At 34.0% G+C, this 127,394-nt stretch overlaps 6 protein-coding genes, 1 long non-coding RNA gene and 1 pseudogene across 13 annotated transcripts; 5 read left to right on the top strand and 3 right to left on the bottom strand.

The window, feature by feature from the left end:
• Positions 1-26,830: 26,830 nt before the first annotated feature.
• On the top strand, positions 26,831-30,859 carry LOC110822524 (dehydrodolichyl diphosphate synthase 6-like). The gene is made up of 3 exons (XM_088211679.1): positions 26,831-27,074; positions 28,216-28,298; positions 29,165-30,859. The coding sequence occupies exon 3, from the start codon at positions 29,177-29,179 to the stop codon at positions 30,278-30,280; it is 1,104 nt and encodes a 367-aa protein (XP_088067805.1). The 5' UTR covers positions 26,831-27,074; positions 28,216-28,298; positions 29,165-29,176; the 3' UTR covers positions 30,281-30,859.
• A 3,914-nt stretch (positions 30,860-34,773) lies between these two features.
• LOC110822999 (Transmembrane protein 97, Putative) lies at positions 34,774-37,335 on the top strand. Of its 2 annotated transcripts, XM_022053253.2 has the most exons (3): positions 34,774-34,929; positions 35,077-35,455; positions 36,823-37,335. In XM_022053253.2, exons 2-3 carry the CDS (start codon positions 35,132-35,134, stop codon positions 37,000-37,002), a joined length of 504 nt encoding a protein of 167 aa, XP_021908945.2. In that variant the 5' UTR covers positions 34,774-34,929; positions 35,077-35,131; the 3' UTR covers positions 37,003-37,335. The 2 variants fall into 2 exon arrangements, with proteins under 2 accessions (XP_021908945.2, XP_088066995.1); XM_088210869.1 differs by lacking the exon at positions 34,774-34,929 and having other exon boundaries at positions 34,981-35,455.
• Positions 37,336-38,308: 973 nt separating this feature from the next.
• LOC110823046 (F-box/LRR-repeat protein At5g63520-like) lies at positions 38,309-50,363 on the bottom strand. Of its 2 annotated transcripts, none has more exons than XM_088210868.1 (11): positions 49,830-50,363; positions 44,278-44,369; positions 43,735-43,842; positions 43,477-43,569; positions 43,229-43,372; positions 42,804-42,905; positions 42,645-42,684; positions 42,175-42,327; positions 41,115-41,293; positions 39,985-40,097; positions 38,309-39,053 (listed from the first exon to the last, which is right to left on the bottom strand). In XM_088210868.1, the coding sequence occupies exons 4-11, from the start codon at positions 43,504-43,506 to the stop codon at positions 38,546-38,548; spliced, it is 1,269 nt and encodes a 422-aa protein (XP_088066994.1). In that variant the 5' UTR covers positions 43,507-43,569; positions 43,735-43,842; positions 44,278-44,369; positions 49,830-50,363; the 3' UTR covers positions 38,309-38,545. The 2 variants fall into 2 exon arrangements, with proteins under 2 accessions (XP_088066994.1, XP_088066993.1); XM_088210867.1 differs by having other exon boundaries at positions 44,278-44,481.
• Positions 47,671-47,789, top strand: LOC148239791 (5S ribosomal RNA; annotated as a pseudogene).
• A 5,612-nt stretch (positions 50,364-55,975) lies between the features above and the next one.
• LOC110812867 (squamosa promoter-binding-like protein 13A) lies at positions 55,976-60,040 on the bottom strand. 4 transcript variants are annotated; one of them, XM_088211506.1, is made up of 5 exons: positions 59,722-60,040; positions 59,560-59,626; positions 58,722-59,222; positions 57,667-57,800; positions 55,976-57,016 (listed from the first exon to the last, which is right to left on the bottom strand). In XM_088211506.1, exons 3-5 carry the CDS (start codon positions 59,135-59,137, stop codon positions 56,400-56,402), a joined length of 1,167 nt encoding a protein of 388 aa, XP_088067632.1. In that variant the 5' UTR covers positions 59,138-59,222; positions 59,560-59,626; positions 59,722-60,040; the 3' UTR covers positions 55,976-56,399. The 4 variants fall into 4 exon arrangements, with proteins under 4 accessions (XP_088067632.1, XP_088067631.1, XP_021895438.2 ...); XM_088211505.1 differs by lacking the exon at positions 59,560-59,626 and having other exon boundaries at positions 58,722-59,236; XM_022039746.2 differs by lacking the exon at positions 59,560-59,626 and having other exon boundaries at positions 59,722-60,039.
• A 3,103-nt stretch (positions 60,041-63,143) lies between these two features.
• Positions 63,144-74,815, top strand: LOC110812854 (SUMO-activating enzyme subunit 1B-1-like). 2 transcript variants are annotated; one of them, XM_088212021.1, is made up of 11 exons: positions 63,144-63,293; positions 63,473-63,568; positions 63,747-63,798; positions 63,982-64,177; positions 64,356-64,435; positions 64,531-64,647; positions 65,077-65,127; positions 73,257-73,323; positions 74,050-74,153; positions 74,225-74,329; positions 74,411-74,815. In XM_088212021.1, exons 2-11 carry the CDS (start codon positions 63,486-63,488, stop codon positions 74,528-74,530), a joined length of 975 nt encoding a protein of 324 aa, XP_088068147.1. In that variant the 5' UTR covers positions 63,144-63,293; positions 63,473-63,485; the 3' UTR covers positions 74,531-74,815. The 2 variants fall into 2 exon arrangements, with proteins under 2 accessions (XP_088068147.1, XP_088068148.1); XM_088212022.1 differs by having other exon boundaries at positions 63,172-63,293; positions 63,455-63,568.
• A 3,412-nt stretch (positions 74,816-78,227) lies between these two features.
• On the bottom strand, positions 78,228-78,693 carry LOC110816683 (uncharacterized). Its single transcript, XR_015816596.1, has 2 exons — positions 78,438-78,693; positions 78,228-78,301 (listed from the first exon to the last, which is right to left on the bottom strand). It is a non-coding gene; the product is annotated as an uncharacterized LOC110816683 (long non-coding RNA).
• A 37,523-nt stretch (positions 78,694-116,216) lies between these two features.
• FP3 (farnesylated protein 3) lies at positions 116,217-118,518 on the top strand. Its single transcript, XM_022053289.2, has 5 exons — positions 116,217-116,450; positions 116,584-116,854; positions 116,942-117,147; positions 117,340-117,427; positions 117,887-118,518. The coding sequence occupies exons 1-5, from the start codon at positions 116,442-116,444 to the stop codon at positions 118,363-118,365; spliced, it is 1,053 nt and encodes a 350-aa protein (XP_021908981.1). The 5' UTR covers positions 116,217-116,441; the 3' UTR covers positions 118,366-118,518.
• The last annotated feature ends 8,876 nt before the right edge of the window (positions 118,519-127,394 follow it).

Raw genomic sequence — 127,394 nt, forward strand, 5'->3', positions numbered from 1 at the left:
TCTCAGTCTAACAGCTCTTAGAAAGGATACAAAATAGGGTTTATATTCAAAAATTTTGAGTCTCTGCCAATGAGTTGCTAAGATTCCAGGACAGAACATGTGTTCCAAATGACAGTGAACTAAAAAAGGATATCCTGACAGAGGCTCACAGTTCAAGGTTCACCTACATCCCGAAATTACTAAGATGTACCAAAACGTGTAACCCCGATTCTGGTGGAACGGGATGGAAAGAAAAATTGCTAATGTCATCTCCAAGTGCCTTGTACATCAACAGGTCAAGGCAGAGTATCAACACCCAGGCGGGCTACTTCAGCATTACCAATCCTGGAGTAGAAGTAGGAACATGGTTGTTTAAGGCATGCTTGGAGTATGATGCAATCTGGATAATTGTTGACTGACTCACTAAGTCCTCTCATTTCTTGGCCATCAGAAAGATTGACCCCTTGGACAAGCTAGCTAGAATCTATATTCAGGAGATAGTCAAACTACATAGAGTTTTGGTGACAGTGGTATCAGATAGGGACCCCAGATCGGCGATCTACAGGGTCGATCATACAATATCTCATACGGGACCATGTCAATACTTGCTTGATAATTGTTATTGCAGGTGAACTCTATCAAGGATAGGTGGTCATCCCAATGCCCTTAAAAATCTACAACACAAGTTCTGAACATATCTTCAAGTGTGAAAATTGTTTCTTCTGATTGTCCATATGTCCGATGATGGAATGTCGTGCTAAGAGACAGTTTTGTCCCTATTGCTTGCTGAAAACTTGTCCAAACCCGAGATGTGAACTTGGGGTCCCTAACATGTCGTGTCTAATGAGCCACTCTCACTTTAGGAGGATTTATCATACGAGGAGGTACTGGTTAGTATTTTAGACCGGAAGAACAAAGTGCTTCGTAACAGAGAAATTCCCTTCATCAAGCTCCTATGACAGAATCACTCACGGGACGAGGCCACTTGAGAGTTAGAATAAGACTTCAAAACCTAGTACCTTCAATTGTTTGACTGGTGAGAGAGTGACAAATTTAGAGGACCAAATTTTCTTAAAGGGAATGAGAGTTGTAACACCCAAGCTCGGGATTTAGGCCCGGGATAAATAAATTATATTAATAAAGAAATTTAAAAATTTTTATTTGAAATTTTGAAGAAAATTATGTTTTGGGGTGTATTTAAAAATAATTTTTAAAAGTTAGGGCCAAATCGAAAATAAGAAATGATCTATTTAAAAAAAATTTTGAAAAACTACGGTAAAGGTGCAAACAATAGAAAATAGACCATGTGGGACTGCCACGTCAGCAGCGGGACCAATCACCGTGTGTCGCATGGCAGATATGCAGACACGCATCCATGCGAGAAGCCACGCGAGCTATTTGCGTGCCAAAGGATCTGACGGCCCAAATCTACTCTCGTGCACACAGACAGTCTATATCCGTTTCCTCTTCAGGCGTAATTGAACGACCCTGATTGATGTGATCATGCAACCAAGATTCATTCCCTATATAAGATTGATCCAACATGTAATATCCACCTAAAAAAAAGAGAAGAAATGTAAATAAAAAATAAAATTAGAATTAGGACTTAAATAAAAATAAATGAGAAAAAATGGGGTAAAAACATAAATAAGGGGAAGTGGAAGGGAGAAAAGAAAATCATAAAAATGGACAGCCCAGATCGAACCACTTGAGAAGATCGGATTGAAGAGATTTAAAACAAAATGGACGGTCCAAATCAAGCTTGTGAGATCCAACAACTGGGTGGAACGGGTATAAAAGGGAAAGAGATTAGCGTTTTCTCTTCATTTTGAAGAGTAGCTGAAAAAGAAAGGGGGAGAAGAGAGAGGAGCGATCGGGGAGAGAAGGAAGAAGAAAGGGTCACGCGAGGAAGCTGAGAGAGAAGAAAGAAAGAGAAGAAAGGAAGAGAGAGGCTGGAGAAGGAGAAAAGGAATGAGGAAAAAAGAGTGGTCGAGCAGAAGAGGGAAGAGAGGAGACTATCGCGTGGAGGAGCCGAGAAAAAAAAAGAAGGAGAAGAAAGGAAGAGAGAGGCCGGAAAAGAAAAAGAGAAAGGAGAGAAAAAAAAAAGAAAAGAAGAGAAGAGAGGAGTGGCCAAGCAGGAAAGAGAAAAGGGAGCCGAGAATGGCCACAACAAGGGAAAAAAGGGAAGAAGAGAGAAGTAGAGGTGGGAGAATGGTGTAAACCAAGCCGAAAAGAAGGAGGAAGAGGAAATGGCCCGAGATGCCGTATGACAGTAGAAACCGAGGTTGTTCTAGTTTTCTAAGCACCGCACCCGAGCTAGGTGCGTTCTTTTTCTTCTTTCAGTTTGTGCTTTTGACTAAACGGGTGTTCATGTGTGTGTGTCTGCAGGTTTGGGAGCTAAAGGATTGCGGGGTGACTAGGAGACAAGTCGAGGCTGAACCACTCGCATCGAAGGTAAAATAATTTTTTTTTTCATGTTTTAGTGGTGGTTGAGCGGCAATGGGGCGGCATTGGTGTCGGGCTGGCTGCACGAGCTCGACTGAGCCACCCATCCGTGCGAAAACTGAGGAGGTTTCCTCAAGAATAGGGAAAACACACCCACCGTGGAAGCAAAAGGGTCTACTGCGGGAATGGAGGCCAAATCACCTTTTGGGGTTTCGATTCGCTGTTTGAAAAGCTAAAAAGTCTTCCTCAAAAAATAAAAATTTGATTTGCCAAACAGGGAGCTAAAAAGTTTTCCGTGTATGATCTTGATAATTTCGGGTATTCCGTTGGGTGATCGTTGGAACCTGTAATTTGATTAAATTAATTTTTGGTATTTTAAAGTATTTTAATTAATTTATGTTGTGAGTACATAATAATTTGGACATTCAGGCAGATCCAGAAAGACGCGTAGGAGTGTAAGTATTTCTAAATCTCAACTGGGTTCAAATTTTGAAAGGTTCATTCATTTTATTAAATTGTGAATTTTGAAATTTGAACGGATATTAACACAATTTTCGATGAAAAATAGAACATAAACTATGATCAGTAAACCTAAGCAATTAGAACCCTATGAGGAGACGAAACCAAAAAGCAAACCCAATGGACTAAGAGTTATTTGAACTAATGAAATATGAAATTGAAAGGGAAAATTCTCAATTAAGGAAAAATTAAAAAAGAAAAAGAAATAAAATAAAAAGGTAAAAATAGAAAGGAAAAGAAATAATTGAGGTTATGAAATGATCATTTAAATAAATTAAGAATTTTAGAATGAGGGTGTAGGAGTGAATAGGGTAGGGACCCTGAATACCTTCTCGTTTAATCTGAATCGAGGAGGAGAGAGTGTGTGTGTGGTTAAAGTTCAGCGGGGCATGGTGAACCTGCACATGGATAGAGTTTTAAACTTAATCATAACGTGGATATGTATGTGTGAGTGTGGGTCACCTAGCAAACATACCTACTGTTGCCATTATGTGATTTGTGTGTATGTGTTATCAATGCAATGGGGGGATCCATTTTACCTTTTTCCGATGATGACATAAATGGCATCGCTCGATGAAACCTTAGAAATGACCTTTGGAGTGTATATGTGATCTTTCGTGTGTATGTGATTATGTTTCAAGATGATGAATGATATTCGAGTGTATCTATGTTCTTTTGAGAGTATGTGGATATACATTTAATGATTATATATGATATTCAAGATATAACATCTCAAACCCCAGTGTCAGTGGGTACAGATGTTAGCATAACATTTTCAACTGGTGGAACAGATAAATATTAAATATGCAGCAGAACTACACTTTAATAGACATCCTTTGTGACGGGATAATTATTTTTTACACATAATTGAGGCATCTAAATTAATTTATAAATCTAAAATAGAAACTAACGAGGTTTTCTTCATCATCTTCTATTGATCTTTGACTTGTTTCTCATCTCCTCTGACCTGAATGCGGGTGAATTGAGGTGAGGTTCATGAGCTTAATAAGAAAAAAAATTCTATAACGGAGACTTACATACATACATTCACGCAATATATAATATATAAAAAATTTTATCATAAAAAAAATATCAAACAAGGATCAGAATCAAAATACACAACAAAATAAACTATCACACAAAATATATTCTAATCCTCACTCTTATAACCTAATTCTTGTTCTCCTTTCAAATCACACACACTCGAAATATCACAATACACTTGGAATATCACATTTAAGGTTTCATCGCGCGATACCGTTTATATCGTCATCAATGAGAGATAAAATAGATCTCCTCATTGCATGGATAACATACACACATAAATTTTACAATGGCCATAGTAGGTACGTTTGCTACGTGACCCACACTCACAAATACCTATCCACGTCTGGATTAGGTTTCAGACTCTATCTATGTGTAGGTTCACCATACCTGCTGAACTTTAGCCACACACGCACCATTCCCTCATCGATTCAGACTAAACGAGTAGGTATTCAAGGTCCTTACACTCTACACTCTTTCCAAATCTTTATCATTTCCAATTCACTTATTTCCTACTTAATATCTTAATTTTTATACATAATTAAACACAAACACACAGACAATACACGATATCATCACGCACATCAAAACCATACATTTCCCAAACCACTTTCTGAGTCATCCTGTACTAGATCACACAGCAAGCATATGATACTCAAATTTCTCGTTCAATTGTACTAGATCATACAGCAAATACAGTGCATTGTATATCTACACCAGATCACACAACAAGTGTAGTGTACCCAAGTTCTACACGTATACACTGGTTATATCTTTCACATATATAACATATGTACACACATATTAATACACACACACATATATTACGTATCTTCACTACATATCTCAAATAGAATATATATTTATATTCACACACACACACACACACAAAATTTCTACAGATACATACGCACACGTTCATACTTAAACACGTACACACAATCACACACAACATATTATACACATATTTATTTACGTATTTGTTCTTATCAGTTATGTTCTTATCAATTCATATCACATTCATCGTATATTTATATATGTACACACATACATAAACACAAAAAAACACAAATTAGACATACTAATTATATTCCTATTATACTACACATATATTTAAACATTCACACACAGTGTGTAATACCCGGGCCCAGAATTTTGTCCGGGATTAATTTTTAAATTTTAAAAAAAATGTATAAAAATATAATTTTGAAATTAATAAATTTTTATTTAATGTAAAATTAGGAAAAAAAAATAGGTTGAGAATGAAATTGAAAATAATTTTGGAAAAAAGTGGTGAAAATTTAGATTCAGATGGTGTTTTTGAAAGAAAAATCGAAAATTGGGGGTCAAAACATAATTAAAAAAAATTACGCCACATAGGACCGCCCAGTCAGCAGCTCTGACGAACTAGAGCGTGCCGCGTAGTAAGGCGCGCTGACTCGGTGCCACGCGAGAGGCCACACTGGCAATCTGCGTGCCCACAATCGAACGTCTTGGAAGTGGTCCTGCATGCATGGCTGTCCAGATTTGTTCCTTCCTCTGGCGCGATCGAACAGTCTTAATTAAACATGATAAACGGTCCAGATTCGTTCCCTTTTTACATGTGATCGGACGATCGAGATCAAATCGCGATGAACGATTCAAATTCATTTCTTCTTTAAACGTGATCGGATGGTCAAGATCAAACATGATGAATGGTTCAGATTTAAGCGAGACAGGCATAAATATCTCTCCTCACACTGAATCCAAACCCTAGTCGCCAGCCTCTCGCCAGAGAAGAAGAACTAGTCGCTGGAGAAGGGAGCCGACTGACACCCACCGCCGCGCCGGTGCCACCTCTGACCACCAAGAAAGGTTGACCGAAGAAAAATGCCAAGACGCGAAGGTGAGCCGGCAGAACCGCCGCACTAGAAAATCTCGCCACCAAAAAATTCAAGAAACTCGGATACTACCAGTAGGTGCAATAGAAAGTTCGGTGTTTCGAACACCAATTCGAGTAAGAATCCCTCACTTTATTCTCTATTATGGAATTGAAGCTTAAGAATCGATAATATGGTATTTTTTGTGAATTAGAAAACTTTGAGAATAATTACAGGTTACTAATGGAACCGAAACCGGTTAGTCATTTATTTGTTGTCTTATGTATCTGATTGTTGAATTTACAGCTCTAAATATATGATAATATACTGGAATGGTTAAATGATTCAATTGTACTTCCTTAATATTTATATTATTTTTCTTGTGTGATTTACGGTTGATTGTGAAATTGAAAATTAATATGCAAACGGAAAATTATTTGGTCATGTGAATTAATGAATGGTAGCCTTACTGAATATCCTAAGAGATGGTGGATGGACCAGATACATAGAGAACCCTACTGTGAACGTTGCCTCATACCGGACGGGGTATCGAGAATTGGTATTTTTTACACTCATATCGGACGAGGTATGGGCCCTCACACCGAATGGGGTATTGAGAGATGATATTTTTGGCGCTCAAACTGGACGGGATATGGGAATGGTTGGTTAGTTGATAATGTTAAATATTGGTTCACGCGTAGTGGGACATCCCTATGGGCCCCTAGGGATAGCAATAGGCAAATAAAAATAGAAAGTTATTGTTATTGCTCACTTGAAAATGAGATTGAAATGTTATTTGAATTATTGTATCTCTATAAATAGATTTTGAAAATCGCGCAACGGTAAATATATGCAATAAATGGTTTTTCCTTATGATAAATGAATTTACTTAAATCAAGAGCTTCATTGGTTATTTCTATAATTTTTACCAACTTTCAGTTTCTGTACCAATGAATACTGTGATATTCTTACTGGGCTAGTGTACCTCACACTTTCATTAACTATTTCAGATCAAGATGACCAAGATCTATATCTCGATCAACAAGAGGTTTGTGAATAAGTTCACCACCCGGACTCCCTTCAAAAGCTAGTGAAGGTCATCCTAAAATACTCAGTTATTAGTTTTTTGTTTATTTCCTTGATTTTCGTAATTTCTTTTAGAATGGACATTCTCGTAACTCTATTGGTCATTTTAAATTATTGTGTAAGGAATGTAAACCCTAAACTTTATTATTTCACTTTCACATTTAATTCATAACTTTATTTTCTGTTAAGTTCCGGGCTGTTACACAGTGCACTATACATATATACATTTATATAAATATATAATTTATGTCTCCATACGGAATACATATAATTTTTACCTATGGTGTGATCAGGAAAGCTTTAGAAATCTTTTTTAACTTGATCTACGGTCATCACGAAAATTCGAATACTGTTTGTCTAATTTTTCTCATTTATAATTTTAAATACATATATTAAATTATTAATACTTTTAAAAACTATATTACGCAAAATTAGGAATGGATTTTACCTTTGGACACGCAGTCTCGGTCGCTAGCACTACCACACACCACCATACGCGTGTCACCGAAAATGCCAGGCGCTGATGATCGAATCAACGTGCATTGTCGCATGGGCGCACCAACATCATATTTGACCGCCACCCTTTCATTTTTCTTCCTTAATTTAATTTTTTTTTCTTTTGTTTTTTTTTCTTTCATTTCATTTTTTTTTTCTTTTATTCCTTTTTCTTCTTCTTTTTTTTCTCTTTTTCTCTTTTGTCTTTTTCCTTTTCTTTTCTTTCTCTTTCTTTTTTTTTCCTTTCTTTTTTTTTCTCTTTTTTTTCTTTTCTTCGTCCTTTTTCCTTCCTTTTTCTTCTTCCTCCATTCTCGTAGCTTCTTTTTTTTCTTTCTTTTTCCTTCTTCTTCTTCTTCTTTTCTTCTTCTTTTTTCTTCTTCTTCTTCTTTCTTTTTCTTCTTTTCTCTCTCTCTCTCTCTCTCTCTCTCTCTCTCTCTCTCTCTCTCTCTCTCTCTCTCTCTCTCTCTCTCTCTCTCTCTCTCTCTCTCTCTCTCTCTCTCTCTCTCCACCCAACCATATCTCTTTTCTCTCTCTCTCGTCTTTCTTTCTTTTTTGGTTGTAGTGTCGTGCAAAACCGTGAGACTACTCTCTCTCAGCCGTCGATGCCACTCAACCGTTTCTCTTCTCTCACCGGTGCTTCTCTCTCTCCTCGCTCTTTCCTCTCTTTCTTCTTTTTTTCTTTTTTTTCTATGCTCTTTCATTACATATATATATTTTGCCGCTTGGTTTGTTCTCCTTCTCTCTTCATTCTTTTTCTTTTATTTATTTATATATATATATATTTACCACAATTTTCTTGTGCTCCCAAAGGTGTACACACCTCTAGGTCTTTCTTTTTTTTTTTGTTTTATCTTGGTTTTTTTTTCATTATAATTAATTATGTTTTTTTTTTTCTTTTCTACCTAGCTGGTGCTCAACTAGATATTACAATCTCCCCTCTTAAAATAATTTGGTCCTCCAAATTGTTTGTTAAGGAATTGGAATCACTCATCTCCCTACTTGAGGAAATTTTTATTTGTTACTTAGAGAAATTCCTCTCGTCCTCCTAAGAAATTTGATCTTTTAAATTTTCATTTGCAAGAACTTGAAATAACCATCCATGTATTCTATTGACATTTTTGCCAACAGATTGGAGTGATTATGACATATTCTTTAACAGAATCATTTTAGGTTGTGATATCATTAATTTTCATTTTTTTTTCTAATTCTTATATGTAAAAGTACGTTTGTTTAAAGGGGTGTCTTCGATGCCTAATTGTTTTTATGTTTTCCTTAGTGTAAAGGAGCTAATTTCCTAAAATTTGTCGTGATAATGATTCTGTGATCAGAACACATCTTTAGGGACTTTGTTTTCTCTCTCTTTGGAATTTAATTTCATAAGGAATATCATTTAGGAACGGTTCCAATCAAATGGGGATGTTATAATATTTCCATTGGGTGAAAATATATTTGGTGAAATCATACTCACATTTTTCTCAATTTCACTTCATTGGATTAGTTTTTAATGTATGTTTCTCTATTTGCGAGTTTAAACGGAATGGTGCTTTATTCAGATTATCTTAAAAATAATTAGTATAGTTAAAACATATAATTTTCTCTAAGCCATATCAATTCTTAAGATTCAGATGTCTAATTTAATTAATTGGTTTTCTAACTTTTAAAAATTAATGTATGACTGGTTGAAATAGGCTTAGAGAGTTACAAAATTGATGATTTTTTTTTTTGACATGATTAGAAATTCTTTTAGTGGCACATTTAATCATTAGTTTTAGTGCGAGCAATTATGTTTAGTTCTAATTATTTGAAGTACATTCCAAGTTCCTAAGAATTCCAAGAGACTGCTCTTAAGTATGACCTTAAGATATGAGTTACTGGTTTATCACATCATCAATTTACTCTTTTTGGTCTGAAGAGAAAAATCATCTGGTGTGGTGATGGTGGTCCATCATGCTTCCGTTGCGCTACTTTGATGAGTAACATATTGAAAATTTTCCAAATAGTTGGATGTGAGGACAACTCCTACAACCATACCCCTCACCTATGGAATTTTTTTTTTCTAAGAGTACTACAACTTTTAGAAATAAAGATTCTGGTTAGGCGTTGTGTGAGTTTAATTCCTGAAATGGCGATTTATTTCCGAAGAATCAGGTTATTTATTTTCCTAAGATTCGAAACTACTATTGGAGTCTCTAAACGAAGTTGGAAAATAATTTCAAAAGAGTGAGGGTATAACGAGAATTCTTAAAAAATTTAAATCATCATTTGGCTCCTATCAAGCTTAAAATTTATTAGGTGGAGTATATCTATTTAGGAGTTTCTCTCATTTTGAGAATCTCTTCATATTGAAAATTTTCTCGTTTGAAGGATTTTCTTCCTACTTAAAGGATTTCTCTTATTAAGGGAATGTTACTCTCATTCGGGAAACCTCCCCGCTAGAATTTGTTTTTCTTTTATTGAATCCCAGATTTGCTTGAAGGTATTTCTGCATACGATGGTCTCCAAGATCGAATGATCAATAGCCCATAATAAGTAATTCTTTGCCTTGAGGTCCTTCAACTTCAATCTCTCAATTTCTACTTTCTGCATATCAGACATGGCTATTCAAATTACTAGTTCTGGAACTCCTTCCGAAACGACTTGCTAGTACTCTTTAGATATGAGGAAATTTTTTATCAACATGTCCCAATAATCATAGTGACCATCGAAGCGAAAAATTGTAGGTTGTACAAAATTGTCAAATGCCATTGACAATAATAATTTCAATAAAAGAAAAGCAACTGCTTTTCTTGTACGAACCAATAACTTGTGGCTCTAGTATAATGTGAGAGCAAATTACAGAAATAGGATTGATAGAATAAAAAGACAGAAACTAAACTTAAAATTTTATATAAAGTGATAGCAAATTAGCCTATAAATAGACATTACAATCAGTAAAAAATTAACCCATAATTCTTATAAAATATGAAGTAATAATCCCACTAATATAAACTGAAATGTTAAAACTTAGGAACCATTAAAGCATTAACCATAAAAATCCGTAAAAATAAAATACCTTCAGCAAATAACTAAGTTACTGTTAACACGATCAACTAAAAATGTAAGAATAAGGAAGGAAGCCTCTTGTTTAGGAACGAATGGCGATGAACAGGCATAATCTGCAGGTGATGAAGAAATGGATGAGGCAAAAGACATGGAGATTATTGTTACTAAAGAAGAGGAGTGTGGAAGTAGAAAGAGACAGAATGAAGGACAATGATATCTGGAGTCGCGAAGGAGTCTCATTTCGAAGCAAACTTACAAACACTAGGCATTATGAGAAGAAAATAAAAGATCTTGAGATTAAGGATGAGAGTGGTTATCAATTTGGAAAACAGTCTCCCTACAATTTCATTCCCTGACAGAGTTCATAACTACATTTCTCAATCCATGAAGAACTATATGTTTCTTGAGTAGAGCCATTAGTTACTGCATCTTACTTGGCCGCCTCTAGAATCTTTGGAGACCAACAGAAATCTTCCAACTCATTGGTATGAATAATGATTAAGCAAAATTCACTAACCCTAATGATTTCATGCATACACTCACCGGGGGTCCATGAGTTATCTACGAACACTACCTAACAGTGCAACCATGGACATCAACTTTCTCCATCAACAATGATATGGTGACCTTTATGGTAGCATGGGTGAGATTCCCTGGGTTTCCACTTGGATGGGAATTTGTCTCCCAGTCGGGACATTGGCTCCCAGTGGGAAAGTGTTTCTCGCTCTTGGAAAATTTTCTATTAGTTGAAATATTTCTCCTCCCCCCCCCCCCTTAAGAACTGCTTTCTTATCTTAAAGGAAATTAAATGTTTTTTTCTAAGAGTTTGACTACTGTCATTTAATTCTATGGGTCAATAGGTCAATAAAAGGCTAAGGCTCTGATAGTTTTTCTTAACACTGTGAAGTTCGACAACAGTGGTTGGTTAAGTATCATCGTATGTTAACTTCATGGTGAACCCCTAATTAGTTGAGTTCTAAGTTTGCCAGAAAGTAACTTATATGGTTCCTATCGTTAGGTTTGTAGAATACTGTCATCATACTTTCCATGTTGAAAAATGTTTCAGAGAATGTCCAAAGCATCTCTTAACTCCTAAGTTTTGCAGGTCTTAGACCTCCTAAAGTTTCTATACCTCATGTTACAAGGGATGGTTCCGAGGAACATGTACTCTGATACCACCTATAACATCCCGAACCCCAATGTCGGTGGGCACGGACATTAGTACAATACTTTCAACTAGTGGAACAGATAAATATAAAATATGCAACGAAACTACACTTTAATAAACATCTCTTGTAATGGGATAATTATTTATTTACACATAATTGAGGCATCTAAATTAATTTATAAATCTAAAATAGAAACTAACAAGGTTTTCTTCACCATCTTCTATTGATCTTAGACTTGTTTCTCATCTCCTCAGACTTGAATGGAGGTGAATTGGGGCAAGCTTCATGAGTTTAGTAAGAAAAAAGATTCTATAATGGAGACTTACGTGCATACATTCACACAATATATAATATATAATAATTTTTATCATAAAAAATATCAAACAAGCATCACAATCAAAATACACAACAAAATAAATCATTACACAAAATATATTCTAATCATCACTCTTATAACCTAATTCTTGTTCTCCTTTCAAATCATACTCACACTTAAAATATCACATCTAAGATTTCATCGCGCGATATCATTTATATAGTCATCGAGAAGAGGCGAAATAGATCCTCCAATTGCATAGATAGTACACACACATAAATTTCACAAGGACCACAGCAGGTACGTTTGCTAGGTGACCCACACTCACAAATATCTATCCACATCTGGATCAGGTTTCAGACTCTATCCATGTGCAGGTTCACCATACCCGCTGCACTTTAGCCACACACACACCCTCTCCTCCTCGATTCAGACTAAACGAGTATGTATTAAAGGTCCTTACACTCTACAGTCTTTCCAAATTTCTCTCATTTTAAATTCACTTATTTTCTACTTAAGATATTAATTTCTATACATAATTAAATACAAACATATAGATAATACACGATATCATCACGCACATCAAAACCATATATTTTTTCAAACCACTTTCTAGGTCATCCTGTACTGGATTACACAACAAGCACAGGATACTCAGATTTCTCACGCCACAGTACTAAATCACACAGCAAGTACAGTGCGTCGTATATTTATACCAGATCACACAATAAGTGCAGTGCACCCAAATTCCACACACACACACTGGTTATACATTTCACATGTATAACATATGTATGCACATATTAACACACACATACATGTATTACAATGTAGACATATATCTTCACTACATGTCTCAAACAGAATATATATTTATATTCACACACACACACAATTTCTATAAATACAAACGCACACGTTCATACTTAAATACGTACACATAATCACACACAACATATCATATACATATTTATTCATGTATTTATTCTTATCAGTTATGTTTTTATCAATTCATATCACAATCATCATATATTTTTATATATACACACACATGAACATAAATAAATATAAATTAGATATACTAATCGTATTCCTATTACACATACATTTAAACATTCACACACAGTGCACTATACATATACACATTTACATAAACGTATAATTTATATCTCCGTACGGAATACACATAATTTTTACCTATGGTGTGATCAGGAAAACTTTAGAAATCCTTTCTAACTTGATCTACGGTCATCTCAAAAATTCGAATACCGTTTGGATAATTTTCATTGTTTATAATAGAAATACATATATTAAATTATGAATAATTTTAGAAACTATATTATGTGAAATTAGGAATGGATTTTACTTTCAGACACGCGGTCCCAGTTGCTAGCGCCACTACACGCCATCACACGTGTGTCACCGAAAATGTTGGGCATTGATGATCAAATCAGTGTGCGTTGTCGCATGCATGATCATTAACTCGCATTGTCACATACGGCGCTCAACATCATATTTGGTCACCACCCTTTCATTTTTCTTCCTTAATTTAATTTAATTTTTTTTCTTTTTTTTTTCTTTCATTTCATTTTTTTTTCTTTTATTCATTTTTTTCTTTTTTTTTCTCTTTTTCTCTTTTTTTCCTTTTCTTTTCTTTCTCTTTTCTTTTTTTTCTTTTCTTTCTTTTTTTTTCTTTTTTTTTCTCTTTCTTTCTTTTTCTTTTCTTATTCCTTTTTCCTTCATTCTTCTTCTTCCTCCTTTCCCATAGCTTCCTTTTTTTTTCTTTCTTCTTCCTTTTTCCTTTATTATTCTTCTTCTTCCTTACTTCTTCTTTCTTCTTCTTCTTCTTTCTTTTTCTTCTTTCTCTCTCTACCCGACCATGTCTCTTCTCTCTCTCTCTAACCTATGGCGATTGCTCTTGTCTTTCTTTCTCTTTTGGTTGTGGTGTCATGCAACACCGTGTGACCCCTCTCTCTCGACCGTCAATGCCGCTCAACACTTTCTCTCCTCTCACTGTTGTGTCTCTCTCCTCGCTCTTTCCTCTCTTTCTTCCTTTTTTTTCTTTCTTTTTTTATGCTCTTTCATTATATATATATATATATATATATATACATATATATTTTTGCCGATTGGTTTATTCTCCTTCTCTCTATATTCTTCTTTTTTTTATTTATATATATATACATATTATATATATATATATATATACATATTATATATATATATATTTGCCACGGTTTGCTTGTGCTCCCAAAGGTGTATACACCTCTGGGTCTTTCTTTTTTATTATTTTATCTTGTATTTTTTCATTATAATTAATTATATATATTATTATTTTTTTTTTTTTCTACCCAGCTGGTGCCCAGATGGATATTACACGAGAGAATTTAGAAATTCAATCAGAAACATGTGAAGTTGTGAAAATAATAAATAAATTTTGCATTAAAATATCACTATTGTATTTGTCTCATACTGTATGTTTTGTATGAAATCTTATATAGTTTGAGATGACGGAAATATTTATCAAGTTGATGAAACTCATTAAATTTTTTCCTGATATTTTTGAGATGAAAATGAAAAGTCAGTACCACTGTCAGACAAGTAGAACCTGTAAAAAGGGTTCTTGTCTTTGTATATTTTGGGCATATTCGAAAAGTTTTATTTTGTTCTGTTAGACTCTAAATTCCAACCTCATGTTTTGTATATATAGTTACTGTACATATCACATGGGATGATATATTGTATTATATTTTTTATCTACTTATATATATATATATTTTATGGGCCACTGGATGAAATGACATGAGCAGGAATTGCACCTTATATCGAGCATCAGGGCATGACACGACGGTTGAGAATGAGCCACGTCTCCTCGAACGAACAGTATGGATTTAATGAACTGGAGTATTTAAACTCCTCTTTTCCAGAAATCCTAACCCAAGCTGCAACCGATCCCAGAGAAGAAGAAAAAGGGCAACCGGAAAGAGAGTCAGCCACCGTCACCACTGCACTAGAGTTTCCGCCGCACCAGAGCCGCTGCCGACACTGGGGAAGTGAGTTTTTTCCCTTTTTTGCTTTGAAATTCCATTATAAGCCTCCTCACACCCATATCAGTGCCAAAAAATCATTAAAAAAGTTAAAAACTAAGGGCCTAGCTTGGTCGATCCGCCGCACCCACGAACCAAAACCCATCCAGTGAGCCCGAATTCCCATCCTGTTTCCTTTCATTTTCTGAACATTGGATTCCTAACTCTTTTTTGGTGTAGGATGACCGAAGAAAACCCCCGGCTGTGAGGGAGGAATGGTGGAGTTATCGCACCAAAAAATCACCATGCCGGTAAGCTTCGATTTTTTCTTTTTTCCGGCCAACAGAGGCCACATAACCTTGATTTTGTAAGTTGTCGCACAGGACCGGTAGAAACCGACCAGACTGAGAGGAGACACCGTCGTGGGCGACAGTGCCAGTGCTAAAGCATGACGGCACCACTGTGCCAGAATCCTAAACCGACTGAAAAATTCTAAAACACTTATTTTTGGCATTTTTTGGGTATTTTGAGATATGTGACGCATGTTTTCGATTTTTGCAGAAAAAACTCAAGAAATTCTAGAATTGCCGGGAAGTGCAGTGAAAAATGTGGTATTTTGAATACCAACCCAGGGTAAGAATCCCTCACATTTTCTCCTGTTACGGTTAATTAAAGCTTAAATAATAATGAATGGTAAAATTTAGGAATATTAGCAACCTTTTATTTATTACATACATGTCATCAATGGAGCTGGTAACTGGTCAGTGTATAGTTTATCTATGTTGCGTATTTGTTTCTATATTGTCTTAATTGCTTACTGTTACATCGACTGCATTAATTTATTTATTTTAATTGTAATTTTCAATTATTAGTGTACGTAACCCTTTTATCTCTATTTGTTGATTAATCTAAAATACATGTCCTGACTATATTTTTTTTTGTTATTAGAGTATCAACTTATATTGCCTATTGGATTACCATTATATTGTCCTATAATTAAGAAATAAGATTCTTGTATAGAATTAATAGTTGGTTGATGATGAAGATATGTATGTAGAAGGCTTACCTGGTATCATGGGAAATGGTATACGGACCCAGTATATAGGGCAAAGCCTACCGTGGATATTACCTCAGTCAAACAGGACTGAGAAGTTTCATATCGGAAGGAATTGGGAAGTATTTGTTCACTCTCATACCAGACAGGGTATTAAGGCAGTGATACGTTTAGTGCCCATTACCAGACGGAGTATGGAGATGGTCGATTATTTAGTAGATTGGATATTATGTCCACGTATAAGGGGAATCTCTATGGATCCCCAGAGACACTGGTAAGCAAGTAAAAGGTAAAGTTTGATTATTGTTATTTCTTATAATGTCTAATGAATTGCTATCTTAATTCTTGCTTTCACAAGTCGTATTTGAGAACCTAAAATATGAGTATGAAACTAACATTTTTAAAATTTAAAGAATTTACTTAAAAAGAAAAATAGTTTCATTGGTTGTTTTACGATTTTTATCAACTTTTGATTTTCCGTATCAGCTGTTAAATGTTGATATTCTTACAAGGATAATGAAGCTCATTCTCCTTATTTAACCATTTCAGATTAGAACGACTAACATTCAGATCCTGAACAGCCAAAAAGTTGGCGATTAAAGGTTGTCTCCCGTCTTAACCAGTTGCATTTCTATTTCTGTTATTTTAATCTCATTTAAGGGACATTTCTGTAACCCTATTGGACATTCTGATTTAATTGTGCAATAAATATAAACCCAAGAATTTACTTGTGCTTATATTTTGTTAATTCAATATTTCCATTTAATTAAATTTCGGTCGTTACATTGACAATGAAATGAGTTTGAAGCATATTTTATTAAATTTAAATATAATCCACTCATATAAATAATACATTTGATCTTGCATTGCATTCATAGTAGGTTTAATTTTAAAAAAAAAATAATAAACTGTATCAGATTTATTCGTAATTCAACCTCAATAAAATCTTATCATTTTATTATATTAATATAAATATATTTATATTTATATTAATAAAAATTAAATATATACAATAGCAATGATATAAAATATACACCACTAAATATTACTTTTGCTCCTTAGCAAACATATAAAGTTTGGAGAGGCGCCTTTTTAAAATCCCTTAATCTCCTCTAGTGTAAGATGACAAAAGCTTCACTTTAGTCACCATGTTATTAAACAACTATTTATATAGTTTTTGTCATACCCTTACTTTATCATAGTACTTTTTAAATCTTATTTTGAATTTGAAAATTAAGAACTTAAAAATTATGAGAAACACATGAAGACTTAAATGTATAAAACCCATTTTACAACATTTTAAATAAGAGTAAGGTATAAATTTTATAGTAAAATAATAAAAGATATAATAAAGTAAAGTTTGATCAAAATATTTTCCGGAAATTAACTTTGGTAAAGAGAGTTAAAAAAATTTTAAATTACATGCTTGTTTAACTGAAATTATAGTAAAATCAATTACATAAAAATAATATTAGTTATTAATAAATTAGTTATCATATATTCATTTTGAGTATATATAGGGACATTTAAGAAATTTAACCCAATATTAATGAAACCCTTCCAATCCCTAATTTAGTTAGGGTGTTGTGTATATGTAGGTTACTTAAGACATTCAACTTAGAGTATTAATACAACTCTCAACCCCTAATTTAGAGGTATAAAAGTTTAAAGAGATTTAGAGAGACTGTTAAGAATAGCTAGGACAAAAAAAAATAATTAATCACAAATGACATTATTTTATTATTTAATTTGATTTAATTCTTTTCTAACGCTCTGATTTAATTTTTTTTGTCTAACTCTCTATTTTCTTTTTCTTTAATATTATTATTTCTTTTATTTTTAACACATTAATTTACTTTCTCTTTGATACTACGATTTTTTTATTCTTTAATAGAGATTTTTAAAAAAAAATCATCTACTATGTAATACCCAGCTTGTGCACCAACTGGGTACAAAAGAAAAAATATATATAATATATATTAATTAATTAGAAAAAAAAAGAATGTAGAGAGAAGGAGAACAAACCAAACAGTAAAATATATATATATATATATATATGTATATATAATGAAATAGCATAAAGAAAAAGAAAAAGATAGGAAGAGAGATGAGTTCAAGCGGGTGAGAGAGGAGGCCGAGCTAAGCGAGGATCGAGGCTGAGAGAGCGGAGTGAAGTGAGGAGCCTTGGCCACGTGAGGAGGAGTGAGCGACAGTCGCCAAGGTGGGATGCAGTGGAAGGGGAGACGTCGCGCGAAGAACAGGAAGAAGAGAAGAAGAAAGGAAAAAAAAAGGGAAGAGAAGAAAAAAACAGAGAAGAATCATGGTCGGGTAGAGAGAGAAAGAGGAGAGAGAGAAAGAAATGAAGAAGAAGAAGGAGAAAGAAAGAAGAAAGAAAGAAGAAAGAAAAAAAGAGGAGTTTTAGGAAAGGAGGGAGAAGAAGAAAAAAAAAAGAAGCTACAGGAAAAGAAGAATAATAAGAAAAAGGAAAGAAAAAGAAAAAGAAAAAAAAAAAAAAAAGAAAAGAAAAAAAAAAGAAAAAAAAAAGAAAAAAATTAATTAAAGAAGAAAATGAAAGGGTGGCGACCAAATATGATGTTGATGCACCGCATGCGACGACGCACCCTGATTCGATCATCAATGCCTAACATTTTTGGTATCACGCATATGATGGCGCGTGGTGACGTCGGTAACTGGGACTGTGTGTCCGAAGGTAAAATCCATCTCTAATTTCACGTAATATAGTTTTCAAATTTATTCATAATTTAATATATGTGTTTATATTATAAATGAAAAAAATTATCCAAACGGTATTCGGATTTCCGAGATGACCGTAGATCGAGTTAGAAAGGATTCTCAAAACTTTCCTGATCACATCATAAGTAAGAATTATGTATATTCCTTACGGAGACATAAATTATATATTTATGTAAATGTGTACATCTATAGTGCATTATGTGTGAATATTTAAATATATGTGTAATGTAATATGAATATAATTAATATGTCTAATTTGTATTTGTATGTGTTTATATAGTGTATATAAATATATGTTATTACGCATGTATATGTGTATATATATAAATATACGATGAATGAAATATGAATTGATAAGAACAGAGCTTATAAGAACAAATGCGTAAATCTATATATATATATGGTATGTTGTGTGTGATTGTGTATACATGTTTAAGTATGAACGCGTGCGTATATATTGATAGAGATTGTGTGTGTGTGTGAATATAAATATATATTATGTATAAGACATGTAGTGATGGCACATGTCTGTATTATAATATATGTGTGTGTATTAAAATGTGTATACATATGTTATGTATATGAAATATATAACCAGTGTGTGTACGTGTGAAATTTGGGTATACTGCACTGTCTGTGTGATCTGGTGCAGGTATACGGTGCACTGTACTTGCTGTGTGATCTGGTACAGTTGTGCGAGAAATCTGAGTATCCTGTGTTGGCTATGTGATCTGGTACGGATGATTCAGAAAGTATTTTGAAATGTATAGTTCTGATGTGTGTGATGATATCGTATATTGTGTGTATGTTTATATTTAATTGTGTGTAAAATTTAGGACCTTAAATTAATATATATTTTAGATTTTTAAATAAGAAATTAAATAAGTTAAATAAATCTAGAAAACAAACACCAAAGAAATTGATAAGTATAAGTTAGTTAAAGAAATATATTGAATAAGCCACTAAGAAGGCAATTATACGAAAATTGTGGAGAGTAAATAAGACACTTAATTCGTTAGTCGTAAATCGAGGAGGGGAGGGTATGTGTGTGGCTGAAGTTCAGCAGATATGGTGAACCTGCATATGGATAGAGTTTGAAACCTAGTACAGATGTGAATAGGTGTTTGTAAGCGTGGGTCACCTAGCAAACGTAACTGTTGTGCCCAATGTAAGATTTCGTGTATGTGTTATCCATGCGATGAGGGGATCCATTTCGCCTCTTCTCGATAACGATATAACGGGCATCGCACAATGGTAACCTAATTAAGCTTTAAAAGACTTAATAATGTGAAATTATAAATCCGAGTGGAGTGATATGTGTGTGTGAGTAAACTCGTTTTGGTTTTAGAAATATGTGAATCATGAGTGTGATTTGAAATGAGAACAAAAATTATGTGAAAAGAGTGAAGATTAGTTTGTGTGATGATTTGTTTTATTGTGTATTTTGATTGTGATGCTTGTTTGATATTTTCTTTGATAATAAAAATTATTATATTTTATATATTGCGTGAACGTATGTACGTAAGTTTCCGTTATAGAATCTTTTTTCTTACTGAGCTCGTGAAGCTCACTCCAATTCACCTCCATCTAGATCAGAGGAAGTCAAAGATCAAAGGAAGATGACAAAGAAAACTTTATTAGTTTTTTTTTTAATATTGTAAATTAATTTAGATGTCTCAATTATGTATAAAAAAATAATTATCTAGTTACAAGGGATGTGTATTAAAGTGTAGTTCTGCTGCATATTTATTATTTATATGTTCCACTAGTTAGAAATATTGTGCTAACATCCGTACCCACCGGTATTGGAGTTCGAGATATTACAGGTGGTATCAGAGTACACGTTCCTTGGAACCAGCCTTTATGAGATGAGGTATAGGAATTTTAGGAGGTGTACGACCAACAAAATTTAGGAGAATAACTCCTAAGAGATGCTTTGGACATTTTCTAAAATATTTATCAACATAGAAAATAGGAGAACAACATTCTACAAACCTAGTGATAGTAACCACATAAGTTACTTTCTGGCAAACTTAAGACTTTAGAAGTTAGGGGTTCACCATGAAGGTAACAGATGATGATATTTAACTAACCACGGTCGTCGAACTTCACAGGTGTTAAGGAAAACTATCAAAGCCTTAGCTTTTTATTAACCTATTGACCCCGTAGAGTCAAATAACAGCAGCCAAGCTCTTAGGAAAAAGCATTTAATTTCCTTTAAGATAAGAAACTAGTTCCTAAAGGGGGGGAGGGGAAAAATCTCCCAACTGAGAGAAAATTTTCCAGGAGTGAGAAACACTTTCCCATTGGGAGCCAATGTCCTTACTAGGAGATAAATTTCCATCTAAGTGGAAACCCAAGGAATCTCACCCATGCTAACACAAAAGGTCACTGTATCATTGTTGGTGGACAAAGTCGATGTCCATAGTTGCACTGTTAGGTCGTGTTTGTAGATAACTCACGGACCCCCGATGAGTGTATGCATGAAATCATTGGGGTCAGTGAATTTTGCTTAGTCAGTGTTCATATCAATGAGTTGGAAGGTTTTTGTTGGTCTCTAAAGGTTCTGGAGGCGACCAAGTAAGGCCCAGTAGCTAATGGCTCTGCTCAAGAATCATATAATCACACGATCCTTCATGGATTGAGAAATGTAGTTATAAACTCTGTTAGGGAATGAAATTGTAGGGAGACCATTTTCCAAATTGATTATCACGTCCTCATCCTTAATCTCAAAATCTTTTATTTTTTTCTCAAAATGCCTAGTGTTTGTAAGTTTGTTTTGAAATGAGACTCTTTCACGACTCCAAGTACCATTGTCCTTTGTTCCATCTCTTTCTACTTCCACACAATCCTCTTCTTCGGTAACAACAATCTCCATGTCTTTCACCTCATCCATTTTTTCATCACCTGCAGATTATGCCTCTTCATCGCCATTTGTTCCTAAACCAGGCTTCTTTCCATATCCTTACCTTTTTAATTGATTGTGTTAATAGTAACTTAGTTATTTACAGAAGATATTTTATTTTACAGATTTTTATGGTTAATACTTTGATGGTTCCTAAGTTTTAGCATTTTAGTTTACGTTAATGGGATTATTACTTCATATTTTATAGAAATTATGGGTTAGTTGTTTACTGATTGTAATGTCTATTTATAGGCTAATTTGCTATCACTTTAGATAAACTTTTAAGTTTAGTTTTTGTCTTATTATTCTATTAATTCTATTTCTGCAATCTATTAAATTTAAGTCAATAGTGGTATTAGAGCCACAAGTTTCTAGTTCGTACAAGAAAAGCAACAGCTTTTCTTTTATTGAAATTATTATTGTCAATGGCATTTGACAATTTTATACAACCTACAATTTCTCGCTTCGATGGTCACTATGATTATTGGAGTATGTTGATAGAAAATTTTTCGTATCTAAAGAGTACTAACAAGTCATTTCGGAAGGGGTTCTAGAACCAGCAATTAGAATAGCTGTGTCTAATATGCAAAAAACAAAAATTGAGAGATTGAAGTTGAAGGACCTCAAGGAAAAGAATTACTTATTCTAGGCTATTGCTCATTCAATCTTGGAGACCATCTTATGGAAAGATACCTCCAAGCAATTCTGGAATTCAATAAAAAAAAATACTTCGAGTGAGAAAATTTTCAATATGAAGAAATTCTCAAAATGAGAGAACCCCCAAATAGATATACTCTATCGAACAAATTCTAGGCCTTATAGGAACCAAATGGCGATTTAAATTTTTCTAAAAATTCTTGTTATATCCCTCTAAGGAAACAAATACCCTCACTATTCTAAAAGTATTTTCCAACTATGTTTAGAGACTCCAATAGTGGTACCAAATCCTAGGAAAATAAATAATCATATTCTTAGAAATTAAACTATCATCCCAAGAACTAAAATCAAACAATGGCTTACTAGAATTCTCATTTCTAAGAGTTCTAGTACTCTTAGGAAAATTTCGTATGTGAGGGGTATAGTTGTAGAAGTTGTGCTCACATCCAGCTATTCAGTAAATTTTCAATGTGTTTCTTACCAAAATAGCACAACAAAAGCGTGATGAACTACCATCACCACACTAAATGATTTTTCTCTTTAAACCAAAAAGAGTAAATTGATGGTGTGATAAACTAGTGACTCGTATCTTAAAGTCATACTTAAGAGCAGTCTCTTTGAATTCTTGGGAACTCAGAGTGTATTTGCGAGAATTAGAACTAAACGTAACTACTCACAACAAAACTAATGATTAAATATGCTATTAAAAGAATTCATAATTACGTTAAAAAATAATCATCAATTCTGTAACTCTCTAAGCCCATTTTAACCAGTCACACTTTAATTGTTAAAAGTTAGAAAACTAATGAATTAAATTAGGCACTTGAAACTTAAGGATTGATATGGGTTTAGATAAAATAATACTTCTCTAATTATTTTTAAGAAAATCTGAATAAAACATCATCTCGTTTAAACTCACAAATAGAGAAACACGCTTTAAAAACTAATCCAATGAAATAAAATTGAGAAAAATATGAGTATGATTTCACCCAAGATATTTTCACCCAATGAAAATATAGTAACATCAACACTTGATTGAAACCTAAGTTCCTGAATAACCGTGCTTATAAAATTAAATTCCAAAGAGAGAGAAAACAAAGTCCCTAAAAAAGTGTTCTGATAACATACTCATTACAACGATGAATTTTAGAAAATAAGCTCCCTTACACTGAGGAATAATATAAATATAATTTGGTATAAAAAAACACTCTTAAACCTACAGACCTTCACTAGTAAGAAATTAAAAAAGAAAATATCAGAAGATAAAATGATTTCATTAAAGAATATGTCATAACCACTCTAATCTGTTGACAAAAATGTCAATAGAATACATGGATGGTTGTTTCAAGTTCTCGCAAATGAAAATTTAAAAGATCAAATTTCTTAGAAGGAGAGGAGATTCGCACATGAGAGGAATTTCTCCAAGTAACAAATAAAAATTTTTCCAAGTAGGGAGATGAGTGATTCCAATTCCTTGACGTGCAATTTGGAGAACCAAATTGTTTTAAGGGGGAGGGGGAGATTTGTAATGCCCAGCTGGTGCACCAACTGGGTACAAAAGAATATATATATATAATATATTAATTAATTTTAAAAAAAAGAAGAATGTAGAGAGAAGGATAACAAACCAAGAAACAAAAAAAAAATATATGTATATATATATATAATGAAATAGAAAAAAAAAAAAGAAAGAGAGGAAGAGAGATGAGTTCAAGCAGGTGAGAGAGGAGGCCGAGCTGAGTGAGGATCAAGGCCGAAAGAACAGAGTTAGGGGAGGAGCCTTGGCCTCATGAGGAGGAGGAGTGAGTGGCAGTCGCGAAGGTGGGACATGGCGAAAGGGGAGACATCACAGGAAGAAGAGGAAGAAGAAAAGGAAAAGAAAAAGAAGAAGAAGAAGAGAATAAGTGAGGAAAAAAAGGAAATAAGAAGGAGAAGAAGATAGAGAAGAATCATGGTCAGGTAGAGAGAGAAAGAGGAGAGAGAGAGATAAGAAAAGGAAGAAGAAGAAGAAAGGAAAAAAGAAAGAAGGAGAAAGGAAAAAGAAAGAAGAAAAAAAAAAGAAGAAGAAAAGTTGTAAGAAATGAGGAAGAAGAAAAAAAAAGAAAAAAAATTAATTAAGGAAGAAAAATGAAAGGGTGGCGACCAAATATGATGTTGGTGCGTTACATGTGACGATGCACGCTGATTTGATCATCAGTGCCTGACATTTTCGATAACACATGTATGATGACACGTGGTGACGTTGGCAATCAGGATTGCGTGTCCCAAGGTAAAATTCGTTCCTAATTTTGCACAATATAGTTTTCAAAATTATTCATAATTTAATATATGTATTTCTATTATAAACTAGAAAAATTATCCAAACAGTATTCAAATTTCCGAGATGACCGTAGATAGAGTTAGAAAGGATTCCCAAAGCTTTCCTGATCACACCATAGGTAAGAATTATGTGTATTCCGTACGGATACATAAATTATATATTTATGTAAATATACATCTATAGCGTATTATGTGTGAATATTTAAATATATGTGTAATATAATATGAATATAATTAGTATGTCTAATTTGTATTTATGTGTATTTATATAATGTATATAAATATACGTTATTACGCATGTATGTATATATATATATATATATATAAATATACGATGAATGAGATATGAATTGATAAGAACAAAGCTGATAAGAACAATTGTGTGAATATATATATATATATATCTGGTATGTTGTGTGTGATTGTATATACGTATTTAAGTATGAATGTATGTGTATATATCGGTAGAGATTGTGTGTGTGTGTGAATATAAATACATATTCTGTGTGAAACGTGTAGTGATGGTACATATCTATATTATACTATATGTGTGTGTATTAAAATGTGTGTACATATGTTATGCATGTGAAATGTATAACCAATATGTGTATGTATGAAATTTGGGTACATTGCACTAGTTGTGTGATCTGGTGCAGATGTATGGTGCACTGTACTTGGTCTGTAATCTGGTACAGTTGCGCGAAAAATCTAAGTATCCTGTGCTGGCTATATGATCTGGTACAGGATGATTCAGAAAGTGCTTTGAAATATATAGTTCTGATGTGCGTGATGATATCGTATATTGTGTGTATGTTTGTATTTAATTGTGTGTAGAAGTTAGGATCTTAAATTAATATAGATTTTAGATTTATAAATAAGAAACTAAATAGGTTAAATAAATCTAAAAAACAAATACCAAAAAAATTGATAAGTGCAAGTTAGTTAGAGAAATAGATTGAATAAGCCACTAGGAAGACAGTTAGACGAAAAATGTGAAGAGTAAATAAGACACTTAATTCGTTAGTCGTAAAGCAAGGAATGGAGGGTGCATGTGTGACTGAAGTTCAGCAAGTATGGTGAACCTGCACATTGATAGAGTTTGAAACCTAGTCCAAATGTGGATAAGTGTTTGTGAGCGTGGGTCATCTAGCAAACGTAACTGTTGTGGCCTATGTGAGATTTTGTGTGTGTGTGTTATTCATGCGATGAGGGATCAATTTCTCTCTCCTCGATAACGATATAACGGGCATCGCACGATGGTAACCTAAGTTTTTAAAGACTAAATAATGTGAAATTATAAATCCGAGTGGAGTGATATATGTGTGTGAGTAAACCCGTTTTAGTTTGAGGAATCTGTGAATCCATGAATGTGATTTGAAATGAGAACAAGAATTAGGTTAGAAGAGTGATGATTATAATATGTTTTGTGTGATGATTTATTTTATTGTGTATTTTGATTTTAATGCTTGTTTGACATTTTCTTTGATGATAAAAATTATTATATTTTATATATTGCGTGAATGTATGTACGTAACTCTCTGTTATAGAATGTTTTTTCTTACTAAACTTGTGAAGCTCACCCCAATTCACCATCATTCAAATAAGAGGAAATCAAAGATCAAAGAAAGAGGAAATCAAAGATCAAAGAAAGATGGCAAAGAAAACTTTATTAATTTTTATTTTAATATCGTAAATTAATTTAGATAACTCAATTATGTGTAAACAAATAATTATCCAGTCACAAGGTATGTGTATTAAAATATAGTTCTGTTACATATTTAATATTTATCTATTTAACTAGTTGGAAATATTGTGCTAACGTCCGTATCCACCGATATTGAGATTCGGAATATTACAATTTATTAGTTTATTATCTTAACAAATTTTGAAAATCAAATAAAGGTCAAATCTTATTTTTTTTCCTTAACTTAAAAATAAATTAAAAAGAAAACTCTCATTTCCATCACATTAACCCACACGCTTAACAAGCCCAAATCTCCCGCTCTAAAACCCATTTCATAAAATTCTTAGGCCCAAACCTCAATCTAGAATTATACAAAATCATCTAAAGCTCATGGCCCAGCTTTTCCGCCCAACGGAAATCTGGCCCCAAACCGCCAAATGACGTCGTTTTGGCTTTATTTCCTCCTCCCGCGTGCTTATTGAATAGCCAGCGAAGAAATACTTTTCCACTGTTCACAGACTCCAGAGACCGAGAGAAAAGCAGCGACGGTTGTCTTCTCATTTGTTTTCCTATAAAATGCAATTGCGATTAGAAAAGCATCGATAGGACAAGATTTGATTGAGACAAAATGAGAAAATGTTGAGAGATTGAATGGATTTTTGCAAAAGCCAAAGAAAGGGAACAATCTGGAGAGTACCACTGTAGAAGTCAGCGGACAGGGGTAACTTTTCTTCTTCTTCTTCTTTGTTAAATCTCATTTGTTTTGAATGAGAATTATGTAATCATAGGTCTTTTGGTTAATTGCTGAAACTTTTGAGGATTGTTAGATTTAGAGCCATATAACCTGTTGTTTATACATGCAAGGTATCCCTCAGATAATGCTCGCATTGATTATCTTTGTGAATGGTCCGTGTGCATGAATAACATTATTGCTGATGCTACACTCAGTGATCTAGTCTATGCCACCTGTTCGACAAAAGGGGTTAATCTAAGCTGTGCGTATTTTATATTAAATCAATATGGGCAGCATGAATGAATTGAAAGAATGGTTCTTAACTATGCCTAGAATCAGCCGCTACGGGTGACTATTTAAGCTGTTAGGGACCTTTACTGGTAGAAATGGTTGATTAGAGACTCAGAGTTGACTGAATATTTGGGTGTCAATGAACATGGATGTTGTACATTTTGGCCCCTTTAGTTCTTGGCCTCCACGTTAAAAATGCATACTGCTTGAGTCTTATTCAGTTTTTGATGAAATGCAAGGCATTCGACCCGATTTTTATTTTCACATATCTTCAATGGTTCTCATGAATTCGTGGTTATTGGTTGCATTTTGGTTCTACCTTCATTATGCCCTAAGATGAAGGATATATTTCATCACAAAAGTGCTTAAATAAACTTGGAGTTCGATTACCTATTTAGTGAAGGTTGAAAGAATTGAGCTCCTTTTTGTAGTATGTGTGCTGGATAGTGCCTTTTTTAAAAAGTTTGTTCATTTGTTGCTTTTTATATATATTTCTGGATAAATTGGAGTAGGAGCCATTGGTTTTTGACCTGTAGGAATCTGCTGGAAGATTGATATTTTTCCTCCAAGATTGTGACTTTTTAAGACTGCATTTTCTATCTCTAATATTTCATTTGCCTTGTAGTTTTATTGTTTGTAGGCAACATTCATTTAGGCTTTCTTTTATTGTTTTAGATTTATTTTTAACTTTGTATTCACTGGACAAATTTGATCTGGATTTGCAAATAACTAATCATCTCAAACTATCCACCCATCAGCCTGCAGAATGAAATAGAATTGTCAACATAGTCAAAGGATCATATATTCAATTGAGCCCATTGTATAATTCCTGTTTCAGGTCCAAAAAAGGATACCTTTGTTTGGAACCAACTCAGATCAGATTCAAGCTAAGTACAAAACAGAGGAACACAGCAGAGAACTGTACGCTAATTTACTCTTCTCTTTTTTCTCAGCAACAGGGCGTTCATTAACAAATCTCATAAACTTGTTTGGAGAAAAGATTTAATAAATCTTAGTTTAGAAGTCTTCAGTGAGTTCCATATCTTCTGCAATGTATGAGTTTTCTGTTCATGCATGCTCGTTCCCTGTTTTTGGTGCAGAAAATTAATCTTCTGAATCCAATTGATAATTGCTTCTCAATCTTCTATTCTTGTTGCTAGGATATGAAATTTTTTTACCGTTGTTTTTACATGTTACTTTGGTCGCCAAAATGGATGCTTTTGTTGATTTTTCTTTTAATATGTCAAAATGCAATTTTGGCTTCCCATTATGAAAAAGAGGAGAAGGTTTGTTTTCTGGTTTGATATACCATTCCATACATGTTATTCAGGAAATTCAGTGGAATTGGGACATCATTCTTGTATAATTTGCTTGAACTTTTGCATAACTTTGATGACCTCTTAACTGATTTTTAACCAACAAAGTTAACCATGAGTTTCCATCTTTTGATTGTCAAGTAGTTTTGTTTTTTGCTTATCATCAGCCAAGAAACTGATCGCTCCAGATTGGTCAGTCATCATGGTTTAGTTCATCTTTATCTGGTGGATCCGAGAAATTGGTGTTTCTGTGGATTCTCTAGCTACAGCTTGAGCAGTTTGATCGTTACCATCCATAGATCATATGCTTCTAATACCTAACTCTGCTTATACTCTCTTTCTGCATTATGGTTGGAAGATGCTGACCAAACTGAGTTGTCCTCTGGACGCTTCTGCATTTGTTATCCTGAGGGTATTTTCTATTAAGCCAGAACCTACTAAATTCTATGTTGTCCCATCCTTTTTGAACAGGTTAGTTCAACAATGATTGTCCACCGTTTCAATAGAATGAGAGAATGTAGTAGTAGTAAAGCAAATCAGTTGCTTGAAAGTCTGGCTTGCTTTTCAAGGAGGTGTATCTTCCGTGTTCTATCTATGGGTCCTATCCCCAACCATCTTGCCTTTATCATGGATGGAAACAGGAGGTATGCAAAGAAGCGAAGCCTAGAAGAAGGGGCTGGTCACATGTCTGGGTTTTCGGCTCTCATGTCCATACTTAATTACTGCTATGAGTTGGGAATAAATTACATTACTGTTTATGCCTTTAGCATTGATAATTTTAAAAGGCGGCCTGAGGAGGTTCAATCCCTGATGGATCTAATGCTTGAAAAGATTCAAGGATTGCTCAAAGAAGAGAGTATTGTCAATCAGTATGGTGTCAGGGTGTATTTCATAGGTAACTTGAAACTCTTGACAGGGCCTGTCAGAGCTGCTGCAGAAAAGGTGATGAACGCCACTTCCAACAACACAAGGACTGTGCTTCTGGTCTGTGTGGCCTACACTTCATCAGACGAGATTGTAAATGCTATTCAGGAATCTTGTAGAGATAGACACGACAAAATCCAAGCGTTGAGCCTCCAACAACATTGCAATGGAGCAACTGTGCCTGTCACTCAAGTGTCCTGCCATGATTTGCTGGTTGCGTCTCAAGCACTAAATAGATTTAGGGGTAGTGGTTCTTTGACTAAAGGCATTGAATTGATTGAGAAGAATGATGGTGTGATTTTGCAAAGTTTAAAAGATATGCATGAAGTTGAATGCGATGAAGTCCAAAAACTAAATGCTAAAAAGTTTGGCAATGGTAGGATTAGAGGGTTTGAAGATGTTAAGAAGCAGGAACATCCTCTTATAAATTTGGTAGACATTGAGAAGCACATGTACATGGCAGTGGCACCTGATCCTGATGTACTGCTTCGAAGCTCTGGAGAGACCCGCCTGAGCAATTTCCTATTATGGCAGACTAGTAACTGCCAACTGTATGCTCCTGCTGTATTGTGGCCTGAGATTGGTCTACAGCACCTGATATGGATGGTATTAATCTTCCAAAGGAACTGTTCTTATTTGGAGAAGAAGAAGAAACAAATATGACATCTACATCCTCATTGCGGTCTAATATCTAATGGATTGTGATATGGAGCATTTGATGCTTTCTACTGGTTGCACTTCAGAATATTGATACTACCGTGTGCACAATCTTAATCCCATTGGAGTAATTTGGACTTTCACGGGTCAAGCATTGAGATGTATCCCAGGTGGTTCTTCCCTCCATCTCCTTGCTAGCTGGGGTTAGCAGGACAGCTTCCCTTTGCAACCCTCTCAACATTGACACAGGCATATCTTAATCCCAACTTTAATTTATCCTCCAGAAGAATGAAATTCTTGAATCAAAGGATTCTGTGCACCAGAGCTAGCTCATGGCATTGTCTCTCGACTTCTTGTTCCACAGCTATCCTTCCTGTACGGTGTTCCATTTTCTTCAGTGATGCTTGCATACTGGAAGAAGTTCTTTGTTTTGTTGGAAATTGAGAATGAAACCTAACATTCAAGTGCTTTCTCTGTACGACATTTATAATCTGTTATATAGAACATACATAATAGTATCCAGTAGGAATTGCTTTGTTATGAATACTTATGGTATCAGCTCAATGCTATAGAACATATATGATATTCTCCAGCAGAAAAAAAATGATGAAATGAATTGCCTGATCATAAATACTTCTGATATCAATTTAAACTTACCAGGACCTAAATTATTGTGGAAAACTGGTAGTTGGTCCATACTGCAAATTTCAAAAGACAGGCTAGAATTGCTCCTGAAACAATCAACTAAGCTCATTGTCCTTCCTTAAAAAATTGTTAACCCCCTATAGCAAAAAGTGAGTTCAGTATTGGAATTGAAGAAGTGCCTTCCATGACATCACGGATACAGCAACCTAACAAGAAGATGACTGGTGTCCAAAGAGGGTGAATTCACTTGGCTCCCCTTTAGCTAGCATGAATACATCCTTACAACAAATGTCAACAAGGTTCGTCTTGTTTTCTCTGATAAGGCGTTTTGATTCTAGTTAGTTAGTTTACTTCATTATTGTATTTTTTATCCTCAGACATTTGTTAATCATTCAATTGATCATTTTTTACCTGTTATTGTTAATCTCATTGAATAAAAAAATTTAGAAGCTTATGGACAGTCAACAAGCACATTTTCTTTTCACTTATGGACTCATCTTCATGTATCAATATGTGTATTTGTTAAGACATGCACAAGCTTAATTGCAACTTTTATCTATATATGCATTCCTTTTGTTCACATTATCTCTAATCAAAATGGAGGTGAGTGGCGCTTAAGTGAAGAGTTTGCAAGTCTCAAACTGATGTAGCATGTTTTCACTGATTATGTAAGCTAGAATTTCGTTTACCTAACTTCTTCTGTTTATCTTTTGTTTTTTCCTTTCTGTATGTTGTTTAAGTGCATGTAAGGTTTCTGATTCTCTCTAATTCTGTAGATATCTTCATTTCTATTTTGGCAAAATCTGCTGGCATGTCCATTTGATTGCTCTTCTATCTTTTATAACAGAACTTTATATTTTCTTGAAAAAGGGGTGATTTTTTTTTTCAGTTGGTTAAATACTCCAGACTTTAGATTTGGTGATTGATTTCAGTATTTATTATTTGCCCTTTTCATTCAAGGACTTATTCTTTGAAGTGGAATTGGTACTTGTTTTGTGTTTAACTTTGTCAAGACTGGTACTTGTTGAATAAAAAGGTGAGCAGATCCTACTAACTTGAATGATATTTCCTTGGTAAAAAAAGACTATGAGCATTTGAAGCATGTTCTTGTAATTGAAGATACTGAAGAGTATGGTTGTCCTGTTTAAAACGTCACCATTGAAGTTTAAAGGCAAGTTTTCCTTTTATCACCATGAGAATTATATCTATTACAGGCTCGAATCTGCATTCAACAGTAGTCCATGTTTATTCCTGTTACAGGAAGATAGTTCTTTCTACCTGCATTCTGCTTGCTGGGGCAGGGTGATGGATTTTCTGAAGCCATGATTATTGTTCAAATAGGATCTTTGTCAAGTTCAAACAGGGTTGACTAGGTCTAGGTCTAGGTTGGTTGGTCATACTTTCCCTTTTTTTTTATCAGTAAAGAAGTTCTTTTTTCTTTTGTTTTCATGGTCATCTTTAAGGGATTTGAATATTGTCTATCTTAAATCTGATATGAAATTATTATGTTTAAAAAGTAATTGAGAATGAATTAACCAAGATGAACAAAACAGTGGGCAGCATCTTTTACTTTCCAAAAAAAAAAAGAAAAGGAAACAGTAGACAGTGTTAATGGGTGGCTTTGCCAGTATTCCTCTACTCTCTACCGCTCCCCATGACCATCTTCCCGGTTTTTGCATATAAAGCAGTGGCGTCAGAGAGTTCAGTTACTGTGTAGTTGAAGTCAAGCCTGATCTTTTCGTTGCCCTTGTTAGGCTCCAAATTGTTTTTCAATGGCCTCTCTCTCTTGTCAAAATCTATGGGGTTTTGATCTATGAATCTCTACCTTCACTTCCATTGGAATGGAAGTCGCTCTATTTCTTTTGACTCCTTCACTTTAAAGGTTGTCATAAATTTTGTGCCTCATTTCTCAATTGAGATAATATTGACTATAACTGATTAGCCAAGCTCTACTAGTATTAATACTAAAACTGGTCTAGTTATTGAGTTACTATTATTATTGTGTATCATTAGCAGGTGATGTATTTATAATTTTAATTTATTGATTATACTAAAACTGTGATTAAGGTTTTGTTAGTAACAAGTGGAGTTTGTTTATGAAATTTATTTATTGATTTTTATGAGAGAATTTAAAATATAATGTCTCAATTTCTCTTAAATTTATAAGAAATTTAAATTATATAAATTTTTTTCATTGTCTTACTAACAATATATTTGCGTTTCTTTGAATCAAACTAAAATAAGAATAAAATCATAATTAAAAAAATTATAACCATAATAACGTAAAGATGCCATCTTTTTTTATGGAAACTTTTTAAATAGTGAAGATTTTCATTAATTGTGGAGATGATTGAGAGAGAATTAAGGAATATTATAGCAGTTTGGGAAAGGATTATTCCTGCCTATATCTTCCTAAACATAAGCCATGGGATTTAGTTTTTCTTTTTTCTTGAGATCATGATCGGTTTAGAAGATCTTGAAGTGGTGACCGATTCTTTTCTTAAGGGATGGGATCCTCGCAGTTTAAACTGATATATGGATGAAAGAAGATGAAAATTTCCCTTTGGGAAGGCAATCCCTTCGAGTTGGAAAGAATCCTCGTGGGTTGGAGGATTTTCTTCCCCCTTTTCCATGGTTTTCTCTTCCATTTGGATGATGATGTACGTACATTCATGCCATGGACTTACTCTCATCATCTTATGGGCTTCCATGCACGGTCCAAGCCCTTCTTTCTTACTAAATCATCCCTTGATATAATTAAGGAAGTCTTTCTCAAGTCTCTTCATCCATATTTTTTTGCTAGGCCCATTTATCATTAGGATTTTTTTTTCATGTGTTCCAAATCCATCATACGAGGCTTCTAAGATTCACATCATGTTTTCATTGTGCATTTTCTCCTTCTCTTGTACGTTGTGATTGCAAATTTCATATTGCTATTTTAGGAGAGCTGTTGAGTTCTATCAAGATATCGAAGTTAATCAAGATTTACTTACCATTTTTGGGTTTTACCATTCTAACAATTCTGCATCTATTGTACTCTTGCAATAGTACAGCAGTCTTTGGCAAGAGATCTGCAGTAACAAAGAAGAAGAGGGTGTGATAGATAAATGGAAAACTCCATTTTTATGAACTATAAATCCTTGTTGTCAATTTTGTTGTTTATGGGATTTCTTAACAATAAATAAGTCTTACTTTACTTTTTCTATTAGAGAAATGGTAGCCTTTTGTTCAACTCTTGTTAGAGGTAATAATGTTTCTTCTCTATTTACAGCTTAAAAAAACAAACAAGCAATTTTCTCTTTTATAGTTTCAAGAATAGTTTGGAGTTTGCTTTTTGCAATTTCAGAGTGTGATGGTAAGATTCAGACTCTTGAACTCAGATGTAGTAATTGAGATTTTGTTAGGAAGAAGTAGAGTTTGTTTATGAAATTTATTTATCAATTTATATGAAAGAAATTTGAAGTATGATCTTTGATTTTCACTTAAAATTATAAGAAATTTAATTTTTTTAATATTTTTTTTATTGTCTTATTAAGAGTTAATAATTTTTATAATATAATAAATAAAATAATTAAAATTAATTATTTTTTTTATATAATAAAAAATCAACCTTATAATATAATAATAAAATTAAATTAAAAATTAGAATCGTGATTAAAACATTTTAAATATATAATTGAGTATATTACATTGCATTACATAATTAATTATAATTTAAATCCAAGGAAAGAGGTCATTATTATTTAAAATTTTAAGCTTTGATGATTAATAGTGATTAGACTTTATTAATCAACATATATATATATATATATAGTTTTTGGAGCATTGACTTTATTAATCAATATTGGTAAAGAGTATAGATGTCAAGAAGTCTTGGTTTTAAAGACTCTAAAGGCCGGCCAGGCTGAGCTAAAGCCTCTCACATACAACGAACATACGATCCAAACAACAAACAAACAAATTGAACCTCTTCATTCAAGTTCCGCTTGAACACATTATAATTGAACTTGGTAATAATTTATAAAATTTATAAATGGGTTTTATCTTTATTATTATATTATCCTTTATGTTGAATACTTAATGTACAGACTTCAAAAATTAATATCATTTCTGATCCCATCTGTGTTTTCACTGTTTCCTGTGCCTGTGGAAACCAGCGATCACCCCGCAGAATTACAAAAATAAGGCCCGACATTGCAACAAAGGAAGAAAATGGGAGCTCTAGGCAAACTAGTGGATGCCATACTGTTATTATTCTCTCTGGTGATCGCGCTGGCAGCACCGCTTCTCGACGCCCAGACTTGTCTTCCAACCACCATCTTCCCGGATCTCCTCGTGGAAACGAAGCAATGGTACAGCCGCGAATATGGTGATTATCTAGTCGAGGAGAAGCCTAATTTTTTCGTCGCTCTTGTATGGATCGAGCTTCTTCTTCAATGGCCCCTCTCGCTTGTCAACATCTATGGAATCTTGGCGGGCAAGTCCTGGGTTAAGAGCACTTGCTTGATTTATGGAGTCTCTACCTTCACGTCTATGGTAATTATTTCTTTTCTTTTGCACCCTTCATTTTAAAAGCATATTTTCTTTTTGATATTTGGTGCTTCATTCCATGTCCAAAAAGGATCGATTCGGAGTTATTTTTGGAGTTGTCTTGTATTATTTGCTTATATTGATGAATTAGTTTTTGCAGAGGCCTGATTGATTATTTGGGGTATTTGATGGTTAACTTACTATGATGAAAATGATATTTATTCTGTGTATTTTGGTGCAAATGTGTTTGTTTAAAGTCCTGAATGGGTACATAGTGCTGGCCAGCGAATGGATGAACTCTGTTCCGCGGCTACTGTATTATCTTCCCGCATAATGTCACCAAAGTTTTGAAAGAAAATAACTACTTTAGAATGAGGAAGGAAAATAAAGGCCCCATTTTGAGATGGCTACATCACTCAAGTTAAATGCTATGTTTGGAACAAATAAAAAAGATATTTTTTATGAAATTCATTTAAAAAATTTACAATTATTTCAATTTGGAGGAATAAAAGTTTTATTAGAAATTTATAGAACTCAAGGGATGAAAATTTTACTAGAAAGATGATAAAACTTAAGTTCACAGATAATTTCAGTGGAATTAGAACATTGCATTTACATTCTAGCGAATTCATAAATTCGCAATTCATTGGTCTTGTTATGCATTGAAATCCTTATGAGCTGATGTGATCTTTACACACTTGTAGTGAAGCTAGTTATGAACTATTATTCTGAAGGTTGTCTTAAGGTAACTGTTAACAGTTATTAGGACAATTTACATCCATTTGTTATCCTTTATATCTATTAAAAAAGATAGTGACCGATTATATACTACCAGCGCCCCTCATGTGAAATCTGCTGAATTTTTTCTTTATGGAAATAAAAGCTACTAAAACTATTTTTAAAATTCAGATTTTGGACAGTAATTAAAATTAAAATTTTAGATCCCATATTAAATCGTAGATTAAATTATTAAACAATTTAAACTGATAGAAATAATTAAACTCTGTCTCTATTACTTATATCATAACAAGTCTAGCTCCTTATAAGATGAGAAAAACTATGGTTCTGCAAAGTGTGGTAGGTACCAATCTCTTTTGGTTATGTCTCTTGCTACAAATGTATATATTATAATTTGTTGGAAGATGAATTACTTAAGACTCATAGCACTTGTATCTCACAGATGTATGCCAGTATCTGAGGATATCATAGAATTTTCTCAGGGTATATGTCAAATGTGGCTGTACTTGTACATATGGGTTCATGTGATGGAAAGTTGAGGTTTCTTAAACATACAGTTCAGTGTTAATGTGGATTTTGTTATTTTTACATCTTATATTCCTCTTCCTCATAAGCGTTGAGATTGTAACTTTCAGGTTACTATATTGGGAGAGCTGAAGGGTTCTGGCAAGGCATCCGATACATTGATGAATATGTACTTGCCCTTTCTAGGTTTCAGCATTCTAGCCATTCTGCGCGGGCTTGTGCCGCAGTCTGCTAAGAGTGCCACAATCATTGGCAAGAGACCTGCAATAGGCAGGAAGAAGAGGGCTTGAGAGAAAATCAGCAACTCCGTCACTCTTACCTTGTCTGCATTCTCCTTGAAGGTACTTCTTCAATGAAGAAATGGCAGCCTCCTGTTCAGTTCTAATTTCAGACTCTGTGGTTGTTCTTTACTAAAACTAGTTTACTCGTGGAACATGACATGGGATTTGTCTTTTCTATTTCCAACCTTTTTACTGAGTAGCATTTTCTCCATGGGTGGTATTTTAGTATATTTATGGTTGTTACTTAGACAGATATGACAAGGATGGGGATTTTTGGGTTTTGCTGTATTTTTGTGTTTGTTATCTACAATAATTCAGGAAGAGATGAGATTTTGAATTTTACCACGTCAGAATTCATATCTATTTGTGTAATTCTATTCAGTTTCTGTCTTATTCTTTCACTTAATTGCTAGACTAATATTTTTTCTGAAGGCTAAGATCTATACTCATTTTCACAAGTAAAATTTCTCCCCAAAAAGAAATCTTACTTGTAAATGAATTATAATTTTTATCTTTGAATTGTTTTTAGTTCCACTTCAATTTTTTTTTTATTTTTTTTTAATTTTCAATGTTTACATGAAATAAAATTAAGAATTGATCAGAGATTGAGCCCAACTGAGGACCAAAATCATGATGATAAAGTGATTTTAACAACAGCATATCACCAAGTAGAAACTGATGCAAGCATGAAATTATTACCTGACTTCTTTATTAGTTGTTAATAGACTGATAAAAAATGAGGATTCAGGGGTGTAAGGAAAAAACGACCCGGTAAAGAAGTGGTTATTTATCATTCACTGGTGCGAAGAGTTCCATACCCACAGTCAGCGGTTATGGCAGAACTACATTGCCAACAAGCTATATTAACCTTTTATTTGATTTTTTTTTTCAGTAAGTAAAAATATAAATTTAGAATATAAAATAAAAAAATTATGAGTGAAGTTCCTTTGGTTGTTGCATCTTACCATTCTTTGCTTGTGTGTTTATGCAGGTTTTCTGGCAACCTGAGTCGGAAATTTCTCATCAGGCCTGAAAACTTAGCTAATAGAGTAGAAAATCTTTTTATACGATGAGCATCATGTTACAGGTAAGAGTATGGTTCTTTGTTCCAGCCTCAAAGATAAGCAGGCGAAAAGATTCCTGGGGGGAGGAGAAGAAAACTTGTTGAGCAATCATTAATTCAATTACTTGAAATCTAGACTCCATAAAATTCTGTTCTATACCCCTGCATAATAAAAACAACACTTTCACGATTGCCACTCTTACTATTTGGTAGTCCAGTCCTAACATCAAACATACAAGTGAGAAATCTCTGTAACAAAGTTCCAGATATAAATCATTGAAGTTCAAAGATAGAAGAGAAGCAAACACTTCAGAAACTTAAAACTCTGGGGGCTCTGTAACCAAGTTCCAGATACAAATTATTGAAGTTTATAAAGATAGAAATGAAGCAAACACTTCAGAAACTTAAAACTCTAGGGGCTATGTAACCAAGTTCCAGATATAAATTATTGAAGTTTAAAGATAGAAAAGAAACAAACACTTCAGAAACTTAAAACTCCAGGGGCGGAGATCCAGGAGGAATATATGACATCAATAAATAAACTGAGCTATAAACATGCATGGGACAGCGGACTGAGCATTCTTCTTCATCATCATACTTTTCACCCATTGCCTCTATAGCTTTACTTTCTGCTCCTTCATCCTTCTGACTAACAAGCTGTTCAGTTTCACGTCCAATTTCCTCAAGACAATATGCTCCTATTAATGGAGTGCCAGGGAAGTTCTTCCAGAAGGGGTAAGTAAGAACTTTTGGATGTCCAAAAAATCTCTCACCAGAACGGTAACAAGAAAAGCTCACACATCCAAACACTTCACTAGTTTCAGCACCTCCTCCACCATCATGATTTTTGAGACTCAGAGCTTCCTTTAGATGTCCAAGATTCTTATAGGCATTGAAGCAAGAACATTTTGCAGTCTCAGAATCCGTGTGGTAGAATAGGAAGGAATCATTAGGTTCGATGCCGTGACCATCAACAACGAAGCCGCCGTCTTCTCCTCTGAAAAACATAAAATTCCAATAAATAAATTTCTTTTTTTCTTGGATACAGAGCCCTTTTTTATTTTTGATTTAAACTTTATAAGTAGAAAAGGAGTTAAAATAGTAATCCCAGGCCAAAAAGAAATACAAGCTATCCAGATATATTACTAGAATCCTTAAACAAACACTAATCTGTTTTAGGAGAATATAACATTTCTACTTGACTATGTTTGAAACAAATTCAGAAATTGAATTTAAGTTGATGGAATTTAAAATGTATTATTCAAATTCCAATTAAATACAATATAAGCTAATTTTTTATCATTTAAATAAAACTTTCATCATGTTCTAGTTGAGATGAATACATATTTGCAAATAAATTCCACATTGTTTTTTAATTTATTTCAAACATAGCCCTCAAAGAAACAATCTTGTTCACTAATATATTTCCATTAAATTTTGCAGAGTATGGAAATTTGACTATCAAAGGAAACCGTATCCTTCTAAATTTAGTTAACAAGAAAATGCTATTTTCCAACACTCTTGAGATTTGTTTTCGACCCAGGACCAAGGTTACCTCATGGGACAAGGAAAGGAGGTCAAGAGTCTGAAATATAACACTAAGTTCAGGCTCTATCCATGGCAAAGAAAATAAGATATTTCCAGTTAGAATTTTAAATCAACTAACGTTTTTAGCAGTGACTTTAAATTCTATAATCAAGCCCATCTAATTGCTAGTGAACGCATAGATATAGTGATGAGACTCCAATACTCTCTTGCCCGATTAGCCAAAAGAAATCTTATTCACATTTCAGACTATTCTTTTACCAAGGCACCAAATTCAGTGAAATTGTTAATAGCTTATCTTTCTTGAAGTTTATATTCAACCTTCTGTTTAACTAAGTAAGCAAATATAGATAACCAAGCAAAATATTGTTCTGGCATCTTACCCTAAAACTTCATGGAAAACTCTGTACTTCCTCAACTCCAAATTCTCTGAACCAGATGAAGATTCTCTTTCTTTCACGACCCCAACATACAAACTGTGCAAGTGATCTTCCACCTGCATCAATCATTCACCATGGATGAAAGATGAGAAGGGTAGAGAGTAGAGAGAGCTCTAAATGATTATTAAAGACTAACTTCTCTCTGTTATTTCAAAAAAAAGGACTAACTTCTCTCTGATGCAGTGGATATTGCCAACATTCCGGACATAGCATGTGTCCCCATAGTTTGATGATAACAAAGATTGTCTTTTGATAATAATGGAAATATACTCTAGCAAACTAACCAAACTATATGTATAAAATCTAACAAAATATTTATGAATTATCTAACTTGAAATAAAAGGAATCAACCAAAGAAACGTCCAGAAGAAACTGTATGGTACTGGAACCTCTATAGAAGATCTTTGTATGAAAATAAAATAAAATAAAATGTCCCTTTCCATGCGTTAATCAGTTGCTAAGCCAAAAGTGTATTCCGGAAAGGAATTTTCATAGATCAATTTATGGTGCATGGCAATCAAATCTGAAGAAAAAATATTTGTTTTTTCTTCTTTAAAAATAAAGATATTCTCTCTATGCCAACAAAACTTGGAAAAAAAAAAGATATGTTTCTTTTTCTCAGATAAATGAAGAAAAATAGAGTAGCAACAAAAACTTCTACTATGAATTACAGAAGTCTATATCAATATAATTACCTAAAATACCATTTATTTGAACTGAACTTGTGTCTTTTTGCTGTTTAAAACTATAGCTAGTGCTTTTTACTTTACTATGACTTAATAGTTGTTTTCGGTTTCAATGCTATGAAGGAATATTTAATCATGTACAATTATCAAAAAGGGATAAGAATAACAAAATAAAATGGAAATATCTCTAACAGGATTGACTATCATTTGTGGGTGTTTTGAATTTAAAAATAATATAGGTATTTTCTTTTATGCAAAAAAATAATAAATCTACTTTATTCAGTTGGGCCCAAGAGAGATGCTTTGTGTCATAATTGTGCTTAAGTTAAGCAAAAGCATACTAGAAAAGCAAAATCAAATAACATGAGTCATCTATGACCAGCATACCTGCTCAACAACATCATCTAAAAGTCCTTGGGCATCTAGAGTGCCATTCCCTCCTTCCATTTTAGCAGTGAACCATGAATATTTTGCACCTCTATCTTCAACAGAAACTACCCGCAGTTCGGGACCAAATGGTATTATACCAGTTGACATTGCAACATGGAATTGGATTTCTCCAATATCTAATAATTTAAACAAAATAGAAGAAGTTAAGCGAAAAGTTATGATCATTTACTAACGAGACGTCTAAAAAGAAATGAAGAGAAAAAAAAGATATAACTAAGACATTAGTAGGAAACTGCAAACAAATGAACAAACTAATAACAAATGACAATAGTATGAAAATGTAAGGAAGTAGCAAGGCATCATAATAAGACAATATTAACGTTATATTGAAGCCAAGAAACAGAAAAAAAAGATATCTAGTTGTTTATCAAATAAGTTCAATTTCAAAATAAGCATGATATGAATTTCGATAAGAAAGCAACAAGAAGCACATAAAACTAGGTACTGAATATGAATTATCAAAAAATTATCAATAGGGGAAAGCATAATATACCCAAATCTACTACAATTCTTTTAAGAGCACCGCACCTGCACATAGAGAGTAATGAAGAAGCATCCACATACAAAAGAAAAGTTTATAAGATCAACTTCAGTGCATTATCTTCCCTTGCTTTTCTCCTGAAAATTCTATGAAATTATCCTTAATGCATTAATTTTTTCCCTCTTTTTAGCTCTTCTTGGTTTTTGCCAGTTTCTATAACAGATTTTCTGAATTCAATTGCTAACAAACAATTGAAACCTCATTCAAACAGCTTAAACAACCACAAGAACAAGCACAAATCACTTTATTAACTTTTGAGAAAGCATGTAAACAAGAGGTTTTCCAATATTTTTCAGTTTTTCTTTCTTTCTTTCTTATAACACGTAACAAGAATAACAATTTTTCTTACAAGGTTTAATGATTAATTTCTGAAAATTTTTCCCATGTTCTAACGTAACTTCAGAGACCTATTATCAATTTCAAACATCTCAAAATTCTACAGCAGAGACATTGCACCTTGAGATTTGTTCTTGTCCCTTGCAAATACAAGGCCAACAATATCAAAGTTATACTGATCCCCCCAGTAATTCTGAGAATTATCCACACTGTTCCACAAAAAACAGCCATTTGTATCACCAACAATAACTGTTTCCTTAGGCATGGCATAATCTGAAAAATATAAAAGGCAATTCAACTTGTTTAGCCATGTGTAAGATCTGCAATATAACATCAAACTGATATCAAGTAAATGAAAGATTTTTGCATAAAAAATCCAACAAAATTGCAATTTACTTCAGTTTCATATTGTTGATACATTCAGTGAGCCTTGCAAGAAGATCTGTTTATTGTGGATAGAACTACTACAAATAAAGCTTGATCGACCATAAGAAAAATCTTCACTTCGTGAAAATAACTCAATTGCAGAACCAAGAAACCATAAAAAATATGGAACAATCAAACAAAATATGGATGTAATAAATGCTCACCAAGTTCTGCAATGACAGCTTTCACATCGACGCGTTGATCCTAAACATGATTCATTTAACACATTAGCAATGAAAATAATCAACCTGACTTGAAGAAATAAAATGATGGAATTTCTTTCTAGTTTAGAGATTAATCTCTAATTAGGAGCATCAACTCACTCCAAATAATATAATGCCAGCTGGGTCTTTGGTACCCGAGACAGTGGTTGCATACTCCCTAATATCCATCACAAACTTATCAACCATAGCACCTTGGCATTCCTAATTCCAAGAGAAAAAGAAAAAGTCAACATCAGTTATGCACAAACAATCAAGAGCGCTATTTATGTTCTATGTAAAGAAAAACGGAAGTTAAATAGAAATCGCAATACCACATAACATGATGTCTTTTCTTGATGACAAATCAAATTGACATTTCTCACTGCCACCTCTTACCTCTTCAAATTAAAAGGACTCTATGTATTTAACGATCTTTTTGTTTACAACGCATATTCATTAAGAATTTTATATATTCCAGCAACAACAAAGAACAGGAAGAAATTTTTAGGACATAACCTAAAGAATCTTAAAGACAGCAACCATACCCCCTTTGGGCGCAAAAGCGGGATAACATCAAATTTTAGGCCCGGAAAAAAACCAACAGCCAAAACAATCCCATAATCAAGATCTTCAACTGCATTAAGTCCCATCCCATTTGGACCTCCAGGATAAACAAAGTCCCATTTCACCTATGGAAAATTTTGATAAGAAAATGTGAGATCCCCCTACTTGATTTTGCTTAAAGAACTTAACTCGTTAACATGAAAGGAACTAGGAAAAAATAATGACAAACCTCTCTAAGTTCATCAGTACAAGCATCCATACCAATGATGCCACAAACAGCACTTGTCACGGTCGGGGTTCTAGATCCCAATCTTTCAGTGATCTGCATTAAAATCACAATCAAACCAAGAGCCTCTTCTTTTTGTTTGAAAAAATGTATATTCAAATAATATCACGAAGAATATTAGAACAAATGAAATCGAAAAACAAAACCAGATCTCCTAAAAATGCAGTGCAATAGATGGAAGGTTATGAAGTAGAATATTACAAGTTGGTGCGCAGCTTGCAAGTTAAATTGTGTGCCTATAAAGGCAATGGCAAAGTGCGGCCATATGGGCTCCAAAAGCACCTTATCAACAACCTCTCTTACAGCAAGCTAACAGAATGTAGGACACATCAAAAGATTCAATTAGTTCTATTTATTACTAAAAAGAAACTCTATGAAGATTTTAAGAATATAATTTCAGAAACAAGTAATATTCATCTCGCTTAAATAAACAGAACCTACCCTACTGAATAAGCATGAAATAGTCTATTTTTGTATGTCAAATACCAAAATTGCATTTCAGTTCGTTTTCTTTTCGTTTTTATTATAGTTATATTTTTAGTCAAGCATAAAGAAATATGTCGCACTTGTGCATATTTAGATCTTCGGATTCCGATGGGACTTAAAAGGAAAAGAATAACCTTAACTTATCCCTCGAAGTTCCGTCAATTTCAATTAATATATTTCTATGTTTTTCTAAGCAACCAAAACGATCATTATATGGTTAGAATTTAATATCAATAATAATAAACATCAATTACTTACATGAAGGGAAGGGTTGCAAGAGAGTGCAGAAACAAGTTTAGGGCGCGAAAGAATTCGACCGCAACCATTGTACCAGGATTTGTTAACACATGCTGCAGATGCAAAGGATAAAGCTGGTAACCTTGATAATATATTTTGGAAAATATCATCATTCTCTGAGAAGAAACCACCCATCTTCTTCCTCAATTGATTTCTCATTTGATCCTATGGTTGTATTGATGATGCACAAATATTCAACAAAGAGGACTCAAATAAACTTAGAGAAGAGAATTCAATTTAAAGGATCCTCTATTTTCAAATATAAGGAAAGGTGAAGCCACTGCAATTAAAGCAACTAGATTTGGATTTGCTTCTTTTTCAGACATCTAGTACAGATTTCAATTAGCTGGCTTTTGGGCTTTCTCTCACCACTTTTTGGTTTCTGGTATATTCAAATCAGTCAAGCAGCACCTAGATTAATGTTACTACTGTTGGTTTTACATGGCTTATGAATTTAAATATTCATCAAGAAATCAACTCCAGTACGTCTTCGTTTTCTTTTCTCAAATTAATTATCTAATTGACCTCTACAAAAGAAAATTGGAACAGAAACTATAAATAACAAAAACTAATCGCATTTTAATTTATCTTTCTCAAATCATTATATCAGAACTTTACATGACATCTATTTCAAAAAAAAAAAAGGAAGTTTACATGACATCATTTCAAACAATTTCTTCTAGGACGCCATATAATTACAAATACTATTTGATGCAAAATATTTTTTTTTGAAATAAAAAACTATTTGATGCAGAATATGAAGATGTAAAGTGGGTATATTTCAATAATAAGATATATGATGCACAACCAATTAATGAAAATAAACATTTTGGAAAATTTATACTAAAAGAAATAGGAAGATTTAATTTTGTCTTCCTAATATTACCTTTCTGTTTAGCTTATTTTCCTATTTTCTAGATTTTCTAGATTTTCTACGTTTAATTGTATTTGGTGTTATAAATAAAGTACTCCATTTAGTTATGTTAAACAACTATTCATGATCATTATTGAAATTTTCTTTTTGAAATAAAAAGTAAAGTATTAAACCACCAAGAGGGTGTAATCCATATACAATTTTCCAAATATAGAAATAGAAAGATTATTATTTCAAATGTTGAGTTATTGAAATGATCCTTGAGATTCAAGTTCTCCCTCTTTCTCTCTTGTTCTTCATGTTTGCCTAATATTCTTCCATTCTCCGTCTAATGTTTTCTTCTTTGTCCCATATTTCCCTTTATCTAATCTTCTATTCTCTTCCTCATATTTTCTCTCTATCTTTCTATATTATTAGGATCATTGTAGTTCTACAATTACTTATCCGATATTACTATTTCTTACCTGCCATAAAAGAACTAGTGAAAAAAAAATATGAAAATTTATAGAATCTACAGGGGCATTTAGACCTAAAAATTCTATCTTTTGTGTTTCCATTTCCTATCTCCAATTTTGTTTTCCATAGAGATTATTTTCAATGATAAAAATGGGAAACAATTTTCAGAAAGGAAAATTTGATAACATTTTTAGTTGAGCTTCCTTTTTTTCACTAGCAAAAACCAAAGGTTGCTAATTTGCAAACTGAAAATCTCTCCTCCTCCAAAAATAAATATATATATATATATATATCTATATATATGCAAAACTGGTACTAAATCTCTATATGATCCTTTAGTCCTTCCCTAGAGTTATCTTTACTTCACCACCAATGTACTCAAGGGCGTTAAGGAAGAAGCAAACCAGTGAATTTGCCACTTTTTTTACGTAGGTTAAGTGTTTAACCATAGAGCCATGGATGCAAACTGGTAATTGAGCCAGGTTTTAGTTCTTCATTGAGTTCCTTTTTTATTCCCATTAAAGGAGATATGAAAAAAGAATGGAATAGGAAGATGTGCTTTCTATAACAAAGAAGAAGCGGGTCGCGAAAGCAAAGAAAGTTAGACAAGATTGTAAGGCATAGGAACATGTATTGATCTAATGGATGATGTACACTCCACTAGTTTATTGAAGACTTGATTACTAGTGTATCAACTGGTCCAATACAAATTGAAACTGAAGCACATGAAACACATTTTTTTAGAAAAGAACTTTAAAACACATTACACCTTGATAAATAAAAAGGGAGAAGAGTACATAGGTTAAACAAGATCCCACACTGAAAAGGCTCCCCAATTAGGCATTCCCCAAGACACCCCTCGTAAATATGGTAAGCATTGTAAAAAATGCTCCTAGTTCTTTTTTTTTTCCAAAGTAAAAATGCTCCTAATTCTATTACAGTTCAGGAAGAAAGAAGAAAAAGGGAATATCTTGTTGGGAAGAAGCGTTTACAGTCTTATAATACAAAGATAAAACCCGACCTAACAACACCTATGTCAAGGACAATTAGACGGGATAATATTATCCAAAGAAAAAAGAGTCTTTTATATTTGCCACCCACTAATGTTTACCCATTCCTTTCTTGCTTTTTGAACCATTCCCGAATGAGGTGCTACTGAGCTTTTTAGAGGATGTTTGAGATTCCTTAAACAAATGTGCTTAAAATAGTAGAGTATTTTAAACTACTCAAAGTAAATAAATTCTTATTTTAAAATAAGAAATTACGCGTTTTAGATAAAGTACTGATAGTAAAAATAAACAATTGCTAAAATAAATAAATAATATATACTTATTTTGTAAATATTTTGTAATTTACATTATCATATCATTTTTAATTTTAAGTGGATATGAAGAAGTTAATTAAATAAATTAGATAAAAAATAAGAAGCTAAAAAGTTAATAATAGGATATTTATTTTTGCCTTCTTCAAGTCATTTTTAAGAACTTAATAAGCACTATTTTTTAAATGCTACAAATTGAGAGATTGTCTTTAATGGTACAAAACTGAGAGTTTTAAACAAAATGCTTAGAGCTATTCCTAAGCATGAAATAAGCAATCCCAAATATCACCTTAATCTCCTTGAACATCTTCCTTATTTCATGGTGCCTTAGTCTTGAAACTTTACACTATTTCCAATTAAACCATTCTCTTTAAGGTTTGCCCGTCTTTCGTATCAAGATAGAAGGACGTGATTCTGTAAATAAATTCCCTTTCCGTTCTTAGGTTCTCAAGTGAAAGTTCTTTGGAAGATCAAAAGAAAAAGTACACTATTCAAAGCACCTCTAATATCTTAGTCGATGGCTATGTTTGGTAAAATGAATAGTATAGTGTAAGGAGTACATAAGGTTTTTTATCCCATCCTACCTAATGCATGCGAGTAAGTCTTTTTATAAGTAAGATAATACACTTGACGCCTCATATCAATATATATTTTCTACACTTTTCTTTCGAAAAAAAAAATAATAAGATAATACACTACAAATAAGTGCGATCATATCAGTACTAACGCACCGGATCCCATTAGAATTCCGCAGTTAAGCATTCTTGGGCGAGAATAGTATTAGGATTGATGACCTTCTAAGAAATTCTCGTATTGCACATGCCTTTTAAAATGTAAAATATTTCTAAAAAAAAAAAAAAGATAATACACCACAAATCTTAGAGTGGATAATGTTATTCATTCATGAGAGAGAAATAAGGGCTATCCTTAATGGTTCTAAACCCTGAGATTTTTTTTTTTTTTTTTTTTTTTTTTTTTTTTTTTTTTTTTTTTTTGTATTTAAGAGTTATCTTCTTTATACTTCTAAGAATCTCAAGGAATTTATTGACATTTTGCTAGCTGTGACATTTTCTTATACGAGTTGTATCCTATAGTGGACATACATATCCTACTCTCTTTTACTCTTTAAAAAAAAGTGAATAAACAGTACCCACTCAGTGCTATCATAAAATTTCTAGAATACCTTTTCCAATTTATTTTTTCTAAAAAGTCTAAAATACATTTTCCAATTTATTTTTTCTTTTACCTATGTCCCTTAAAAAGAACATTACCATCGCTCCACCACAACCACCCTCATCCCCTTCTTCACCATTGTCACCACCACAACCATTGTTACCCCCAATTCTGCCATCATTGCCACCATCATTGTCATTGTTGTTGTTGCTGCCACCACCACCATAGTCACCACTAGCCACCATTACCAGCACCATCGCCACCACCATCCAAACACAATCACTATCGCTGTTGTTGCAAGCCCCACCATCACTAGCAGCACAAACTTGCCGCTGCCATCACCACAAGTACCAAAATCACTGAGCACCCTGCCGCTAGTAACACTGACCACCACCAGCACCATAACCACACCATCCCCAGCAACATCATCCTATCACAAGTAAACTGTGTTGAGGCTCTCCCAGAAAAGAACAATTTATTTGAAAGATTGTGGGGTCGCTACTAACCTTATTTGGGAGAGAGATCAAATGCTAAGATTTACATGGGTCTATAAGCAAATATCCTAGATCAAAATTTTTAGAAGGTGAGAAGGTCTGAGTTATCAATCTTGTGGTATAGGATGGTTAACTAGATTCTAATTAGCATGCATTTATAACCAATAAATAAGTTGCGAGTGTGTGGATCTGGCATTGAACATCAACTAAAATCCACTAAACTACAAAAAATAGTTATTTACAAGCTATATCAGGGAGGGGGACTTAAGTACATAAGGAATCAAATAATGATCTTCCAAATTTATCCCTTCTCCAGAAATGTTTTCCTGGTTTTGGATTATATCTTCCATTGACAAAGCTTATGTGTTCCACCCATACATCAAAATCAGCCGCATATGAAAAAATGAATCATCCTGGTATATGCGTGCTCTAATTAATATACATTCACGTAAAAATCCACACTTCAAACAGACCCATAACTGATCATGTCCTTCAAGACCTAATAATTATTCAATGTGTTTTTGAAAAGCAACTTAAAATAAAGAGCAGACTAATAAGCAAGACATAGGTGCAAATAACAAGCACAAGAAACATCGGATCGGACAATAAAACCAAGAGGGGTTCTATTGGTAAGCAGCTGGTGAGCTAACAGGCACCCTCAAAGCCTAAACATGGGAGGAGCTGATCTTCTTCTTCGTACTTAATGAACCATGCTAAGGCAAATAGGGTTGACAAAAGCTGAAATTTATATCATGTACAATAGAACACCTTTTATCCAGATCAGCATTCATCCTTTAGGTAACCTCAATACCAATTTGAGGATTTCATCATACAGTTTCAACTATTTAAAAAGAAATCAAAATCAGATGGGAACCCAAAGCAAAACTGATAGACAAATGCATGAAACGATTTTGAGGTGGAAATCTCCACGTCCAATACTCTTAAGCATTTTATGAAGCACTTAGTTTGCTAGTAAATCTGTCATTTAGAAATCTTCAGACAGGAACGAAATCCAAACCTTGAAATTCAATCAACGTTCACAACAAACCACACCAGCAGAAAAATAAGCAAAATCACCAAAGAAGGACATTAAGCCTACCGACCAATGCACAATTATCATCTTCCTCGATATTCAATTATTAAAATTTAACAAAGCCAACACCTAAGAAAATGTCAAAAGGCTCAAAATTTTTACCAGTGCTGGTTCACAGAACAAATAGTTTTTCTCGGGCTCTCTTAGCTCTCATTGCTGCTCAGCTCTGCTTCGCCCCCACCAAACCCAACACCCCCCACCCCCGCTTTTTTGTTTTTCTTTCTGATTTCTTGTTCTTAATTTCTCCCCATCTCTTCTTTCTTCTCCTCTAGTTACGCCTCTCTGTCTCTTCGTTTCTCAAAAAAGAACAAAAGCCTGATTCCTCCAGGTCCTTCCTTGTTACCTCCCTCATTCCGGATCACTTCCTTTCGTTTTCGCTCTAACTCTCTTTTTTTCTTCTCTTTCTCCCCCGATTTCTCCTTCTTCCTCTGCCCCCCGGAATCTCTTATTGTAGCCAAAAGTTGAGACCCTCTTTACCAGCACGCTCATCTTGCTCTGTTCCATGCAACCACGAGTCAAGTCCTGCTGCTCGGACCTCCTCTGTCGCGGTCGCTTCACTGCTTAGGGTAGACTGTGGAAGAAATGAACAGAAACGTTAAACCACACTGATTTAGGAGGTTGGATTTTTTGGAATTCTTTGGTCAGTTTTTTGTAATAAATTTATGGAATGGAACATACCAAAATTATTTTTTTAAATATATTTAAATATATAATACCATTAAATAAATAAATAATATTATTACAAATTCTGAAATTAAAAAATAATAATGTTTTGAATTAATATTTTGTTATTTGAGTATTAATCAAACCACGGATGCAACATTCCTAACTAAAAATGTATTTATCTAATTAGAATCCTATTGAATTTGTTCAAATTAGATCAAATTATTTTTATTTCAGTTCAGATCAGATTGAATAAATATTTGTTGATCCAAATTATCTATCATGTTTAATTACAAAATAATTTTTAATATTAATAAAAATTAAAACACATAATAAAATTATAAATTATAATTAATAAATAAAATAGTATATTAAATCATAAATGCGTGATTAATATTTTTATCTTTTTAATACAATACAAAGCTGTACAAAAATTAAAAAATTTTGGTGCTTGTATCTTGGGATTGAATGAGAGGAAATTTCAGTTAGAAACTTACTTGCATATCCTTCATTTCTAATGAGATTGAATTGCACAAAGGTATTCTTAATTGAATTATTATTCTAATCTTAATGAATTTAAATATATAAGATCATTTATTTAATTACAATATTAATAAAAACAATAATCTAGATAAATATAAATATTAAATATTTCAATAAAATAAGAAAACTGTAAATAATTATTTTACATTATATTCAAAATTAAAATTATCTCAAATTCTAATTCTAATTCTAATTCTATCTAATCTATTTTCAAGAACTTATCCAATTTTTAGTTTATATTAACAAAAAATAAATAATCATATAATTTCTTGCCTTCATAGTCATTATAATTTGAAAATTTAATAATCATATAATCATACATATTTAAAATTTCTAATATTTTCAGTTTAAATTAAAGATCATTATTATTGTCATAACTATCTTTTATTATCATCGTTATTATTTCTTCAATAGTATTTTTCATCATCACTAATGTTATTATTATCATTGCTAGCGAAGTTGTTATTGTCTTTACTTTTATATCATTTTTTCTATTATCACACTTATTTTAATTATCGGTACCGTTATTGTCAATATTATTCATGTTATCACCACCACCATCTTATTATTGATATTTTTATTTTTGTTACCATTTAATATTATTAATACCATAATACTCGTCATCAATATCATCACTATTAATAAAGAAAATCTGAGTAATATGGCTTCTTGCACTATTATTTATTTATAAAATCACGTCAAACATATATAGGTAAAAAATTTGTTGTCCAGCAGCTTAACATATTCCACTCGGACTACCTTACATTGCCCAATTATTTTCACTTCACCTTTCTTCAATAATAAAAATAAAGTGCATTTGGTTTCCTATATTGCTATTTCATAGCAAAAAACCACATACATTTAGTCTAAAAAATTTGGATCTACAAAAATGATTAGACTCTCTCAAAAATTACCTTCACCTATTTGTCATTTAATATTTTAAATAATACTCTTTTACAGAAAGTATAAGTATTTTTAAAGTGTTTTTTTTTTTTGTTAAATGATTAATCTTAAAGATTTACAACCTTCTTAAGAAACTGACTAATAATATAGTGTAGCACCCGGAAAAAAAAAAAAAAAAAAAAAAAAAAAGGGGAGGCCACGTCAGCAGGCCCGGCCAACCGGGGCCTGCCACGTGGCAAGATCGCGTCACTCCAAAAGGAGCCACGTTGGCGATCCGCGTGGGTGCGATCCGACGGCCCAGATCAATCGCGCGATCGGACGGCCCAGATTCAAATGCACGGACGGCCCAGATTCAATCAAAAACGAACGGCCCAGATTAAAATGAAATGAACGGCTGTGATCAAAAGGCAAGGGGTTATAAATAGAACCCCCACACCAGACCACAAACCCTAGCCGCCAGCCGCTCGCCGGAGAAGACGAACCAGAGGCCGACCGCCGCCACCCGCCGCCACTCGCCGCCGCACCGGGGAAATTTCCGACCGCCGATCGAAGTAAATTTCATACCCCCGACTCGTTTTTCCCCACTGATTCCTCCTATGGCCAAATCGAAGCCGAAATTCCGGCCAAACGGCCGGAATACGCGGCCGAAGCCCAGCGGCCCCGCCGCGCCCCCTCTCGGTTTTTGCCTCCGACGAGGCCCTTCCCGGCTTCCGTTCGATGCAATTTTTATATCACCGTGATCACCATTCTTTTCTCTACAGGTTGACCGAAGCCAAATCACCAAAACACGAACCTCGCCGGAGGGTCGCCGTACCCGAGAGCGCCGCCGCCGGTAAGCTCCGCTTTTCCGTGATTTTTTGGCCCCCCGAGGGCCCTAGGGTTGTTTTCTGACAAGGACCGATGCGAGTGTGGCCGAATTCGGCCGAAAACAGCCAACCCGAGGCGACTCGCCGTCGCCGGAGCACGGCGGAGCCGCCGTGCCGGAGTTGCGATTTGGGCCGAAAGAGGCCCTGGGCCTAATTTGGATTTTTTTTGGAACACGTGCAAGTACTGTTAGCGTGTTTCAGTTCCTCGGGAAAAAAATTCAGGGAAAATTAGGGACAGCCTGCAGGCGCACTGTGAATCGTATTCGGATCCCGAAAACAAGTAAGGACCCCTCACCTTATTTCCTATCACGGTATTAAAGTTCAAAATGATAAAACGGTATTTCTTGAATTAACGCATGTGTGAAATTGCTTAAGGTTGCTAATGGAGCCCGAGTCTAGTGTGATTAATGATTTACTGTTGTTTGGCATGTTTTACACTGTTTTACAGCTTTAAATGCATTATGGGGTTTGATGTGTTCATTTTATAATTTCGAATGCATATATTACTGTTTTATTAATTATGGGTTGAATAACTGAAGAACTGATACTGTATGTTGTCTGTTCGGCATGAATTACGATTTGCTTGTTTAAATGTGAATTGATGATGCTTATTGAGGAAAAAGGGAAATGAAACATTGTATAGACTGATAATTGTATGACGGGGTCAGCCTGACTAGATATCCTGGGAGATGGTGGACGGACCGGGTCCGTAGGGAACCCTACCGGGATTGTGGTCTCACATGCCGGACGGGGCATGGAGATCTTATGGTTTTGGCGCCCATACCGGACGGGGTATGGGGACGGCCCGTTTCACCCTCATACCGGACGGGGTATTGAGGTTTATGGTTTTGGCGCCCATACCGGACGGGGTATGGGGACGGCCCGTTTCACCCTCATACCGGACGGGGTATTGAGGTTTATGGTTTTGGCGCCCATACCGGACGGGGTATGGGGACGGCCCGTTTCACCCTCATACCGGACGGGGTATTGAGGTTTATGGTTTTGGCGCCCATACCGGACGGGGTATGGGGACGGCCCTGGAAACTGATTATGAATGTTAAAGGTTAACGGGTAGCGGGACCCCTAGGGACCCCCATGGATACTAGTAGGCTGGTAAATGAGAAAAGGATATGTTGTATAATGATTGAATTACAAAAGGCGTGATAAGTGCTATGTTTTACAGCTTATATTATTCCATGATTGTGATAATGTTATTATTTTTCTTATATTGTTTTCATAAATTCCACCGAGGTAAGTGGATGGTAAAGGTTTTCATGTTAATAAACGAGTTTATTGTAAATTATGCTCCATTGGTCTTTTTGTGGTTTTCTACCCACCTTTATCTCCGTGACGGTGAGATATCGTGATGTTCTTACTGGGCTAGTGTAGCTCACTCCTTAATTAACCATTTCAGATCAGGAAGACATGGTTCCCGAGCCCGTTCCGCAGGAGGACGACGAAGGGGATGCCTAGAGACTCTGTAGTCATACGCATAGTTTATTTTCGAGTTTTCTTCCTTAGTTAGTTTAACCTTTTATATTTTAAGTACGTTCTTTTGGGTTTTTTTTTCGTGTAAGGGATGTTAACTGAAATTTTGATCTTGCTTCCGCATTCGATATATTTAAATACTCATTTCTTTTTTAATATTTTCCGGGGCCGTTACATATAGAATAATAGAGAAGATGAGAGAAGAGCAAAGAGATGAGTATGTTATTATTTTATACCTCTATTGTCATGAAAATAAGGAGAATCACTATTATTATATATATATCTATAATTTTGTAGCTTTATAAAAAAAAAGTGATAAAAAATTTGAGAGAGAGTTTTTTTTTTTTTTTTTAATTAGAGTCAGATAATTAGATTATACTTTTGTAACTCAAAGCCACTTGAATACTTTAAAAAAAAAGTAATCTGTCACTCTATGTAATACAAATAGAGAAAATGAACACCAATTAAAAAAAGAAAAGTAACAAAAGAGAGAAACAATGGTATTCTACCCAAAGAAGTGACGAGTCATCTCGCGTACTAAAGATGTCCAACTTTTTACTTATTTTTATCGGATTCGTCCACTATATATTATCTAAGAATATTTTCATTTAGATTTGTACTTAAAATAAAATATTTTTATTCGAGTAGGTCATAATTTAAAAATCATTATTTACAATTTTTTATCTCGTCATAATAGTATAATTATTGAATTTTCTTTAATTAGACGAAATAAGTTCTCCCCTCAAATTTTTTAAAGAAATAGAGACCAACCATTGAATCATTCGGAGCTTGACCTCAAGCCCTTTTTTTTTTTTTTTTAGTAGGCGGGTTTCCGTTCCAAACTTGTCAACTATTTGAACTAACTTCACCTCCTCTTTAGTGGCCTTTCACTTTCTTGTCTTTTTTATTGATGCTCTTAAAACATTATTTGATGTTGCTTCCTGCACCCATCTCTTTGATAGATGGTATAAGGAGCATGCCATTTTTTTCTACATTCAAACTTACGTTATTCGACAAGGACTAACCGTCTTCCTTAATTTAGGAAGCTCGTACTTGAAGAATATAATTGAATAAAATTTATCTTTTTAATTTACTCTAACAAAGCTTGTGATTTCCCTGTTACGTGTACTATCATCGTAAGGCTGATCATTCACTTCCTAATGCTAACTGCACTAAAGTGGGTCCCTCACCCTAGAGTGTCCTCTCTTATCTGCATGTGTTTCTTCTCAATAGTCGTATAAAGATACAACATCAATAGTAACTTGGTAAAATGAACAACTAGATAACCATAGTTTATCTAAAAATAATAATTTTCACACCCAAAAAAATTAACATAGTAATGAGGAAAATATATATAAAGCAATTGTAAGTATGGGAGCTCACAGAGTTTTTCTGGTTGCCACTAGGAATAATGAGTCATAGGTGATTAAGTGGTTTGGTGATTATTAAAAGGAGAAGGTTACTACATTTGTTGCCACTTAATTGCTAATCCTGCACTAGTCTATTACCAGTTTGTCACATGTCTTGATTTGCCATTACACTGTTGGAACCTATTACTGCATCTTCTTTGGTATCTAATAGTTAAGATGCTCACAACAGAAGCATATCAACTGCCACCTAATCAATTTCTGGATATATCACACCTATTCTAATTGCTTGCTTTCTTTTTAAGAACGCAATGCTTTATCAGCTTAAGCCCAACATAACCCACAAACTTTTTGTTATATTATACTAGCCAGATATTTCAAGTTACATCTTTCTCCCTAATCCCAACACATTTTCCAGTTGTTGATCAAACCCTTCTAGTTTATATGGTACTGGTTTTGTTAAATTCCGAATCCAAACAAAAACTTAGTCTTGAGATCTGAAATACACATAAAACAACCCCCCCCCCCCCCTCATTGAAGCCATAAATTCCCAGCTTTTTGGCCCGATGTCACAGTGAAAAAAATAACATTTAAAAAAAAAAAAAAAAAAAAAAAAGAGTTAATGGTCTTATGACGAGGACTAACAGGAACTGGATGGAGAAGACCAACATTTGATGATAGATATTGCAGTATCTCGGGGAACAGTCCAAAACGGGGCTGATTACCATTGAAAACCAGAGAATTTCACCAAGCTCGCAGATTTTAGAACAGTGAATTCCATCAGGTTCATCACAGGGAGGATCCAGGTTTATTTTGCCAGGTGAAAGCACCAGAATTTGTTACTATCCCCAGTGAAAGGGTAGTGTTTGAGGAGCTTCGTTCCCAGAGGATGACTCGTCAGATCCGACGTGAAACATTCCAGGGCAGTGAACACTAACATCCCTACTGTTAGATACCAGAACGGAATCCATGGGCTCGAAACTGTGTTTGTTAAGGCCGGGGCCTAAGGGCTGCACAAGAGGGATTGAGCTAGGCTGCACAATGTGGTTCAAGCTGATCCCTGATGTCTGTGCCTGCGGTGATGACAGAAGAGAGAGAGCACAATCCGAGTCATGAGCTCGAGTTGTCAACCTGTCATAGAACATATTGTGGCCACGCACACTGCTTTCTGACAAAGAGATGGTCTTCAGAAGAGGTTGGCATATAGAAGCTTCTTGATGAGTTTGATTGTTGAGAGAGGGATTGTCACCTTGCAAGAATGGGAATTGTTTTCCAACTTTGTAGCCACTACTCGGAGAGGATCCAAGGAAAATATTCTGTTTCTCAGGAGAGTGTAACTGTTGGTGCTTGTTATAATGCCTAGCATCTGCCTCAGCATTGACAACCCCAGCCCAGGTGGGGTTCACCACATTGGTTGATGGATATACATGTGAGCTGGAGAATGGCAGCAATTGGGTACCTGAAACAACAGCAGGTGTCGTTATCCAAGATATCAATCACTTTTAATTCTGAGAAGAAATACACCAGGCTTTTATAATGTGTTCCTCGATTCTCTTCTCAACAATTTACTAGACAAATCTAAAAGCTGTAGGCCCCTAATGAGCAATCATTTAACGTTGTGAACATGAATGATTAATAAGAATCTGCTGAAGGTGTATCATCTACATTATAGGGGATTATGCATGCATTTGAAAGCAACTTTGAGGGAATTTCCTGGCCGAAATATCTTAAGCAACTGAAACAAACAGTTTCATCTTCAAGATAATGTTTGATTCACCAACTTCAAAATAGCCTTTGCAGCACTTTATAAGTGGGAAGCACATGTGTCGGATCCATTTACAAGGACCATGATGTGGATCAAACAAGTATCAAAGTTAAAGCATTAGACCTGCCACAGGTTTAGACAATCAAAATCTTATCCTAGGAAAAAAAGTAGGCCACTAAAAATCTTTTTAGTAGCCAGTGGATGATATTAGTAACATAACCAAGTACACATGACCAAGTCCCCTGCTGAGCACCTGCTCATCAACAAGAATTCACCCAGGGAATTTGTATGCATCAAGACACCAGCTTCATATCTGAAATTTGGGGTACTAGAGCTAAGCTAACCTTGGTAATTGGACAAGAAACCTGCATTACGTGAGAGGGGATCTGGCTGAGGTTTCCTTCTCCTACGGTTGTGTCCATCAAGCCGTTTCCTGCAGCTTCTCTTTCCTTCATCAAATTCCTCCAGTGAATGAAACCTATAATAAGCATAATAAACCTTAATAAATCGTAACATTTAATATAAAAAACAAAGTGCAATTTAAGCTCATTCCACTGGCATAGAAAAAAAAATGGGAGCAATTTTTAGCTACAGACTTCAGGAGAAGGCAGAAAGTTTCCTCGGTATTTCTCTTTTGTCAGTGTGATAATTTCCTTGTTTTTGTTTTCATCTCTAATTGTCATTTTACTCATAAATTAAAAGAAATTTCTACAAATTTACAACTGTTAGTGCATATATCTGTCCATAAAAATAAGGCTCTAAACTCTAAATGGAAGAAAGAGAGACTTCAAGGACATCTTAGAGAGCTCCTAATTTGTTTGGATCTCTTTCCTGGGGAAAAGAGCTGTTAGCAATTGCAATTTGTTTGGATCACCTTCCTGGGAAAAAGAACAGAAAAAGCTAATCCTGCACAGAACACCCTCTTCCAGGAAGAAATATCCAGATAGAACTCCAAAATGATAAAGATTTTTTTTTCCAGGTAATCCTTCGGCCATGACACCCATGACAGTATAAGCACATACCAATCTTAAATTAACAGGGCAAAAAATGGATAAATGTTCTCTAACTCTGACTTCTTTGCATCATATCAGAACCAGCCACTGAGCTATAAACTCATTGAAGAACATTTATCAGAGTGTAACAAGCCAATATTATGGGCATTCCTCACACCTCCAAGGTCTATCATAAATGTTACAGCCAAGATCCTTGCAGGTGTAGGCAACAGTTCTGAATGATGAAGCTTAAAAAGAAACCGTATCAATAGAAGTTAAAGATGACAAGCAGTTACAAAAATTCCAAATCCATTGCCAAGAAAATTAATCGAAGGAAAAACATGCAAATTGCTACACATTTCCAGGACGTAGTTGAGAAAGTAAGAAGATAATACTCTAGTTTGTACCTGCTGCATTGCTGGCAAAACCTTTGCTTCTGACCATTAATCAAAACCTGAGGAGTCTTTGAGTGAAGTTCACACACTTTATGGCGCCTATGGTAGTCCCTACAATTATTAAGGTCTGAGTTGCAGCCATCAACAAGGCATGAAACTGTATGAGTCCCATTATTAGTAGCCCGTGCCCTCTTAGATGATCCTGAAGGTGAAGACTCCATCTTCGTCACTCCAGGATCCTTCCACTTATTTAATGACTCATCAGTTGAATTACCAACTTGCCCAAGTTTCAAATCGACAGAAAAATTCCCTCTAGACCTGGGGCCTCCAAGGCTGCTTGACCCATCAATTCCAATATCTATGTTGGTAACAGGTTCTTGCTCAAAATCACTCAAATCCCATGAAGTTGCTTTGAGGTTCCAGTCCATAAAACTTATCACTTGAAGATTCTTTCTTTTTGTTCTTTTATTCTCCAAGCCTTATCAACCCAAAATCAGTTACGCTTTCCTTTCGCTACCAAAATCAAACTTAAAAATAAGAAATCACTTCAGACTCACATCAAAACACAGGAGAAAATAGTGCATAACAACAGAGTTTGAAATCGGGACTGTTAAAGAAATTAACCCAACTAAATGAAACCTATCACAGCTAAACAAGGCCCAATTTAGCTAACTGTTTGTTTAGGAAGCTAAGCGCTGTCAAATTTCAAATAAAAAACAAAAAAAAAAAAGCGTAACTAAACAAACAGATATAAACAAATCAGCCAAACAAAAATTTCTTTTGAAAAAAAAAAGCAAATGAAGAACGCACGGATAAGGTTGTCAATAAAATAAGGTAAGAAAAAACCCACATCAGAATGCGAATAAGGATGAGTAGCTAGCAATATAAGAGCCAAATAGTTCCAAGAAGATTGGAAGCTGAAACGAAGAGAAGTAGAGTACTAGAAATTAAAGAGGGAAAAACAATAAATGAAGAAACATGAGCAGTAAAAGAAAGAGATAGAAGTAGTTACAGTTGGGTTCAGCAGAAGAGGACTGGTTGTGGTTTTTCCATCCATTTATTCACTGACAGAGATTCCATTAGCAAGTAATAGAAAGAAAATCAGAAAAAGCTATGGTGTATGTGGAGGTTAAGAAAGAAGACTCCCTGAGCCCATAAGCAGTATGGGGAGAAGGAGACTGTACAATGCATCCAAGTAAAGAGAGCAGCAAAGACAGAGACGAAGATTTTTGGAGAGAGAGAGAGAGAGAGAGAGAGAGAGAGAGAGAGAGGGGAGAAGAGAGTGGTGCTGGTGCAGAGAAAGAGGCCAAAACGAAAAAGAGAGTAATTTGTTTAGTTAAGTTGCTTAATAAAATATTTTGTTATTTCCATATTTAGGGTTTGTTTGAGAAGTGCAGGGTAATAGGGAAAGCCTGTTTGTTCCTTTCAATTTATTTATTTTTTTCTTTAAAAAAAAAAACTGGGTATAAGAATTGATGGACAAAGCATGTGGCCTTGTGTTTCACATTTCATGGTATGTCTTTCCTTCTTCTATGCGTGTGTGTGTACGTATTCCCACTCCACTCCACTCCTGTACAGCTTGTGAAACAACAACCTTAAAAGCTTAATTTTGAATCATTACCCATTATTGCACCCTCACCCCCTCCAAATATCTAATTTTATACTAAAAAACTATATAATATATTTTACTTTTGTGTATTTTCAAATGGGTAAATTTTAATTTATTGGGTAAGTATTTCTTATGATAGACATTTAATTCCATACGCCTACGTCTAATCGTCGGACATTATATATAATATAAACTACTTTTTAATTAAAAAATTATATTGCACGTTTTTTAAAAAACTTGCTTGAAGTTTCTAACAAGTTCTGAAATGGTAACACACTGTGTGTGTGTGTGTACATATATATATATATATATAAGGTGTCTCTGCTGGTCTGCTTTCAGTGGTCCATTCAACTCCCTAATTAATCCATGCATGGTCCATTGCCAAAAATATCTCAAAGTACATGGGATCAGTTTTTGGAGCGTGGGAAGCAAGGCGCGTGGAGCGGGGTCCTAAATCTGAAAATAATGGGGGTTTGCAAGTTAAGCGAGGACACAAGAGTCAAAGCGGATATTCTTGAGGGGTAAAATGGGAAAACTGTAGGCATAATAGACAACGCCTTTTAAAGCGGCAACTACCCACGTCAGTCAGTGTGGCAGCTGTGATGGCCATTGCCAGTGGGACCCAGAACCCCTTTAATCTAGCATGCCACGTGTCCTATTCCTTGCCAGTCACACCTAGCGAAAGTGAACTCCATCTGGGCTCCAAGCCAAGATCCGAGATATTGTTGTCGGCACCTTTATTTATTTATTTATTTTTTATTTCTTTTTTCAGTTAGTTTCTTTATGAACCGAACGAGAAATAAAAAAAAAGTTTTAATAATTTTAATACTTGAAGTATTCAGTTACCTAAGATGTTATAAAAACTAGTCTCCTTTTGTGCAACCACATAATTAGTTAAATGTTTTAAGCAAAAATAATGATATAATTTTATATAAATTAAATAAAAACAAATTATGAAAAATAAAATAAATAATTATAATAATAATAATAATAAATCTTTATCTAAATTATTTTTAGTAGACTAATAATACGTTACAAAGAATTATAATTATTACAATTATATATATATTTTTTCTTTTAAAAATTATTGATGGTAATATTAAAAGACTAAAAAATTTATAGGAATACGACTGTGTAAGGGGGTATTTGAGTTTTATAAATTCCTTTAAAATAATTTATTTATTTTTACATTAAATAAAGAAGATATATAGATACACACTCATTTTCAAATAACTTACTTTACATTGCTTTTTGATGCTCATTGAGACCTTTTATTTATTTATTTATTTTAACTTTTTAATTCAACTTAATTGAAAATAATTTTAAGATAATTAATAATTTCTAAAATTATTCTCAGCAGTTTTTTTCCTATTAATTGAAAAAATTGGCTACATTCACAGACTCTAAAATGGCCAAATATTGTTCAAATAGGTGTTTTTTTTTTCTTTTCTTTTATTTTCTATCATTGTTCTTAAAATGTTTTTTTCTCCATTTCTTATGCTGTTATTATATATATATATTTACATATCTTTTTTTTAAGTTAGTTTTTTTTTATTTTTTTTTATGTTTAATTTTAACTAAAATCTATTAAAATATAGGTATATATACTTAGATATTAAGTGCATCTTATAAATTACAAGACTTATCATATTTAATAAATATATTTTCATATCAGATTTTATTTTAATATTTTATTACATTCGTATCTTTTAAATGTTTTTATTTTTAAAATACAAATATAATCACTGTTAAATTTTTATAATTAGATTAAAATTCTATAATTATTTATTTTTTATCGGTATTATATTGTGTATGCAAGAATACAAATCTATAAACAATTGATCATCCTAATTTACTTTTGTTTATTATCACTTTTCCATATATATATATTTTTTATAGTTGTTTAACTATATTAAGTTCATTTGGATTTATAAGGAGGAATGTATTTTTTATTGGATGAGAAAGATACACTTTAGCCTTGGTTTGCTAATGATTGAAACTTTTTGGTTTAAGTGATATGAATTTGAGTTTATAAGATTGTGTTTTGAATAACCCATCAAAGAAAAGGTTGTGTTTAGAATTTTAAATAATAATAATATTTTTTAACAAAAAGATTTTCTATATGAAAATTCATATGGACTTAAAATAAATGTATTACAAATCCTTTCAATTAATGGAATTGAAAAATTGAATGGTTTCAATTATATATAAAATTTAATTTAATTTAATTTGAAAAGGGTGATTATAAAATGAAGCATAATCAAGATTTAGGTATTAACAAATTTCAAAACTTTGCATTATAATTAAGTAAGGTGTATATATGTAATATATCTATATATATATATATATGTATATGTGTGCCTTGAGACCCCGTTGTCCATTGATGGAGACGAAGAAAAAACGAAGAGAATTTTCCCAAGAAAAAGAGTTGCTTATTCTAATGGTTGGTACGTATATTGGCTGCTAATACCTCTCAATTTAATGTGGATGATAAGTATTGGTGAAACAATTTTACTTGACTTTACTTTACTTTAATCCCCTCCAACTTGAAAAATGATTCCTCTAATTAATTAAACAGATTAAATTTGCACATGAAATTATTTTTAAAATAATAAAATTCAATTATAATTAGATCTAAACCTCATAAAATTTATTGTTCTTTACTCTTAGGTTAGATATATTATTATTATTATTCTTTTTCTATTTTAATGTTTATTTTATTTAAAATATATGCATATTTTACCCATGTTTTTAACCTAATAGAATATGATAAAATTAAAAAAAAAAAAAATCAAAGTTTGTTGTGAATGAAAATGGGCCTTAAGCGGGCTTGGAGTTGAAGGTCGTAGTCCAATAACCCGATACAATTTTAACGCGGTGCTGCAGAGGCCAGAGTTTTAATTGTTGTTGGTGTCTGAAAGTGCTCTGCTCTCCATCTCCAAAGTTTTTAACTTGCTCAATTGCTCAGAGTCAAGGTAAATTATTTACCCGTTTACTAGGGTTTTATGGGGTTCAACAACATACGATTTTATGCTGAATATTCTTAAATTTTACTTTCTTCGTGCTCAAAAATGGAATTCATTTGTATTAATGTTATATACTTTTTAAAAATTATTTAAGAGTTCTGAGTTATTAGTGAATTTTGCTGGATTAGCGTCAAGTTGGAAATGGAAGGGGAGGAGCTGACCGAGCAGGAGACCGCATTATATGATCGCCAGATTAGGGTTTGGGGTGCTGATGCTCAAAGAAGGTATTACGGATTATATTTCTGAAGTATAATTTTGATTTGATTTCGCATTTTGTTCATTTATTTTAATTTGTATTTAAGCATGATACTTGCATTTTAAACTCTCCTTTATTGCTACTGGTACTATGGTTTAAGTTCATCAGTTGTTTTTTTTTTTTTTTTTTTGGGTATTTGATTGCAGACTTAGCAAATCTCATATATTAGTATGTGGAATGAAGGGGACCATTGCTGAGGTAAGCTTCTTAACTTGCTTATATCTTTAAGGAAGCTGGTGTAATTTTGTTTAGTTTCTCTTGTTTGTAATTTATACTATAGATAAATTTCTCTGTTTAATTGCTTTAGTTTTTTTTTTTTTTTTTGGCTCAAATTAATTTTTATTTTTTTTTATTTTTATCCCTCCTTTTTCTGGAGTGTAGTTTTGCAAGAATATTGTGTTAGCAGGAATTGGTAGTCTAACATTGATGGATAATCGCGTAGTTACTGAGGAAGCACTAAATGCAAATTTCTTAATACCACCCAAGGAGGGTGGATATAGTGAGAAAACTCTTGCAGAGATTTGTTGTGATTCTCTGAAAGAATTCAATCCAATGGTCCGTGTTTCTGTAGAAAAAGGTTTGCTCTGTTCCCACTACCATCTTTAGTGGTTGGCTTGCTAGTTCTTATCTTCATTGCAGTTTGAAAATCTCGTACTTGAAATCTGTTCATTTTAATGTCTTGTCCGCTCAATGTCGATTAATTCTATAATGTACCTCACATGAAATAGGTTCTTATTGAAATGTTGTTTTCACAGGTGAATTGTCAACCTTCAGTGCTGAATTCTTTGATAAATTTGATGTCGTGGTTGTCAGTTGCTGCTCTCTTGCAACAAAAGTACCAGCAAAATCTTTCTTTAGTGAATGGTTTGTCCTTAGTAGCTTATGTTTATTGTTTCTGTAATTTTCTTATGGTTCATGATGTATTAACAGAAATCGGTGAATGAGAAATGTCGTAAATTATCAAAGCGTGTGGCGTTTTATACAGTTGACTGTAGAGACTCTTGTGGGGAAATATTCGTCGACCTGCAGAACTATAAATATACCAAGGTGATCTTATTTGGGTCTAATAATTTTCTGTTTTCATTAGTTCCTGTATCTGTTTTTCTAAAAGTAGTTAATTTATGATTTATAAATTTTTGGTAAAAACTGATGAATTATGACTTATAATGCATAATGTGTTGCTTAGCGTATGAGTCAGGTATCTGGTCTGTTGCCATTATCCAGACCTTGTTCTGAGATAGAACTCTAAGCCCATTATTGTTCTTCAATAGAAACTATAGACATTTATGAGTCTTTTATGGAGCAACTGGGTTGACCAATTATGAACTCTTCTGATATCTTGTAGGTTGTTTGGCCTGTTTCTTTTTGATATTGTAGTTTATGCATGCCACATTATTTTATGGCTATCACACTCTTTTAAAAGTATATTGCATTATTATAAGAGGTGTTAAACTTTTCTGAGTCTTTTTCTTGCAGAAAAAGCTTGAAGAAACTTTTGAATATGAATTGGCATTTCCAAGTTTCGAGGTATGTGGTTTCTAATACCTGCTGTCCTTATTTGTAAAATTTATCTTTTAATAAACAAAAGAATGTTGTATTATTTTCTTGCTGAGTGCATGATCTCCAAGCTTGTTTAGTAGGCAATGTTAAGTTAAAACTTCTGAAGTCATGAAAGTCCAATCCTTATCTACTTTTGCTAGAATATTATTTAGACTATTCCAACCAATGAGTCCCTTTTAACACCTTGATGCTTACCCCCATAAAGTAGCAATTAATCTGTCAATCTGATCACATACCACTTGAGGCAATAAGAAAACACATTAAATATGATGGGATTGCTTGTGCCACTGCTGTCAACATAACCTCTTTTCCTGCTTTAGACAATAAAGAACGGTTCTAGCTCTCCAATCTTTTAGAGGCTCTATCCACAATGGTACAAAAAATACTCTGCGTAGACCTTCCAATAACCATGAGAAGGCATAGGTACTTCTCATGACACGAAACATCCGATTGCTCTCTCACATCCTGTGTTGTTGTTTAGTGTCTGCAGAGAAACAACTCGTTGATTTAGTGAAATTGATAGATTGTCCTAAAGCACCCTCATATGGTTTAAGAATAGAAGCAAATGCCACTGCCTCATCCCTCTGGCAATGGCTAGAAATGACTGTTTTATGCAACAAACAAATGAGAGATGGTAGGAGGACCACAACATACTTGAGACCTGAATTATACCCCTGGCTTCTACTTGTCTCAACATGGATGGAAGACTCTTATCCCACATAATGAACAAATAGGGTGATAAACGATCTCCTTGATGGATACAATACCCCTACTACGTAAGAAATGATTCTTGTTGACCATTAAGTAAGACAGAATAAGAAGCCGATGTCACACACTTCATAATAAGAGACACAACACAAGGGTGAAAACCCAACTAAGCATCATATTTTATAGGAAAGACAACTCAACTCAATTTTATGATTTAGAAATTTCCAGTTTTAATGAAAAAGGGGCTCTTTTCTTTTGTTCGACAATGCCCATAAGTGATGGAACAACCATTGACCATTAAGTAAGACCAAATAAGAAACTGACATCACGAACTTCATAAGAAGAGACACAACAGTTGGGTGAAAACCCAACAAAGCATCATGTTTTCTAGGAAAAACAACTCAACTCAATTATATCATTTAGAGATGTCTAGTTTTAATGCTACAGAAGCTTTTATTTATTTATTTTTTGTTCGGCAATGCTCATAAGTGATGGAACAACTATTTACCATTGAGTAAGGCAGAATAAGGAACCGACATCACACACTTTATAACAAGAGACACAACACTAGGGTGAAATCAACTTAACATCATTTTTATGGGGAGAAAACTGAATTCAATTATATGATTTAGAGACGTCCAGCCTTAATGCAAAAGAAGCTTTTGTTTGTGTTTGACAATGTGCGTAAGTGATGGAATAACTCAATGCAATTAAAACATTATTAGCAATCAATCTATCAAGGACAAACACATATTTGGAAAGATAGATTGCCGTTGGCGACATAAAATTCCAACAATGGTTTATTACCATTTTCACGACAACATTGCACAAATTAATGGGATGATATCCGGAGCAAACTTTGGTTTTCAAAAGTTTTCGGCTAAAGTTACTATGTAAGGTTCATTAGTTGAATAGACCGCTGACCATTCAAAACACCCAAAACAAAAGAAGTAAACTTGTTACTTACTACCGTTTTGGGAAAAAGATTGGGGACATACTGTTAGGGCTCGAAGCCTCTGTGGGTCCACTTACTTCAGTGCAATGTTTTCTCCAGTTTTTGGTTCCATAAGAGCTTCGTTCATGCAGATTGTGACCTTATTTTCCACACAAGAAAATAACTAGTTCCAACTCCAACACATATGAAATAGTAAAGATACTCCTAAAATGAGCTTGTAATAGATCTTCAATCCCCTTTTTATCATCCACTTAACAACCTTGTGAATCTCTCAATCGATCAATGAAATTACATCTCCTCCTAACAATAGCCTCGGCATGAAAAAAAAAATAGTGTTTTTGTTGCATTGTTAAACCAATCTATCTGCAAACTTTGAGCACAAATAATATCTTCCTTTGTAAATAAATCACGTAGTTCAGCTTCAATCTTTCTATTTTCCTAACAAGTTCCTCCGTGGGCTTTAATGTGATTTTTTTTTTTGAAAAGTAAAAAGTGTATTAAAATGGCACCAAAGGGATGCAACCTATATGTGGAAGAACGAATTGTTGTAGATTTCATTGAATATTAAGGCCCTATATATTAATAAGTGAATGACAACAGTAAAAGGAAATAGTATTAATTATTTGGTGATTTGGTAGAGCCGATGATTAATTTGTAAATATTTTTGTAAATGAGTTTACACCCTTCTAGTGCTTATAGTAATTGAATTATACGCTTTTTGTTTAAAAGAGATAGTATTAATTACAAATATTGCAAAGATATTCAGTACTAATATACCTTTTACCCTAATAAAACCCTAATTTGTACTTCTTAAGACTCCCCCTCAAGTTAGTAAATAAATATTATTCATTCCATCTTGGCAATAATCGTCGGAAATACAGAATTATTTAATCTTTTAGTCAAAATATAGGCAAGTTGTGAAGAATCAGCCCACTATCCAGTTTTTATTTTTATTTTTTTTGGATGAAGTATTTGTTTACTTCAATACGCTTAGTTCTCTCATGTTGTATTGTGAGCGATGCTAATCGCTTACTTATTGTCGCATTAGAGTCTTATATGTCTTCTATTGAAAATTTTCAACAATTCAAGCTCAAACACTCCTTGGACGTAGCCTTGAACTCTGATTCTGCACTAGATCGAGTTATTACATTTTGTTGTTTTACTTCTCTAAGTTGTTAGATTCCCTCCAAGAAAGGTACAATGCTCCGGAGGTGGATCTCCTATCAACTGGTAATCCAGCATAGTCTGTATCAGCGTATGCTTCAAGAAGCAATCCATTATTTCTTTTTTTTTTTTTGAAATAAAAAATGTGAAATATATTAACATGGTACCAAACAATTGTTACTGTTATTGGCTGCAGAACATGCGTCTGCTGGAGAGGACAGGGTGCAGTGGAAGCTGGATAAAAGTGGTGTCTTTTCTGTCAAATCTTATTACAAGCACTTAACTGACAAAAACAATGTTATAAGTTTTGATTTTCCCTCTAGGCAGATCTGGAAAGCGAAAGTTTCCCCTAGAGTTGCTTTTTTTGCATGGGAAGCATGTAGAGAATGCATCTTGACAATAAATAAACTTAAAACTAGGGGGTTGGTCATTCCAAACCGGTTCTATTTGTGTATGGCTAATGAGGAAAGCTGTGTGCATGTACTGTTGCGGTGTCCTGTGGCCTCTGGATTGTGGAATACTATTTTTAGTATGATTGTGTCAACTGGGTGATGGCTGGATCTATTAGGGAGGAATTGTGGGCTTGGGATGGGATGCATGTTGAGAGGAAGTTGAAAAATCTAATTCCTTTATCTTTGTTTTGGATTCGTTGGAAGGAGAGAAATTCTAGAGCTTTTGAGGGTAAAGCTAATGATTTGTATAGTTTGAGAGATAGATGGTTACATTATTTTGGGTTGTTATTGTTAGAGTATGACATGATTAGTGATGTGGATTTTGAGCATGTCATTGATTCACTAACAACATTGTAAAGTTTTTGCAATCCATTATTTTTTTGGAACATAATTCCCGTTCTTGAAATGAAGTATTTTGTAGTCTACTTATAGGTGTACTTTTTTAAAGTTGTGCATGAACTGACTCACAACAGTAACAACATACGCAATGTCTGGCTTGATATGTGATAAATATATCAATTTTTCTACTAGTTTTTGGTACACATTTCTTTGTCAACATTTGGGTCTTCTTCCGCCAGTCCTAGATTATGATCGAGATCAATGGGTGTGCTACTCGGTTCGCACGCAAGTTTACCAGGTTTCTTTTATAGATATGTAACATATTTTTGTTGGGAAATGAGTGTTTTTGACTTTGAATAAGCCACTTCTATTCTGAGTAAATATTTTAATTTCCTTAGTTCTTTAATCTTGAACTTTCTAGTCAGATATTGCTTGAGAGCTACTTTTTCCTCTTTATCGTTTCCTATAACAATTATGTCATCTATGTATATTAGAAGAATAGTGACTCTCCTTGACTTTGAGGGCTCAATGAGTAGAAATCTCCACTTGCTGATTTTATTTTCAAATATCTGCATTTCAATATTCATAGTATTTTTCCATTCCTTGCTGGTAAAAGTTTTAGATAATGTTTTGGAAATAGATACTGTATTCAGGCTCATAAGACACCTTTTGTGAGATGGAGAACATTTTTCAAGGGATATAAAACTCGATATAGGATAGAAGAGATACTTAGTGCATTCTCTCGTCCCATTTCTGAGTGCAATAGGTATATCCATATCAAAATAAGTAAGGTTCTCAGAACTTACGTCATTTCCGATAATTGACTTAGATTTTTGAATTTCCTTTGGATCGAATTTTAGATTCTTCCTTCTTGAATACACCCAGGAGAACTGTGGGTCTGGCTTGGCTGAAGGTTAAGGCTTATCTTCTGGAGGTATGAGTTTAGGTTTACTTTGTGAGTACTGGGTTTCTATTGGGGTAGTCGTTGTCGGGGTGTGTTTTTTACAGGTAAGAGAAGATATAAAAAAGGGTTGCAAGAGGATTTATTCTCCTTATCTTCCAGTTTCGTAGACTCCCCTTACAGAGAAAATTTATCAAAAACGGATTCTATCTTAACAAATGTGACATCAGTTGATACAAAGAATTTTTTGGTCGAGAGATAGTAACATATGTATACTTTATGGGTGTGCGAGCATTCAACAAAAGCACATCGAATGGTTCTAGGATCAAATTTCTCTATGTGACTTATATATGTAATATAGACAACACAACCAAAGACACACAGAACAAAGTTATTGGAAATTCATACCTCAGGGAAAAAGGAGGCAAGAACTTCTGTAGGATGCTAAGGTCTAATATTGAGATGGTAACCAGTTTATAAAGTAGATGACAGTTAACACAAATTTCCCCAAGTATTGTTTAGGAACGTGGTTTTGAAACAAAAAAGCTCGGGTAATGGTAAATAAGTGACTGTTTTTTCGTTCTATTACCCTAATTTGCTTGGAGTATAAACACAGAAAGACTCATGATCAATTCCTTTTTTTTTTTTTAAAGACAGTTTGTGGTTAAAATAATACCTGGGTATTATAGGTTCTAAAACATTTAATTGTAATTCCAAATTGTGTATGGATTATAGTGTAGAACTTGGGAAAAATATGACTAACTTTATCTTTTTGACTTCAATTAAAAAACCAAGTTACCCAAATGCTATCATCAATAAAGCTGACAAACTATTGAGTTCCAGAAATATTGTAAATATATGAAGGACCTAAATGTTAATATGGCTTAAGGTAAAGAGAAAACTACTTGTGTGATTGATAGGGAAAAAAATTACATGGTGGTGTTTTGCATAATTCACATACATCGTAATGTAGTTTCTCATTATTAGAATCAGAAAATAAAGAAGGGAACATAATCTTGAGAACAGAGAAAAGAAGTTTCTAGTCGTTGATGATATAGACATACCTTGTCTAGTGCAGGTGGAGAGTGCCGTATGTGGTATCACAGGTATCTCCAGGAAATATAACCTATATCAAGCCTCAGCACGGGCAATCGTCATTCTTGAGATTTGGTCTTTAAATTCAATTGAGAGGAAGAAAAAGTCACTTCACAAGCAAGATCTTAGGATAGTTTAGTTACTAATATAAGGTTCGTGCATAGTCAAGGAACATGGAGTACATAGTAAGAGTAAAGTGAGTGGAAGTTTTATGTTGCCCATTCCTTCTACTGTGGTCAATGAACCATCAATAGCGACCAACATTCCCCATTCACCAGAATTCCAAAGGCAGTGAGAAAACAGGAACTAGAGGAGGATATGTTTGCATGTGTCCTCCCCGTTCTTGCACAAATAACATCGATTCACCAGAATTCTCTCCCCTTTTTACCGGCTTGTCCAACATGAGGATACTCATATTGGTTGCTTCCTGTGCAAACATGGCCACTCTTGAAGTTGCTTTTACTTTTTAAATCATACTAAAGGGAAACTTACCATCATCATCTCCCTCTTTGTTAAATGATAGTAGAAGATTCGATAAAGAATTGTCTATTTTTGTTAAGACCCGATATAGGCTTATCCTCCACCCCACCTGATACCGACACCCAAGCAAGGGCGGAAAAAAGGTTCATATATTCATGAATTTCCCAATCATTTAAATTTCTCATTAAAATAATGGACCATGTTCATGTCCTTGAAGAACCCAATAATGAATCTTTAAGAGGAATTTTCTTGTGCAGTGCAGTATCATAGATGGATATGTGTACAGAGGACCTCCTCTTCCATCCAATCATCTCTTTAGAATCTCAACCCCTACCCTGTTCCAACTTTTTGATGCAAGTTTGAAAGATCTCTTTTCCTGAATGAATTTTCTTCCACGAGCCCATGCCATGTGCCTCCTTGATATCAATGGCAAACCTCCAATGCCAAATATATCTAGCTTGAACCTTGCTACAATCACCTTCCTCCATGGACTCCAGCTCTTGACCATAAACCTCTAAAGCCATATAGCTTGCAATGCAACATTAAATTCTACCAACAGTCTCACTTCCAACCCCCTCCCAAAATAGGATGTTTCACCACATCTTAAGCCACAAAGTGATACCTCCTATTTTCTTCTGAATCACCCTAAAGGAATCTGCGCTGAAATACATCTAACCTCCTAGCCACACTCTTCATATGGTGGCCAAAGACATAAAATAGATTAGAATGTTGATCATGACACTCTTAATAAGAGTCAACCTCCCTCCGATAGAAAATAGTCTCCTCTTTCACCCACCACGCCTAGATTCAAATTTACTCACCACTGGATCCCACCACCAAGACTTTCTTGAATTTAGCACCAAGAGGAAGACCCAAGTCTATTTCACAAGAAGATTCTCACCCCTGCACCCCAATATGGTGGCCAAATTTCCTATTGCTGTGTACCATGACTGGGACTAATTCAGATTTAGCCAAATTATTTTTAAGGCCAGAAATAGCTTGAAAGCACAAGAGCACGCATATGATGTTAAGAAGATCCCTTGGGCTTGGTCTGCAGAACAGAAGAGTGTTGTTGGTGAAGAATTAATGAGTCATCTCCACATCTTCTCCAGTCCTCCTCAGCTTAAGATTGCTGAAAAGATGATGCTCCACTCTTATTAAAGCCTTCCATAACAATAATAAATAACAGCGGGAAAGAAGTCTCCACATATTATGAGCCCCTATTCCGTAACAATGATCCAATGTGATGTTGTGAACCAACAAAGACTTCCACTCTAAGATTCTCATATTAATAGCCCAAAAACCTTATTTTTCCCACCATTGTAATATTCTCCACATACTTTTATTTTATTATTGTGATTACCATCATGGCCATTCTGCTAGGAATTTGCCACCACCTCTAGACAAGTATTGTCTTTTAACCACATTGATTCAAACTGGATAACTTTTTTCCTTTTGGTTGCTCTGTCTCTGCCCATGAAATTGCTCTCTTAATGGGGCATGGTCAGAGTTGGTATACGAATATTTTACACTACAATTCCTAGAAATGTGTCTTCCACCCATGATTGGCCAAAAATCAGTCAAGCATTTCTGTATATTTTCTCTACCACCCCTGCATTAGTCCGCATGTATTTGAACCCAAGGTCTTCCAACCCACAATCGCCAATACACACTGTATTGATCCCTACTATTGAAGTCTTTAACCTGACCTCCCCCATTGCTCACCATGAAAAGAAATTTGATTTAAATCCCCAGCACAAAGTTCATGGTAAATCAAACTGAATTTTGGTTTCTCTAAGTCCCAAGTCATATGCTTCCTACCAATCTCAATTCACCATATCTTCCATAATTTTCAACCCTCTGATTCCATTCACCAGTAAATTTAACATTGTTTCCAAATTTAATTTCTGTTAAAATATTGTATAAGTGGATATTTGGTTCATCAACAGTATTATGTACTTTGTTGCTTGGTGTGTTGATTTGTTTGTCTATATTGATGCAGGAAGCAATTTCGGTATCTTGGAGATCACTTCCTCGGAGAGTGTCGAAGCTGTACTTTGCTCTGAGAGGTGTGGAAGATTATCTGTTTATTGATTACTAAACAACTGAAAAGGGGAAAATGTTAAAAGGAATAAGAAAGGGAATGGAGGTATGAGTCTTAGGTTAGAGAAGGGAGAGCCTCTAAAATATATTTAAGAGATCGGTTTCTGTCCAGAGAATTATGATGGTCCTTCATGTGTTCTAAAAGTTTCCTTTTGCGTTCTTCCAAAAAAAGGAGTAGCCTTTTGTTTTAAAAAGTTCTAAGGGGTTGCCACCCATGAACTTCACAAACAATCAGAAATCAGAATATCAATCAGCTCCCCTAGTTTGTTATCATGAGTAATCTGATTCCCTGATAACAAAATACTTTTGAATGGAACCAAGCATCTCTCCTTCTATTCACTGGATATAAAATGCCATGAAAAATTCTTTCTTCCTTTGTGCATGGCCTGAAAAAATAGACAAAGGAACAGGAGTATGAAATATTCTTGTAAATTTACAAATTCTGGGGGCCCCTTCCCCCCTCCCCAATTCCCAAATAGCTTTTCTGTCATTGGAGTTTGTTTCTAACTTGCAACCAGATTTAAGCCAATCAAACCACAATGCATTTTCCAACTTAGGTTATCTGTCTGTTTGTTATATTTCCACATTGTGCCTCCAATGGGCTTTTGTTGCTGGAAAAAATTGTGTAATCTGTAATAACTTGTTTAGTCCATCCGTTTTGCTAACTAACCAACTCATTGCATGTTTTACAGTGGTTGAAAGGTTTGAAGAGAATGAAGGCCGTAGTCCAGGCGAGGTTTCAATTGCAGATCTCCCTGGAGTCCTGAAAGTTAGAAAGGAACTCTGTGATAGAAATGTATGGTACTTAAAAAGTTTAATATCTGTGTTCTCTACTTCCCCTGACACGTCATATCATATACATTGCAGTTGCTAAACGAGTCTCATATACCGGATATCCTCCTAGAGAGATTGCTAGTGGGTGCTAGAGAATTCCCTCCTGTCTGTGCCATCATTGGAGGGATCCTGGGCCAGGTACTAATTCATTTGGTTTTTGATCGTTTTGTTTTGAAAGTGTCGTGCATCTGATTTATAAAGTTACTAACCATTTTTCAGGAGGTTATCAAAGCAATATCTGGCAAAGGGGATCCCCTCAAGAATTTCTTTTTCTTTGATGCCATGGATGGGAAAGGGATAATTGAGGACATATCAAGCCCTAAACAGGGAGCAGAGTAGCTTAAATAAGGAAGCTGTACTATAAGTGTTGAAGTAGTCTGCGCTCATCGTTATTCGAACTGAGGGGTGCAAATTTTAGGATTGACGGAACAGTTTGCTAGGATGTGCTGTCATGTTAGAAAGGTAATTGCTAACAAGTGATTACTAGAAAATTCTTGTTAGACAATCTTTTCTTGAAAGCCATGGTATTGGCAATGAATCCCAAGTTATATAGCAATGTACTCTGGCTTTGTTGTGGAATATAGCAAGTCATCAATCAATGTGGGTGGTAAATTGAAAGGAAAAGTGAAAAGGAGATATCTCATTGTTTCGCCATCAACTCATCGAAAGAAAGGGAAAACCAAAGGTTACTGGTGGTGTCTCCTGATGGTATTTGCTTTGCTGGGATGTCTGTCAGGAACTTTTTATGGTAACATGAGGCTTCATATTGGAAGGAATATCTAATCTAAAGGTCCAGCAAAAAGAAAAGGATGGTGAAAATTATAGGGTAAATTTTTTTAGACCAGAGCGGAAGGAAACCAGGAATAAGTTTTTGATGGCATAACAATTCACAGGAGAAGTGATGATTTTAGTTGAAATTATATTCTCAACCTTGTGTAAAAAATTATGATATTCTTAAGACAGAATTGATGATTTGAATTCCTGTCATATTCACAAGAATATTTTAAAAAAATTAAAAGAGGGTAATTGATGATTCATCTTTTGGATGGATTCCAATCTACAATAAAGGAAAATATCTTTCAGATTTTCTCCAAAAGATTACTTAATGGTTTGGATTTCTTCCATAATAGTAATCAACATCCAGATGATCACATTTTAATCCCTTTTATATCAAAATTATTTATTCAAATCAAATACATCAATTGTTCACAGAAAGAAAGAAAGAAAAAGAAAAAAAAAAAGAAAAATTGATGAGCCCGAACGTGGGGCGGTTTCATTTGCTATTATCTCGTTCAATCTATTGAGTTCAAAAAGGAGCAACAGGTGAAAAAAAAAACTTCTTTATCCTTTTAATTCAAAAGCTCCACTTACAGCACCAATGATGGAATAGGATACAAGGAAAGCAGAGGAGACCCCACCATGGAAAGAGAACGACCAAGCTTACAAAATACACAAACTGATGACAAACTTCACCAGCAATTCAAGCACTTGCAGCGACAATGGGACTCCATTAAACACCCAAAACCCAGAACTCTACGTAGAATCTCATCACAACCCTCCGCCAACATCGTTACTGCTCTTCGGCTGCTAGAGAACTCCCCGAGAAGTCTCATGTCATCACTCCACCATTGCAGGTCTCCATCGTCCGAGGAGGAAACAGCATGGAAGGTGAGCCACAGGGACTTTGCAATCGAGGAAATAATCAGGGAGAGAAAGGCCGCCATCCAGACCGGAAAGTTGAAGGGACGGCGTCTTTTTGAGGCAGAGAAGGATGTAACAGAGGTGGGTTTTGGAGGAAGAGACGAGATATGCAGTGTGTTGAATAATGGTTTGTTTGAAGAGAGTGAAGTGAGATCTGTGTTTTCTTATGATTCTGATGATGAGAATGAGAATTATGGCAGCTATGTAGCGTTGTCTCCTTTTCATTGTCAGTTATCTTCATGCAATTCATCAATACCAATATCATCATCATCGTCTTCTTCGTCTTCTCTGTGCGGTGACCGTGTAGACCAAAAACAGCTTGCTATGGCGGCTCAGGAAGAGAGGGGATTTGGTCGTGATGTGGATGGTGACAGAGCCAGATGGGTAGTCGTAATGGGTTTGTTTCTTATTGCTCTAATTGGTATCATTTCAATCAGATCATTTTCTGGTGGCCATGGAGTTGCAGAAGTGATTCTAGTCCCAACATGATCCTGTTTTTCCAACTTTTATTTTGACGAACTCGTTTCTTTTCTTGTTTTGTCAAGGGATGTATATGTCTGTTGCTATTTGGGCTGATAATCCTGATTGTTAACTGAAGAAACTTGATATTTGGGCTGATAAATTGACTTGCTGATGTTATGATGAATATAGAGTTCTTGTGTCAAGGAGCTTCTTTATGTTAATATCAAAACTGAGGCATGCTTCAAGTTTCTCTTCTGTAGTAGCAAGGAATATGCTAACCCAAACTAGTCATAAGGCAGAGTGAAGGAGTCAGGCCACCCACAGGTGTCTGCATAGAAAATTTTAATAGACACCATTAACATAATGTGTTCTAACATACTTTTGAAATTGACGGTTCAATCTATTCTGTTGTGTTCTAATATATTACTGCTTGCCATAAGAAATACTCTCATAACTCTGCAAAAGTTCATAATGCTATAACAAAATTTGGTTACTCTATGTTGTTCAAGGGTAATGTGAGCATAAATCGCTATTTTTTTTTGGTTTTTCTACCTTTTCGTTTTTAAAAAGGTTTGGAACTTTCATCCCAATGATGAATTGGATTACTAGGGTGCCAATAATGTATATAAAGATGGTTATAGACATATAGAAGTAGAGATGTGCATGAAAATGCTACCCGACTTGAGAATCACAAAAGCAAACTGTTTAGAATCAATATAAAACCCCAACATCCACCAAAACATAGAAGCTATTAACTTTGAACTAGCATGACAAATGCAAACAATGACAGGATTACAATTATTTGAATCAATCATCGTAAATTATCAGACCCATCAAAATAGTCTTGGTTGATTTCATTGCTGACCAAATAATTCAATTTTATCAATATTATATATTATATGTAAATATGTATACAATTTACATAAGAATACTAAAAACATACTTGCTATTAAAACCATCGACACAATTTCATAATTTTGAATAAAGTTAGATTGAAAACAATAAGGTTTTTTTTTATTAAAAAGTTAACTAAATCGATTTAACCCACTAACCAGATTGAGTTTAGTCAGTTCGATTTAACTTTTGCACACTTTTAATTATAGACATGAATTTTTAAATTTAGTAATGAACCGGCCATTTATGATCAAGATAATATATTATTACATATAGTATCATTTTAGTCCAATTGTTATGTTTCTTTTACAAGATATATTTGTGTTAACTGGAGAAAAAGGAAAACAAAAGAAGAGAAAGTTGTAAAATTTGATCTTCAGTCAAAGATGTTCAAAGAAATTAAAGCTTGCTTTAGGACTTAATAAGCCAATTAGAGCTAAACAAGGTTGAGTCTATGATCGAAGGAATATCAGTACTATCAAATTCACACTCCAATTATCTATTGCCTAAAAATCAAAATAATTCTACATTCGTGGCCAAGAAATTATCATAGAAAAGATAAAGATTATCAACTTACCTGTAAGAGAGAGTGATAAAATAGGTTCAGGCTGAGCCATTGTAGTTCAAATGTTCAGGTCTCCCAATCTGATTTTCAGGTTCTCAATGGCTGATCAGATCACAGCTCAAACCAATATATAACTAATATGCCACTAATAAACATAATGAATCACACAAAAATATTCAAAACTCAAAATTTGTCCATCCACATTTTTGCCCGCAGTATAATTTACACAAAGATGTGAATTTACAGATGAATTTTGATGCGTGTTTTTAATCGAAATTATTTTTGTTTGCAAGTCTTTGAATATATAATTCTAGAAAGTAGTATGCATGTGTATCTGCCTCAGGATTTCTTCAAAGTTCTCATCCAACTTTTGGGTTGAATGTGTATGAATCCCTTCATACGTTGTTACCACGATTTGTTCATCAATGGAGCTGCGTTGGACTTGCTTCTTCACGTTGCAACCTTTATATGTACACTTGTAATAGCTTCTGCATGAAATAATCAACAATATCATTTGGCAACCCTTATATAGACATACACATACGTGCACCTATATATATATATATATATATATATATATAGAGAGAGAGAGAGAGAGAGAGAGAGAGAGAGAGAGAGAGATACATATAGAGTTAACGCATGTTTGATCATTGTCTATTAGTGTAGAGTCTGCAGGCACTTGAGATTTTCTAACTCAAAATAGGTTGGCGAGCTACCAATTGGGTTCTAAATACAAACACACTTCTATATACACATATATATAGGAAGGAGGGAGGACAACGTGTAGATAGTGTACATATACAATTATACAATCAGGTTGAGCGATATTACAATGGTGTATGTAAAAAAAGGAAAAAAAGAAGATATCGTACATATGTATATATACCTTGGGAATTTATTGTTCTTAACTGTTTTTTGCCCATATTTCCTCCATCGATATCCATCATCTAGTATATCAATTTGGCTCCTTGTTTGAAATGCATATCTATGCCTCCTGCTCTCCTTTTTTTTTTTCTTCTCCGATACTATTCTAACTCTATCACCCTCCGAATCACCAGAGCCTCCATTACTAGTACTCTCATCATAAATGGTTTTCTTGGCATCCAAATCTTGATCATCAGCTCTTGTAATATTATTCATTTTCTTCATCCCCTGATCATCACCATGCAAGATATTGTAACCAGTGTGAGGGCTAGCCATGTTCATTAATGAACAAGGAAAAGACGATGATGCGGATGAGTCTGGGAAAAGAATTTGGTACTTCTCCATTGAAGTGATAAAGAAGAGAAGAAAAGGAGAAGATATGGGTTATGAATGTTGAAAAGGAAAGAACAGAAGGGTGGACGGTGTAATGGAAGACGTCCATATTCACAAACTTGACTCATATTGACAGGGAAAGTGATTTAATTCCATGAATGAATCCATCCAATCATAAAACAGAGAAAAAAAGTATGTGTCGTAAACGGCACGTAATCTGACAACTAGTACGATATATGAAAGATTACCAAAAATAAAAGTACTTAACAAAGAATGTATACACATAGATATCGAAGGGCTAGAATATTTTTGTTTCTGTAGCTATCTAACTAATATTTAACAAAGACTTTTACTTGTTTCTTGTACCCTTAAACTTATCCAAATTTTGAAGGAGAGGTTTACATCATTGACTTCAGTGTCCATTTCTGAATCTGCTTCAGAGCTGATCAAATCTTTTCTTTACGTGTTTAGTTTTACTATCTACACTAGAAACTATGCTAGCTGCTCCAATCTTTAACCCTCATTTTCTACTCATCTTCAACAAACATGTAATGGTATATTTGTTTTTAGCCATCTAGCTGGATCACCATGATATGTATTCATGTTTTTCTGAGTTGAAAAAAAGAGATTTTTCAGGTTTAATAAGGATTTAAGGGTGAACCAAGTCACTAATTTTTTACAATATAACTGTAGATGTTACTTTATGATGAAATTTAATGGTTAAGAAAAAAAGAATATAAGAGTAATTATCAGTGGGTGAACTAAATTTCAACTGGGCACTTAAAAGTGCAAGCTTTCAATTTTCTAGTACTGCAGTTTCAAAGTAGTTAAAAGCATTAATCAAATTGAACACTAAAGAGAATTTTTGGTAAGAATAATTATTTTCTACCATCAATCAAGTGTTGCAACCATCAAGTCCTGTTTGAAGAACTTTCAAGGAGGAAATTGACTTTTATTATTATTATTATTTTTAATAAAAATTTATGTACTTTCACTATACAACAATAATTGTTTAAATTCATACCATCCCAAAGAGAAATAGAAATAAACACCCTTCATCTTTAAAGCCAAAAAAAAAATATAAATATATATATATATATATATATATGGAAGAGTAGAATTAAACACCTAAATATTATGTGCATGTATGAAGTGTGTTGTGGATCAAATTCAATGTTAGGTTATTGCTACAAATGAATTATAATGATGGCATTCATTAAGCAATCTGATTGATGATGTCCTATCATTTGACTTGCTGCAAAGATTCCCCACTAGTATTATTATATTTGGAAATAGCTTATTAACCATTTTTCGCTTTCCCATGATTTTGCATGTACACACACACACACACATATATACCACAGATGTGGTACAGAAAAGAAAATTCAGAATCAGGGCTGGGCTCAAGATTTTAACAACCATCCTCCACATAATTATTATTATTTTAGTTAATTGATTTAGTTTTCTAAATTCTATGGGCTGGGTTTCTGAAAAGCCCATCAGATTTGTACTGAGCAAAAAAGTTAAAAAAGGACAAGAAGAGCAATGGGCTCAAGGAGAATTAAGATATTTTTTAATTTTATTTTGTTTGAAATATATTTTTCAGGTGCATACACCTTTTGAAGTATTTATTATTAAAAACTTGACTAATACGCACCGTTTTGGATAAAAATCTTTTTGTTGAAGAAAAACCATAAAAATATGTTAATAACCCAACTTCTTGCAGTTAAATTGGTATGAAATTAAAATTAATTTGAAATATTAGAATTAAATGGGTGATTATTATATGAGTTTATATAATCGATATAACATGTAACTCATTTGCTAATAAAATTTTAAGTCTAATATATATTTTTATATCCAAGAAAAAGAACAAATACCAATAAAAATATATTTATGATTAAAAAGTCTTTAAAAGTTTACTCTTGCAATACTTCAAATTATTAAAATAAAATATTGTATAAAATTAATGTTTATTCAAGCCTAAAAATTTAAATTTGATTAAGAATTCTATTATTATACGTAAAGACTTAAAAGAATGAAGTATAAAAATTTAAACTGTAGATATAATAATAATAATAAATAGTTACTTTTTTGGGCAGTATGTGATTCTCAAAGTTAATTAATTGCTAATCAACGCGGCTTTAAAATAACAATGAGCTCTGGGGCAAGGGGAGTAATTCTTTTTGGACATACTTAGATGGGCCCCATCAAATATAAGGTTGGTAGGTGGGGGCCCATTACGACATCATCACATGCTATGGCCAATCAAATAATCTCGCCATGATATGTATTAATTAGTTTTGTTTATTAATCATAATTAATTAATGTGTAATTAATTGTGAATTTGACTGTTCTTGCAAGGCTGTGTTTGGACGCTTGAGAAATCATTTATACCAGACAAAGCCATGTACTATGATGATGCTCATCATGTCTCCTTCTACCATGGATTATTCACCTAACAAAATCAAATAATATAAGCCTTTTCTTTATTTTCTGTGTGAATAATTCTTTTATTTTACAAAAAAAAATACATAGGTTACATCAAAGTATTGTATTCTATTATACTCCAACTTGAAATGTATGTTTCTTTGTTTACACTTTTTTTTTTTTTTTTTAAAAAAAAAAAAAAAAAAAAAAAAAGAAGCACACATGATATGATGCATATATTTTATAGAATTTCAAAATTTTTAAAATAAGATCTAATTTTCCTATACAAACAAAAAATTAATTCTTAATACACATTTTCTCATTATAAAAATATTCGATTTTTTCTATTACTAAAATATCATCGACCATCAACTCGCACACTTTAAAAATGTGATAATAAAATTAGTATTTATTATTTATATTTTTATTGTTATAATAAACAACTTATATTTTCTCATTATAAAAATATTCAATTTTTTCTATTACTAAAATATCATCGACCATCAACTCGCACACTTTAAAAATGTGATAATAAAATTAGTATTTATTATTTATATTTTTATTGTTATAATAAACAACTCATATTGGGACTTCAAATCCGAGATTTATTTATAGAGAGTATATAAAATAGACTATTCAATTAAAGGTTCAAGTCTTATTTCTTATTTGTATAATTTAATTAATTTCTTTTTCAAAAACAAATCCTTTAACTAATTAAAAGCTAACATGACCATCTTGCACCAATAGAGGAGCTAAGAGATTAGGAAGCTTTAAGTGAGAAAGAAACCATCAAGTGCTGATAAAGTCTGTATTAACTAAAGTATGAATAACGTGATCACAACTTTTACGAATCTAGTTCAAATTAAAAAAAAAATAAAGATATTAAAAGTACATCATCAAATATTAACTAAATTCAAACAGTATTTTTGTTATTAATGAATTAGATTGAAAATTATTTTGAGCATCCCTTTCAACATCGTATATTGAGTGCCTTTTGACCATGCAATCTCCACCCATATCATAGATCCATAATCTTTGCCAACTCTACTGTTTAATGATGGAATTCACCTTTTTCATGAAAATATTACTTTGCCTTCCCAATTTCTTGAAATAATTGCTAATCCAGTCCAACCTCCTTTCATAAATGCATCAATATTTACTTTAACATATACAATCGATGGTTACGACCATGTTACTCGGGGCATCTACTTATTTACATCATTATAATTACCCTCTCTTCCCTTTTCAAACGCTTGGTCTTTCTCATGCAACTTCTTTTACAGCGTCAACATAAACAAATGGAGGTCAGTCCATCTATTATTATGAATCTATTGATTTTGACACCACCATAATCCCTATAGAATCATCATAGACCATGCTCGAATATTGTTTATGTGAAGAGCTTAATGATGAGACAACCATAAATTAATAGTCAAGGACATGTGTTGCATACTTATAAGTGGAATCATTCTCCACACCACGTTAGTCTATGCACAATCTTTTAATAGACAAACAATTGTTTCAATAGCTTCTCCACACATAACATAAATATAATAAAAAATAATTCCTTTTAGCTTCAAATTTTTTTAGAGATACAATATTTTGACATAATCTCTATGCAAAAGTATGGGCCCCAGAAAACATTACACTATGTAATAAGTTCTTCTAGTTGCAACTACCAACCATAAAGGATATTTCCCCACCCGCTCTAGTATTCTTTAGTTGTTGTTTGTAATAACCCAATTTCACAGTATAATTACCATTAGGAGAACATACCCAACCATTCTATTCGGAGGTCATCTACATGTTTAGTGGAATGATCATTATATTTTTGGTCTCATGTGAGGTGAAAATATTTGTGATAATATACACATTCTAAGTAAGTAAATGTGGCAGAATCAACTTGGGAACATACTTGGGTACATTTGGATGAAGGTTTGGAGACCAAACATTGTGACCAGGTTGGCTAAATACCCATTTATCTTCTCATATGTCAATTTTTATTGTTGTTACCAATTCGCCATCACAAACCCTTTTCTAATAATTATCTTCCTATTAGTATGCTTCTCCAAGAATAATTAGGGCTGAACCACACTTATGCTTACATAAATTTCACATATTGAAAATATTTTGTATTTAATACTTGATGTAATAGTAAATTTTGGTTTTGTAACAATCTCAATACTTGTTTAGCCAATATGGCTACATTAAAGTTATGAAAATTTTGAAATCTAATCCTCCTTCCTGTTTTAGTCCACACAGCTTTGACTAAGGTAACTAACAAATTTTTTCTTCGCCTTTCTTTTCTCCATATACACACAAATTTTTTTCCATCTGACATACAAATAGATTTTAGTTGTAGAAACATTCTCATAACAGAATTTGGAATTGCTTGGGCGACTGACTTTTAACATGTTTCTTTTCCTACCTTCGACAAAGTTGACATTTTTTAACTCTGCACTCTCTCAACTGTTCTGTTTATTATGCATTTAAGAATTGCCTCAAAGATCTTCCAATTACTATTGGGAGGCCCAAATATTTTGAATGGAAGTCCACCTATGTTACTCCCACCATAGTTATCAAATTATGTTTCATTTGTCTCCCCACACCCTTAAAAAAATTTATTGCCAACTTTTGTAAATTAAATTCCTGTTTTAAAGATAACCTTATATACTTGCAAAATTCTTTTAATTTATGTCTCTTCATTAATCTTTACCTTCCCGAATACAATACTATCTTTAACAAATAATAGGTGGCTAATGGATGGAGCATCTTGACAAATTTTGTTATGCCACCTATAATAACCTCCTATTCTTCTTTTCTCAATATCAAAAATATTTTTTGTACATAAAATAAATAGGTAAGTGGACAAAAGGTCTCTTTGTTAGATATCTCTTTGTAGGTAAATTGTACCTGCCATTAATTAATGATGCATATATAACAAATATAACACAACCATTATAAAAGTGACAAATCTTTCATCAAAACCCAATCTCAACATCATGTTATATAGAAAAGGCCATAAAATGTCAAACTTTGAAATAAAAGAGCCTATATTATTACTTTTATGATTTTTTAAAAATGAAATAGCTCAAAAAAAGAGAGTACATTGTTAATAATTAATATGCACGGAACAAATGTTAATTGAGTAAGGTGAATAATGTCTCGAAAGAAGTTCTTTAATTTGTTTGTTGTACACTTTGTAGTAATTCTCATAATTGCATTAAGCTAATGGGTTAGTGATCAAAGGAGTATTATAGTTGTCTCACTTTTGGGATCAAAGAAATAAAAATGTGATTTACATGACCTACACGTGTTCTATTGTTCATGGATTCAACAAAAAATTTATAACATCTATATTAGCAATAAGCCAAAATTTTGATATAATAAAGGAGATATACTATTAGGTCCTGGTGCAAGGTGGTATAAACTTCTTCTATAGTGTGGGGCTCCAATAACTGTGTGTTCGCAGTACTGGTAACTTTTGAATCGACATTGTTAAGAACTTTTTCCATATCTCTTGTACCATCTACTTTACATAGACTAGTAAAATGTTGTTAAAATATCTCATGAACTCTAATTTCTTATATTATCCATTCTCCTGTAGCATTGCTTACTTTTGTGATCGTATTCCAATGTCATATAACAGAGACACGTGCATGAAAAAAATGAGTATTTCCATCGCCCAATTTTAACCAATCCATTATGGAGCATTGCGTTCACTTTATTTACTCCATTTAATATACAAAGAATCAGTCGATAAAGTTTTAACCTGCTCATATATGAGTCTTCTTGTAACCATGCCTCATCAAATCTAAAATGGGTGTTCTGTAAGTTTTTTTATTTATTTACTTATAATTTCATAATCTTAATTCTACTGCTTTACTATGTTGTTTTACATATAAAAAGCTAGTGATCTATTGAATGGATGCTTGACAATGACATAAAACTAGTCCTTCAATAGTGTTATGCTTTCTTGTCCATTATATGATCTACTTGGTTCTTTTATTTATTTTTTTTGTCGGTGCTTAGTTTTTAAAAATTACACATTTTTAAATATGTTATTTTACAGTTTAAATACATAAAAATTAAAATATTTTTCTATCAGTTTTTTTTATATCTAATTTTACGTTTTTTTTTGGCTTAGTATTCAAATGAATTATTATTATTTTTTAAAAGATTCGTATTTTAATGTATAATAAAAATTCGGGGTTCATAAACTATATTTATATATAAATAGGACAAACACATGCATCATATAGAAAATATTTTTAAACTTTCCACAATTTGAAAAATATTTATTTTTTAAACATATTTTGGGAAATAGAAAAAAACTTATGGGAGGTCCACTTTTTCCAAAGAGAGAGAGAGAGAGAGAGAGAGAGGTATGAGTACGTATTCCCATATTGAGAAAAAACCTATATAATATGAACATAGATAAGTTGATTATCTACCGTAGAGCTATCGATAATATTACTAGTACTACTTTAAAAGAAAATTTTACAAGCTGTATTAAATCAATATAAAAGTTCGGTTCTAATTATTTTTGGACAAAAAATTATTTCTAAGAACTTAATTTCAGTATAAAAAAAATTGATTAAAAAATTATTTCTGCAGCTCAATGAATAGACATGGCCGCATCTTCATGTGTATCTAATTTTTATATTGAAATTATATATATATATATATATATATATTAAAAAGAAAGAAAAGAAATAAGCATATTCTCTGAGCTTTTTTGGACAAGATGGAATGACTAGGCCCTACTCACGAGCTACATCATGTACATGCCCTGAGCTGAGCATTTTGGTGCAGTCAATTTTTTTATAAGCTCCTTTTGTCTACCAGACATTCTTGCAGTGAAATCTAATCTCACTGCTCCACAGATTTATTTCCCATTTCATATTATACCACTTTTACATTAACATTAATTTATATTCAATTAATTTAAGAGTTAGTATTTCCAATCATGAATCAGTATATATACATAATTCAATAATTAAGAAGCACGATCATATGCATAAACAGTGGATTTGTGTAGACTTGTATTTGTCTTTTGTATCTACGTACACATACATACATATATATTGTTTTATGATGATTTGGTTTTAAACCCACGAGTCACCTTAAAAGAGACATGCAATGTGCTTTAATCTCAGTAGGGCCTTGAATGAAATTGAATCATTTTCTCATAAGAATCAGAATTTTAACTCCATAAGCAAACATGGTCTTATAAATTCCCTCCATGTGAGTTTAAACGTCTCTAATTGCCAACTCCATAAGAAATCAAACAAAGAAAATGTTTTGTCTCTTCATTTCAACACCTTATAATTAATTAATTAATTCGTCCACACTTGTCTTCTAATTTCCTTCCTTTCTTCCTTCAAATCACAAAAAAAAAAAAAAAAAAAAGAAAATGTTAAAGTCTTCTCATGGCTTTCTGATCTCTTTAGAGAGCAAACGTGGATTGAATAATATGTGTTTTCATATGGGATATACTTGTTTTTTGTTCAGTCATGATGAAAACACAAAAAGACTTTGAACACTTTTTTCGCACACACACACACACACACATATATATATATATATATATATGACGTGTAAAATATTATTTTATTTTTTATTTGAAAGTAAAATATACAACAAGTGGTTATAATTTGCTTGAATGCCCCAAGAAATTGATGGTAATCATAATCAAACCATATTGTTGTAATTAAATTAATTAAGATCATGAAGTATCTAGACAGAGCAACATAATCCAAAATCTGAAAAAGAATTCAATGAAAATGTTTGGACATTTTCGGGCCACAAATTCCCATTTGCCACCTTTTATTTATTTACTTACTTACTTTTGGCATAATATTAATGGGTTAATCATTATTGCTTTTTAGGAATGATAAGATGTTTTGACATCTTCCTTACATTATCTTTTCCTTCTTTATTTCGTAATATACATCTTGAAATGTATTTTCTTTCTGCTTCCAAAAAATAATTTGGGAATGACTTCATATATTTAAAACAAAAAAAATAACAATAAGACTTCTTCAAAAAAAAAAAAAAAGGATGAATATTTTATCACGTAGAAACTAACATACGTAATCATGATTAAGAGTTCAAGAAGTAGGATATGATAGCGGATAAAAATTTAGGTAAAACCTTTTGATTGCCATAAAAAAAAAACTTGAGAAATATTCTACTTTTAAAAAATTCAAAGAGGTCAAAATTATTTAGACAATAAGTCACTAAAATTAGGGATTAGTCAAGTTTTAACAAAGACATGTGTTTGTAAAGAGTTGAACTTTGTTGCTTAGTTAACAACAAACCAAAGTGTATATCATTTACCTAGAGACATGGTTGATATTGGATTCACAGTTTTCTATATGTTTCGGATGGCTTTGGACGATGAACATTTACTATGGTTAGAAATTGAGTGTCATCGAGTGTTCTTTTAGACATTTGGTGAGATTGAGTTTAATCTAATTTTCTTCTTTATTATGTTTCTTCTTTGTATAGAAAATTGTTCTTTATGTAAAGGTATTCAATCAAGAAGTTCTTTCGTAACACATAAGTTTATAATTTTCTTCTGTTAAATTATGAGTATTTCATCACGTAGAAACTAATATAAGTAGTTAGGATTAGAGTTTGGGCAGTAGGATATGGAAGCGGACAAAAATTTAGGTAAAATCTTTTGAGAGCCATAAAAAAACTTAAGAAATATTCTACTCTAAAAAATTTAAAGAGATTAAAATTCTTTAGACAATAAAACAGTAAAATTAGGGATTAGTCAAGTTTTAACCAAGACATGTGTTTGTGGAGAGTTAAACTTTGTTGGTTGGTTAACAACAAACCATACTGTTTGGCTTTTAATGTATTTTGGATGGCTTTGGAGGATGAAAATTTATTATGGTTAGTAATTGAGTCTCCTCAAGTGTCTTTCTGGACCTTTGGTGGATTAAATTTAATCTAATTTTCTTATGCACCATGTTTCTTTCTTTTTATAAATTTTTTTTCTTTATGTAAAGATGTTCAATTAAGGAGTTCTTTCGTTGCACGCAAATTTATATCTTAGTGAGTTACCACCCAACAATTCATAAATATTGAATATAGATTAGTGATTTATTTTAAAATAAAATTTGATGTTTATAATGCTATTTTTAAGTTTTTAATTTTCTTTTCACTTCACATTTTATTGTTGCACATTTTATTGTTGGCAAAATCAAATAAGACCAAATAAATATGTGAAACAAGGACCTCATTTTTTGTTGGTCCATTGCCACAGACTTTTATTTTTGTGTCTTCTGTATATTCAAAATGTGGAAGGAACTATTAGTTGGATGTCAATTTGAATGCTAAGTAAATCCCAATACAGGCTCGTGCGTCTAGTCTAGACCATTCTTAATTGATCCTTATACAAGTCAATGATTAGTCTAGGAAATTAGGGGCCAAGAATTCCAATCCGACATGGTCTGGGACATATAAAAAATTAATTTCAAAATTCAAAAAACTCAAAATATGTAAGCCCTAGAGATTCTTTTTTCTTTTCTCGTTTCTTATTATATTGTTTTCTTGAACCATGAAATTCTTGTCACTAGTTATAGTAAAATGGCGATTAATGAGTTTAAGTGCTTCTCATCTACTTCTACTAACCACCATGATTGGTGTGCAACATGTGTTGCTTTTTCTGCCTCTTAGTTTTCAATTTCAATATAAAATCCTCTCAAACTTTCTTCTTATCCTTTTATTTCCTATCTTCTCTATTCTCTCCACTGAGTCAATTACCTTTCACATGTCACCATGATGAGTGTGTCTTTGCTCTCCACATCAACCTTTCATATCCTTCGTTAGTATATCCAATTCACTAGCATGCACATGCTCTTATTAAGTCCCTTCTCCTTCATTTCAGTTTTATTAATTATTAAATCTTTTGAACAATTCGGTTTACTTTGCTTCGAACCATATTGAATTAACGAAATAGTTTGGTCTATATCGAAATAATCTCGATCTAGCATTCGATCTACAAATTTATAATTATTCTATTTTGGTCATGTCTTAATTGACCTAGTCTACTCATATTCTAAATTATTGCTCACTCTAGTTGATTCGTGAGCTTATAAATTGATGTTCTTAATAAAGGGCAATCAAGTCTCCTCGTAACCAAGTGTCTTTTATAGAAGTCTTGATTACAACGAGGCAAGGGATCTTGTGATGCTACAATCTTTATGGCTAATTGCTCAAAGTGTTTCTTGTCTGGTGATTTATGTTTATAATGTGTGAACAAGGGCAAAAAACTCCATGTTTACTCAAGGATTAGCTAAGAGTGACAATTCATCTTCAAATTGATTATCATTTTTTAAAAGATAAACTTTAACCTTGATAGGTGCATCTACTAGTTATGAGCTTCTACAACTATATAAACTGGTAAATATAAGCAAATTATGATAAATATTACATCATCTTTTCTAGTGGGATTAATGAGAAGAAATCACAAATATGGAGAAGAGGAGTTTGTTTGGGAGTTTTTAACAATTTGTAGCACGGTGCCCTTATTGATCCCGTCCAGAAAAATTTATTAACTTTACAAGTACTTTAATGTCCTTTGATTAGTCTTACTTTATGCATTATAGATTTTTCATGTGAGAATCTGCACAACGATGAGAGCTTTTAGTTATGTAGTTATTTTTTCTTGGCCAATAAAACCCCTTCTTAGAAAAAAAAAGAAGTAAAGATTTTTTCTCTTGGTACTTCTTACAATGTAAATATAGATATATCTGTTCTATTTCGACTAGTAAAAGGATATCTTGGTTTCTCTTCTCTTTGCCACTACTAATTGATCCGCTACTTCCTCTTTCGATCTTGGGACTTAAGGTGCAAATAATACTTCTTTCATCCAAGAAAAATTTCAAATTATGAGTATGTTGAGGCGAAGTATGCACCTTTTGCATTCAAGGCAAATAGATACATGTACAGCTGCTAAATCATAATAAAAACCAACTCATAATACAATAGTCTGGTTAACTCCTCCACTTTCTATAAGGATCCTAAGTCCTCACATCTTTGCTTGCATTTTTACGTTGTGTGGTGTTTGTCGTCTTTGGCAACGGGTTTGCCCCCTTAGCCATGTTCGTAGGTTTGAGAAAATTCATGGTTATTGAACAGAAATCTTTCGATGTGGTGGTGGAGGGGAGGGGAGTAAGGGTTTATGAAAATGGGATGGGATTCTAAAAATTGATATTTTATCAGAAGGGGGATATCAATTGGTTGTTAAAATGCTTTAAAGAATTTAGATGGGTGAAGGGGGAGGAAGCTTGGGGTAGAGGTCGATGTAGTAGTTAGAGAACCTTGTGGATGGCACTGAGTGGAAACAGAAATTGGAAATTTCTTGTTTTCTCCGAGGGGAAGGAAGGGCCAAGAGGGTGAATCAACAGATTATTCCTCCATGAGGGTGAGAAAGCTAAGGGGTCGTGGAAAATGATGGAGGCGCTTCATGGGGTGATGGGAGTAAAATTAAGTCCTCCAGATTGGCTATCGTCGAAAGGTAAGAGGATGGAATGTACTCCAGAACAGGGAGATACGACGTTTTTTTTTTGTAAAATGCCCAGGATATAAACTGGAGTTAGGATTTCGATCTTTCATACAGAATAGTCACTCCTTTACCGAAATCGTAAGAAAACTTGTGGTGGATAGAGGTCGGGTGGAGAAGGAGACGCAATCGGGTCGGGCCATGACGGGTAAGGGAATTTAAAAATTGGAACTTATCCTTGAAGGTGGTCATGTGAGGGAGGTAGGGTAGGAATTGAAAAATGGATTAAGAAGAAATGGGCCAAGGAGAGATGAGAGGCCCAAATAGGTTAGAGGCAGAAAATTCTCGTGGGCTGAGAAAAGGAAGTGGGTTAATCAACCTAAATCGAGTAGTGGTCTGGGTCGTAAACGGGCAAGTGTTTGGAGACAAAAGCGAGTTGTGCTCGGATTCTCTGAATTAATGGCCAGTAGAGTGATGTTTAGGATTCCTTTACCCGAAAGTGAGAGAATCGAAGATAAAGATCCTGGTAACTCTTATGTGGGGATTGACGAAGAAAGAATCATATCAGAAGATACCAACGAGAAGGTTAAAGAGATGGTAGATGATGCATTTTCTAGGTCTCTCTACAGATGGGGAAGTTGGAGAGGAAGAGGAGGTGAGGGTGACAAAGGTCAGAGCAGTGAACTCTATCATGGAAAACCCGAGGCTATACGAGATAATGGTGATGGAGGATACAGGCTCAGAGGTGTTAGAGGTATCGTCTATTCAGCATGACGATTTCTTCCTTTTTGAACCAATGTTTATGATAGAGGAGTTGGGTAGAATTTTTTTTTATTCTAACAGGGTCCAGAAGAATTTTCTAAAGGTTAGTAAGATGTGGGGTGTTTCTTTTAACGGGATAGAAGATAGAATTCTTAATCTGCTTGAGGAGATTGAGTCTCGGTATCAAACAGTAGGGATGGAAAAAAAGAAAGAAAAGAAAGTTAAAAAAAAAAAAACAAGTGGATTGGGAGAGTAGGGAGTTAAAGAGGCTACAGTGGTCTGTAAATTATGACTAAAAGAAGAGCAGCAGAAGGGGAGATGGGGTTTCAGCTGTTGAATTATTCCCATGATCGGAAAAGTAATTTCTTGAAATATGAGTGGGGGTAAATGATACAAAAAAAAGGTGTTATTAAGGGCTATATTAAAATATGGAGACCTGAGTTAATGTGTTTGCAAGAAACCAAAATGGATAGGATTAGTCAAAAGGTGGTTAATGTTGTGTGGAAGGATAGTAGAGTTGATTGGGTTCACTTGCCAGCTAATGGGGTTGTCGGGGGCATTATATTAATGTGGGACAAAGAAATTATAAAATGATGAGAGATGGAATTAGGGAGAGTATCAGTATCCTGCCTGTTTGAATCTTATGCTGGGGGTATCGGTGGGCTTTTACTAGTGTTTACTATAGGGGGTCTAGGGAGGAGAGGGAATGTTTATGGGCTGAATTAATGGCTTGTAAAGCGAAATGGGGGACAGGTCGGGGGGGCAGACTAGTGTCGGGAAGATAGAGGAGTTTAGGGAGTGGGTGGATAGGCTGGAGTTGGTGGACATTCCCCTTATGGGTGACAATTGGACTTTGTCTAACTCGAAAGACAACCCAACAATGTCAAGAATAGACCGATTTTTAATTATTAACATGTTGCTCATGCAGCTTGCAGGTCTAAGTCAAAAATTCTTAAATAGACCCATTTCAGATCATTTTCCCATTTGTATCGACTCAAATGGTATCATTTGTGGTCCGGGTCTCTTCCAATTAGATAATAAATGGCTGAGGGTGATGGGTTTCAAACAGCTGGTTGAAAAAGAGTGGTGTTTGAATTCTGTTAGGGGCATGACCAATTTTGCTTTTGCTTCAAAATTAAAGGCTCTAAAAAAATAAAATTAAAAATTTGTGCTAAGGAGTAGGAAGGAAGGATGGGTAGATTGATTGATAATAATTTAAGGGAGCTGGCTGATTTGGATGGGAGTGAGCTGAAGGGACTGTTGGGGGAGGGGGATAGGGAGAGAAGGGCTGCCCTGAAGAAAGAAATTGCTGCCAACATGAATCTGGAAGCTATTTCTTGGAGGCAAAAGGCTAGGGAAAAATGGTTGAAGGAGGGAGATAGAAATACCAAGTATTTCCATAGTTTGGCTAATTTTCAAAGGAAAAATAATTATGTAGAGGAGATGGTATTTGAAAGAGAAGTGGTGAAAGGGAATGATAACCTAAGGGAGAAATCATGCTTATACTTCCATAATCTTTATAGGGAAGATGAGAAGAGAAGACCATTATTGGATGACTTATCTTTTAAACAGCTCTCTACTGACAGTAGACCGTTTCTGGAGGCTCCTTTCTCAGAAGAGGAGATGTGGGGCTATTTGGTTGAGTGCAATGGTGATAAGGCCCCGATGGTTACAACATGAAGTTTTACCAAGTCTTTTGGAAGACCATAAAGGATTACATCATGGCTGTTTTTAGTGAATTTCACAGAACCGGTGCATTTGTGCATTCCATAAATTCTACTTTCTTGGTTATCATACCTAAAGTTGTTGGGGTAAAGAATATTAAAGAGTTTAGGCCTACAAGCCTTGTGGGCAGCTTGTATAAACTGATTTATAAGGTTTTGGTTAAAATAATGTACAAGGTTTTGGGGGAGGTTATAGGAGAGAATTAAACTGCTTTTGTTGAGGGGAGGAAAATTCTTGATGTGGTTATGGTTGGTGATGAAGTGGTCGATAATTTGGTGGGGCAGAAAAATGAGGGTATTATTTGTAAAATTGATACAAAAAAGGCTTATGATATAGTGTGTTGAGATTTTGTTCTCCACATGTTGGAGTGGATAGGTTTCGAAAATAGATGGAGGAGATGGATGAAGACATGTATTTCTACCATTTCTTTTGCTGTGATGGTCCATGGTGGTCCCTCTTTTTTATTTAAAGCCTCTAGATGTCTTTGTCAAGGGTATCCCTTATCTGTATTTTTTTTCCTTACGGTGATGGAAGCATTCAGGGTATCCCTTATCTGTATTTTTTTTCCTTACGGTGATGGAAGCATTTAGTAGACTCATGGAGAGGGCTTGCGAGTTGAATATGATTAAGAGTTTGTCAGTGGGGTTTGACAAATCCGTTGTAAAAGTGTCCCATTTATTCTTTGCCGATGACGCGCTAATATTTTGTAATCTGAAATTTTATTCTTAACTTCACGTGAGGTGTTTGTTTGCAGAGGTGTTTGTCTGCTCAAGCTAGAATCCACACTTACTCAACTTTGCATACAACTTCTTTCTTCTGAAGACCTGCAGAACTTGGGCTAGATGGTGAGCATGTTCTTCTATGCTTTTTGAGTAGACCAAGATGTTATCGATGAACACGATAACAAATTGATCTAGAAATTCTCTAAAGACCCTGGTCATTAGATCTATAAAGATGATCGGGGCGTTGGATAGGCCAAATGGCATGACTAGGAACTCATAGTGTCTATACCTAGTTCGAAAGGCCGTCTTGGGGATGTCTTCTGTTCTTATTTTCACCTGATGGCAACCTGATCGTAGGTCTATTTTTGAGAAGACCTGTGCACCATGCAGCTGATCGAAGAGGTCATCAATTCTAGGAAGGGGATATTTGTTCTTGATTGTGACATTGTTCAATTCTCTGTAATCAATACACAGTCTCAACGTTTCATCTCTCTTCCTGGCAAAAGTGACTCCAGCACCCTAAGGGGACACACTGTGTCTAATAAAATCACTGTCTTGCAATTCAGTGATCTGTTTCCTCAGCTCTTCTATCTCAAGACAGCTCATGCGGTAAGGAGCAACCGAAATGGGCTGGGTGCCTGGTTGTAGGTCTATGGTGAACTCGACTTTCCTGTCCACTGGCAGTCCGGGTAGTTCGTCCAGAAACACATCTGAAAAGTCTCGAACTACCGGAATCTCTTGAATACAATTCTTTTTCTTGGGCTTTCTTAGTTAGAGAAAATAGCAATGTTAAGGTACTTGACAATTAAGAAACCTTGCTATCAAGGAAGAAGTACTAAATGATTTTATTAATTTGTAAATGGCTCATCGTTAGGAGGATTAAATACAACCTTCTTGCTAAACATTTTATGGTGGCGTGATACGCCGTTAGCCAATTCATCCCTAAAATTACATCAAAATCTCCCTTGTCTAACCCTATTAGGTCTATACTCAGTTTTTTATTTGCTATCTCCATAGCACAAATCCTGTAAACAACTTCTCCCAATAGCGTTTCACCCCCAGTAGTAAACACAAATAACATTGAATCAAGTTTATCAGGTAATACATTAAATTTGGATGCAAAAACATGTGAAACAAATGAATGTGATGCACTAGTGTCAAATAAAACATAAGCAATATTGTTACAGATAGTGTACATACCCTGTACCACATCTGGGTCGGCATCGGCATCCTGCTGTGTGAGGTTGTAAACCCTACCCTGAATAGAAAGTCTTCCTTGATTCTGGTTTCTCAGGCACTCTCTCGCATAGTGCTGGACACTACCACATATGCGACAGGTGTTGTTGAGGCGGTAACATGGTCGGTCCCTGTGATCCCTGCCGTAGTGCTGACATATCTTTCCACGTGCTGCCCTTGGAGCCTGAGGGGGAGCATAGATCACCGGTCTGGGCCTCTTATTCTGTTGGACAGGCGCAGTAGGTGCTGATCTGCAGGGTGGAGCTGAGGGCCTGTGATTCCCTGCTGACTGAGGAAGGGTGTGGAGGCTCCTCTCCACAATCTGTGCCTTTGCCAGAATGGCTGAGTATGTCTCGAGTTCCAGTACAAATAAGTGTTGCTTGATCTCTGGGCAGAGGCCCCACTAGAACCTCCTAGCCTTCTTGCCCTCATCCATCAACGTCTTAGGAGAGTATCGGCCCAGCTCTAGGAACTTACGAGTATATTCCGACACTGTCATGTTTTCCTAGACCAACTAGATAAACTCCATCTCCTTTAGATGTTGGATGTGCTCGGGGAGGTACTCCGCATGAAAGGCTGCTAAGAACTGCTCCCAAGGGACTGGAGTAGGCAGGGTGGTTTGCTTGAGCTCCCACTAACGATCTGCTTCTCCCACCAGCATGTAGGAAGCAAGGGTGACCCTCTGCTCAGGAACACTCCTAAGGTCTTGAAAGCCTTCTCTGTCTCCGCCAACTAGTATTGGGCATCTTCAAAAGAGGATTCCCCTGCAAAAGTGGAAGGGTTCAGTCTCCTGTACCTCTCTACGGAGCCCAGGTCAATCAAGAAAGGAGCTGGGTCCCGCAGAAGAGGGACTGGCCGGGTTGAGGATAGACTGGGGGGCCCTGTGGTGGTACTTGCTGATATGGCAGGGGCATTGGATTATACTATGGCGGTGTCGGGCAGTACTGTGGCGGGGACACTGGGTTATATTGCAGCAGTGGTGCTGGGTGGTACTGTGGAGGAGCAGGCTCGTACCGGGGTGGCTCGGGATCCTCTCGCTGCAGCGGCGGCTCAACCTGTGGTAGTGGGGGCGGGTCAGGTAGCTCTCTTCTCTCCTCTCGACCTTGCTGGGCAGCAATGAGTCTTTCCAGCATCTCAAATATTCTGTCCACACCTTCCCGAAGTGAACCATCCCGGGCTGCTCAGTTTAGTGGGGGTCTTCCTCTCCTCATCTCTCTGCACCTGCATTTCACAAGGAAGGGTTGAGTAATGATTTATTGGTTTGGTATTTCTCTACGTATTATTGTGTAAGGGACGAATATGAGGAACGCGGCTCTGATACCAACTGTAACGGCCTCGAAAATTTAAAAAGAAAGTGTATATAAAAATTCTAAGTGCGGAAGCAAAATAAAAAATTATAGTTAACATTCCTTACACAATAGCCAAAACGTACTAAACAAATGAAAGAATAAGTTAGCTAAAGGAAATACTAGAAATGAATACTATAAGGAAAACTATAAAATATTTAGGCATCAACTCGCCGTCTTCCTGCAGAATGGGCTCGGGAACCAAGTCCTCCTAATCTGAAATGGTTAAGTAAGGAGTGAGCTACACTAACCCAGTAAAGACGTCATACTATATCACTGTCACAGAAGTAAAGGTTGGTAGAAAATAAAAACAACAAATGGAGAACAATTTTTAATAAATTCATTTATCAATAATAAAACCCTTTACTGTCCACTTACCTCGGTGATATTCATGAAAACGACCCTTAGAAAATAATAAGATCATAGATATCATGTAATCATATACACTCTGTAATATAGCACATGTCATACTTTTATATTTCGATCATCAAACAATAATTTTCCTCTTTTATCAGCCTACCAGTATTCATGGGGATCAATAGGGGTCCCCGCTACACGTGAACCATTCACTTTAACAATTTAATTACAGAGCCGTCCCCATATCCCGTCCGGTATGGGTGCCAAAATATTCAAAGTCTCAATACACCATCTGGTATGAGACAACGTTTCCGGTAGGGTTCCCTATGGATCCGGTCCGTCCACCATCTCCCAGGATATCCAGTAAGACTATCAACTTATCCATTTATCAATTCACATACCCTTTTCTATTCTTTTCTTAGTTTTCTGTTTCTCATATAAACATGAACACTTAAATAAGTAACGTGCATTCAACAAGGCAAGCATACATTAAATCCACGAAACCAAGCAGCAGTGAGGTAAACTGTGATTCATGCATCCGAAACCATAGAATAAATAAGCCACATACCGTAACGCATTTAAAATTGTAAAATAAATAAAAGGAATTGACCAAAAAATATATTAGATTCGGGCTCCATTACAACCTTAATTAATTATACATATTTATTAATTGCAAAAATACGATATTTCCATTCAAATGAACTTTAATTCCGCGATAGGAAATAGGGTGAGGGATCCTTATTTGATTCGAAGTCTAAAACCAGTTTTTCACTGTGCCTACGGTCAATCCTTAGATTCCCTGAATTTTTTTTCCGGAAATTGAAACACACTTACGGTACCTGCACATGTCCCCAAATAACTCCAAATCAGACCCAGGGCCTACTCGGCCAATTTCTATTAGCTAACTTATTCTTTCATATGTTTAGTACGTTTTGGCTATTGTGTAAGGGATGTTAACCATAATATTTTATTTGGCTTCCACACTTAGAATTTTTATATACATTTTCTTTTTAATTTCTGGGGTTGTTATAGTTGGTATCAGAGCCAGGTTCCTCGGACTCGTCCCTTACACAATAATACGTAGAGAAATACCAAACCAATGAATCATTACTCAACCATTCCTTGTGAAATGCAGGTGCAGGGAGATGAGGAGAAGAAGACCCCCATTAAACCGAGCAGCCCGGGATGGTTCGCTTCGGAAAGATGTTGACAGAATATTTGAGATGCAGAAAGACTCATTGCTGCCCAGCAAGGTCGAGAGGAGAGAAGCGAGCTACCTGACCCTCCCCCACTACCACAGGTTGAGCCGCCACTGCAGCGAGAGGATCTCGAGCCACCTCAGTACGAGCCTGCTCCTCCACAGTATCACCCGGCACCACCGCCGCAGTATAACCCAGTGCCCCAGCCACAGTACTGCCCGGACTGCCACAGTATAATCCAATGCCCCCGCCATATCAGTAAGTACCACCACATTGCCCCCAGTCTATCCTCAGCCTGGCCCAGTCCCTCTTTCACAGGACCCAGCTCATTCCTTGATTGACCCGAGCTACGTAGAGAGGTACAGGAGACTGAACTCTTCTACTTTTGCAGGGGAATCCTCTTGCTGCAGCGGTGGCTCAACCTGTGGTAGTGGGGGAGGGTCAGGTAGCTCCCTTCTCTCCTCTTGACCTTGCTGGGCAGCAATGAGTCTTTCCAGCATCTCAAATATTCTGTCAACATCTTCCCAAAGCGAACCATCCCAGGCTGCTCGGTTTAGTGAGGGTCTTCATCTCCTCATCTCTCTGCACCAGTATTTCACAAGGAAGGGTTGAGTAATGATTCATTAGTTTGGTATTTCTCTACGTATAGTTAGTATTAGAGCCGTGTTCCTCGGACTCGTCCCTTACACAATAATACGTAGAGAAATACTAAACCAATGAATACTATAAGGAAAATTATAAAATATTTAGGCATCTACTTGCCGTCTTTCTGCGGAATAGGCTCGGGAACCAAGTCCTCCTGATCTGAAATGGTTAAGTAAGGAATGAGCTACACTAGCTCAGTAAAGACGTCACACTATATCACTGTCACAAAAGTAAAGGTTGGTAGAAAATAAAAACAATCAATGAAGCACAATTTTTAACAAATTCATTTATTAATAATAAAATTCTTTACTGTCCACTTACCTCGGTGAGATTCATGAAAACGACCCTTAAAAAAATAATAAGATCATAGATATCATGTAATCATACACACTCTATAACATGGCACATGTCATACTTTTATATTTTAATCATCAAACAACAATTTTCCTCTTTTATCAGCCTACCAGTATCAATGGAAATCCATAGGGGTCTCCGTTACACGTGAACCATTCACTTTAACAACTAATTCCAGGGTCGTCCCCATACCCCGTCTAGTATGAGCGCTAAAACAATGAACCTCAATACCTTGTCCGGTATGAGGGTGAAGCGGGCCGTCTCCATAACCCATTCGGTATGAGCGCCAAAATATTTAAAGTCTCCATACCCCGTCCGATATGAAATAACGTTCCCGGTAGGGCTCCCTATGGACCCAGTCCGTCCACCATCTCCCAGGATATCTAGTGAGGCTGTCATCACATCCAATTATCAATTTAATCCCATTCCTATTTATTCCTAGTCTCCATTACCCAATCAAACATGAATATTTAACAAGTAACGTGCATTCAATAAGGCAAGCATATATTAAATCCACGGAATCAAGCAGCAGTTAAGTAAACAGTGATTCATGCATCCGAAACTATAGAATAAATAGGCCACATACCGTAACGCATTTAAAATTGTAAAATAAATAAAACAGGAACTGACCGAAAAATATATTAGATTCGGGCTTCATTAGCAACCTTAATTAATTATATATATCTATTAATTGTAAAAATACGATATTTCCATTTAATTGAACTTTAATTCCGCGATAGGAAGTAGGGTGAGGGATCCTTACTTGATTCGAAGTCTAAAAGCTGGATTTTCACTGCACCTACAGGCAATCCCTGGGTTCCCTAAATTTTTTTTCCGGGAACTGAAATGCGCTTACAGTACCTACACATGTGCAGGTACCATAAGTGCATTTCAGTTCCCAGAAAAAAAAATTTAGGGAATCTAGGGACTGCCCGTAGGCGCAGTGAAAAACCGATTTTAGACTTCGAATCAAGTAAGGATCCCTCACCCTATTTCCTATCACGGAATTAAAGTTCAATTGAATGGAAATATCGTATTTTTGCAATTAATAGATATGTATAATTAATTAAGGTTGCTAATGGAGCTCGAATCTAATATATTTTTCAGTCAGTTCTTGTTTTATTTATTTTACAGTTTTAAATGCGTTACGGTATGTGACGTATTTATTCTATGGTTTTGGATGCATGAATCACTGTTTACCTCACTGCTGCTTGGTTTCGTGGATTTAATGTATGTTTGCCTTATTGAATGCACATTATTTGTTTAAGTGTTCATATTTATGTGAGAAACAGAAAACTAAGAAAAGAATAGAAAAGGGTATGTGAATTGATAAATGGATAAGTTGAGAGCCTAACTGGATATCCTGGGAGATGGTGGACGGACCGGGTCCATAGGAAACCCTACCGCGAACGTTGTCTTATACCGGATGGGGTATGGAGACTTTAAATGTTTTGACGCCCATGCCGGACAGGGTATTGGGATGGCCCTAGAATTAAATTATTAAAGTGAATAGCTCACGTGTAGCGGGGACCCCTATGGATACTGGTAGGCTGATAAAAGAGGAAAATTATTGTTTGATGATCGAAATATAAAAGTATGACATGTGCTATGTTACAGAGTGTGTATGATTACATGATATCTATGATTTTATTGTTTTCTAAGGGTCATTTTCATGAATATCACCGAGGTAAGTGGACAGTAAAGAGTTTTATTATTGATAAATGAATTTGTTAAAAATTATGCTCCATTGGTTGTTTTTATTTTCTACCAACCTTTACTTCTATGACAGTGATATAGTGTGACGTCTTTACTGGGCTAGTGTAGCTCACTTCTTACTTAACCATTTAATATTATGAGGACTTGGTTCCCGAGTCCATTCCGCAGGAAGACGGCGAGTAGATGCCTAAATATTTTATAGTTTTCATTATAGTATTCATTTTTAGTATTTCCTTTAGCTAACTTATTCTTTCATATATTTAGTACGTTTTGGCTATTGTGTAAGGAATGTTAACCATAATCTTTTATTTCGCTTCTGTACTTAGAATTTTTATATACACTTCCTTTTTAAATTTTCAGGGCCTTTATATAGAACAAATTATCAAATTAATCTTTGAAGTTTGAAACTTGTTATAATATAGTTCTTAATATTTTTTTTATTGTAATTTGCTCATTTACGTTTTTAATTTGTTTTAAACATTCAATTCTCTTCTATTTTCTAATAAAAAAATTAAAATAATTATATAATATTTGAATGCTTTAAAAAAGAATTAAAAACGAATAACTCTAATTAGTTAATTAAATTAATAAGTTGGTAATAATTTATTACTATCAATTTATTAATTTATAATTAGTTAATACTATTTTTAAATTATTTTTTAAAACGTTCAAAAATAATGAAACCATTTTAGCTTTTTTATTATAAAATAAAATAATGAATCTTTAAAATAAATAAAAATTGTTAGGGATCAAATAGTAATAAAAAAAATATAAAGTATTAAATTGTAATAAGTATCAAATTTCAAAAACTAATTTAGTAATTTATCTTTAAATATATAATTTATTACTTGTTATTTTTATTGGATTGGGATAATACTCGATATTTATTTATTCAATTCCAATAAATAGGTGTTAATCCATTTGAGTTAAATATTCTTAGTGTTATAATAACATATTTTATTTAATTATGTGAAGATTAAAAATATACAATTTGTAACGACTCCGGAAATGTTCAAAGAAAATAAATGATAATTAAAGTGCAGAAGTGAAATAAATGTTCAAGATTTACAATCATTACACAATAACTTAAAGTATCAATTAATGTCGGAATTCACTCTTTTGAAAGAAATACAAAGAAATAAGGAAATGAACGAAAAATAAAGAAAACTAGCAATCTACTCGCAATCATCTTGCGAATCGAGCTCTGGATCCTGATCCTCTTGATCTGAAATGATTAAATAAAAGATGAATTACACTAACCCATTAAGAATATCACATTATACCACCAATACAGAAATAAAGGTTCGTAAAAAATCAAAACCACTAATACAACACTAAATTAAGAAAATTCATTTATCAATAATAAAACTATTTACCGTCCACTTACCATAGTGAGATTTATAGAAAACAACCTATAGAAAATAATAACATTATATATATCAAAATTCCGTATATAGTTGACAACATAGCATATATTATACTTTCATATTCAAATCATCAAAACAACAATTGCCCCTTTTTTCACCAGCCTGCTGGTATCCATGAAGGTTCATGGGGATGTCCCCGCTACGAATGAAACTTTTTTCTTTAACATTCTCAATTACGGGCAGTCCCTATACTTCGTCCGGTATGAGCACTAAATTACCAAACCTCGATATCTCATCCGGTATGAGCGCCAAGTTACCAAATCTCCATACCCCGTCCGGTATGAGACACGTTCACGGTAGGGTTCCCTATGTATCCGGTCCGTCTACCATCTCCTAAGATGTCTAGTAAGGCTGCCGTTTCATCCAGTTATTTTATCACACATGTTTTCTGTTTACCTTTAACCTCTATTTTTTCAATTCAACTGTAAACACGTAAAACAACAATGAATTCAAAGCTATAAAATAAATCAATAAGGCACTATCATGCATTTAAACTGTAAAAACAATCAACATAAATCAACAGAGAATAGTTTTCAGTTCTGTCTCCATTAGCAATCCGTAATTAATCATGAACATTTTTTAAATTGTACAAAATACTGTATTTACTGTTAATTAGAATTCAATTATATAACAGAGAATAGGGTGAGGGATTCTTACTCAATCTGATGCCTGAAAGGCTAAACTGTTGACAGCGCCCACTGGCAGTTTTTGGGTTCCCTGAATTTTTTTTCGGAAGTCAAAACGTGCTATAAGTACCTACAAATGTCCTAAAAAAAACTAAAATAAGTCTCAGGGCCCATTTTGGCCAATTTTAAAATTTTGGCACGGCAGCTCTGTCGTGCTCCAGCGACGGCATCGCCATCTCCTTTAGGGATGGTCGACATTGCTTCTTTGCCCGGTTCGTACTGAATTTCGAAGTGAGCAAAAGCGTACTTTGGGGCAAAACCCTGGCTCTGCAGTGCGTTATTTGATTGGTGGGGCATCTTGGATCGAGGGCTTTAGTTTTTTTTTTTTCGAGAGATCGTGTTCTTGTTACTGCCCGCCATAAGAACAGGGCAAAGTCACAGGTTCACCTCTAGAGGGCCGATTTTCTGACTCTATCTATACTCTTTGGATGGAAAGTTCCTTATGAAGCTTGGCCTCACCTTACCTGGAGAAATTCACAGCGGCGGCGATCCACCTCAGGTCGGCTATTTTCAGTCATTTTCGGCTGATTTTGCATCAATCCCTGTGAGAAAACATGTTAAGGGGCCTTGGTTGGCCGAAAAAATACAAAAAATTGAAACTCACCGGCGGCGGGGGCTCTCTGGTACGGCGGCTCCTCCAGCTCACATTGCGGTTGGATGTTTTGCTCCAATCAACCTATAGAGAAAGAAACGGTGATCACAACGGTAGAAAAATTTCGTAAAACAGGAATTTGGAAGGGCCTCATTGGAGGCATTTTGTGAAATTCACCGTGGCGACGCCCCCCAGGCTTTGCTCACGTTTTTCAGCCAATTAGCCGGTCCTTTTGCTCCGATTTTGCCACGAGTGTGTTTAAAATTAAATTCTAAGCAAAGAGAAATTTATTTACCTCTTTTGGCGGTCGGAAAGGGCTCCGACGCGGCGACAGGTGGCGGCATTCTCATTCCCGGCGGGTGGGTCTTCTTCTCTGGCGAGGGGGTTTGGCGGCTAGGGTTAGGGTTTGGTGTTAATGGAAGTTATTTATATTCGTCCACATTTAATATGGACCGTCCATCGTATTTGATCTGGACCGTCCGATCGCAATTAAATAGGGAGTGAATATAGGTCGTTCATCACGATCTAATCTGGACCGTTCATCGCGATCTAATATGGGCCGTCTGATCGTAGGCAGGCGGATCGCCTGCGTGGCCTCCCACGTGGTGCCACGTCAGTGTCCGCTGCCACGTGGCGCGTCTTGATTCGTCGGAACTGCTGATCGAGCATCCTACGTGGCAAAACTTCTCTAAATTATATTTTAACCCTCGATTTTTTATTTTTCTTTTAAAAATACCCCCAGAACACAAATTTTCACCTATTTTCTCCAAAATTATTTTCAATTTAATCCTCCATCAATTTTACTTCATTTTTACTCTAAATTAAAATTTAAAAATTGAAAAATTAAGAAATTATATTTATAAATAAATCTTAAATTACATTAAAAATTTATTTAGGGTATTACATATTCTTACTGGGCTACTGTAACTCATCTCTTATTTAACTATTTCAGATCAAGAAGATCAAGATCTAGAGCCTGATCCGTAAGAGGATTGCGAGTAGAATGCTAGTTTTTTTATATTTTTCGTTCATTTCTTTATTTTTTTGTATTTCTTTCAAAAGGGTGAATTCTATAACACTAATTGCTACTTTAAGTTATTGTATAAGGAATGTAACCTTGAACATTTATTTCGCTTACGCACTTTAATTGTCATTTTTTTTACTTTTGCACTTTAATTATCATTTATTTCATTTGGACATTTTCAGGGTCGTAACAGTTGGTATCAGAGCCGCGTTCCTCGGACCCATTCCTTACACAAAACCCTTAGGAAACACCAAAAACAATGAATTGTCACTTAACAATTCCTTGTGAAATGTAAGTACAGATAGATGAGGAGAGGAAGACCCCCATTAAACCGAGCAGCCCAGGAGGGTTCGCTTAGAGAGGATGTTAACAGATTATTTGAGATTGTGGAGAGACTTATTGCTGCCCAGCAGACCCGGGAGGAAAGGAAAGAGCTACCTGACTCTCCCCTGTTGCCACAGGTTGAGCCACCCCTATAGCGGGAGGATCCCGAGCCACCCCAATATGACCCTGCTCTTCTACAGTATCAACTGGCACCACCATAGTATGATCTGGTGCCTTCTCCGTATCATTAAGTACCACTGCAAGGCCATCCAGTCCATCCTCAGCCCAGCCCAGTCCCTCATCCACGGGATCCAGCTCCTCTCATTATGGACATAGGATACATAGAAATGTATAAAATACTAAATCTTTCTACTTTTGTTGGGAGATCCTCCTTTGAAGATGTTGAGTTCTGGTTATCTGAGACAGAGAAGGCCTTCAAGACCCTCGGGGTGATTCTCGAACAGAAGGTCATCCTTGTTACCTACATGCTAGTGGGAGAAGGAGACCACTGGTTGCAACTTAAGTAGGCCACCTTACCCTTTCCAGTCACTTGGGAATAATTCTTGACGGTCTTTTATGCAGAGTACCTCCTAGAGCATCTCCGATATCTGAAGGAGATGGAGTTTGCACACTTGGTCCAGGAGGACATAACTGTATCAGAATATGCTCGCAAGTTCCTAGAGTTGGGACGATATTCTCCAGAGAGCATGATGGATGAAGGTAGGAAGGGTAGAAGGTTCGAGTTGGGTCTCCATCCTGAGATCAGACAGTAGTTGTTTATGCTCCAGCTCAGTACTGATTCGGCTGTTCTGGCAAAGGCACAGTTAGTAGAGAGGAGCCTTCGCACATTCCCTAAAGCAACAGAGAACCTCAGGCCCTCATCTCCACACCGCAGACCAATACCTAATGCATCTGTTCAACATAACAAGAGACCCAGGCCGATGACTCAGGCTCCCCCTCAGGTTCTAGCAGCAGGATGTGGTAAGATCTGTCAGCATTATGACAAGGATCATGGGGACCAACCCTACTATCACCTCAACAACACCTGCCGCATATGTGGTAGCCCCCAACATTATGCAAGGGAGTGCCCGAGAAACAAGAACCAGGCCAGACCTCCTATTTAGGGCAGGACTTACAATCTCACTTAGCAGGATGCAGAAGCCAACTCGGACATGGTACATGGTATGTACACTATATGTAACAATCTTTCTCATGTCATGATTGATACTGGTGCATCGCATTCATTTGTTTCACATGTTTCTGCATCAAAGTTAGGTGTATTACCTGAAAAATTTGACTCTGTGTTGTTTGTGTCTACTCCTGGGAGTAGGATACTACTGGGGGAGGTTGTATACAAGGCATATGTCATATATATAGCAGATAGGAAATTGAGTGTGGACCTCATAAAAATTAACACGAGGGACTTTGATGTAATTTTAAGAATGAACTAGCTAGCAACCTATCACACCACTATAGATTGTTTTAGCAAGAAGGTTGTATCCAACCCTCCTAATGAGGAGTCATTTACAAATTAATAAAATCGTTTAATATTTATTCCCTCATGACAAATTTTCTTATTATCTAGTACTTTAACCCAACTGTTTTCTTTAATTAAATAAACTCAAGAAAAGAATTTGTATTTAAGAGATTTCGGTAGTCTAAGACTTTCCAGATGTATTTTCGGATGAACTACCTGGACTGCCAGTGGACAGGGAAGTCGAATTCACCATAGATCTTCAGCTAGGCACCCAGCCTATTTCGGTGGCTCCTTACCGCATGAGCCACGTTGAGATGGAAGAACTGAAGAAATAGATCACAGAATTGCAGGACAGTAGATTCATCCGACATAGTGTGTCCCTTGGGGTGCTGGAGTCACATTTGCAAGAAAGGGAGATGGTGCGTTGAGGTTATGTATTGGTCTGAACAGAGTCACAATCAAGAATAAGTATCCCCCCAGGATCGATGACCTCTTTGATCAGTTGCAGGGTGCCCAGGTCTTCTCCAAGATAGACCTACGTTCAGGTTATCATCAGGTAAAAATCAGGGCAGAAGACATTACTAAAATAGTCTTTCAAACAAGGTACGGACACTATGAGTTCCTGGTCATGCCATTTGGACTAACCAACGCCCCAACCATCTTTATGGACTTGATGAACAGAGTTTTCAGACAATTCCTAGATCAGTTTATCATTTTGTTCATCGATGATATCTTGGTCTATTCAAAGAGCAGAGAGGAACAAGTTTACCATTTGACTCAGGTTTTACAGGTTCTCAGGGAGAAGAAGCTGTATGCAAATTCGAGTAAGTGTGGATTCTGGCTAGAGCAGACTATCTTCTTAGGACACATCATATCAAAGGATGGAGTGTCAGTGAACCTCAAAAAAGTTAAAACAGTGCTCGGATGGGAAAATTTGATCTCGGTTAAGGAGATCCGTAGCTTTCTAGAGATGGCAAGCTATTACCGCAGGTTTGTGAAAGATTTTTCTAGTCTAGCTGCTCCTCTGACTCGGGTCACAAAGAAGAATGTCACGTTTGAGTTGGAAGAGAACTGTGAAAGAAGTTTTTCAGAACTAAAGAAGCGGCTGACGACTGCACCTGTGTTGGCTTTACCGAGCGGATCGGGTGGATATACAGTTTACAGTGATACCTCCTACTTAGGTTTGAGTTATGTTTTGATGCAGCATAAGAAGGTCATAGCCTATGGGTCCAAAAAGTTTAAGAGTCATGAGAAAAACTATCCCACCATAACTTATAGCTTGCCGCAATCATCCACGCCTTAAAGACTTTGTACCATTATTTGTATGAGGAGACCTTTCAGATCTATACCAATCACAAGAGTTTGAAATATATATTCGCTCAAAAGGATCTCAACATGCGTTAGAGAAAGTGGATAGAACTTCTCAAAGATTATGATTGCGACATCTTGTATCACCCGGGTAAGGGTAACGTGGTAGCCGACGTACTCAGCAGGAAAAATGAAGGTACATTAGCCCATTTGTTGGTTTCAGAATGCAAGTAGATAGGGGCCACACAACAGGTACGACTTCAGGACCTTAAAAGAGTCACATATTTGGGTCATTTTACTGTTCAGCCTGAGTTAATATAGAGAATAAGGAAAGCTTAGCCCGTCAATCCCACCCTAGCAGCCCTCAAGAAAGATGCAGAACAGGGAGTTAACTCAGAATTTTGAGTCTCTGCCAATGGGTTACTCAGATTCCAAAATAGAATGTATGTTCCGGGTGATAGTGAGTTAAAAATGGACATTATGATAGAGGCCCATAGCTCAAAGTTTGTCATGCATCCTAGAAGCACTAAGATATACCAAAGTATGCAATCTCGATTTTGGTGGAACGAGATGAAAAGAGATATAGTTGACTTTGTTTCTGAGTGTTTGGTATATCAGCAGGTCAAGACAGAGCACCAACGCCCAGGTGGGCTACCTCAGCCATTACCAGTTCCAGAGTGGAAGTGGAAACATATCACCATGGACTTCGTGATAGGATTACCTAAGGCACACTTAGGACATGATGCCATCTGGGTAATTATTGACTTACCAAGTCTTTCCACTTCTTGGCTATCAGGATGACCGATCCCTTAGACAACTTGGCAAGAATATATATCCGAAAAATAGTCAGATTACATGGAGTGCCAGTGACAGTAGTGTCTGACAGGGACCCTAGGTTTACTTCTTGGTTTTGGTCTAGCCTTTAGCAAGCCATGGGGATCAAACTGTCCCTTATTACTGCATTCCACCCTCAGACCGATGGACAATTAGAAAGAACAATCCACACACTTGAGGATATACTCCGAGCTTGTGTTCTTGACTTCGAGGGCCATTGGGATTGCCATCTACCCCTGATAGAATTTTTCTACAACAACAGCTACCAAGCAAGTATTGGCATGGCTCCGTATGAGGCGTTGTATGGCCACCCATGCAGATCACCGATATGTTGGGAAGAAGTGGGTATAGAAAACTGTTCGGCCCAAATCTCGTAGAGGAGAATATAGCCAAACTAGCTAAGATCAGGAAGAACATTCAGACAGCTCAGAATAAGTAGAAGAGTTATGCGGACACCCGGAGGAGGGACTTGGAATTTGAGAAAGGTGATCGGGTGTTCCTTAAGGTCACTTCTTTTAAGGGAGTCAGTAGGTTCGACAAGAGGAGAAAACTGAATCCCTGATTTATTAGACCATTTAAAATCTTAGACAGAATAGGTACCACTGCCTACAGACTGGTACTACCTCCAGAACTTTCTAGGATCCATAATGTGTTTAAGGTGTCCATGCTATGCAAGTACAACCTGAACCTCTCTAACGTCTTGGTCCACGAGTCTCTTTCACTCCAGGAGGATCTGTCATACGAAGAAGTACCGGTCGGTATTGTGGACCTAAAGAGCAGATTACTCCGCAACCAGAAAATTTCCTTTGTTAAGGTCCTATGACAGAATTACACACCAAGAGAGGCCACATAAGAGGTAGAATTAGACTTCGGAGGCAAATATGCCCAGCTGTTTGATTGAGAGTGAGAGAGACAAATTTGAGAGACCAAATTTCTTTTAAGGGAGGAGAGTTGTAATACCTTAAATTAATTTTTAATGTAATTTAAGATTTATTTATAAATATAATTTCTTAGTTTTTCAATTTTTAATTTTAATTTAGAGTAAAAATGAAGTAAAATTGATGGAGGATTAAACTGAAAATAATTTTGGGGAAAAAGAGTAAAAATTTAGGTTCTGAGAGTATTTTTAAAAGAAAAATAAAAAATCGGAGATCAAAATAAAATTTAGAGAAGTTTTTCCATGTAGGATGCCCAGTCAGTAGCCTTGACGAATCAGGACCCGTCGCGTGGCACTGGATGCTGACGCAGTGCCACTCGGGCAATTTGCGTGCCCGCGATCAGACGATCTAGATCGCGATGAACGGTCCAGATTAGATCGCGATAAATGGCCCAGATTAAATGCGAACGGATATACATAACCTCATTCACACAAAACCCTAAACCTAGCCGCCAGACCCCCTCGTCGGAGAAGAAGAACCAGCTATCGAAAAAGAGACTGTCGCCACCCGCCACGGCACTGGAGCCCTTTCTGACCGCTAAAAGAGGTAAATATTTTCCTCTTTGCTCAGAATTCAATTTTAAACACATCCATTGCCAAATCAAAGCAAAAGGACTGGCTGATTGGCCAAAAAATGTGGGTAAAGCCCGGCGCCGTCGCTGCGGGGAATTCCACAAAATGCCTCCGATGAGACTCTTTTCGATTCCTGTTATGCGGAATTTTTTTACTGTGTTGATCACCATTTTCTTCTCTACCGGTTAACCGGAGTAAAACACCCAACCACAACGTGAGTCAGAAGAGCTGCCGCACCAGAGAGCCCTATCGCTGGTGAGTTTTAGTTTTTTATATTTTTTTTTGCCAACCGAGGCCCCTTAACATGTTTTCTCGTAGAGATTGATGCAAAATCAATCGAAAATAGCCGACCCGAGGCAGACCACCGCAGCGGGCGGTAACGTCGTCGCCGGAGCATGGCGGAGCGACTATGCCGGAATTTAAAAATTCGCCAAAATGGGTCCTGAGAATTATTTAGGGTTTGTTTAGGACATTTTTAGGTACTTATAGCACATTTTGATTCTCGAAGAAAAATTCAGGGAACTCGAGAACCGCTAGTGAATGCAGTCAATAATTTAACCTTTCGGGCATCAAATTAAGTAAGAATCCATCACTCTATTATCTGTTATAGAATTGAAGTCTAATTAACAATAAATACGGTATTTTGTATAATTTAGAAAATATTCATAATTAATTACGGATTGCTAATGGAGCCAGAATCGGAAACTATTCTCTGTTGATTTCTGTTAATTGTTTTTACAATTTAAATGCATAATAGTGCCTTATTGATTTATTTTATAACTTTGAATGCATGTATTGTTGTGCAGTCTAATTAACAATAAATATCGTATTTTGTACAATTTAGAAAATATTCATGATTAATCACAGATTGCTAATAGAGTCAGAACCGAAAACTATTCTCTATTGATTGTTTTTATAGTTTAAATGCACGATAGTACACAGGGAATCCTACCATGAACGTGTCTCATACCGGACAGAGTATGGAGACTTGGTAACTTGGCGCTCATACCAAACAGGATATGGGGACGACCTGCTTCACTCTCATACCGGACGGAGTATCGAAGTTTGGTAATTTGGTGCTCATACCGGATGGGGTATGGGGACGGGCCGTAATTGAAAATGTTAAAGGAAAAAGTTCACGCATAGCGGGAACATCCCTATGAACCCCCATGGATACCAGCAGGCTGGTGGAAAAATGGGCAATTGTTGTTTTGATGATTTGAATATAAAAGTATAATATGTGTTATGTTGCCAACTATATACAGAATCATGATATATATAATATTATTATTTTCTTTATGTAATTTTTTATAAATCTCATTACGGTAAGTAGACGGTAAATAATTTTATTATTGATAAATGAATTTGTTTAATTTAGTGTTACATTAGTGGTTTTGATTTTCTACGAACATTCATTTCTTAATTTTCACCTATATTTTTTTCAAATTATTTTTAATTTAATCATCCATAAATTTTATTTTAAATTAAAATTAAAAAATTATATTTATAAATAAATATTAAATTACATTAAAAATTAATTTAAGGTATTACACAATTATTATTTCTATATCTTTCTAATATAATTTTTTTTTTTTGGAAGGTATTAATATACAATATATTTGAACAAATTAATAATACTAATTTTTTCGAACTCAATTTAATAAAGTAGCTCCATAATAATAAAAAAAAACAAAAACAAAAACAAAATTACAAATTGAAGTAGTACTTTTTAATTCTTTACCATCTGAGTCAGTAATGCTATATATAGATAAGTGAAATGTAACAGGCACGTACGTACGTATAGTGCATCTAGCTTTATAAACTTTTTAATATAAAGGTATATTTATGAATTACAACAGTGGCATGCAAGCAGGAGTCACTTTCAACTATAACTCCCACACGTTCAAGTACTGCACCATACATACATGTATATATATATATATACATGTGGAAATCTGCTGCTCATCAGCCTACGTACGTACATATAGTCATCATCATTAGTTATAATAATGCATTCCTTTTGATCTAATATTCTCATTATTTGCCTCCACTTTAACTTCGTTGATGTGATTTTATGTAATTAATGTTTAGAATATAAATAATTGGTTAGATTTTCTGGTTATTTTATTTTTATTAAAAATTGATCTCGTAGAAAGTTTAAACACTAGCAGTACAGCATAATTATTTACGGGTATGGAAGTACGTTAAAATAAAATTAATTAATTAAATGATTTTTATTAACTTAAACTTTTAAATAATCAATTTAATCATTTATTTAAGAATTAAAAATTATAATTTTCTTTTAAATAGAAAATTAATTAACATGTCATATATAAATATTGGAATTCAAAGTCTTTGTTTGGTTATGCGGGTGATTGTTTTTCTTTAAATTAAAGTGTAAAGTGAAAATACATAATCTTTTTTTGTGTTATCAAAGAAGCAAAGTAATAAAAGCAGACATGAAACGTGAGCTCCACATGATCAGGATACATAAGGCTCTTCTTTTTTTTGGTTTCTGGGTTTAATTTGCATGATGAAATGAAGCAGAGAAGATGGCCACGTGAGATTGTCATGCAAATATATGTATGTATATATATATACACACACAGTGGACTGAAGCAGTAGAAAGTATATAAATCAACATATATATATATATATATACGAATCAATATTCCAATGAATTAATCTTGTAATTAAGAAAGACTTATTACAATTATTGATTTCAGCTTTAAAAAAAAAAAAAAAAAAAAGGCTTGTTGTCAATCAGCTTTTTCAGTCAGTACTGTGTATGTATATTATCATCATCATCATTATTGTATGAAAAAGGACCCAGATAAGGAATCTTATCCTTAATGACTATTCCAAGAAATTTTACAAACTCTTCTCCTTAAACTTCATCTATTAATCTATCTAAAGTACGTATGCACATAGTTATATCAATAATATATATATATATATACACACACACACATACAACTATATCCACATGAACATACTTGTACGCCACACATTTGGCTAGAGCCAGTTAGGAGAAATGAAATCCAATCCAAGCAAACTCAAACCAGTTAGGAGAAAGCACGAGCAATTAATCCCTTAAATATTATTTTGAGAAAATTAGTGATATTTCATATCATATATATTTTGATCTATTTCAAATTGAGATAAATTAACTAAGAGATTTTAATGACAAATTATCTAATATTTGATTCTTTTAATTATTGACTACTACAATCCTATTTTATAGATAATTAATTAATTAATTAATTTTCTTTCTAAACCAAATTAAATAAAATAATATAACAATCATTAATTTTTTTTTTTTTTAAAAAAAGAGAAAATATTTTGATTCCTTTGTATTAATTACAAAATATTTTGTTTTTCTTGATCTATATATATATATATATATATATACACACTAAATTTCCCCCAAATTTTTATATTTGAATTATATCCTAATGACTATTTCAAGCTTAATTAAGCACTAAAATACATCAATATTAAATCTACCGCACTAATTGTCAAATTATGGAGCAGATACTAAACAAATCAAAGTCATCTCGAGTAAGAGGTAAAACATCAACGAGAATATATTGTCTATTTCACAAATCATGGAGGGTGGAGTCAAACTTATTGAAATTTTTGATGCTTTGCTAATTTGGGATTAATACATTTAACTTGGTTGATCATGAGAACTTATCTTCTTAATTATTTGATTAATCAACCTCCATTTTGGACATGCATAATGCCGACACCAAAATCACAATATCATTAATTATGGTTTCTCTTTCTCCTTTCAATTAATTTTCAAAAAGAATTTTTATTTTTTATTTTTATATCATCTATATAAGCTGGATAAATTTACTAAAAATAAATTTTAAAATTTAAATAATATAAATTATAACAAACAATTCTTTCTTGAACTGAAATATAATATAAGATTAAAATTGAAGGACTAGATTTATAAATTTTTACATTTATTTCTTCAAAATTATTTCAATCAAAAAAATTAAAAATAATTTATAAAAAAAAAAAAAAAAAAAAAAAAAAAAAAAGTTTTCTAAAACTTTTACCATAGAAAGTCATGGTAACGTTTACGGTTCCACAAACGGTCATCTCTTCACAGCTAAGCAGTCAACATAAGTGAGATTTTGTGTAGTCCAACTCACGCACTCCGTCACGGTGGCTTGTGGTGATCTGGCAGTGCTCCTCCTTGAACGCCACGTGGCAACTTGAGTAAATCAGACGGCCGTTATGTCATTGTGATGATGACGTGTGCATCTCCTCTTTTTTTTTTTTTTATTCGTATCTCTATACTATTTATTAAGTGGCAGCACACTAAATAAAAATTACTAATTTCAATATGCTATCAGTTTTATCTCTTTGCTAATTATGATGCTTAATTCTTACTGAAACAATCAAAATTAATTTAAATAAATAGGTTTTTAACTTCCTATGTTTAATAAAATAATTTTTTTAAGGTAAAAAAAAATATATATTTTATTAATATTAATACATAAAATACATCATAACATGTCAGTTAGTCAATAAATTATTTGTTTCATAAAATTACTTTTAAAAATATTTTATTTAAAAATTTAATTATTTTACTTATGACTGCATTAACAAGAGTCTGAATTATAAAAATTGAGATGATTTTATCGAGAATGTCATAATCAATTTAAAAAGATAATACCTTATTTTTACTCATTAAACGAGACTTTTGCTGTTATTACTTTTTCAAGATTTGAAAATCGAATCACAACTTAAAAATAATAAGATATAGCATAATAAAATATTAAGAGAATATTGCTTTTTTTCACACGTTATACCAAGACATGGACAAAAACACATAAGATGGAGGGTATGCTTGAACCGGGTAGTACCACAAACGGACAAAAAAAAAAATAGTTATGATTAATTTGAGAGATGGTGAGTTTGGAAACTCTCTTATTAAGACTATTGAAAATTAGGAATATAGTTTATGCTCTTAGGTATACTTTTTGTTTTTTGTTTTTTTGCCCCTTTAGTCATGGGTTGGATTCATTTCTTTACTTCTTTATTTTGATTGTTATAAAGAGATTTCTATTTGTTCACCAACACCCCATTCCCCATATTCTAATTTTGTTGATTGTTGTTTTATTGTTTGAAGGCACCAATTGATTTAGACTCACTCTTTTCTTTTGATTCACCATGGATGGAGGAGTCTAGTGCACATGGTTTTCTAGATATAAATAAATTATATCATTTTGAGTTTTTATATTCCACTTTGAGCACAAATTTTGCATATACACAAGCGAGTAAATGCCTACTTTAACTAGATTATTGTGTAGATGTTGTCAATTTAGCGATGATGGGTAGAAAATGAAATTAATGAAAAATAACTTTTTTTCTTTTGAAATTTACTTTTTCAGATTTTGTACATAAAAAGGGGCTGTTTGATTAATCATCTTCAACGTAATCAAACTTGGCAACTTGAAATCCACTTCTTGTGAATGACCCTAAAAATTCTTAATCTAATTTTTATTAATGAAGACTTATTATTATCTCAATATGTACTGATTTTAGATTTATAATTAACATATAAATAAAGCAATTTGAAAGTTGAAGACATGCGCGTGCGTTATATATACATCATGATTCAATTAATAATAACTGATATAATTTGCAGGATGTGAAACGTGTGAATTTATGTGAAAATAACTGTGTTGTTGGGTTGGGTTAAACACAATGTTTTCTTAACTGTTGGATTTTACCCAAGTGCCCCCAGAGAATCCAAAATAGCATGCAAACCTCCAGCCACCATTTGTCTCAAGCACATACCCTCCTGCATCGCACGTGCCCCCCTACGACATGCCACGTCATGTAATCATGGATGTACACATACATCATGATGATGATGATGATGGATATATACTCTCTCATGCATTGTTTTCGGCTTCAGATCTAATAGCTCCTAGCCCATTGTGATAGAAAGTAGAAACTGAAGTTCTCGTCTTATACTTCTATTTCTTAGAGAGAGAGAGAGAGAGTGAGTGTTTTCGGCTGCTCCAAGCCAGAGATATATATATATATATATATATATATAGAGAGAGAGAGAGAGAGAGAAAGAAAACTCCAGAACCAGAAAGAGGAACTTCAAAGCTTATCTCTACTGAGATACAGAGTCCCAAAAAATCAATGGGCGAGGTTCGATAGTCTCTATCTCTCCCTACTATCTGCACCACTAGGCATCTATTTTTCATTTTGGAGGCGATTTCTTCTCTGGGTATACACCGATCTTGAGTTTCTTTTGGTATTTGTCGTTTTCTGTTTGTTTCAGGAAGAAAAGAAACCAACAGAGGAAAAGAAAATGGAGGAGAAGCCGGAGGAAGGGAAGAAGGCGGAGGAAGAGAAGAAGGAAAAGAAAGAAGAAGACAAAAAGCCAGAGAAACCGGCCGCGGAGGAAAAGAAAGAAGAGAAAAAGGCAGAAGAATCGAAAGAAGACACGGCTCCTCCTCCTCCACCGCCGCCGCAGGAAATCGTCCTCAAGGTCTACATGCATTGCGAGGGATGCGCCCGCAAGGTCCGCAGGTGCCTCAAAGGCTTTGAAGGTACAGAGAAGCCAATTACTTGGTGTATTTTTTGATTGTCTATTAATGAATCTGAATTGAGTTGATTTGTTTGGTTAATCTATAAAGGGGTTGAAGATGTGATGACGGATTGCAAGACCAACAAAGTGGTGGTGAAGGGAGAGAAGGCGGATCCATTGAAGGTGCTGGACAGAGTTCAGAGGAAGAGTCACCGGCAGGTGGAGTTGTTGTCTCCCATCCCCAAACCGCCGGCGGAGGAGGAGAAGAAGCCTGAGGAGAAAGAGAAACCCAAAGTTGAAGAAAAGAAAGAAGAGGTCTCTTTTTCTCTCTGCTGTTTGTATACTTTGTTGAAAGCTTTCTGTGATTTTTCTCTTTTTGGGTGGGCTATTCTCTATCTTTTTCAATTTTTTCCCTTTGTCTTAATCTCTTTAATTTCTTTTTCTTTTTCTTTTTGGATTGATTGATTGATTACTGGGGTTTATTAAGTGTGTTTTGATTGCATACAGCCTCCTGTGGTGACAGTAGTGCTAAAGGTTCACATGCATTGCGAGGCTTGTGCAATGGAGATCAAGAAACGGATTCAAAGAATGAAAGGCATGGTTCTTTCTTTTTTTTTTTTTTTTTTTTCTTGTTTGGTTAAATTGATGAATCTCGTCTATATATATTCTTGGTTTTTCTTTTTGGGTGAGGATCATAGGATTCTGATTCAATTCCTTTTCGTTTCAGTCTTTTGAAATCATTACACAAGTGATCTAACGACTTTTATTTTTTATTTTTAGCTGAATTTCATATTTTATAAAAACTAATGTTATTACCTTTCAGAATCTCCTTAAAAAAGGAGTTTATTTTCTCTCTCTCAATAAATTATTCAATTCAAATAAAATTCCCTTCAAATTATAGTCAAATACTTGAGTAACTCTTAAAATAATGGAAACTCTGAATCAAATCCCACTAACCCCGCATCAAAATTCTTCACATCTAACATTGAAGAGACCATTCTTCTTGTTGGGTCATATCGAAAGCTGATGGCATGTTAGTGTATTGCTGTTTTAGGAGTGGAATCTGCAGACCCAGATCTGAAAAACTCCCAGGTAACAGTGAAAGGAGTTTTTGATCCTCCAAAACTGGTTGAGTACGTTTACAAGAGGACCGGCAAGCACGCCGCGATCGTGAAGCAGGAACCACCGCCGGCAGAGAAGAAAGAGGAAGACAAAGGAAAAGAAGACAAGAAAGGCGAGGAAGGTGGCGAGAAAGAAAACAAAGGTGGCGATGGCGGGGGCGGTGGTGGAGAAGGCGAAGGAGAGAAGAAAGAGAAGAAGGAAGGTGAAGATCAGAAAGGTGAAGGCAAAGGTGGAGAAGAAGCAGCGGCCGCCATAGAAGAAACTAAAGTTGTGGAACTGAAGAAAAATGAATACTTGTACTACATCCCACAGACACAGAGGTATGCCATGGACATGTACCCACTACATCCATACCCATACCCACCTCAGATCTTCAGTGATGAGAACCCTAACGCCTGTTCTGTCATGTAAAAAGATGGTGAAGTGAAGGGCAATATAGGAAATAGAAAAATATCCAAATAGTGGGAGTTGGATCTCTCTCTGTCCTGCTCTGCATGTGCTTCTGTACTCTGTGTAGTTCTTGCTATAAAGTATAATCTACAGATAAGCTGTAGAATTTTGTGAGACTCTGTACTTTTTTGTTATTTTATAAGGTGTTACTATTTTATTATATAAAAAATATATAAAGTCCCATATGCAAAATTTAAACCGTGTACTTTTTTAAACTTTTTATAATTTGTGTATTATTATTATTATTAATTAGTCATTTGGAAAACAGAATCTAATTTGTTGTTAGTAGGTAACCCATCTGAGTGTTTAGGAAGTGGGTTTGGTGGTTTATTGAGTGGAGAATTGGTTTCTATACATATAATGAAACGAAAGGCACATGGTCCCCATCGTCTCTGTTTATTGCAAGTATATATTTCTAATATACATAATACATATATGGTGTGTTCAAAGTTTGTGAAGATCATAAGGCGTTTTGTTTTTGGTGAAGATAATGGGAAAGTGATGGGTAAAGAAAGGGATTAATGATGGTAGTTGCAATGTGATGTTTGTTTGTAAGATTCCATTTTATGTTATAAACAGCAATGCTGCTTTTCAGAATTGGTAAGTCAATTCTTCTTTCTTTACTTAACTATTTAGTATATAATTTCTTTTTTTTTTTTTTACTTACGTTACGAAAATACCCACCCATGACACTTGAAGATAAAAATAATATTTAAAAAATTATACATAAAAACGATATAAAAATAATCATGATCATACGTGTTCTCTTTCTAAGCTCACTCTCTAACTTATTTAAATTTTTAGTCTCTTTTTTTTTTAATTAATTAATTTTGAGATAAAATATGTTCGTATAATAAAAAAAATGAAAGAATTTAATTTTTGTTTTTTTATTAACGAGAAGTACGTAATAATAACATATAAACTATATGATCATAACATATAAACTATAAATACTTAGTGTAAAATTAAATATATACACCAAATTTATACAAAAATTTGGCAAAAGTGAATCATTAATTTTGTAAAATTGAGAAATATAAAGCATGTAGATATACTTTAAATGAACAAGTGAAGGATTAAGTTGGAGATGATGGGGAATCTTTTTTTTTTTTTTTTTTTCTTTCATATTTCGTCATCCAAGAAGTTGATAAGAAGTGATAAGGAACCAGAAGAAGCACACAGAATGAAAAATTAGTGTCCAAAACAATTTGTGGGTCATAACAGGATGGATATTCAATAATCATAACAATTCAATTATATTGTATCTTAAAATTATTATCATGAAAAAATATACCAATCAGTTAAATAACAGTTTGTTTAATTGATTTATCTTTTCAATATAGAACTAATCATGTCTTCCACTAAGGAACATTCACATGCCTATATACAATATATATATATATATATATTAATGTTGAACTGAATGCATATTATATACATATGGGTATACCGTATAAACACAGATAACTTGTTAAAAGGAAAAGTCATGTCGAAACATAAGAATCTGAAATTAATTTGGTGAATTACAATTTGCGATTGGTTGGTGTAAGGTAGTGATTTCATGTACATATTGCTCCCCAAATAAGCAACTCATAAACACACCACTTGTACTACTAACTAAATAATGCAAGGCAGCCACACCTAAAATTATAATATTTGGAGTAAATAAAAAAGGTAATTAATTTTTTTTTTCTTCATTCACAATCTCCAACTACTCTACCAAAAGGAAGAGAGAAGATTAAGGTATTTATATTTAATTACTTGATTTGATACTAAGGGAGGAAGGGAAAGTTCATCATCACATGCTAATTAATTTTTTGAATTTCTTTTTGTTGGGATCTCCTAATTACCCACATTTTTTTGTCTTCTATATATATATATATATATAATATACATACCCCTTTGTTTATTCCCCATCATTCTCTTCCATATGTGTGAATAGTTAACCCCCAATATATATATATATATATATATACAGACACTCTTAGAGAAAGTTTGAGCTTACAAAAATATTTTATGAGCACTATGTATTAACCATTAGATTCTACTTGCTTAAAACTTTAAGATTTTATAAATCTAAATCCAATGGTTAATAATGGCGCTCACTATATTTAATTATAAGCACAAATTTTTTTTTTTTTTTTATTATGATTCTCCAATCTTATTATATATATATATATATATATATGTGTGTGTGTATAAAGTGGAAGGCCGGACAAACTGTGTTAATTAATATTAGAACTGCTTCTGTTTGTACCCTTTGCCATTGTTAATTAATTAGCATTGCGTGCCTGCCCGCATTTAATAATTAATTAATGTAATTGCAGGGCTTAATTAAAGTCCCTGCACATGCATGTAAAAAGTAATTTAACTTAATTTAATTAATTAATAATAATAACCTTAACGACTATGTTTGAAACAAATAAATTTCATTTGTGCAATTGATTTCAAAATTTATGGTTATTTCTATTATGATATTATACAAATATTATGAAACAGATTTCCTAAAGCATCTTAAATAGTTGAGATAATAAATTTAATTTTATAAAAAGTTTAAAATATAATTTTCTTTAATTTCACGTGAAAGTATCTAAGAATTTATATATAGTTTCAAGTTGATTTTACTGCAACTCACAATATTTTAGTGATTAACACGTAGATATACAAAATTCATGGTTATAGAATTCAAGTGAAGTTGATTTAATTATTTATGAACATAAAGTTTCATCATCAATATTTCAAGAGATCCTAACTAAGATATACACCAAGTTGTCGGGCATTATCTTACGTTGGTCAAACAACTTTGATTTGTTTTGTGCATAATGCTTTGCCGACTACGTATGTTGTAACTACTTTTTTGCTTCTTAAAATTATTTGTGCTAAAATAGATAGCACTACGAGACAATTCTAGTGGGAAACCTAAGGAAGATATGCCCTCATAAGTTGGTTTTCATTATGTAAAACCAAAAAAAAATTGAGCGTATTGACTTTTTTGTAGACGGGTGGTAATTTAATTTAACACCTACTTGTTAAGCTAAACTAGTCGATTCTCAATAAGTTTCGGATTCAGTTGTTTTAATACCACAAATTTTTCTCAAGCAATTACTAAAATACTTGTAGAGAAAACTTCCTATACTTAGATATATTCTACCAAATATATCTTCTAGATTTAGACCATTGAGTTCAAAAAAGATCCCAATCACAAAGTAATTTACATTGTTTTCAATCAACTTATAGATCATAATAAAATGCAATGGTATATGTTGAATGTCTTAGAAACTTTTAGTAATTATATAGTCCATGAAACTAATGGTGTCTAATTATCTCCAAACATCTTGTTCTAAAAAATAGGTTTGGATTTTTTTGTTCGATGACTTTTATTATGTAAAGTATGTCAATAAACAATTTACTAATAATTGTAATATTAGCACTTAGTACTAATTGAAATAGATTTTGAGCTACCAATGTTTAAGAATGTCAAAAAATGTTATGGTGGCATCTTGTAACTAAAAGTCTCTCGAGCATTCAGGACATTGAGAATGATTATACTCAAGATGTTATTTCTCTAACAAATTGTATTGTATATATATATATATATATATGTATACACACACACACAAACTATTTATTTTAAATATTCTATAACTAGGTGTTGCTTCTCTCATTTAGCCTTGATTTTATATTAAGTAAAAAATTTGCCTTTTTATTATATTAATGAACTTGGTATTTACATTGTACTCACGGTGAATATTAATAGTCCTTTTAATGCTACATGGAAGAATATTTTACTACATATTTCTATCTTAACAAATTTCTTCTTTAATGGTGGTGGAGAAACAAAGCTCTATTAGATGACATAGATTATTCTTGAGCCAACTTATTAAAGGTCTGAAACATTTTTCAGCTCTTTTTGCTCAGCGAGAGAAAAACTTTTATGCCCCATCAATAACAAGCTTCAGCTCTTTTATTTTTTTGGTATGATACAATTTTCTCAACCTCTTTAACATCATTTGGCTAAGACAATCAACTTTTAGCCATCTAACAGTTTGAAAATGAGACTATCCTTTATTTTTCTGAAGATTGTTGGCAATTTAGAGTCTTAAAAAATAGTCAATTGCGATTATTACCTAAATATGCTTAATCTTTTTATATCTTGGCTACTATTTCTTTTGTTATATCGATATTAATAATTACATTTAAACTAAAATATCAAATTAGACCTAATTGGCCAAACTGCATTAGACAAAATATAATTTTGTCTAATTTTAAGTCATGAGTTATGGAGTCTGAAAATTTCTATCGATGTGGCCCACTTGGTCCAATTAGACTGAAATTTTATATAAAAATATTTAAAAAATATTAATTATATATTTATATTTGATGAATTATTTATTTTTTTATAAATTTAGTTAATTATTAAATTGATTAATGTTTATGTTTTATGAACTTATTGTAATTTAAATCGTTATTGATTACATTAATTATTTTTAACTAAAAAGTAATTTTTAAAAATAAATTCAATTTAGTTCAATTTGGTTAAGAATTAAAAGACTAAAACTTATTAGTCCCATTCGAATAAGTGAATGCTCTTAATACACTAAGTTACTTCTAACACTATATTGGAAAATCCATCTTTAATGTAACAAATTCAACACTCTCTGTAATAGTTTCATGAAGAACCTAATACTTTTTTTTTTTCACTACGAGTGAGAGAAAATAGAATAAAACAAGAAAAGCAACAGTGTCTGGTTAGACAAGCCTAGACCGTGTCACAACTATAAAGGTGTAGAAGTTGTTTCAAATTTTTAGGAGCCCAAGAGAGTCTAACAAGCCTAATGGGGCTATGGTGAACCCAATATGTCAGGCTATCAGCATACCTGTTGCCTTCCTTGTGAACATAAGAGAATCTAATAATATATTCATGATCCAATAAGTCCTTGATCTTGACATCGTTTTTTGTGTTGTCGTAAGTGCCTATCACAAGGCAATGCCAATAAAATTGTTTTTCTTGATTCCTAAATCTTTAATTTTGTTTTGTTTTATAAATAATCCAAAAAATCAAAATAAAATCATATGTATTCGAATTGGAAAAAAAGAAACTTTAATTTCAAAGATTTAATACAAGGTGGCGCTGATACCATTTATAGGGATTTTAAAATAAATTAAATCTGAATCTAAAATATGTTCATATCGAATCAAAACAATAAATCTATAACAGAAGTGTACCTGAATCTATAGTGGAAGAAATCTACACATCTTATGCTAGATCTTTCAAATGAACACGTGGTCCTCTAGAGTTACACATTCTCTCTATTTCTGGTAACGAGATAATAGAATAGAAAAACTATACTTATGATTTGAGAATCATAATCGCCTATTTATATTATTAAGTTTTTATTATTTGCAATTTACCAATTACAAAATCAGAAATAATACTTCTGGTCTCTGCACATAAAAAGATTCACATTTTAATTGATGCATTAAAGCCTAGTATTCGTTTAACCTTAACATATCACTTTTAAATTGGATATAATTAATTTTATACTCTTTTATGCATAATAAATTCACATATAAATACACATGATTGATTAAAACTCAACATGTTGATATTAATCTTGTAGTTTCATCTTAACGACCAGCCAAAAGGAAGAGAAGAAGATAAAAAACTTATCAATAAAGTGATAAGTTATTCTTTCCATACTTGCTATGACATTTCACAATCTTTGATAGCATGAAGAGCATTTTCCCTCGCACAATCACATTGCCCACACTAGTCATCTTTTGTAGTACGACATGTCAGCCTTTCAACATTAATCAATAATCTATTTAACGTAAGGAGCCACATGAATTGTCTAACCCACTTAGGTATAAGAAGGGTTTAAACATGCCTCCAAATGTTATCGACTTTAAGAATATCAAATGAAATTAGATAGTCATAAGCATACTTAATAGTAAGGTTACTATCAGTAGAGTGGCACCAAAAAATTTTATCCTTGTTGTCACTCCTAAAGATGAACATTAGGCAGGTTTTGTGGGAGAAATATTTTTACCATACCTACCCCAATTAAAAATGTATATATCCATACTTGCTCCGTGTACCCTTCACTCACTACTTAACCCGCAGGTGCTTTTACCTACCACTCACCCCAATTACCTGCAATCACATGTGTTGTCATTTATCCATCTTCACGCATTTGGGACCCCGAAACCCGTTCTTTTTTCCCATTTTTATTACAAAATTTTTTATAAAAATACAAAAAAATAATTTAAGTATAATTGAAAATATTAAATATTAATGAAAGTAATGTATAATTTAAAATAATATTCCAACATAATTAAAACTCAAAAATAAATATAAAATAAGAATATAAAAATATAAAATTTATGTATTTAAACTTATTAAACTATTCATAAAAAATGAGAATTAATCAAATAAATTTAACATTTATATATAAATGAATATTTAAAATGTAACTATATATATAAGTGGTGTTGTGGGTTGGGGCGGGGCAGGTATACCATTAATCCACAATGCTCCATACCCGTTTTAAGTTTTTGACTTTTTACCCATACCCACCTTATTACCCATTAATTATAGGTTTTTACCCATTTTACGTGGAGTGGGATGGGGTGAATTAGTTGGAAAACCTACCTCAATGTCCTTCCCTAGTCACTCCTGACCCTAACTCTAGTATAAGAGACGGCCAAATAGGTCCATGTCAAGAGAAATCCCATAACTTCCTCTCTTTTCCAAATAAAGGTTCTTCCCTATGCTGGAATATGTTTATGGAATGTGATCCATAACCAAGACATCCTTGGTAGAAAAATATTTAGACTTGAGTATTTTTATTTGTAGGTTGTCTTGTTCATGTAATAACCGCTACTCTTGTTTCATATGGAAAGACTTATCCAAGGTTTATTACAGATACCAAGTTCTCCTCTATATTTACCCTGATATAGTTGGTCTCATCTCACATATTCTTCTATGTCCCACCCACAAACCTCATATGAAATTTTTTATGGGCTTGTAAATTTAGTTTATGAGGGATGAAGGCGGGGAGAAAATCTACATTGTGTATGAGGGATAGAGGAAATGCTAACCTTAGCTAAAATGGTCCCCGCAACCATAGAAAGATTAGGGATTTGCCATCTAGCAAGTCTAATCCTAACTCGGTCCACAAGCACTTATTATATGGTATTGATGATTTTAGTGTGAACAAGAGGGACCTTAAGATATCTTCGGAGATCGTTTATGAAGGAAATGGTACTCTTCTTGTTCAATTGTTAAGCCAAATCTCTATTGATATTTGGAATAAAAAATATACATTTTAGCTAGATTGATCTTTCGATCAAAAAATTATTTAATAACATACAAATACTCCATGGATGTTTTTGTCAAAAGGATTAAATCTTTAGTAAAGAAAGGATGTTATAACGAAAGACCTATCCTCCCAAATTTGATAGGTTTTCACTCCTCTATAAATACTCTATAGTGTATCATATGTCATAGTTGCTTAATACAGAGAATAAAAATATAAAGAGATATGAGATCAATCTCTTTAGTACCCTTAGAAGTGGCAAATTTCTCAATGATTGCGTCATTAACTACCACTTTCATCTCAAATAACTTGATGCACTCCATTGTACAAAAACACATTTCAAATGGAAATTAGCAGTTTGAAGAGTGTTGGAATGAAATTCTAACTTAATCTATCATAAGTTTTTTCAAGTTTAACCTTAATAGCCATGAAACCTTTTTTTCATTTTTACCTCTCATTATATTGATAGCTTTCTGGACAATAATGATGTTATCAGTAATTTATCTATTTGAGAAAAAAAAAAGGCTAGTTTTGTCTGAAAAGGGAATCGATCACCAACTTAAACTTATTTACAAGGGCTTTATAGAATAGCTAGTCAATCTAAGGTAACAAATGTCTCATGAGAAGACGGTATCATTTATAGAAAAGCTAATCAATCTAAAGATAATTATGTTTTATAAACTTATTATAATTTAAATCGTTATTGATTACATTAATTATTTTAACTAAAAAGTAATTTTTAAAAATAAATTCAATTCAGTTCAATTTGGTTAAGAATTAAAAGACTAAAACTTGTTAGTCCCATTGGTACAAGTGAAGACTCTTAATACACTAGGCTACTTCTAACACTATATTGGAAAACTCATCTTTAATGTAACAAATTCAACACTTATTGTAATAGTTTCATGGAGAACCTAATATTCTTTTTTTTTTTTCACTATGAGTGAGAGAAAATAGAATAAAACAAGAAAAGCAATAGTGTCTAGCTAGACAAGCCTAGGCCATATCACAATTATCAAGGTGTAGAAGTTGCTTCATATCTTCAGGAGCCTAAGAGAGTCTAACAAGCCTAATGGGGTTATGATGAACCCCATATGCCAGGCTATCGGCATACCTGTTGCCTTTCCTATGAACATAAGAGAACATAATAATATACTCAAAATCCAACAAGTCCTTGATCTTGACATCATTTTTTGTATTGTTGTAAGTGCCCATCACAAGGCAATGCCAATAAAATTATTTTTCTTGATTCCTAAATCTTTAATTTTGTTTTGTTTTATAAATAATTCAAAAAAGCAAAATAAAATCATATACATCCGATTCGGAAAAAAAAAAGCTTCAATTTCGAAGATCCAATATGATGTGGCTCTAATACCACTTGTAGGGATTTCAAATAAATCAAATCTGCATCTAAAACATGCTCATAATGGATCAAAGATAATAAAGTTGTAACTGAAGTGTACCTGAATCCATAGCAAAAGAAATTCACACATCATGCGTTAAATCTTCCAAATCAACACGCAATCCTCTGGAATCGCACACTGTCTCTATTTCTGGTGACGAGATAACAGTACAAAAAAACCCTACTTATGATTTAGAAAATAGAACCGTCTATTTATATCCTTAAGTTTTAATTATTTTCAATTTTACCTATCACAAAATCAGAAATAA

Source organism: Carica papaya, chromosome 9 (genome assembly GCF_054855325.1).
Source record: "Carica papaya isolate Zhongbai chromosome 9, ASM5485532v1, whole genome shotgun sequence".
NCBI classification, from domain to species: domain Eukaryota; kingdom Viridiplantae; phylum Streptophyta; class Magnoliopsida; order Brassicales; family Caricaceae; genus Carica; species Carica papaya.

Excerpts from the sequence above, each read along its gene's own strand:
- LOC110822524 (XM_088211679.1), top strand. The coding sequence starts at position 29,177 with ATGATTGTCCACCGTTTCAATAGAATGAGAGAATGTAGTAGTAGTAAA.
- LOC110822999 (XM_022053253.2), top strand. The coding sequence starts at position 35,132 with ATGGGAGCTCTAGGCAAACTAGTGGATGCCATACTGTTATTATTCTCT. Across the intron at positions 35,456-36,822 it reads TCTCTACCTTCACGTCTATG|GTTACTATATTGGGAGAGCT; the intron begins GTAATTATTTCT and ends TGTAACTTTCAG.
- LOC110823046 (XM_088210867.1), bottom strand. The coding sequence starts at position 44,475 with ATGAGAAATCAATTGAGGAAGAAGATGGGTGGTTTCTTCTCAGAGAAT. Across the intron at positions 43,843-44,277 it reads CTTGCAACCCTTCCCTTCAT|CTTGCTGTAAGAGAGGTTGT; the intron begins GTAAGTAATTGA and ends ACATTCTGTTAG. Across the intron at positions 42,328-42,644 it reads AGCTGTCATTGCAGAACTTG|ATTATGCCATGCCTAAGGAA; the intron begins GTGAGCATTTAT and ends TATATTTTTCAG.
- LOC110812867 (XM_088211505.1), bottom strand. The coding sequence starts at position 59,137 with ATGGACTGGAACCTCAAAGCAACTTCATGGGATTTGAGTGATTTTGAG. Across the intron at positions 57,801-58,721 it reads TTTTGCCAGCAATGCAGCAG|GTTTCATTCACTGGAGGAAT; the intron begins GTACAAACTAGA and ends TGCTTATTATAG. Across the intron at positions 57,017-57,666 it reads TTTCTTGTCCAATTACCAAG|GTACCCAATTGCTGCCATTC; the intron begins GTTAGCTTAGCT and ends CTGTTGTTTCAG.
- LOC110812854 (XM_088212021.1), top strand. The coding sequence starts at position 63,486 with ATGGAAGGGGAGGAGCTGACCGAGCAGGAGACCGCATTATATGATCGC. Across the intron at positions 64,648-65,076 it reads AGAACTATAAATATACCAAG|AAAAAGCTTGAAGAAACTTT; the intron begins GTGATCTTATTT and ends TTTTTCTTGCAG. Across the intron at positions 65,128-73,256 it reads TGGCATTTCCAAGTTTCGAG|GAAGCAATTTCGGTATCTTG; the intron begins GTATGTGGTTTC and ends ATATTGATGCAG.
- FP3 (XM_022053289.2), top strand. Across the intron at positions 116,855-116,941 it reads GTGCCTCAAAGGCTTTGAAG|GGGTTGAAGATGTGATGACG; the intron begins GTACAGAGAAGC and ends TAATCTATAAAG. Across the intron at positions 117,148-117,339 it reads TTGAAGAAAAGAAAGAAGAG|CCTCCTGTGGTGACAGTAGT; the intron begins GTCTCTTTTTCT and ends GATTGCATACAG.